This window comes from Capsicum annuum, chromosome 7 (genome assembly GCF_002878395.1).
Source record: "Capsicum annuum cultivar UCD-10X-F1 chromosome 7, UCD10Xv1.1, whole genome shotgun sequence".
Taxonomy (NCBI): domain Eukaryota; kingdom Viridiplantae; phylum Streptophyta; class Magnoliopsida; order Solanales; family Solanaceae; genus Capsicum; species Capsicum annuum.
In genome coordinates, this window is record NC_061117.1 from 46,396,363 (window position 1) to 46,540,541 (window position 144,179).

At 34.9% G+C, this 144,179-nt stretch overlaps 2 protein-coding genes across 6 annotated transcripts; both read right to left on the reverse strand.

The window, feature by feature from the left end:
- Positions 1–37,344: 37,344 nt before the first annotated feature.
- LOC107850131 (transcription factor bHLH35) lies at positions 37,345–73,494 on the reverse strand. Of its 5 annotated transcripts, XR_001668478.2 has the most exons (6): positions 73,210–73,459; positions 72,664–72,823; positions 71,862–72,119; positions 71,553–71,723; positions 38,109–38,208; positions 37,359–37,557 (listed from the first exon to the last, which is right to left on the reverse strand). XR_001668478.2 is itself a non-coding variant. In XM_016694572.2 (5 exons), the coding sequence occupies exons 1-5, from the start codon at positions 73,281–73,283 to the stop codon at positions 37,549–37,551; spliced, it is 672 nt and encodes a 223-aa protein (XP_016550058.1). In that variant the 5' UTR covers positions 73,284–73,459; the 3' UTR covers positions 37,345–37,548. The 5 variants fall into 5 exon arrangements, 4 of the variants coding, with proteins under 4 accessions (XP_016550058.1, XP_016550053.1, XP_047249484.1 ...); XM_016694572.2 differs by lacking the exon at positions 38,109–38,208 and having other exon boundaries at positions 37,345–37,557; XM_016694567.2 differs by lacking the exon at positions 37,359–37,557 and having other exon boundaries at positions 37,855–38,208.
- Positions 73,495–106,050: 32,556 nt separating this feature from the next.
- On the reverse strand, positions 106,051–107,623 carry LOC124885718. Its single transcript, XM_047393970.1, has 2 exons — positions 107,108–107,623; positions 106,051–106,356 (listed from the first exon to the last, which is right to left on the reverse strand). Exons 1-2 carry the CDS (start codon positions 107,621–107,623, stop codon positions 106,051–106,053), a joined length of 822 nt encoding a protein of 273 aa, XP_047249926.1.
- Between the last annotated feature and the right edge of the window lie 36,556 nt (positions 107,624–144,179).

The window sequence follows — 144,179 nt, forward strand, 5'->3', positions numbered from 1 at the left end:
TAAGAAAGGGATTTTCAGATTTATGAATACATTCATATTTTAGAAATCTTGACGGTATTGTTTTGGTCTTTTGACCTTCCCCACATTGATTTAAAATTGTATATATATATGTATGTGATTTAAGTTAATATTCGAATTGAGAGCATGACTCACATGAAATCCCTCTCTTGATGTGATTGTTCCCATGTTTCACATGATATGGATTGTTTTTTAAATGCATCTTGAAAAGCATGTTACGAAGGGTCTTGATTTATGAATAATTTGGTTATGAATCTTGAATTCAAAAGAGAGGGTTGTTTGTATTGAAAAATGTTGAAAATACATATAATGAAAGAGTGGATGGCTTTTGCCAAAAGTACATGACCACCTTATGTTTGAAGAGTCTTGCATAGTTTTGTCTTATGCTTTCGGAACATGAAATCTCTTATACTATTTGCACGTTTAGGTGGTTTGAACTATGTTTTAATGAAAGAATTATGCATGATGCATTATGGCTCAGAAATAGGACTTGCAAGTCTTGGTGTGACGACACCAGTTCAGATTATCCCATGATAATTTCAGAACAGAATAAAATGCATGTTTGAAATCAAACTTTTCAGATGTTGAAACTAGAAAATGCATAATTTAGAACACGATAAAAATGGGCATAAAGAGAGCTTAGGTGGTTCCCCGAAGAAGGCATGAGTTCAGACAACTCATTTCCTAAAACCGTGATTTGTCGATCCAGGTATATTATATTATGCTGGCCAAGTTCTGTGTGGCGTATCAGAATGAGAAACTCCAACCCTTGCGGCACACTCGGGTTGGGGGCTTTTTCGCCGAGTCAATAACTAATTCCATACAGCCCGTGGAATATCAGAATTGTAGGGGAGTGCCACCTAACTCAGAAGTTATACAAACATCAGACATTGCATTGATAAGAATGATTTATGACTTTTCAAAAAGGTGCCCATGTGTTTTAGAACTATTTAATGAATGATATTTGACAAATTGCTCTCCAACTATTTTATGTATATATACAAATTTTATTTTGAAATATTTTGCGTACCAGTACATCTGTATTGACCCCCCCTCCTCCCTCCAAGTTCTGAGGCTCAGTCTAGGGGTCCAAAGAAGCAATAGTATTTATCAGACAGAGTTGTAGTGTCCAGTTGGTAAGCCTTCTCTATTTTGGAAGGCCTGTCTTTTTCAGATTATGTCGTTTATTTCTTTTTTGGTCTACTGGGGTCCTTATCCCAGTTTCAGACAGTTGTCAGATTTTTTTATAGCAGAGATTTCGCAGACTGAGTCAGATGTTATTAGATATAGTTGATTTTTAATTTTTATGCTTATGCTGAATTTAGAATTGTCCATGTTTCCGTAACAGATTATATTTCCGCATCTTCTTTAGTTATATGAATGTGTGCATGCTTACCAGATAGAGAGGGATGTTCCAGGCCCTCTTAGTTCGGGATGTCCATCACAGCCAGGCCCTAGTTCGAGTTATGACAGGAGACCTCCGATTCATGTGATCTTAGGGTGCCCATACGCATGGCGCAGGTTTCGAGTCATGTCAAAATAGAGATAAGGTTGGGAATAAGTTCTGTAGTACACGTTCAGAACAACATAAGGAATGAAATTATTTTGCAATCATAGGTCCTAACTTATATTGATATTTTACATGAAATAAGATCTCCAGGGGACATAAGAATAGAATCATTCTTCACCTGAAATGATGCATCTAAGATCCCTTAAATTTAGTGACGCTTCTCCACTATGCTTTCATCCATGAATACCACATTTTACAATTTCATTCTTTTAATTCCCCCGAAAAACATATAACTACAAGAGTCTGAGGCTAACTACATCTTTCTCACATGATGAAGCCTAACTAAGAGTTAATAGGTGCTAACTTAAGTTGTAGGGACCTATACTTTGCATCTATCTAAGAATACTACTCTATCTTATCACTATAATTAAACAAGCTCAAATCATAACAAAGGAGTTTTAGGCCCATAACATAAAGATCTGCGTATCTATCAATCATAATGTCTAAGCCTATCATTACTAAACACCTCTATTTTTTGTCTTCCACACATTTAACCAACATCTTTAATTTCTTTCACAAGGATTTTCACTACACATCCCCTTTATTACTATTCCACTTAAGGAAAGTCCATCTCACTCTTCCTTGTTCATCTATAACTGTAACGCCCCGAAATCAGGTCCCGAGACGTCACACGGTGCTTAGGGTCACAAGTGACCCCAAGTTAACTCTTCTACTGTCATAACTCATAAGCAACTGAATTAAAAGTATAAATCTATACAAATTTGCAAAAAATAACTCTTTTCTGAATATGATAGATACAAAACTGAATTTACAAGATTACAACTATGCTTTTACAACCAAAACTGAAATTTAATCCATCAACTTCTACTGACTATCTATGAAGCCTCTACTAGTACTGACTATAGGTAGCCGGGTCATGACTCCCGACTATCCCAACTCAATACGGCTGAATAAAGAAAATACAACACTTCTCGAACTGTATAACTAACTGAAGCCCTTGAATCAAAAGGACTCATCACCTGCTGATTGGATGCTGCGAACTGACTGGATCTGAAGATGTACACTATATCTTCTACCTACATTATGAGAAAATGTAGCCCAACACACGGGGTGTGTGTAGGTTAGTACCATGGAAATGTACCGATCATATGGGAGTGCAATGCATATATAAAATAATATCTTAATATCATCACAGTTTATAAAATTATGCATGCTGATATAAATAACTCACTTAGCTCGAATTAAATCATCAAAGTCATGGATGAATAATACATGTAAAGTAAAACAAGTGAGTCATTACAATAAGTTCTCAATTCACTTTCCTCTCGGTTTCAAACTCATAAAGTAATCAAGTCTTAAAATAGCTCTCTTTAGAGCGTACATTTCAATCTTCGGAAACAAGTAACTTTCTCAGAAATCATAGTTTTCAAACGATACACACTTATCTTAGATAGAGTAGAGACACACTATGGGAGTTTCTCATAACCGACATAAACCATCTGAGCTACATGGAGTCCGACGTCTAGCCCACATTTGGGAGAGCTGTCCTATCCGTGCCATTGGAGTAGGACCTTAGTCATTTGATTTAGTACTGATCACTATATCAACCTCTGGCTCACATCCTACGGGGGCACGTAGTTCTAGGAAAGTACCACACTTCCCGCTCGGTGCTAAATACTACTCCCAGACTTAGCTCAGAAATTTTAATCAGCCTCAGGCTCACAACTTTAAAGAAAATCCACAATAAACAATTCAACAATTTTCATTGGGAGCCAATATGCTACCCCTATTATCATAAATCAATCAAACGTGTGGATTTATTTTATCACTTGGTTACAAAATCAACTCTTTCACGACCAAAAAGGTCAAATCTTTCTACATAATGTCAAACCATTCAATTCTCAGATACTTATGACACATAATTTCTCAAAATATCAATTTCAAATAGGGTTCAAAGACCCATATATCAAACTCATATTAAAACATCAAAAGATTCATGCTTGATAATGTAAATATTGATGAATCAACTCAAAATCTGAAAATTTCAGCAATAAGCATGAAAATATAAACATACTCATGTATTATCATAGCAAAACATCATACTCAATATACATATTGAAAATACTTCAATAATGTCAAAATATAGAAATCAAGAATCACAATATAATGCTTAAACTCACATGGAAAAATCTGGAAAATAACATTATTTGCATAAATATATGAAATTAGTCATACAATTCAACGTTTAAATCATTGGAAACCTTATAAGCTTGTAATTAACAACCATGGGTATAAACCCCAACTTGAATTTCATGGAAAATAATCCAAAATTCTGTAATTTATAATCTAAAATAAGTTTTGGGCACAAGAACGAAAAGGTCCTGTGGGATCGATACTCGGCTTTCTTGAAGGCCACTTTACTACTTGATAGACCACATACACTTGTGTGTGCACTTGGGCACTGTCAATCTCTTAATAGAAAACTAACTACCACATAGCTTAACCTTTAATTAAGTAGAACAATCATAAGATCATATTTCATCTAGAATCACATAAGTTGCCAATACAATAATCATGATTGCACCAAATCTATGCATTCCATCACAAGTATCCAATCAAATAAGTCATAAGCAATATACCGCATCTTCGTCCGTCCCATACTAGAGAGATGTGTATATAAAACATGCATATGAATCCATAAACTATAATCATATCCTTTATAATGATAAACACTTCTCGGATACCCAATCATTATCGTAACACGACCATTGGCCCACTAATATATCTGATATAATCACATCATTATACTCACGGCCTTAGGCTCGTATACGTATCTGAAACTCATATCAATAATCGTATTTATAAATTGTAGCAAATCTCTAGTCATCTTACATATAGGAGGCATCTCGCATATAGGACGCATAATTTAAATGAGCATATAATTATCTATCATATAGGATATCTTATATCAATAGGTCATATATCATGACTTGAGGAATATCACCTCTTTAGGGCAATTTTCATATCTAAGAGGAATATCATCTCAATAGGCCCAACAATCATAACCAAAAAGGAGATAGCATCTCTATAGGCATAAAATCATATCTAAGAGGAACTAACATCTCTATAGGCTAATCATCAAGTCTAAAAGGAAATAGCATCTCTATAGGCCAATCATCAATTCTAAGAGAAAATAACATATCTATAGGCCAATCATCAAGTCTATGAGGAAATAGCATTTTTATATGCCCAATATCACTTCCACAAGGAGTATCTTAGCCATAACTCAAAATCCACAATCCGAGGACTATCAATACAAGCTACCAAGTCATAAAGTAACCTTATACTAAGCATTGCTAGCCTTATCTATGTTTAACATCCGCAACTAAGCCCACAAGGCTAACACAGGTCTTGGCCTAAGCGGGTCAGCTGATCCCACTTCTAAACATCAATATCCATTATTAGGCATACCATGCCCCCAAAATAGGCTAAGGTATCTAGTTCAACTTCTACATGTCAAGTAAGCCACATTCAAGCTTAAGATAGGAGCTTCAACTAGTAACAAGGGTACTCAAGTCTGCTCAACCCAAGTTATGGTTTCAAAACTACCACAGTAGTCTAAATAGTTTAAATCAACAATTCATACTTCAAATGCTTAAACCACAACCAAAACATTGTATTACATTATAAACATGCTACAACTAATCTAAACTAGAGAGGGAAGGAAATAGGATTAAAAAATCTTATAACATATCATCTTACGGGTACAATACCCTCATCAATTCCCCAAAGCATCAACAATCATGGCTAAGTTACTATATGTATAATAAAGCCTAACATCCAAATTCACATACAATGCATATCATACATCATCTATGAAGAGGAGCAGACAGAGGCCTACCTCGAAGAAAAACCGCAAAACATCACATTATGCACCATATGCTCACCTTCACTTCATAATCCCCAAAATGCCATCACACTAACAAAACCATGATCTACTCATCAACATGAGTCTAACGATACCTATATTTCACTATTGTGCTTTGGGTCTAAAAAAAAATCAAAACCCCCAAGTAGGACCCATATGTAGAAAATGATTTTCCGAGACCAACCACTCTTCAAATAACATTAGGGAGTAATGTCCCTCAAGAAATTAGTATAAATCACCCATATTTAGGGCTAAAATCAAGCTTCAATCCATTAGGGATTTTGGGTAAAATAATCAAGAACTCAAGACTAAAATTAAAGGATCCATACCTTTGATTTGATGTTAATCACAATTAAGCAAGTAATCCAAGCTCTCAATCAACTCCCAAGACTCCTTCTAAGGTACACTTTATATTAGGGTTTGAGGACTCAAGTCAATAGAGCAAATGGCCAATTCACAACCAAAACGGCAATTTAAAGAAACCTTCCCAAGACCTCTAGAAAGACGATCGCGAATATACACATACCTCGATCGTGGTCATCACGATCGAACCCTAGTCCTCCGCGATCGTGGTATCTACCTATACTTAACGATGGCTGAAACGTGGAATTTAATCCCAAGGTTTAGCTAAGGACTTGAGATGCATCTGGAATCTAATTTTTGCACACGATATATCTAACCACACTAAATTCAATATTTCAGACACGTTACCAGAGTTGGATTTTCAATCTGAGGTTGTTTTGATCAAATATGGGTCCCCGACCCAAACTTTCAAATTTTTAACTTTTTGATCGATAAGTCAAATGATCTCAGGTGCATTGGGTCTGAACAAAAGGTCTACCTAGCCTAAAATCGATATTCTAGATTTGCTGCTGCAGTCAGAATTCGCATCATAGATCATTTCTTTGAAGTCTTCACTTGGTGGCTATTTGGAACAAATGAGGACTTCTAAAGAGGGAATTCGTTCTAAAAAACCAAATGAGCTGCTTGATAACCGAATCGTTGTTCCTAGCAAGTCATAAATGACTTAGGGCAGCTATGGAGAAGTTCAAATGGCAGAAATAAGTGTAAATGTAGAAAATAACCTGAAAGGTCATTACACATTATTAAGAACACAAATTGATCTCTTTCAAGGTAATGACTTCCTATTAAAACTAAATTGATTCTAATATGAATAGATATCAATTGTGTAGTTAAGTATGGCAAGTTTAGGCGTGTGAAGTCAAATTTTACACTCAATCAAATAGCTCTTAGTCAGATAATTTGCTTATTTTTAACAAGAGTAACACATAAACTACCCGTCTTTAAAGACTTAAAACAGACCTGAACAATGATTATACAAGAGAAATAGGAAGATGAAAATAATCATAATTGTATTAAATTGGTTTTACCAAAAACATCACATGACTGCAGATAGACTATCTATTTAAGAAAGCTCAAAGGGCTTCATCCCCTCGTTGAATCGTTATACTTAACATTGTAAATCAATAAAGATCCTCGGGGAAACCTTAGCCCAAGCAAATATGTTAAACATCAAACCTTTAGCTACCTCAAACAGTTTAAACAAAATTCACATATAACTTGATATCTACAACCAAATTTTAAAATACTAATTTATATGAATTAAATGAACAAATAAAAAGCAAGTTAAAAGAAGCACTTAAGCATGATAAGAAGACCCTACCTTTCATATTTTAATCCATCATAATACATTTTTGAATAGATTGTATTCCTAATCATATAATGAAAACTAAAATAGCTTAAGTCTCTTGCTAAAATAAGTATAAACAGAACAAACAAAATCATTTACAACACCTAATGAAAATGGCAAAAATAATCAATACATGCATGATTAAATAGTAAATGAGGAGCGGTTACCTTTTCTGAGCAGCAAATCAAAACCATGAGCCCTTCATTAGATCATTCCTTTACACCACAACTAAAAAGAATAATTTTTTTGGAGTAGCAAACCAAAACTACGAGCTCTTCGCCGGATTATTCCTTTACACCACAGCTAAAAAAGAGCACTTGAATCTCTTACCATCGGAATTCAAGCTCAAAGATGAGTCATAGAAAATCATTAGAACCGAAATTCTTCTTTGAATAGCAAAATTCCATGCTTTTCAAGGTTCTCGCTATCCAACCTCTAACTCTTAAATAATGGAATTGAGGAAGTGTTTATAGGGTAGAGTAAGTACTGATTTGGTGAGTAAAGTATAATGTGAGAGAGGATATTTCAATTGCATTTTGGAGAAATTTGCTAAAGGATAAAATTGAGCTAGAAATTATTACCAATTTCATGGAAAATTAGAAATTGAGTGGATAGTTGTATGGGGTTTTCTAGAATTTTTCAAGTACACCTCATCATGTTGAACACGCCTCTCCCATATGGAGTTGGAGAGAGAGAAGAGAGAGCATGGTCAGCACTACTTTTGGGTGAGCAAAGGTTGTTGTTTGAAGAAGAGAAGATGGTCATTTCTTGAAGTTGTTATCTTTCCTTGTTTGCTTTTGTACACTATTGTTGTCATGGATATTGCAGACTATTATTTGTTGGGGTAAGGAAGAAAGGGGTTAAAAGGTGTGTGGGTCAGGTTGCTCATTTGTCGTTGGGCCTGGGTCGATTTAGAGCCTAGGTGGGTTGAAACTAATATTAAGAATGGAGAATTATGGTTTAAAAAGAGTTTGGATAGTAGGCTATCTATCAAATAACCTATAAATTAGGATCTCAGTCATTTTATTTAAAGTTTAGACAAATTTATAAATCAATTTGCCAATTGCTTGCAGTTGTGGCCAAATTAATTTCAGTTACAACCAGTTCAATAAATCAACTAAATTGAATCAAAATTCTAAACTAATTAACAACCAATTTAATCCCAATCTTTATGATTCAATAAAATCAAATAAATATTTTATAGATAAGTTTTTTTTTAGAACAAATTATATTTACATCCCAATTTACCTATTTAAATTAATTTTCAAGTCTAGATAAAAATCCAACTTTGGTAAAAATAATTATTTTATTAATGAAATTTATATGAACTCATAAATATAAATGCGAAAAAGGTATAATCGTCACTTAAATGAAAAAATTAATCCGAATAAATATCTTGAATATTTTCATCCAGACAAAATAAATATTTTAATTTTGTTTAAAACTGAAGAAACTCAGGATTAAATTTTATTGTGGAGGAAAAAAATTAGGTGTCAACATTAATATGGTCTCAAATTATAAAAACACCAACCTATCCATTATTGGATTTATCTAGACCACACCTTACTTGGATTTTGTCCAAGACTAGCTTAGCCTAAAATTTCTAACATTTTATCTGAGGAGAATTTTTACTTAAAATTGAGGGTAATTTTAACTTAAATTTTGGCATGTTGGACTATAATGTAACGATGGAAAGGATCGGTACAATATATACTAATTTACCCATCATTTATCCTCAAATATAAATCAAGAAAACTAGGAAATTAAGCATAAAAAGTATCTGAATCCAATAAAGGTACTAGTCATGCATGTCCTTTTTACTCTCATAAGTAGCCTACTTAATAGGATTGTGATTCCATTTGACTTTTATTGAATCTTCATCTTTCTCAACTTTCGAGCATCTGAGTCAAGAATAGCTATCGATTCCTCCTCATAAGGAAGTTTTTTGTCAAGCAAATCTGAGTCCTGCTTAATTATGAAATCACTAGCCCCATGGTATTTCTTATGCATGGAAACATAAAACACTGAGTGGACTACTGACAGGCTTGGAGGCAATGTCAGCCTGTAAGATTCCAGACATATATCATCAAGATCCTCAGAAGAATTGATATAACTGGGCTAAGCTTGCCCATCTTACCAAATTGCATAATTTCCTTCATATGATATACCTTTAACAACACATGCTTAACCGATTTGAAATACATATCTCATACCTTGAGATTGGGATATTCTTTTATTCTACTTTAAGCTGGAAACAACTTTTCCTGAATGAACCTCACTTTCTCTTGAGCTTCTTTCACCAAATTTATTCCCAGAGGCTTTATATTGCCTACCTCAAACCAACTTGTGGGTTATCTATGCCTTTACCCATAAAGAGCTTCAATTAGGGCTATGTAGATACTATGATAATAACTGTTGTTATATGATAAATCACCCGACAGTAGGAATTTAACTCAAAGAACACTAAAATCAGCCACACATGCTCATAGCACATCCACTATTACCTGAATGGTACTCTGAGACTGCTCATCAGTCTGAGGATGAAATAGAGTGCTAAGATCAAGATTTGTGCCTAGTTATTCATGCAACTTATGCTAAAATTTTGAGTAAAATATCATAAATTTACCATATATGATTTATACTATCACCCTATGGTATCTCAAAACTTCTTTAACATAAACCTTGGCTAGCCATGCTAAGTTGCAACTCACCTTAACTTGAATAAAATGAGCAAACTTTGTTAGGTGGTCCATTATGACCCTAATAGAGTCATGCCTCCAAGTATTGGAAGACCCACTAAAAAATACATACCAATCTTTACCCACTTCAACTCAAAAATGGGAATTCTATAAATCAAACATGTCGGCCTTTGATATTTATACTTCACTTGTTTGTAATTATGACAATTGGTACATACTCTACTATATCTCTTTTTATTCGATGCCACTAGGTTTCACAAAGATGTATAGAGTGTCAGGAACCATGAGTTTCTTTAAGCAAACTTAGAATTACATCATTATTTTAAAGGACACACACGTGCTCTCTCACCCTCAACACACCACATACATCAAGTGTGGAGTATTAAGTTTCACCACTCACCACTTTATTTTGAATTTTGTTCAACTTTTTATCCTTAAATTATTTAACCTTGATTCCTTAAAGAAACATTGACTTTATCTCCATCCTATCCAACACTCAACCCCTTTCCAACACTTTAAAGTTCATAAACAACATTGCTACAGTTTGGATCTCTCTACCTAAGGTCACCTTGTCACTCTCAAGTAAACCAAACTACTCATAATTATAGATTTTTTGCTCAATGGATTTTCTACCACTTTTGTCTTTCAGGGATGATATTGAATGGTTACATCATAATCCTTTAGTAGTTCCATCCACTACTGTCTTAAATTCAAGTCCTTTTGAGTGAAAACATACAACAAACTATCCTATATTAATATGACATCCAAACAAAAATGTGAATAATCACAAAACATAATAAAAAACTTATCTTCAAGTTGTAAAGCAAGTATGGGAGTTAAGGTCAAAAGAGACTTAAGTGCACTTATCGAACCAAAACAAATTGTTTCCCCCTATTATTTGTTATTTTAGTCAAATGAGTAGAGATAAAAGTATAATTATTAAAAATAATTTAGTTATAGCTAGCAAGACCCACAAAATATTGAACCTCAGTTACGAAGTTAGGCTGATCCCAACTCTTAACATCCTAAGCTTTTGGGGATCTACTATCACCTCTACTCTAAAATCACATGTCATAAAAAGGTCTATAGAAGATACACAAAATACATATTTAGAGAATTTAGCCTAAAGTTGTTTCTCCTTAAAAATACCTAAGACTATTTGTAAGTGTAACACTACAGATTTTTGGCCCTTGAATTTTTTTGAAATTTTATCCTTATTGTCCTAACTATGACTTACCCTATGATTCGTACGGAGTCTTGATGAGTTATTGGACCTAAATCATAGCCTAACCAGTATGTGTGGCTAAGTCTGTTGCTCTGAGTACAAGTAGCTCACTATAATTCATGAGGACTCATTATAGGTCATTGTGTATAAATCATAAAATATCCAGTGTATACCCTAATTATTTCTATGTTGACTATGACTAGACCCTACGAGTTGTAGGGTCCTATTACGAGCCATGGTGTAATAGTTGTAAGGTCAACCGTGTGTGTGCTTGGTGACACTATCTTGAAAACGACTCATGGAGACGAGTCATAATGAGGTGTAAAGAGTCGTTATGAGACACATAATGATTGATGATTTATTTTTTAGGTTTTTAATGTGGTAAGAGAGTATCCTAGACATTTTCCTCTTATCCCAATAATAACCCACAACCTATAAACATACTTGGGGCCCTATTTGCATTAATAATGTACTTTATACTTTATTTCTTCTCTTTTAAGTCTCTCAAGTATCCATACTAAGGGCCAAAATTTGGGTCACATAGAGTTTCAATGGTTGAATTCTCTCCATAATATTAGGTATTTTAGGAATGTTACTCTTCCCCAATTGTGATTTTGTTAAAATGGTGTGTTTTAAAGTACTAGTCATATGGTTTTGAAATTTGGTTTTGAACATGGGTTGAGAAGTTTGAATGATTGTTATTTATGCGATATTCAATGTTTTTATATGCATTGGTTATGTTAAATAATGGTATTGAAAACAATTTGATGGATGAGTATGGTGAATAAACTAGGGGATTTTGAATTCCCTATTTTTTTTTTCAAATATTGACAATTGAATTGGTAATGATCTAAACCCCTATTGTGCAATTTATTTTTAATATAAAATATATGCATATTAAGCTGCTCTTGAACTATTGCATAATCTGAAAAGTAATAAATCATAATGATTTTTAATTGAACCTTATAGGGATGTGTAATTCCCTAAGATAATGTATAATTGAACCAAGAGGGTTGTGAATTTCCTATGTGATGATAATTGTTTTAGCATGTTGTTGTTACCTTGAAAGTATAATTGGTATGATGATACCAACAGTGTATACCTAAATGTGTACCATGGTTCAATAAATGGGAATATATGTTAAATGTTTTAGTTGGGCTTTAATGGAGGTTGTGTAGCTGAGTTATGAAAGTAAAGGTCCCAGGGGACCAACACCAAAAACCATAGTGGCTAATGCAGAGGTCTATATGATCGGGTGGTTCAAGTCTTTCTTATTATTACCACACTATTGGAAGGTTCGAGTCTCCCATATTACATTACACGATTGGGGGCTTCAGTCACCTTGGTATGTTGGGAGGTTGGAGTCCCCAATGATGCATACATACATCCTCTAGTTCGAGCGGCTACACATATTGGGGCCCTTTCAGCTAAGGTAGAGTTGGCCGATATAGCTCTTGGGTGCCTTCTTATGCTATTATGGTTGATCTACACAATCTAGGCTAAAGTTTTAAAGTGTATTCTAAGACTTGTTCCCTATCCTGATATATTAATTATATATGTATTATGTTATGGCTCACATAGTAGTTAAAATATTTAGATGTGACATTATTTTATCCCCTATCCCTGAGTTTCATACTAGTGTTCACCCCACTAACTATGTCCAAATGTTGTATCCCCATACAATGTAGGCACCAGAGATACTTTTACTTTTCTTCTATAGTGTTAGGTGGATTGGCTTGGTTCATCGATTCGTTATGAAGAAGTAGTGAGCTTCCATCCTTTAGAAGACTATGTCATTTCATTGTTTTTAGTCTTAGATTAAATTGAAAGTTTACTTTATCATTAACATTGTCATTGTTAGGGTTGGGGAAATGTCCCGATACTTATTGATTTTAGTTTTGTATAGAAGGCTTTATGGATTAATGTGGACATGGGAGATGTTAGTTGGTTGTTTTGGCTAGTTTTCGATTATAAACACACCTTAAATTATTTGATCTTACCCTATGTTATCTTGTTAGATGTTAAGAATTCATCTAACATTGGGGATATTATGTTATGTTTGGTTAGGTTCAGGGGGCGGCCTCCGATCTTCACTGGACTTGAGATACCGTCATAGCCAGGCCCTGGTTCATATTGTGAAAAAGTTAGTATTAGAGCCTAAATTTGGTGTCATTGGGTGTACACAAATCCATGTTAAGTAGAGTCTCTTTTATGGGTGTATAGCATGCCACACTTATAAGGGAGAGGCTATGAGACATTTAGGAATGTTCTTTTCTTGTTTTTCTATTTCAGGTTATATAGTCTAAGATATTGAAATCTCCTCTAATCCCCGTAGGTTCACTTTTCAGATCACGCCTCCTAGAAGATCTAATGCTCGTGAAAACTCTTTTGTCCCATCTGAGGAAAATATAGATGGAGGTCATCCTACTCAAGGATTTTAGATCTAATCTAGGGTTGGTGCTTTTAATTTCCCTAGTGGAGTTCCACCAGTTCCCCCTAGCCCTCTCCAGATACCTTAAGCTGGTATGTCTAATGCTGAGTTTTGCCAGTTGGTCCATTTGTTAATCAAGTTAGTGGCCTCTCAGAATAAGCTTGTTACTTTTGTTGCTCTATCTTCTGAGGCCACTAGAGTTGGTCAATTTATAAGGTTGAGTCCTCCAATTTTCACTAGCTCTAAAGTAGAAGAAGACACTCAAATTTCATTGGTGAGATAGAAAAGATTTTCCATGTAATGCATGCTACTAGTGTGAAAGATATGGCATTTGCTTCTTATTAGTTAAAGGATATAGTGTATCAGTGGTATGAGGAATAAGACCAGTCTAGGGGTAATAATGCTTATTCCGCTTTGTGGGAGAATTTATCTAGTACTTTTATTGATCGCTTCTTTCTTCAGGAGTTAAGGGAGGTGGAGGTTGAGGAATTTATAAATATAAAGAAAGGGAGGATGATGGTAAATAAGTATGACTTAAAGTTTCTTCTGCTATTGCGTTATACTCTAAAGTTGGTGTTTAGCATGAGATATAGAATGAGGAAATTTGCTTCAGGGTTGTCCTATGATTTGACCAAGGAAAGCAAGGCTGCCTTATTTTACTAGGATATAGACATCTCTATACTTATGGTGTATATGTAACAAGTGGAAAAGGAAAAGAAGAAGTAAGTAGAGATAAGTGAAAGGTAGGATAAGAAATTTTAATACTCAGATTAGGGTGGAGGTCACCAGCAAGGTGGTAGAGATGGTAGAAAATAGTCTAAGAAGAATTAGGGTAATTTTGGTTCCTACTCTATGGCTAGTGATCCTTATTCGAAGCCATCGGGTGATCATTATTTTCATAATAGTGTTAGTCCCAGGGTTAGGGTACCTAGCCTCAGGCTAGTGGGGCTTAGTCAGCTCCATCATATCCCCTTTGTAGATTTTATGGTCAGGTGCATCGGAGTGTTTATGAAGAAAAGAGGAACAAGTGCTTTAAATATGGTCATATTGGTCATATGTAGAGGGATTGTCCTTCTAGGGTTACCTCTGGGGAAAATAAGATCCTTGTTACTACTTTGTCAACTCCTGCACCAAAGGGTGCTAGTTCTTCTTCTAGGTCCAACACTGGTTGGAATCATCTGTACGCCCTTGTCACCCTCCAAAATTATGAGGTATCCCTCGATGTTTTTCCAGGTACACTCAAATTTTTCTCTCTTGGTGTATATTGTATACTTGATCCCTAGTCAAACCTCTCTTATATGACCCCTTATGTGGCTATTCATTTTGGTTTTCATCCTAAGTCTATTTTAGATCTGTTCTCTGTGTCCACTCCAGTGGGTGACTCCATTAGGGCTATAAAGGTCTATAGTGTTTGTATGATGACGTTTTGTGGTAGGGAGACCATGGTGGATCTCACAAAGTTGGACATGTTAGATTTTGCTGTGATTTTGGGAATGGATTGGTTGCATTTGTTCTATGTGTCTTTTGATTGGCGAACCTGAAGGGTCAACTTCCACTTCCCCAATGAGTCGGTGATCAAGTGGGAAGGTAGTTCCCAAGTGCCTAAGGGAATGTTCATTTCCTATCTTAGAGCCTGAAAATTAGTTTCTAAGGGGTGCCTCTATCACTTAGCCTATGTTAAGGATTCTAGATCTAAAGGTCCTTTTTTGTAGACTGTGCTTGTGGTTTTTGAATTCCCTAAGGTATTCCTTGATAATCTTCTTGGTGTTCTTCTCGATAAGGAAATTGATTTTGGGATTAATCTTCTTTTGGACACTCATTCAATTTCTATCCCTTCTTATAGAATGGCTCCGACTGAGTTGAAAAAGATCAAAGAGAAATTAAAAGATCTTCTAGATATGGGTTTTAGACGCCTACTATTTCTCCTTGGGGTGCTCCGATTCTATTCTTTCATAAGAAGAATAGGTACCTACGGTGTTGCATAGATTACCGCCAATTAAATAAGGTGGCTATGAAGAAAGAGTATCCCCTTTCAATGTTTGATGATCTCTTTAATCAGTTTTAGTGTGCTAAGTACTTTTCTAAGATTGATCTTTGGTCGTGTTACCATTAATTGAAAATTAGAGGGGTAGATATCCCCAAGAATGCTTTTTAAACCCAGTGTGGGGATTTTAAGTTTTTAATTATGTTGTTTTGTTTGACTAATGCCCCGGCAGTATGTATGGATTTTCTGAACTGGGTTTTCCATTTGTTCTTAGATTTATTTGTGATTATGTTTATTGATAATATTTTGGTGTATTCTAAGAGTGAGGCTGATCGTGGCAATCACCTTCTCCTTGTGTTAAAAACCTTAAAAGATCGGCGGTTGTATGTGATGTTCTCTAAGTGTGAGTTCTGGTTACTTATTGTGACTTATCTGGGTCATATTGTTTATAGTAAAGGGATCATGGTGGATCTACAAAAAGTTACGGTGGTTAAAAAGTGGCCTAGACCCATGATTCCAACCAATATTCAGAGCTTCTTGTGTTTAGCCAGTTATTATAGAAGGTTTGTAAAAATTTCTATCATATTGCTTCCCCATTTACTAAGTTGACTCAGAAGAAGGTGAAGTTCTTCTGGTCTGACGCTTATAAGGGGAGTTTTGAGAAGTTGAAGGATAAGTTGACTTTGGCTCTGGTCTTGAATCTACCTGAGAGTACTAATGGTTTTATTATCTATTGTGATGCATCCCGACGTGGAATTGGGTTGTGTTTTGATGCAGTATGGCAAGGTAGTTGTATATGCTTCTAGATAATTAAAGGTTCATAAAAAGAACTATTAGACTCATGATTTGGAATTGCTAGCTGTGGTGTTTGCATAGAAGATTTGGCAATATTATTTGTATGGGGTCTTGTAGATATTTTTTTTATCACAAGAGCCTGCAATACTTGTTCACTCAAAAGGAGCTAAATCTCAAGCAAAGAAATGGCGTGAATTGCAAAGGTCTATGACATGAGTCTCCACTACACCCAGGTAAAGCAAATATGGTTATTGATGCTTTTAGTAGGTTGTCCATGAGGATCTTATCTATGTGGATAAGGAGAAGTGGGATTTGGTAAAGGAAATTCATCATATGGCTAATCTTGGAATCCATCTCTTGGATTTTGAGAATGGTGGTGTGAATGATTAAGAAGTGGCAAAGTCATCTCTTGGTGCTGAGGTGTAGGAGAAGCATGTGTTGGACCCTATATTGATGCAAATTAAGAGAATGTAGGTAGGTAGAAAGTGATGGTTTTCAAGATTGGTGGTGATGGTATCTTAAGGTACCAATGTAGATTATGTGTTCTCAATGTTGATGGGTTGCGAGGAAAAATTTTGGCCGAAGCTCATGAATCATGTTATACGGTTCATCTTGGTTTGACAAAAATTTAACATGATCTTAAAGAGATTTATTGGTGGAATAATATGAAGCGGGATGCGGCCAATCTTTTTGGCTAAGTGCATGGTGAGTCAACAAGTAAAGGTGGAGCACTTGAGGCCCGGTGTGTTGACTTAAGAGATTGAGCTGCCGGTGTGAAAATGGGAAATAATTAATATGGATTTCATTATTCGTCTTCCACGGTCTCCCCATCAGTTTGATTCTATTTGGGTCATTATGGATAGGATGACTAAGTCTGCTCATTTTTTGCTTGTAAGGACTAATTTTTTTATTGAGGACTATATGAGGTTGTTATTAGGGGTATAAGGATTCCCCAAATAATTGAATTTTTGTATTGAAATTGATATCAACCCCAACCCACTTGCATAATTGGTTTTGGAATGAGAATTATCAATTGTCTTGTCTTATTTCTTTAAAACTAATGCATGGCATAAAAGGTTAACTTATTAAGAATGGCTTCGTAAACCTTATGCGGTACCAAGATTCCCCCAAGTAGATAATAATGATCTTTAAAACATTGTGGGGCATAAGAAATTCCCAAAGTTGATTTGAATAATGGAGCCTGGGGTAAGAGAATTCCCCAAAGTGTTGGCTTAATGACATTCGCTTGCAAGATATAGTCGATATGACGATACTACTTAATGATACCTTAATGATTGACTAATTGAACTAATAAATGGGTTATGTGCTAAATGTTTTAACTGGGCTTAATAGGGGTTGTATTAGCTAGCCATGAAGGTGTGAATCTCGAAGAACTGATACTAGAAACTCATGATTGACAACATGAGGGTTGATCTTGATGACCGTGTGCTTATGTAACACTATACATATTTTTGTATCATTGTTGGCATAGGGTATAAGGATTCCTCGGCCTTCTAAGATATCCTCGGTTCGTACGGCTAACAAATATTGGGGCTCGACCATCGGGAGACACTGGATCCATATAGATCGTGGGATGGTTTATGATGATCAAGCTACACAACCCAAGCTAAGGATTTATAGTTCATGCTATGCCTTATTCCCTACCCCAGTGTGTGATATATATATATACGTATGTATTTGTATATGATTATGTGTATTCAATTTTTACTGATTTTGAACTGTTGATCACGATATTATATTACCCCTTGCCACTGAATTGCATGCTAGTGATCAACCCACTAAACGTCTTTGGAGGCTGTATGCCCATGCAATACAGGGTCCATAGGCAATCCAACTTTTTGTATGTAGTGTTAGACAGATCGACTCAGTTCATTGGTCATTTGTGGTGAAGTGGTAAACTTCTATTCTCTAAAAGACTTGATCATTCCATCAGTTTCCCTACATAAATTAGAATTAAAGACTTTACATTAACATTATCATTGTCATTATCATTGTTAAAGTCGGGGGCATGTCCCAACGTAGGTTGTTTTTCTATTATTGTGGCTTTGTGAATTTCTGTGGATTGGTTTTGGTTATTGACATTCATAGACTTTTGAGTCTCTATTTAATCTATCTTGTTATATATTCGGAACTTATTTATTGTCATATGGTTATGTGTGTGTTTTGTATGGTCAGACAAAGAAGGTGGTCCCCAGACCTCGATGGATTTAGGATGCGCGTTACGGCCAAGCCCTAGTTTAGGTCATGACAAAGATACTACTAGAGCCTAGGCTTAGTGTCATTGGGTGTCCATAAGTCCATGTCTAGTAGAGTCTCTTTTTTGGGTGTATAGAATGCCACACTTATAAGGAAGAATCTATGAGACATTTAGGAATATTTCCCATTCTTGTCATTCTATTTTTGGGCTATAGAGTATAAGGTCTTAAATCACCTCTAATCCCCAATTGTTCACCTTTGGGATCATACCTCCAAGAAGATCTGATACTCGTGAAAACTTATCTGTACCACCTGAGGACAACGTGGATGGAACTCGTCCTACCCTATAGGTACAGACCTGGTCTAGGGTCACTGCTTCTGATTGCCCTCATGGAGTTCTGCCGATCTTCACTAATCCTTTTCCAGATGGTGGCGCTTATGCTCAATCACCTCAAGGATATATGAGTTTTGTCATTTCATTCATCTGATGATCCAATTAATGATATTTCAATCACATAAGTTGGGTCCTATTGGCGCTGCTATGAGTTCTTTTGAGTAACTCAATTTGGACAGCTTATAAGGCTCAATCCTCCGATCTTTTTTAGCTTTAAGGTTGAGAAGGATCATTAAGGTTTCATAGATGAGATGGAGAAGATCTTTTGGGTTTTGCATGCTACAGATTTAGAGGGTGTTGAATTCCCTACTTATCAGTTGAAGGATGTAGCGTATCATTGGTTTGAAGAGTGGAAATAGCTTATGGGTGATAATGCTGAGTCAGCCTTGTGGGATGACTATTCGAGTGCTTTTCTTGATCGTTTCTTTCCTCAAGAGTTGAGATAGGAAAAAAATGAGGAATTCATGAGTTTGAAGCAAGGCAAAATGATTGTGAAAGAGTATCCTGAGAAGTTCCATTAGTTGTCCTGATATGCTATTAAGTTAGTGTCTAGCATGAGGGCTAGGATGAGGAATTTTTTTCTGGGTTATCCTAAGATTTGATTCTAGAGAGCAAGGTTGCCTTGTTGAATAAGGACATGGGCATATCTAGACTTATGGTGTATGAGCAATAAGTAGATGATGCAAATAAAAAGTAGGTAGAAATTAGAGAGAGGTGGAGTAAGAAATTTTGGTATTCAAAATAGGGTGGAGGTCAGAAAAATAATGGTGGTGATGGTAGGTAGTGGCCTAAGAAGAAGACTTGGGGAAATTTTAGTTCTTATTCTATGGCTAGCGATGCATATTCCTAAGCCATCCAGTTATTGCCGTTTCCAAAACAGTGGTGGTCCTAGGGCACAAGGTGCCTAGTGTCAAGCTAGAGAAGCTCAGTCAGCCCTATATTATCCCCCTTTCCATTTTTATGGGCATGTGCATTGTGGATTTTGTGAGAAAGAGAGGAATAAGTGCTTTAAGTGTGTTCAGTTAGGCCACCTTTAGTGGGATTGTCCATCAGTCAGGGGTGATACCAGGGATAATAAGGTTTTGGTTACCATATCTTCCTCTCTTATACCAAATGGTGCTACGTCTAACTTGTGGATGTTAAAGAGTATTTAGGATCGCTTATCTTTGGCCATATCGGTGGGTGATTCTTAGGTTGCTAGAAGGGTTTATAGGGGTTGTGTGGTATCTATCTATGGTAGGGAGACCTTGGTAGACTTGATATAATTGGATATGCCTAATTTTGACGTTACCGTGGGAATGGATTGACCATTCTATAGTGTCGTACCCGAAGGGTCAATTTCTAATTCCCGAATAAGTTGGTGATTGAGTGGGAAGGTAGTTCCATAGTGCCTAAGGGAAGGTTCATTTTGTAACTTAGAGCCCAGAGATTGATCTCCAAAGGTTATATACACCATTTACTACATGTTAAAGATTCTAGTTTTGAAGGTCCTTTATTGTAATCTATCCCTATGGTTTTTGAGTTTTTTGAAGTGTTTCCTAATTATCTCCCCAGTGTTCTTCGATAGGGAAACTAATTATGAGGTTGATCTTCTCCCAAACACACGTCTTATCTCTATCCCTACCTATAGAATAGCTCCAGCTGAGTTGAGAAAGCTTAAGGAACTATTGAAAGATCTCATTGATAAGGGTTTTATCCATCATAGTGTTTCTCCATGGGGTGCTACGATTCTTTTTGTGCGTAAGAAGGATGAGTCCCTTCAAATATGTATAGATTATCGATAGTTGAATAAGGTGACAATGAAGAATAGGTATCCTCTTCCTAGGATTGATGACCTGTTTGACATACTTCAAGGTTCTAAGAACTTTTCTAAGATTGAACTTTGGTCGGGTTATCATTAATTGAAGATTGGGCGAGTACATATCCCTAAGACTATTTTTTATACCTGGTATGGTTATTTCGAGTTGTTGATGATGTCTTTCAATTTGACTTATGCACCAATGACATTTATAGATCTTATGAATTGAGTCAACTGTCAGCTTTTGGACTTATTTGTCATTGTGTTTATTGATGCCATCTTGGTGTATTCTAAGAATAATAAAGATCAGGTTGATTATCTCCAAGTAGTGTTACAGACCCTTAAGGATCAGTAATTATATGCTAAGTTTTCAAAGTGTGAGTTTTGGTTGAATGTTGTTACTTTTTTGGGTCATGTTATTTCTACTGAGGGGATCATGGAGGATCCATAGAAAGTTGTGGTGGTTAAGAAGTGGTTTAGACCCATGACTTTAATTGATATTCGGAGCTTTTTCGATTTGGTCGGGTATTATATGAGGTTTGTTGAGAGCTTTTCTTTGATGGTTGCTCTGTTGACAAAGTTAACTCAAAAGAAGATGAAGTTTATGTGGTCGGATGCTTTTGAGAGAATTTTTGATAATTTGAAAGATAAGTTAAATTCTGCTTTGGTTTTGACCTTAATGGTTTTGTTATATATTCTTCTGTGTCCCATGTGGGACTTAGTTGTGTGTTAATGCAGCATGGCGAGGTAGTTGTATATGCTTCTAGGCAATTAAAGGTGCATGAGATAAACTATCTGACTCATGATTTTGAGTTCTTAGCTGTGGTTTTTTCTCTAAAGATATGGCATCAGTATTTGTATGGAGTTCATATTGAAATCTATTTAGATGATAACAGTTTGCAGTATGTGTTCACCCATTAGGAGTTGAATCTCAACCAAAGGAGATGTCTTGAGGTTCTTAAGGACTATGATATAAGTCTCCATTATCATCCAGGTAAAGCTAATGTGGTGTTGATGCTCTTAGAAGGTTATCTATGGGGAGTCAATCTTATGTGGATGAGAAAAAGCATGGATTGGTAAAGGATATTCTCTATTTGGCTAACCTTGGAGTTCTTCTTTTGGATTCTGAAGATGGATGGGTATTTGTTCAAGAGGTGGTAAAATCATCTCTATGTTATGAAGTAAAAAAAGTGGGTTTTAGATCCTTTCTTAATGCAGAACAAGGATGATGTGGGCCAAAAGAAAGTAATGGTTTTTTAGATTAGTGGTGAAGGTACCAAGGTAGGTTTTGTGTTCTTGGTGTTGATAGGCTGCGAGAAAAGATCTTAATTGAGACTAATAAGTTGAGGTATACGGTTTATCCTGGTTTGACAAAGATGTACCATGATTTGATGGAAATTTAATGGTGGAACAACATGAAGAGATAAGTTGAAAATTTTGTGGCTCGGTGCATGGTGTGTCAATAAGTAACGGTGGAGCACTTAGGCCCAATGGGTGGTCTTAAAGGATTGAGTTGCCTGTGTGGAAATGGGAAGTTATCAATGTGGACTTCATTATTTGTCTTTTCCAGCCTCGCCATCAGGTTGATTCCATTTGGGTCGTTGTGGATAGGATAACTAAGTCTGCTCACTTCTTGCCTGTGAGGACTATTTTTTCTGTTGAGAACTATTCAAAGTTGTTCATTCAGAAAATCGTCAAGTTGCATAGTGCACCGATTTCTATCCTATTTAATAGAGGTACTCAGTTCTCATCTCAATTTTGGTGGTCATTTTAGAAATGTTTAGGACTAAGGTGAACCTTAACATCGCTTTCCATCCTCAGATAGATGGACAAGCAGCGAGGACTATACAGACTTTGAAAGATATGTTAAGGGCGTGCTGATTGACTTTGGTGGTAGTTGGGTTGACCGTTTGCCTCTTATTGAGTTTGTTTATAATAATAGTTATCTATCTAGTATTTGGATGGCTCCTTTTAAGGCTTTGTATAGTAGGAGGTGTCCTTCTTCTATTAGTTGGTTCGAGGTTAGTGAGGCTAGGTTGTTTGGTCCTGACTTGGTTTTTCAGGTCATGGAGAAAGTGAAAGTAATAAGGTAAAGGCTTATGACTGCCCAAAATGCAAAAAGTCTTATGCAAAATTAAGAAAAAGAGAGCTAAAGTATGGTGTGGGTGATTTCATATTCTTAAAGGTATCTCTCATAGAGTGATGCGGTGTGGAAATAAGGGAAAGCTAAGTCCCCATTATATGGGTTGGTATTTGGTTTTGAGGAGAGTAGGTAATGTGTCTTATGACTTGGATTTGCCTTCTAGTTTGGGTTCCATTCATTCGGTCTTCCATGACTTGATGTAGAAAAAGTGTGTGGGTGATCCTTCCTTAGTAGTTCCCTTAGAGAGTATGGGTATTTCACATTCCTTATCTTACGAAAAAGTCCTGATTGAGATTTTGTATCATCAAGTCCGTTATTTGCGGACAAATGATGTGGCTTTGGTGAAGGTTCTATAGCGAAACCACATGGTTGAAGAAGCTATTTTGGAAACCGAAGAGGACATGAAGTCCAAATACCCATTCTTGTTCCCCGTTTCGGATAATCGTGCTTAAGGTATGTGTATTCCTTAACATCTTTGTTTTCTGTGTTTATTAAAGGAAAGTATGGTTGTGTTCTTTGTTAAATCTCACTAATTAAGGCCTTGGCTCATCATTCAAGGATGAATGATCCTAAGGGGGAGAATGTAAAACCTGGGGATTTTTGTCCTTTAATATTTTAGGGTCTTTTAACTTACTGCCCTGACTACAACTCTCCCTGCGAGTTGTAGGATGTCATTATGGGTCTTAAAGACCCAGTCATAGTCATATTAGTGTGCTAGTCCGATGTTTCTATTGTAACTATGACTAAGGATTATGAGTCGTAAAGACTCATTACAAGTGGTGGTGACCAAATCATAGGGTGACCTGCCTGCACCCCAAATATTTCTGTCTAGGATAGGTTCACTTGACGAGTCGTATAGTTGAATCGTAGGGCTAATAGTTTTGGTGCCTTGGGACACTTTCTTGACTATGAGTCAAGGTACTGACTCGTAGCCAATCATTACAACTCGTAGGGAGACCATAATGACTAGGCGGTAAAATTCTTAGCTATTAGTAAGGGCATCTTAGCAATATCCCTCCTTCCTCACTTAGACCCCACATCCATAAAGCACCAAAGCAGGGATATTTTCAACATTTTAACATATCAAACACTCTCTTTACTCTCTAAAATTCCCCATTTAAGACAAGGTTAGGGTTTCATGGGAAGTGGTTATCTAGGGATCTAAGGGTGGTTTCTTCTTCAAATTCCTAGGTGATTAAGGCATGTATCTCTCTCACTACACTGGTAATTTCTTAGTGGCATGAAATTGGTTTATTACTCATATGTTTTGATGTTGGATTATGAATGATCGGTTGAGGGTTTGGATATAAATTGAATTGTTGGTTTGTGCACTCATTGGGGTGCATGGGAACGGTGAATTAATTTACGGGTACAAGAATTCCCCAAACTTGTGAACAATGTAATTAGGGGTACAAGGATTCCCCAAATAATTGGCTTTTTTTATTGAAATTGATAATAACACCAACCAACTTGCATAATTGGTTTTGGAATGTTATTTATAAATTAGCTTGAGTTATTTCCTTAAAACTAATGCATGGCATAAATGACAAAATGGTTAAGGATGGCTTTGAAAGCCTTGTGGGGTACAAGGATTTCCCCAAGTGGATAATAATAATTTTGAAAACCCTCCGGGGTATAAGGAATTCACTGAGTTGATTTTAATAATGGAGTCTGGGGTATGAGGATTCCCCAAAGTGTTGGTCTAATTAAATTCGCTTGCAAGCAATAATCGCTATGACGATACCACTTAATGATGCCTTAATTATTGACTCCTTGAGCTAATGGATGGGTTATGTGCTAAATATTTTAACTGGTCTTAATGGGGGTTGTGTTAGCTAGCCGTGAAGGTGTGAGTCCTGAAGGACTGATACTTGGTACTAAAGAGGGGAGGATCTGCCTTGAATATCGATTTACAGGTTTTGCCTGTGCAGATATCTTCTACTAGAAAGTCTTTTAATGATGTTGCTGATTATGCAATGAAAGTAAAATGATTCAAAAAGGTTGTCCTGACCAAGATGGTAGGAAAGAAATCCCAGAATATGGGTAACTTCAGTAGTTCTTACCCTAAGGGTTATGGTCATCAAACTGACCTAACCATCCTATATAATTAGCTCTGCCAACATCTACATGGGGTCAATCAGGGACCACTTAGTAGATATCAATTGTTAGAAGCCAAGGGATTTCGTGTTCTTTCTATAGATAGCTCTTGTTGGATCAAGTTTTTTTTACTTGTGGCATTGTTAGTCATTTCAAGAAGAATTGTCTTAATGGTTTACAAACTAATTTCTAGTGCTATCAACCGTCTAGATCTATGGTTGTGGCTGGTTTATGTTGTGGTGGTAATAGTATAGGTCATCCACAAGCTATGTATGGCAATCATTAGGGTTGCCTTATAAAATATTGAGGTGGTTGTAATAGAGAGAGATGTGGTGCTCAACTTACAAAGAGGATGATCATGCTAATGATAAAGCTCATTTCTATAACCTTCCAAACAAATTTAAGTTAGAGGATTAAGATGCAGTCATTATAGGTACTATTCCTATCTATGACCATATGGATACAATCTTATTTAATTTGGGTTCCACTTATTCTTATGTATATGTTAAATTTACCTTGGGTTTAGACATGGTTTGTGATATGGTTGAAATACCTGTGTATGTAACTATTTTAATTGGAGATACCATAATAGTTACACCGGTATAATATTCATGGGTTTTCAAATTTGGGTAGATTTGGTGATTTTGGATATGCATGCTTTTGATATTATCTAGGCTATGACTTGGTTGTTCCCATATCATGCTATGCTGAATTTTAATACTAAGACTTTGACTTAGAAATGTCGGGGATGGATAGTCTAAAATAAGAAGATGCTTATAAGTCTGGCCCTATGAAAATAATTTCTTTTATTCATGATGTCACGACATGAACTAGGTCCTGGCCATGATGGGCATCCCAAATCCACAGAGGACCAGGGACCACCCCCTTTGCCTGACCATACAAAACAAATACATTACCACATAACAACAGATAAGATCTGAACATATAAAAGATAGAGTAAATAATGACTCAAAAGTCTATGAATGTCAATAACAAAAACCCATCCACAGTAATTCACAGAGCCTTAATACCAAAAAAACAACTCACGTCGGGACATGCCCCCAACTTTGATAATGCCAATGAAAATAATAATGTCAATGTGAAGTCTTTAATTCTAATTCATGAAGGGAAACCAGTGAAATGATCATATCTTCCGGAGAATGTAAACTCACCACATCACCGCAAATGACCGACGAACCAAGCTGATCCATCTAACACTACGTAAGAAAAGTGGGATTGCCTACGGACCCTGTATTATGTGGGGTTACAACATTCGAAGATGGTTAGTGGGTTAAGAACTAGCATGTAACTGAGGGTAAGGGTAAAATAATGTCATGATCAACAATTCAAAATCAATCAAAATCGAAGGCTGGGAATCCTTGTACATTTTGCAAACTATGGTCTAAATATATAAATAGTGTGACACAATCACACGGTCATTAATACCAACCCCCATGTTATATCTAGACAAGGTATGAAATTTAGTTGTAACATCTCATCCTATTTCTAATTCTTAAGAGAAATTTTGTCATTTCCTTTTTAATTTATCCTAAAAAATTATGGCCTTTTTCAAATACCCTAGATTTTGACCTTTGGAAAATTCTTAAGCTTTGAGCTCACTATCCTAGTAATGACTCATCATACGAGTCGTATGGTGTGGGTACGGGTAAGGTGACCCTAGTCATTAGGTGACAGGTGGATGGTGGTTTGATTTTTGGTCTTAGTAAAGACTTAGGGGTATGAGTCATTTGGGGTGTTGACGAGTCAATAGGACAACCCTTAACCAAATCAATAACTTAGTAGCTTGGCTTGGCTCTAAGTACGAGTGTCTCAGTAAGAGCCATGAGGATAGGTTAGAGTGGTAGCGTTGAGTTGTATGTAGTCAAGTGTCTAATCTCTTGGGCACTGTCTTGGATATGACTAGAACATACAATTCGTATAGTCAGGCCACGAGTAGGATTATGGTGTCATATAGTGGACAGTGTATGGGTATCCAACTCACTTTCTTGGTGACAACTCAAGGGTATGAGTCATATGTTGTGGTTACGAGTCAAAGGGTCGACTCATAACCACATATGACCTTTATATAGTTTTTAAGTTGGGGGTATTCTAAATATTTTCCACTTTAAGTCCCTTTGATACCATGACTTAAAAGTTAAAAAATCCTTTGGTAATTTATTAATACATTATTCCCACTAGAACACTAGTAAATTCTCTCTTAGACTCTCTGTTCAAGCAAAAGTTAAGGTTTCATCAAGTTAATCAATTAAGGCTTTCAAGGGTGGTTTTTCTTAGTACTTCTTGGTGTCTAAGGCATTTTACTCCTCTGTCATTGTTATTTTACTAAAGTCATATGTTTTAATGTATATTTTTCATGGTATTTTTATGGTTTTGAAATAATGGTTGGGGCTTTTGGTTTTTCATGGATGAATATCGTTTCTCATGGTTTAACTATGGTTTTCCTTGTTTTAATTATGGTTTTCAATATGTTGTTGCATGGGTATGGTGGTTGAACTTGATAATGGTAAATTAATTTAAACTTGTAACTCTTTAAGTGGTTATAACCCCAACCTTTTTTTTTATAAAATTGGTTTGTTATTATAAGAAAGGTGGAAATTTGAATTAGTGGTACAATGGAATCCCCAAAGTGTTTGGTTTAACTATTTCTTGAAACTAATGCATGGAGCAAAATGGTTAAATGGTTTAAGGCTAGTATTGAAAACCTTGTGGTGTACGAAGAAATCCCCCAAGTGATTTTAATAATGGAATCCTGAGGGTACGAAACACTTCCCTAAGTATTGGCAGGTGACATTGCTTGAAAGCTATAGCCAGTGACGATACCACTTTATAATGCCTAACAATTAACTCCTGGAATTGGTGGTTTGGTTATGTGTAAAAATAATTTAATGGTGCAGTAATGGTGGGTTGTGATAACTTTCAGCGAAGGTGTGAATTCAATAGACAGACACTGGAAACTCATATTTGCCGACATAAGGATGGGTCTTGGTGACCTATGCTTGTGGGGTACATGGGACTCCCCTAAGTTTTTACTTATATATATGTATCAATAAGGGCAAAGGGGACACGAAACTTCCCAGCTTTCTGTGATATCTCTGGTTTGTATCAATAAGGGCAAAAGGTACACGGGACTCCCCGACCTTTTGTGATATCTCTAGTTCGTGCGGCTACATACACTGGGGCCCATTTAGGGGGTTACACAGGACCTATATAGCCCATGGGTGGATTTATGATGGGAAGGCTACACAATCCATGTTAAGATTTTAAATGCATGCTAAACCTTGTTCCCTATCCTGGCCTGATATATGTATATATGTGATTGGATATGGTTATTTGATTTGGTCTATAATAATGGCATTATTTTATATTTATCCCTGATTACATGCTAGCATTCACTCCACTAACCATCTTCGTACATTGTATCCACACGTAATACAGGAACCAATCATACTACTATTCCTCCTACTCAGTGACTTAGATTCGGAAATAGTTTTAAGTCTGAGTAAAGTGGTGAGCCTCCATTCTCTGGAAGACTCCATTTCATGCTATGGACTTCTTTTCATTATTGTTATTTCTTTGGTTTTGGTTTTGTCTATGGTCGAGGGTATGTCCTGATCGAATATTCTTTGATTCTGGTTAAAGTTTTTGTCAGGCTACTATGGGCATGAGCGGTGCTGATATTAGTGTTAGCATTGGTATTAGTATTGGCTTTGAGATTGGCATTGGTTTGATATTTGGTTATCATTATAGATTTACTTTATTGTCTTTCTATTTTTATTATTTATCTTGTTATATATTCAGAATTCATCCCATGTAGAGTGTAGGGTTGTTAACAATGGGGTATTAGGAGTGGTATCTAGTCCTAGTTGGACTTGAGATACCCAACACGACTATGACCTGGTTCATGTCATGCCAGATTTGGTATCAGGGCTTTAGGTTCATGGTTAACTAGGATCCACAAAGTTGTGTCAAGTAGAGTCTCTTTTAAGGGTTTATAGCGGACCACACTCATAAGGGAAAGGCTATGAGGCATTTAGGAATATTTCTCTGTCTTGTGTTTTATTTTTGGGTTGTAGAGTCTAAGGTCCTAAAATCTTCTTTAAATTCCCATTTGTTCGCCTTTCAAATCATGCTTCCCAGATGATCTTAAGTTCACAAAAACTTTTATGTCCCACCTGAGGACTATATTGATTGGACATGTCCTATTTATGGGGTACAGACTCGGTCTAGGGGTCCAATTCCTGATTGTTCTTTGGAGTTCCATCGATCCCCTTCAGTCCTACTAGAGCTCCTCAAGCTGATGTGATGAATGTTGAGTTTCTCAGTTTATTCATATGTTGGTACAGTTTGTTGCTTCTCAGGCCGAGTGTGGTGCTTTTGTTACTCCATCTTTTGAGGCCACAAGGTTGGCTAATTTATGAGGTTGAACCCTCCAACCTTTACTGGAGTTAGGGTCGAGGAGGATCCTCAAAGTTTCATTGATGGGATAAAAAAAATCTTTCGTATTATGTATATCACTAATGTAGAGGGCGTGGAGTTTTTTGCCTACCAGCTGAAAGATGTGGCCTATCAGTGGTACAAAGAATGGGACCAGTCGAGGGGTGACGATGCTAAGTTATCCCTGTGGGATGATTTTTCTAGTGCTTTCCTGGACCACTTTTTCCCCCAAGAGATGAGGAAAGCTAAGGCAAAAGGGTTTGTTAACCTGAAGCAAGGCAATATGTCAGTTAAGGAGTATGCATACCAGTTGTCTTGGTATGCTCTGGAGTTAGTTTCTGGAATGAGGGATAGAATGAGAAAGTTCCCTTTTGGGTTATCCTGGGGCTTGGTCTTGGAGAGTAAGGTTGCCTTGTTGAACAAGGACTTAGACATCTACAGGTTGGTGGTGTACATGCAGCAAGTTAAGGAAGAGAAAAAGAAGAAAGCAGAGATAAGGAGAGACAGAGTAAAAAGTTTAGATTTTCTAAGCAGGGTGGTGGACAATAGTAGAGTAGAAGGGGTAGTGGAAAGTATTCCAAAAAGAAGTGAGGCAATTTTGGGTCTTTCTCGACAGCTAGTGCTCTCTACCCAAAGCCATTGGGTGACAGACATTTTTATTGTGGTGATAATTATAGGGCACAGGGTGTCAATCTTAGCCCAGTGGGGCCCAATCAACTCTATCTGTCCTCCATGCAGATTTTGTGGTCAATTGCATTGGGGTTACTGTGATAAAGAAAAGGACACGTGCTTCATCTATTGTCAGCTAGGGTATATGCTTAGAAATTATCCAGTGGCTAAGGTTGCTTCAGGAGAAAATAAGGTTCCAGTTTCCTCTTCATTAGCTCTGGAATGAAAGGGTACACATCTGGCTCCGTCACTGGTCAGAATCTATTCTATGCTCTCACTACCCATCAGGAGTCCGAGGTATCACCTGATGTCGTTACTGGTATGTTAAAACTCTTTTACCCTGACGTGTACTATTTACTTAATCTATAGTCCGCCCTTTTATAGGTGACCCCATTTGTGACTGTGCATTTTAGATTCGATCTCGAGTGTATTTCAGATTTTTTTTCTATTTCTACCTTAGTGGGTAACTCTGTGGTTGCCAAGAAAGTCTATAGGGGTTGTGTGGTATCTATGGGTGGTCGGGAGACTTTGGTGGATTTATTTAAGTTAGACATGGTTGATTTCAATATCATATTGGGATGGATTGGTTGCACTCATGTTATGTTTCTCTAGACTATCAAACTTGTAAGGTCAACATTAAATTCCCTAATTATCCAGTTATTGAGTGGGAGGGTGGTTCCCTAGCTCCTAATGGGAGGTTCATATCATATCTTAGAGCCAGGGGATTAATTTCCAAGGGGTGTCTCTAACATCTAGTCCGGCTTTAAGATTCTAACTCAGAGGGTCCTTTTTTACATTCCATCCTGGTGGTGAACGAATTCCCTGAGGTTTTCCTTGACGACATTCCTCGTGTCCCTCCCAATAGGGAGATTGATTTTGGGATTGATCTTGTTTCTAACACTCATCCTATTTCTACTCCCCAGTATAGAATGGCTCCGGCAGAGTTAAAAGAGATTAAGTAGAAACTAAATGATCTTTTAGACAAGGGTTTCATCGGTCTTAGCATGTATCCAAGGGGTGCACCAGTGTTGTTCATACATAAGAAGGATGGTTCCCTTCGGATTTATATTGATTATTGGCAACTTAATAAAGTGATTGTAAAGAATAAGTACCCTTTTCAAAGGATAGATAATTTGTTTGATCATCTTTTGGGTGCTAAGTTTTTCTCCAAGATTGATATTTTACCTGGGTATCATCAGCTAAAGATTAGGGAGGTGGATATTCCAAAGACTGCCTTCCGTACCTGATATAGGCATTTTGAATTTTTGGTTATGTCTTTCGGATTGACCAATGCCTCAACATCATTCATGGATTTGATGAATAGAGTATTTCATCACTTTCTGGATTTGTTGGCCATTATGTTCATAGATTTTATTCTGGTCTACTCGAAGAGTGAAGTGGATCATGTCGATTAACTCCATATCGTATTGCAGACCCTGAAGGATCAACAAGTGTATGCCAAATTTTCAAAATACGAATTTTGGTTGAACGCTGTCACTTTTTTGGGCCATGTCATTTCTGGTAAAGGGATCATGGTGGATCCGCAGAAAGTTGTAGTGGTTAAGAAGTGTCCTAGACCTATGATTCCAACTGACATTTAGAACTTCTTGGGTTTAGATAGTTACTACAGGAGGTTTATGGAAATTTTTTTGACTATAGATTCCCCATTTACAAAGTTAACTCAGAAGAAGATAAAGTTCTTGTGGTCGGATGCTTGAGAGAGTAGTTTTGAGAAGCTGAAGAATAAGCTGACTTCGGAACTGATCTTCACTTTGCCTGAAGGCATGGATGATTTTGTAGTCTATTATGATGCATCTCGTGTGGTCCTTTGTTGCCTTTTGATGTAGCATGGCAAGGTGATGGCTTATGCCTCTAGAAAGTAGAAGGTGCATGAAAAGAATTATCAAACTAATGACTTGGAGTTGTTGGCTTTGGTGTTCACGTTAAAATTCTGGCATCACTATTTTTATGAAGTACATGTGGATATTTTTTCAGATCATAAGAGCCTGCAATATGTGTTCACCCAGAAAGAGCTTAACCTCATGCAAAGGAGATGGCTTGAGCTACTCAAGGATTATGAAATGAGTCTTCACTACCATCCAGGCGAAGCTAACGTGGTTGTTGATACTCTTAGCAGGTTATCCATCGGGAGTCTAGCTCATATGGATGCGGGAAAGCAAGAATTGGTGAAAGATGTTCATCATTTGGCTAACCTTGGAGTTTGCCTCGTGGACTCTGAGGATAGTAGTGTATTTGTTCAGGAGGCGGCAAAGTCGCCCCTGGTTGCTGAGGTGAAACAGAAGAAAGTATTGGATCCTATCTTAATGAGGATCAATGGTGATATAGGTGGGCAGAAAGTAATGGATTTTAAGTTTAGTCAGTAGTGATGGTACCTTACGGTACCAAGGGATATTGTGCATTCCAGATGTGGATGGATTTCGAGAGAGGGTCTTGGCTGAGGTGTATAAGCCATGCTATGCTTTTTCTCCTGGCTCGACAAAAATGTATCTTGCCCTTAAGGAGATGTATTGGTCGCATAATATGAAGCAGGATGTGGCTAGTTTTGTGGCTAAGTTCTTGATGTCCTAATAAGTGAAATTTATGCACATGTAGCCCAGATGGTTATATAAAGAAATTAAGTTGCTTGTGTAGAAGTGGGAAGTAATCAACATGGATTTTGTTACCGGTCTTCCCAGATCTCGAAATTAGTTCGATTTGATTTTGGTCATCATAGATAGATGAACAAGTCTATTCAATTTTTGCCAGTGAGGACCAAATTTATTGGCAGAGGATTATGCAAGGTTGTACCTCTAAGAGATTGTGAATCTACACAGGGTACCCATTTCTATTATCTCGGTATGGTACGTAGTTTTCATCTCACTTTTGGCATTGATTTTAGAAAGGTTTGGGAACCAAGGTGAGTCTTAGTACTGCTTTCCACCCGCAGTTGGATGGGCAAGTGGAAAGAACTATTCCGACATTGGAAGATATGCTTCGAGCTTGCGTGATTGACTATAGTGGTAGTTAGGTTGAGCATTTTCCTCTTGTAGAGTTTGAATATAATAATAGCTACCACTCTAGCATTGGGATGGTTTCGTTTAAGGCCTTGTATGGTAGGAGGTATAGGTCTCCTATTAGGTGGTTAAGGTTAGTGAGGAAGCGTTGTTCAGTCCAAATTTGGTTCACCAAGCCATGAAGAAGGTGAAGGTGATTTAGGATAGGCTTAAAGCTTCCCAAAGTCCCCAGAAGTTCTATGCAAATGTGAGATATAGAAAGTTAGAGTATGAGATTGGAAATAGGGTGTTCTTGAAGGTGTCTCCCATGAAAGGAGGGATACGTCTATGGTTTGGAAAGAAGAGAAAGCTTAGTCCCTGGTATGTTGGGTTCAAAATAGTTTGGAATCTTCTTTGGTTACCAAAGTGAAAGAAAATCAAGATAGGGATCCTAGTCTGGTGAAGCTAAAGGAGTCAGTTAGAGACCAGAAAGTAGAGGCTTTCTCCCAAGAGGAAAATGGTTTGTTACATTGCCAGGGTAGACTATGTATGTCGTGTGTTGATGAGTTAAGACAGCGAATTCTGGCAGAAGCGCATGGTGTGCATTACTCAATTCATCCAGGGGCCACGAAGATGTACCACGATCTATAAGAAGTCTATTGGTGGAGTGGGATACAGAGGGATATTGCAGAGTTTGTATTTTGAGAAGGGTTGGCAATGTTGCGTATGAGTTAGAGTTGCCTTCTAGTTTGATCTCCATTCACCTGGTGTTCCATGTTTCTAAGTTAAAGAAGTCTGTGGTGATTCATCATAGATTATCCCTATCAAGGATATATGTATTTTGGATTCCCTATCTTATGAGAAGGTCCTGATTGAGATCTTAGATCGGCAGGTTCGATAGTTGTGGACCAAGGACGTAGCTTTGGTGAAGGTTCTATGGAGGACCACACGGTCGAAGAGGCTACATGGGAAGCTAAAGAGGACATGAAGTCCAAGTATCCATTCCTATTTCCCCTTCCAGAAAATCATGCTTAAGGTATGTGTTGTGCATAACATCTTTTTTTGGTCTTTGATAATGTTGGATTGTGAATTCCTTGGTAATCTGTTTTCTATCTTAGAGGCAATCATAGAAATTTTTGGGGGTTAATCGTGCTAGTCACTACCTTGTCCCATTATTTGAGGATGAATGATCCAAGTAGGGAGAATTAAAACACCTTAGATTTTGACCCTAGGAAAATTCTTAAGCTTTGATTTTACTGTCCTAGTAACGACTCATCATACGAGTCATATGGTGTGGGTACGGGTCAGGTGACCCTAGTTTTTAGGTAACCAATGGATGGTGATTGGGATTTTGGTCTTGGTAATACTTAGGGGTATGAGTTGTTAGGGGTGGTGATGAGTCGTTAGGATAATCCTTAACCAAATTAGAAACTTAGTAGCTTGGATTGGCTCTGAGTATAAGTGGCTCACTAAGAGTCATGAGGATAGGTTATAGTAGTAGGGTTGAGTCGTATATAGTCCAGTGCCAAATCCCTTAGGTTTTGTCTTGGATACGACTATACTATACGACTCATATGGTAAGGTCATGAGTGGAACATGGAGTCATATAGTGGACAATATATGGGTGTCCATCTAACTGTCTTGGTGTGGACTCAAGGGTATGAGTCATACGTTGTGGTCACGAGTCAAGGGGTCGACTCGTAATGACATGTGACCTTTTTACAGGTTTTAGGTTGGGGGCATTCTGGACATTTTCCACTTCAAGTCCCTTCGATACCGCGACTTAAAACATCCTTTGGGACTTCATTAACACATTACTCTCACTAAAACACTCTCAAATTCTTTGATCAAGCAAAAGCTAAGGTTTTATAAAGTTAATCAATTAAGGCTTTCAAGGGTGGTTTCTCTCCATACTTTTTGGTGTCTAAGGCATGTTACTTCGCCCTCATTGTTATTTTACTAAAGGTATATGTTTTAATGTATGGTTTTCATGATATTTCTATGGTTTTGAAATAAAGGTTGGAGGTTTTGGTTGTTCATTCATGAATATTGTTTCCCATGGTTTAATTATGGTTTTCCTTGTTTTAATTATGGTTTTGAACATGTGGCTGCATGGGTATGGTTGTTGAACTTGATAATGGTAAATTGCTTTAAGCTTGTGACTCTTTAGGTGGTTATAACACCAACCTTGTTTTGTAAAATTGGTTTGTAGCTATGAGAAAGGTGGAAATTTGAATTAGGGTACAACAGAATCCCCAAAATGTTTGGTTTGACTATTTCTTGAAACTAATGATTTTAGTAATGGAGTTTTTAGGGTAAGAAGAACTCCCCCAAGGGTTGGATAGTGACATTTCTTGCAAGATATAGTCGGTACGACGATACCACTTTATCATACCTAACAATTGACTCCTGAAATTAGTGGTTTGGTTATGTGTAAAATGATTTTAATGGGGCAATAATGACGGGTTGTGGTAGCTACTTGCGAAGGTATGAGTCTGATAGACAGACACTGGAAACTCATATTTGCCGACATGAGGGTGGGTCTTGCTGACCTTATGCTTGTAGGGTAAATGAGACCTCCAAGTTTATACTTGTACATATGTATCATGGAGGGAAGAGGGTACACGGGTCTCCCCGGCCTTTTGTTATATCTCTGGTTTGTGTGGCTACACACACTGAGGCCTGTTCAGGGGGTTACAATGGACCTATATAGCCCCTGGGTGGATTTATGATGGCAAGCCTACACAATCCAAGTTAAGATTTTAAATGCATGCTAAACCTTGTTCCCTATCCCGGCACGATATATGTATATATGTTATTGCATATGGTTATTTGATTTGGTCTTTGATGATGGCATTATTTTATCTTTATCCCTGAGTACATTCTAGCATTCTCTGCTAACCGTTGTCGGATGTTATATCCTCACGCGATGCTGGAACCGACCATACTACAATTTCTCCTGCTTCGTGACTTGGATTTGGGAACAGGTTTGAGTCAGAGTGAAATGGTGAGCTTCAAACCTCTGGAAGACTCCATATCATGTTATGAACTTTTTTTCATATTTGTTATTTCTTTGGTTTTGGTTTTTGCTAGGGTCGGGGGCATATCCCAACTAGATATTCTTTGATTCTTTTTAGAGGCTTTGTCGGACTTCTATGGGTATGGGTTGTGTCGGTATTAGTGTTAGCATTGGTATAGGTATTGGCATTAGTATTGGTATCGGTTGGATATTTTGTTGTGGTTATTTGGTTATGGTTATAGACTTACTTTATTGTCTCTATATTATTATTGTTTTATCTTGTTATATGTTTGAAATTCTTCCGACATGGAGTGTAAGGTGGTTAACGGTGGGTGTTGGGGTGGTCTCCCGTCCTGGTTGGACTTGAGACACTCTACACGACTAGGCCTTGGTTCGAGTCGTGTCACTTATATAATTATCAGTTTCTTACATTTTATTTTTACAAGAGACATTATTTTTTTCCAGTATATAAATGTTTCCTTTGTTTCCATCAGTTTTGTACGTTAACAAGAGTCCCTTTATTTTTCTCCAATTCACATGACAAAAGCCTCACTTTTCCTATCAGTTTTTGAAGTTTTCCATTAGCTAATCTCCCTTTTTCTTCTGTCAATCACAAATACTTAGAAACACTTGAGAATCAGTGAGAATCAAGTTCAAATTGCTACTTCCTATCTCAAGTTCTTTCAACGTTTAAGAGCTATGTAGAACTATTTTCCTGCACAGTTTCTTTAAGTTCTATTTTTCCAATTTAGATTGTTCTTAGCCTATTAAAAAGTGTTGAAGTAAAACTATTACCCCAAAATATTTTAAAACATTATTTGACTGGTGAATAGGTTTTATCTATGAGTATTAGAAAAATTATCTTACTTAAGAGTTTTTGAATAAAAAGGACTTTGCTACAACACTGCTAGTTATGGGTAGTTTTCTACTGGCTATTCCAGTGTATTGTGAGCATTAGCTTCACCCTGTGTTGCTACTTCCTTTAGTATTGCGTAGTCTAGTCTTTGGCCAATAATAAGTTGTACCTTTGACTGGTAAATAACAAACTAATTATGTAGCCGAAACATATTAAAATATACTCAAATTATTTAAATGCAAGTTATAAATCTATCATGACCCAATTTCTCATGTCAAGATGGAACCTACCATAACCCATAGTAGGTAAGCCAGCCAATAATTTGGAACAGATAGTAACGGAATATCTAAAAAAATGAAAAAAATAGCAAAATAAATATAATAAAGGGGTTAATATATAAAAAGAAACCCCGAGACCTGGTGCAGTTAGTACAAGGGCTTCCACTACATTAAAATTACAAAGTCAAATGATCAATAATATATATAGGTACAACACATATCTTATTACCACATAGAGATCAGTCTAATCAACAAGAGGGAGAGTAGTAATACTATGAATGCCAGGTGCTCACCCCAAATCTCTGATTCATAGTAGCTGCACACGATACACACCACAACAGTGAGAACCTCTACTATGATCTGTAGGTTGTAGAAGTGTATCATGAGTACGAAACATATGGTACTTACTAGGCAACTACCGACTGAGCTCCAATTATAATTCAAATATAGAGAACATACAAAGCAAGAATGTGAACTATAGGAAACTATCAAGGAGGTGAAATAATGAGGCTAAAAAGGCAATAAGGATAAAGTAGTCTAACCTATCCATATTTAAGAAGTAAAGCAACATAATGTATATCACTACCAATATAAAAATAGGGGTTGAAAAAGGATACATAATAGTATACAAGGCCAAGGAATACATATACAACATGAATAAATTGAGGAAGAGAATATGTATATAAATAGGTATGTCAGAATAACTCAAACGTATATCTAAGGTAGTTAATCTAACCAATCCAGGAAATCCAAAACCAGGTAGAAAACCTAATACAAGTATGATCGGGGCATATAGTCAAGTGTATAATCATGAATAAATTATTTGTAAGGTAAAATACCATAAAAGGAAAAGTATCAAAATCATACCTCAATCTCAGTACCAGTCCATAGTCAGCCTTCCATGAACCAACCATAATAATAACAATACAACAATCAGCTAGTTTGAACAACAATGCCTAATCAGGCCCTATAATTCAAAAGGTTCAATCAATACTCATAACCTATAACTGTGTAATCCCCCATAAGGTTGATACATATAGGAACCAAACAATATACTAGTGATAGGAAATGGGTGCATGCATGAATGAATTCAAATTAAACCCATAATACCATAACTGATCAGAGTGCCATAATATACCTAGTGTATATGCCTTCTCCAACTCGATGGATTGCAAAGGAAGAACCTATGATGACCTCTCTTCTTTGGCTTGATGTCTTATAGGTGAAGGGGACCCTAGAGGGTCTAAGAGTAACCATATACACTAACCTAGTCCTGATCTAGGATTTTCAATCATCATGATCATCATCCTACTTCTTCTAGTACCATATATATATATATACATATATATATATATACATATATATATATATACATATATATATATATAATGCATGAACTCGAGTTGTGGCTAAAAGAGTGTAAGTATATAAATTCATTTCTCGGGGGTCAACTCAAGGACAAAGTCATCATAATGTAGTCTAAAGCATTGGAATCTCTCACGACCAAAGTAAATAATAGTGGTAAAACCATGGACCAGAATCTGTAATAACAGTGGTAAAATCATGGACCAAAATCTATCTCGATTAAATTTCTAAAATATCATTTTTAGTTCCAGAAGCTCATAAATCATCCATCAAGGTGATATGATTCTTGTCATGAAAAAATCTATTTTAAAAGTGGAAAGTGGGAATAAATCCCTTTCTAGGAAAATAATTGTAAAATTAGTGGGAATCGTACCTCTAAGTGAACATAAAGGTACCATAATCTATGAATTACATCACTAGTACTACACTTTATAATCATAAGCATTTAAGCATCCATAGACTAAAACCACGTCCTTTATAAAGATAGAATACCCACTTAGAGTCCAACTGGTATCATTACCACAGCCTCAGGCCTAATAGATTATGACTAGCATAATGCCAAAACTATTGATATGCCCAAAATATAACCCCCCCCCCCCCCAAAGAGTATAAGTGGTTTTTATCAAATATATAACCCAACAAAGATGGTGGTAAAATCCCATAGAGAATAAGGTGTTAATTAAGGTATATGTAGACTAATTGACTTTTGATCATGTGTTTCCACAAATTAGGGGGGTTTTGGTTCAAATGTTGTGTTCACAATTTTAGTTAATTTTAGAACTGATGGTTTCTTTGTAATTTTTATCAATTGCGAAATAACAAACTAGGGCTATATTTACCTTGTTGTTCCAATCAATCCCGGGTTATAGGTTACATGATTCCATACTTATATTAGTGATTAAAGAGAAATTAGATGAGGTTTCCACCCAAGTTTTTCTCAACCTTCAAGGATGGTTTCACTTTAATTATCTAAAACTTAAAGTGATTATGTGAAAATAAAATCTATTATCCAAGTAATTAATCTTGATAGGCATTAATTTGTAATTAGAGGTTAAGAACCTAAGTTCGTGTAGTAAGGATCTAGCAGGACCAGAAATTTAGTTGCAGACTTTAATGGCATGCTGAAAGAGGGAATAGATGTTAAATAGATGAATAAAGGGATGGAGTCATGTAGATAGAGGGAAGAGTGAAAATATCTTAGTAATGCTCAAAAGTTATTGTTGCAAGATGACAACAAAGGACCAGGTCCCTGTGTGTGTGAAAGGGGAAGCATGATGATAGGGGGAACATTCATCTTTAGGTGGTAATCATACTGATTAAATGTGATGAATGTGTACTGATGCTCAAGTTGTATGATTTGGTTTGTCATCATCAAAAAGGGGGAAATTTCTATAAGTAGTTTTGATGATAAGCAGCTGAACTGCAAGGGATCAGGTCCCTGGACGTGCAAGGTACAGTACAACTGGCATGCGTCATCTGCATAATTTTATCCTCTTATGTAACCAACTTGTAGGTGTAATTTTGTACTGACTTGGATAGCTGGTCCAACAATCTTTCAGCCCTGATCATCACTTAGCTACAAAAGAAAAGATGCAGCTCTTCATCAAATGGTTTTTTGCAATTCTAAAGAGTGAACTGAGGCAGCAAAAACCTAGTTCCAAAACTGCTCAAGTTCTTAGTTATTTATGTGAGCTTAAATTGAAACTATTCTTGAGTACTGATTTGTAAAAGAACTACTTATGTAATAAGATTAGTGTTATCTTATTAAGTGAGTTTCTTAGGTAGAGTTACCTAAGCTTGTTAATGATTAGATTTAATCAGTAGAGAGGGTCCTTGGTATAGTTACCAAGATGATCTTCGAGTAGAGTGGCTACAAATGAAAGGAGACTAGGGGTAGGCTAAAATCTAGACTGTAATCAAGAGACTAATTATAGTGGATTTCCTTGGTACTTGTGAGGGAAAGCTGTGGTTTTTCCCTTCCTGGGTTTCCAAGGAAAAATTCTGTGTCTTTACTATCTTGCATTGCCTTTGTTGTTTGCAACTCATAGTTGCTTTACTATTCTATCTCTTGTGATTGACTCTAAGGGACCTGATCCCTCACTTTCTAGTGCAATCCCCAAAGGTTCCAACAATTTGTATTAGAGTAGGCTCACTCTAAATGTTTTATACCTAGTGTATTTTGGTCATCATGGCTACTATAACTGAACTAGGGGTGGAAAGAAAAGAAGCAAGAAGGATAAGATTGCTGACCTTGAATGCTCTAGAATCTAACCTAGGTAAAGCATACACTAAATTTGCAGTTTTGGCAATGAAGATTATTAGAGATATAAAAAGGGTTGGTCATCATAGCAAAAAAAAAGATCAAAATCCTAAAAAATCAAGAAGGAAAGATGCAGTTAGTGGTATAATAAAGAAGGTGTTGGCTACATAGGAAGACTTGTCAAATAAATACGAGGAATACAAGGATAATGGATATGGCCTTATGATGAAATATGGTGATAAAAGGATAATCTTAGGTTCCTATAGCTCTCTAATGGCCACTACTGAAGATAGAGAAGAAAATACGATAGAAAAAGGAAATGACAACCAACACTGGTTTATGGATAGTGGTTGTTCTAGGCACATGACTGGGAGGGTTGATTGTTTTCTCACTTGCAAGGCACTTCAAAGGGGAGGTGTGTCCTTTGGAGATGACAAAAGGGGTTACATCAAAGCTGTTAGAAAAATTAGGAAATCACCTCATCATGCAATAGAAGATGTGTACTATGTAAATGGGCTAAATTACAGTCTTCTAAGTGTATCTCAAATCTTTGACAAAGGAAATAAGGTAAAATTCTCATCTGATGGGTGCACTGTATCAAGCATGAAATCTAGAAAGAATATTCTTTATTCCAAAGGATCAAGAACATATACGTAGCTGATCTGGAGTCTATGGCTGATGGGGAATTAACGTGTTTGAGTTCACAAAGTAAAGATGCAAATTTATGGCACAGAAAATTAGGACATGTGAGTTCTTCCTTTTTAAACAAGCTGATTGCAAAGGACCTAGTCTATGGCTTGTCAAAACTTAAATTCCCAGAAAACAAAGTCTGTGATGAAGGTATTAAAAGTAAACAGACCAGATCCTCCTTAGAATTGAAGAATCAAGTAAGTACTTTCAGGCCCCATGAAATACTTCACATGGATTTATGTTGACCCATCAAAGTCCAAAGTAGATGAGGGAAGAAATATGTTCTTGTCATTATAGATGACTATTCCAGGTTCACCTAGACAATGTCTATAAGAACCAAGGATGAAAGGAAAAATAGAACTATCATGAATTTAGGTCTGATCATGAGACTGAATTTGAGAATTCTCAAGTTGATGAATTTTGTACTGAGCATCGCATAAGTCACAACTTTTCTGCTCATATAACTCCATAACAAAAAGGAGTTTTTGAAAGGAAAAATAGAACTATCATAGATATTGCAAGAACTATACTAATTGATAGTGGTCTACCAAAGAATTTCTGGATTGAAGCAGTGAATACTGCTTGTTATGTGAGTAATAGGTGTTTGATTAAATCACTTCTAAATAAAACTCCATATGAGTTGTTATTCAATAGAAAGACTAGGATAGACTATTTTAGACCTTTTGGATGCAAATGTTTTGTCCTAAACAGTTGGAAAAGAGAATTGGGAAAATTTGATTCCAAGAGTGATAAAGTTGTGTTTGTAGGCTACTTCTCAACTATCAAGGACTATAGAGTGTTCAATTAAAGAACTCTATGTGTTCAAGAAAGTATTCACGTGATCTTTAACGATTCAGGGAGTCAAATGAACACTAAAAATGGTGAAATCTTAAAAGAAAAAAAACTCATTCATATTTAAAGGGATGTTTTTACTGAAGATATAGATCAAGGGATCAATGATGAAGATGAGAGTGATGACAATAATGATGAGCCAGGATCTTAGCCACAAATTTCAGCTCCACTAGAAGAACAACCAGAGAAAGCGAGTCAGAATTTGCCGGGACCTGCTCCCAATGGTATCAATCTCAGAAGGCAAAATTAGAGGCACAAGTCCTCTCACCCTTGACTGAAATCAAAAAACACTTCTATTAAAAGGCACTAGATTTCTGAGGGACCCAGTCCCAAGAAGAAAAAAATCATGATCATAAACCTAGTAGAGCTTGCAAAAGAAGAAAAACAAAAGACAAATTCTAGAAAAAGCAGAAATTGATGTGTGCTGGTGAAAATCAGAAATGTAATGAACTCAAGATGAGGCTTTTGTCCTTATGAACTCATGTCCCCAAACCTTCTCTTAAAATCCTTCACTTTTTCCCCAACTTATGTGGTCTTTCATTTGGAACCTAATATGAAATTCTTGCACCGAAATGATACATGAATGTGTTCCTGCTTTGGTGCTCTTCACTTGGTTCTATATTGAAGATGTTCTTCATGTTAGTGTTGTCCTAATGGCCATAATTTAACTAACTTGTGCTTACTATTACTCTTTAATATTTTTCAATGATGCCAAAAGAGGGAACATTGAGTTTATGTAGTAGGGATCAGGCAGGACAAGGAATTGAGTTACAAACTTTAATGGCATGATGACAGAGAAAATAGATGTTGAATAGATAAATAAAGGGATGGAGTCATATTGATAGGGGAAATATGCAAATGTGCTTAGTAGTGCTTAGAAGTTTTTGATGCAAGATTACAACAAGGGACCGAATCCCTGTGTTGTGTGACAGAGGAAGCATGATGACAAGGGAAACATTTATCTTTAGGTGTTAATCACATTGATTAAATGTGATGAATGTGCAATAATTCTCAAATTGTATGGTATGGTTTGTCATTATAAAAAAGAGAGAAAATTGCTATATGTAGTCTTGATGATAAGTATATAAACTGCAAGGGACCAGCTCCCTAGATGTACAAGGTACAGTACAGCTGGCATGCATCATCTACATATTTTTGTCCTCTTGTGTAACAAACTTGTAGGTGTTATTTTGTACTGACTAAGATAATTTGTCCAATAATCTTTCAGCCCTAATCATCACTCATCTATAAAAAGGAAGAGAAGTTTCTTCATTAAATGGTTTTTTACAATTCTAAAGAGTGAAGTGAAGGCAACAAAAATCTAGTTCCAAAACTGCTCAAGTTCTTAACTGTCTATGTGAGCTTAAATTAAAATTGTTCTTAAGTGCTGATTTGTAAGGGAACTACTCATGTTATAAAAGTAGTGTTTTCTTATTAAGGAAACCTCTTAGGTAGAGTTATCTAAGATTGTTGTTGATTAAATAGTAGAGAGGGTCCTTGGTAGAGTTACCAAGATGAGCTTGTAGTACAGTGGCTACAAGTGAAAGGAGCCAAGAGGTAGGCTGAAATCTAAACTGTAATCAAGAGGTTGATTATAGTGGATTTCCTTGGTGCTTGTGAGGGAAATCCATGGTTTTTCCTTTCCTGGGTTTCCACGTAAGAATCTTGTGTCTTTACTTTCTTACACCACCTTTATTTTTTGCACCTCATAGTTGTTATTCTATTCTATCACTTGTGATTGACTCTAAGTGACCTGGCTCACTGTGTGGTGAAACCCCTAAGGGTTCCAATAGAACTCTAATTTACTATCACCAAGCTCTTTTTCTAAACATGCACTTCTTTGTCAAAGCAAGTTAAGTTTCTAGGAACATTCTCATATTTGCAACCAAGAGAATTCAGTAAAATGAAGAGAAGGTGATATAGTTACAGTTTTGATATGAACTCAACAACCTATAACTAGAATTGAAATTCTATTAAGGATTCCATAACCTTAGTTATGGAGTTTTAGCAACTCATTATTAGAAATTAGATGAAAAGCTTTATTTCATAAATTGCAGGGTATACTTACAATGAAAAGAAATTTGAATTCGAAATCCAAATTCACAACCACAAATTATGTGTTTTCTAACCCGAAACTTGTTTCTCAGCCAAACTTACATTACAATTTCAACAACTAGAAAGATGGATATTTTAACCCTAAATCGTTATTGCTTATCCAGTAAGTGAATGTCGTATGGAAATCATCGACACCCTTGGAACTAGTTTGTTGCTGGTACAATGTACCGTCGCCTTTCTTGTCACCAACTCTTGGTAGTCCATACATTCTGGTTGACACTAACGACCAAGGTCACAGTCCGTCGCAGCCTTGATCATCCATCATTTAGGAAGTCACCCATCTCTAGGTTATCTACTATTCTGCTTTATGGCGATGGGCAGTCCGGAGGTCCATCGCAGCTCGAATAGGAAGTCCAGCAGTCCATCGGGGCTCCAACAATCCATCGATTACCCCATTGTGAGTCTCTGAATCTTGACTTCCTAAACTTTCATCCCTTTAAATTTGATTACTGAGAATAAGCATAAAACAAATAAAATAACACTAGTCATTGCTAGAAAATATGCAATTTTCCTTCTTTGAGGATGAAAAATGTACCTTCATGAGCCTGTATATCAACACCCTCAACTTAAGACAGTTTCTTTCCTCAAGAAACTTAACACAATATCATGAATGCATTTAGGTAATGAAAGAATGAGCAGCTGTTGGACTTAACAAGGACTCACATTATATATGTACCACAATTCTATAACTCTAACTTGTAGGTATATATGCTTGGCATTACACTCTAGCTATGTTACATATATACATATATACAAATATACACATATACATATAAGACACCGAATCTAAGAATCAACACTCACAAGTACTAGATTCATATACTCTAACCTCAAAGAAGTCCTACTCACACTGCTCCATATAGTCCAAGGACTGCTATCCAAATCTCTCACTCTTTGAACGAAATTCAAATAAACCATATACAAAGGCAGTCTTTCCCATACCATTCAACTAGGTACTATATTGGGATAGTGACTCTGCTCTTCTTGCCATTGTTACCTCTTATTAGCATACATTTTTACTTTACGCTTCCCTCTTAGTGTAGTATCCCCTTTTTTCATTTTTCTTGTTTATTTATAAAAAGATATATGTATAAACCTTCTACCATTTCTGAGTAAATAAGTTCAGTCAGCCGTTCACACTAGCCACCCTCAACTTATGCTAATGTCATAAGTAGAGGTGCATAATATCCGCAAAGGACTAGGGCCAACGTAAAGGTATAACGCGTAGTCTTAGTCAACCCATCTTTCTCTTGTTAACTCTCTATAGTAGCCACCCTCAACTTAGGCAATTTTCCTAAGTTGAAGTTAATGATGTCCAAAGAGAGACCAGGGCCAAAGTAGTGATTTAGCAATAAAGAAGAGAAGGTTAAAGGTGTAGAAAAAAAAAAGGTACTAGCTCAAAAAGGGACCAAGAGGAAATATGTGTTGCACCCAAGTGTACACTCAAGTGTATGTGGCCTCATCAAGTAATATAGTGGACATTTACAAGCCAAGTATCAATCCCTCAGAGAGTTGCATTAACAACTATCCCAGACCAGTCCAACTATTAAGATTAACTCAGTGCTAACGTAACCATAAGATTGATTGAGAATAAACTAAGAGTAAACTTAACAATGCGTTAAATTAAAGGTTTTGAACAATAATGGAGAAAAAATAGGGTTAAGGCACTACGAACAATCATATTACATCATAAAACTTTATTGGTTAGGTTAATTATCTTGGTTGGTTCACAGAGTCTATATTATAACTATGGCCTTCCGAACCTCTAATCGATCTAACTTAGCCCCACAACTACATCGTTACTAAGTCAAATACGTTTATATTTCATCTTGTAATTGAACCAAATAGAGCACGTAGGTATATGTCTATCATAAGTGCAATCTTTGGCACAGAAGAGTTTGCCATGAATATCTTCTAATAAGCTTGAGTTAAAGCATATGATAAAAATAGTTCTTTGTTTGCACACATGTAGCGAGAGGCACCAAATCCATCCACCATTCTCTACTATTATTAACCAGATTCTATTTTGATGGCATGGCACAAAGATTATCCATTTCTTTTTTTGGATTCAGCCATGTTTGCTTGATCATTTTTCTTGACCTTCTTTGAAGCTCGACAATCAGTAGACTTGTGGCCAACTTTGCCAAAATTGAAGAAATTTCCTTTAAATTTCTTATTCGGAGGATTGTCTTATTATTTTGATGATTTCTTTCTCTTCTTTAATTTAGTGGGATCATCTTCAATAATATTTGCTCTACTTACTGCTAAATTCCCACGAGAGCTCATTCTGTGACTTTATTATCCTCTTTGATTCTTAACCTCACAATGAGATCTTCGAAAGGCATCGCCTTGCATTTGTGCATCAAGTAGTTTTTGAAGTCCTTCCACAAATATGGTAACTTCTAGATTATTGCATCCACTTAAAAAGCATCATTCACAACCAAACATACAATCAAGGTTAAGTGAATATATAGAACATTCTTAAAAGGTATTTAATGAAATCCTACCTGTAGAAAGGAGATCATGAATTATGACCTGTAACTCTTGGACTTGGGTAACTACACCTAGACTGTCTACCATCTTGACGTCCAAAAATTCTACAACAATGAATTTTCTTATTCCGACATCCTCTATTTTGTACTTCTTTTCTAAATCATCCCATAGTTTCTTAGAGTTCTTCATGTTGCGGTAACCATTATACAAATTATCTTGTAGGCCACTCAGAATGTAAGTCTTACATAAAAAAATCTGAGTGCTTTCAAGTTTCAATTACTACGAAATAATCTTTATTCAAAGTTTCTTCCGACAATTCAGGAACACTTTTTGTGATGAACCTTTGCAGACTTAGGGTAGTAATGTAAAAGAAAATCTATTGTTGCCATCTTTTGAACCTAATACCAGAAAAATTTTCTAATATTTTGTCAGTGCCATGACAGGAGCAACATTTCAACGACTTAAAGTAGTAATGTTAGTTATGAAACATTCGTCGTTCCATCATTGACTTGATTTTAGTAGTCATTTTTGGTCACAATTAGAAAACCAATTAGTATCACAAATAAGAACAATAAAGTTTTAAACTTTAAAAAACTTATTATAAGTTTTACGATAAAGTTTTTATACTTTTCTAATCGCTAACTGAGTAAATTTTGAGTCGTGATGAAGTTTTTATAGCATCGAATCACTATCAATTTCAAATAGAAGAAAATCAAAAGGCTTTAATCTCCAGAAATTAAAATATAAATTTATTAATTCCTTAAGATTGTTGTTTTCTAGGTACAATCTGTATTTACAACATAAAGTTCAACAACAAGTTCAAGAACAACAAAGAAGTTCAAACTATTTTCTAAAAAAATAGAAAAATTTAAAGAAAGAGATGAATAAATAAAGAATTAGGTCCATCGAATTCATGATGTGTTTTTAAGGAAACTATTCTCCTAAAGTATCCGAGGTTAATAAAATATATCCTCTCAGGATAAAATGATTAACTTTAGCAAATAGTAGTACCTTAAATTTGCATACCTACGAACTCACTCAACGATTTGTAAATCACACTTGAGTTTTTCAAGAAGAAGAGAGCGCTTTTTAATTTTAAATTTTTTTTCTATACCTGAGAAAAAATCAGGTATTTATAGCCACAAAGAGTTGCTTCAAAGCAATGGTTCATGAAAAGTTGCAATTTTTGAAACATCATGACGACCTGCGGATCCACACGCATTCGTATGCCGGCAATTACAGATAATAATATATTTTCGCGGACTTGCATTGGCACATGCGCTGATATCTGCATCTATATATCGCCAGGTGTGCATGCAAGTCCCTTTTCCATTTTCAAATAGTACCTCGAAGGGTCGCGTCCCTTTAAGGTGTGTTCGAACATGCTCATGTGTGTCCACAAATGAAAAAAAAATTCTTATCAAATTTTTGAATTAAAAATCCTTAATTCTCAAGATTAAAATAAATTTTATCTGAAAGGATAATCTCTCGACTAATCCAAACCCGAAGCCGAGCCCGAGTGAGCGCCAACGACGATGATGCAAGGTTTGTCTTTTTATTGCCTCACTATACATGAAAGGGTATTTCTATATATAAGCACAAGAATGTTCCTTTATCCAACCAATGTGGGAGAGACACTTCTTTATAAAGTGAACGCACACTTTTACTTTCCCTTCATTCTTTCTTCCCTCCATTTTTTGTTTACTTTCATCACTTAGCGCCTAACATTAATTAGTCCCAAATTCCTTATTCCATCATTTGTACTACAATGATTTGATAACTAATCTCATATGATATCCCAATATATGGGATAACACTGTCTATCCCATTACCCATTGTCCTATACCAAACAACCTTATAACTATTTTTAGAGAATCCAAAATTTAAAGCCCATTTCCAATTGTTGTTAGAAAATTGCTTATTTGAGAAGAACTTTCAAAAAATTATCTTTTTAAAAAAAATCCTTTCTAAAAAATAATTTGTGTTTGATAAATTCATTTGAAAAGTGTTTTTGATAAATAGATTGTGTTTGGCTAATCTTTTTCAAGAAGTGTTTTTGAGATGACAAAAAAGACTTGTATCAATAGACTTTTTCTACTACCTCAATAAAAGTTTTAGTAAAAACTCAGAAGAAAATTGGGTATTTGTTTAATTTTGCCTATATATTAATTGAAACATTAAATTATTCATATTAGGATCATGTTTTTCGACAAACAGTGTGAGTTATTAATCAAAGACCCAATCTAAGCTCATTTATGAACCCAAGCCCAGGTTAACTTATTCTCACAGAAAAATCATTTTATAGAGAAAATTTATTTTGAATATCTATTATAATATTTTTAATTATTTATTTAAAATTAAACATTCAAGAAAAATTTACAAAAGTCGACAAAATATCATTTAATCTTGCAACATGATTCGTCTATCATTTATCATCAGTATTAATAAAAAAATAGCTACATATTCTTCGATCATCATCATCAATGATATTTTTTATTTTATTTAAAGAAAATGAGCGAATAATAAAATAATAATATATAAAAAAAATAGAATGAAATAAAGAATTATGATGTAAATATGAAGTATAAAATTCTAAAATCAAACTTTAATGGAACTTATAAGATATGTTGATTAATTAATAAGGGATATTTTAATATATATAATATATATATATATATATATACATGTGTGTGTGTGCGTGCGCGTGTACGTGCATGTTTGTGTGTGTGTGCGTATGTGTGTGTGTGTGTGAGAGAGAGAGAGAGAGAGAGAGAGAGGATATTTTTTTCATGAAAGAAATAATTTTCTGGTTTTCCTTTTTTGAAAAGCAGAAATCTTCTACTTCTTTCCAAAAGCAGAAAAACTGTTTTTGTTTCTTTTTAAAGACACTTTTGCAAAATTAACCAAACACCATTCTTTTCAAAAAATATCTTTTCTAGAAAAAAATAAAAAGCATTCCCAGACTATCAATCCGACAATCATTCAACCGCATATGTAACGAGTTCAAAGTGCAGATATTAGTGCTTATTAAGAGAGATTAAATAAACATAAAACATTGCTTAGAGTTAGACTATGAGTATGTTTGGTATAAAGAAAAACATTTTTTGGAAAATCTTTTTCAATTTTTCTCATGTTTGGTTAACTTAAATGTTTTGAAAAATATTTTGCAAAATAATTTATTTTCCTCAAATTTAAGGAAAATGAATTCCCTTCAAAAAGTAGGGAAAATATTTTTTCAAACTCTCTTTCAACCTCACTCTCAAGTTAAAATATTCATATAACTCTCAAAATCACCAACCCACAATTTTCTACCCACCCCCCCACCCCCTACCCAGTATTACCCCATTCAAAAAAATATTTAATTTTTAAAAAAAATATTTAAATATTTTTTCTTACCTGATCCCCTACTCCGACCTCTAACCCCCACCATCGCTCCTCCATAAAAAGCTATTAATTTTATTTTTTTTTGAAAATTTCAACTTTTTCTTACCTTACCCCACCCCACCCCCCTAAAAAATAAATTTTATTAATTTATTTTTTAGTTTTTTATTTTTTTTTCCTACCCCATCCTTACTCCCTGACCCCTGACCCCTGACCCCAACCCTACTAGTTGTACCCCCTTCCTCTCTCATCCTTTCCCTCCAAAAGAAAATTAATTTAATTTTCCAAAAAAAAATTAAAACCTTTTTCTTACTCCACCCCTACCACCTATTCTGATCCCCCTCCATCCCCCCTCCCCCAACCAACCCCCTTCTCCAAAAAAAAAAGATTTAATTATTATAATTTATTTTTAATAAAGTTTCAAAACCCCTTTCTTACCCTATTCATTCTCATTAATTTTGTTAAATATATACAAATACTCTTAGAAAATATTTTTCTACTTGCTTAACGAACACAAGAATATAAATAAGAAATAACTTATTTTCCTTGAAAATATTTTCCTCCGTACCGAATACACCCTAAAGAGACATTTGTTTAGATCAAAAATTATTTTTCTAAAATGTATTTTCTACTTTTTAGCTAGACACTAAAATGTATTTCTGAAAAATATTTTTTTTCATTTCCAACAAAACACTAGAAAATATTTTCCACTCACCAACCAAACATAAGAAAATAAGTAAGAAACAACTTATTTTTCATGAAAACATTTTCCATGAAAAACATCCAAACACACCATATAAGTACACTCTTGCTCTCACTTGTAATCGATCTTATTCTCATCACAATAGTTATATTAAACTCTTAGTTGTAATTCAAGCTCAAAGGTTCTCAAGTTATCATTTTACCGATGATGTCGCCAAACAATACATCGAAAAATATAAAATAAGAATTACTTTTTGTTGGCTCGTGGCCCATGTTCCAGCCAAAGGCCCATGGCCTGATCCTATTCTATTTTGGTTTCCAATCCTATTTGAAAAAAGATTCGAAATTCTATTCCTATTTTGAGTTAGTTTAGCTTTAGAACACCCATCATCTATAAATAAGACTATTTGAGAGAAAATTATTCATGCTCATTGGTATTTGTCTTTGAGAGACATTAGCACATTAGAGAGGTTTTTGATAGAGCTTTCACCAAAGAGAGATAAGAGAAAGAGAGTTTAGCTGTTGCAGTTTTTCCTATCCAACCAACCAACTTCAAATCATGTTTGCCAGCTTGTTCACCATTGAATCAGGCTAAAATTTTGACTGAGTATTTGTAACATCTTGGTTTTATATTTGAATGGTGGATATAAAATTTAGAGGTTTGCAACATATGGTTTTGAGTCCCGAACAGTAGCTCTATTTTGGGTGATTTCTCTTGATTAACTTTTGTTGGTGTAACTATTGCTTCTCCATGTTTGGCTCTTGTTGTGTGTCCATTCAGAGTATATTTATAACACTCTTATTCTTATAGTGGAGCAATTTGGATTTTTGTAATCCTATGGTTGTTTTCTTCAACTTGAAGGGTTTTCCCACGTTAAACTTGGTGTTCTTTACCTTCTTTGTTTTTGTATTTACCACTTTTCCTCACAAAAAATAGTATCAGAGACCAGGTTGTCTATCAAGGATTTTTGAATGGAGGTAAATATGAGTAAGATGGTATGTTTAAATGGGAGCAATTACAATATATGAAAGAGTATGATAAAAGATCTTCTGTTTGTGAAGAAGATGCATCTTCCCATTTTTTATGATCATAAACTTGAGAATATAACTGATGAGAATTGGGATTTTCAGCACCAAGAAGTATGTGGATATATAAGGCAATAGGTTGAATACAATGTTCACAATCATATTGTGAATAAGACACATGCTAGAACATTGTGGGAAAAGTTGGAAATACTTTACGCTTCAAAAACTGGCAATAACAAGTTGTTCCTACTAAAATAATTGATGACCTTTATATACAAGGAGGGAAATCCTGTTCTTGACTATATAAATGATTTTCAAGGTGTCCTTGATCAACTTTTTGGAATGGGTGTTAATTTTGACGATACGATACAAGGACTTTGGCTTTTGAATACTCTACCAGATTCATGGGAGACTCTTCGTGTTTCTTCAATAAATTCAGCTACAGGTGACAAGATGACTATAAAATTTTCCAAGAGTAAGGTTTTGAATGAAGAATTAAGGAGAAAATTTTAGAGCTCATCCTCACACACAGATGTTCTATTTACAGAAGATCGAGGGAGAGAGAAAACAAAAAATGCAAGAAATTAAGGTAAAAGCAGAAGAAAGTTAAGGTCAGGGTATGAGAGTCATTTATGTTATCATCGTGGCAATAAAAGACGTATTAAAAAGTTCTATTATAAGTTGAAACAAGATACTAGAGAAGGAAAGAATGAAGAAAAGAATGAAAACAATATTGTTGTTGTTGTTAAAAATGACCTTCTCTTTGCTTGCGATAAAAACATCATCAATTTTGTATCCCATGACACTAGTTGGATAGTAGATTCTGTAGATACATCCCATGTCACACCGAGGAAAGAATTATTTTTATCTTATACTCTCGCTAACTATAAATTATTGAATATGGGCAATGCTCGTGAGGTCAAGGTGCTTAGTTTTGGCACGGTCTATTTGAAGACTAATATTGGTACAATGTTAGTCCTTTAGAATGTCAAGCATTCCTCTAAACTTGATATCTATAGGGCAGCTAGATAATGATGGCTACCATAATGACTTGTTCAATAGCCAATGGAAGCACACCAAAGGCGCATTAGTTGTGGCTCAAGGAACAAAGTATTCTAATTTATATGTGACTCAAGAATCTGCCCTCAATGACGCTGTGAATTTGGTGGAAAGTAACACTTTATCAGAATTATGGCATAAAATCCTCAGTCATATGAGTGAGATGGGAATGCATATTTAGCTAAGAAAAATCTACTTGTTGGTGTGAAACAAGCAAAGGTGAAAAGATGTATTTATTGCTTAGCTGGAAAATAAAAGAGATTTTCTTTCACAGTTATTATCCCTCAAGAAATCCTGAACTATTGGAGCTAGTACACTCTGATTTATGTGGTCCTTTTAAAGTGAAGTCACAAAGTGGTGCACTTTACTTTGTGACTTTCACTGAAGATCATTCTCACAAGCTCTTGGTATATCCTTTAAAATCTAAAGATCTAAGTACTTGATGTGTTTAAGGAATTTCAAGCTTTATCTGAGAGACAAACAGGGAAAAAGCAAAAATGTATTCGCACTGACAATGGTGGGAAATATATTGATCCTTTTGATAACTATTGCATATCACAAGGAATTCGTCATCAGATAACTCCGCCCAACATGCCGATGTTCCGGCATTTGACAAAATATTTTGCATCTTTTACAAGGGATAATTGTATGTTTCTAAGCAACTATTGAGGTATTTGATGTTGGGTTTTAATTATTCTTAGGTAAATTACTTGGAAGAAGAAATAACTTGGAAAAGAAGGAACTGGTTGTGTGTGACAGACTAACTGATGGGTCGTTGACCTTAAGACAAATTGTCACTGAGTCCATCAGCCTTAAACATAATGAAGATCATCAAGGGTGAAGTAACAGACCAGGCAACGGACCATCAATCCAGCGGCGGAACGTCACTATGTCCGTCAATCTTAAACAGAATGAAGATCATCAAGGGATGAAGTGGCAGACCATCAATCCAGCGATGGGCCATCACCTTAGCCGTCAGAGCTAAATAGAACAAAGATAATTTAGAGTCCAAGTGATTGTCCAAGTGACGGACAGTCAGTCCAGTGACGGACAGTCAGTCCAGTGACGGACCGTCACCTTGGCTGTCTACCATGACGCGGCAGCCTGCATTTTGAATTTTAAATCTACACTTCCTGGGAACATATAAATACTCAGTTTAGGTTTAGAGGAGATATATTTTAACTACTGAAACATTTTTGTAACTTACAAATCTCTGAGAACAAGATCTTTTCTTTAGGTTTTAATTTTATTCACCATTTATCTAAGATCAAGAACAATCTTTTGTATCTTTGTAGGTAATTTTTGAATTATTTATGATAATTACAATAGAATCTTTCTCTTATATTATGTATGGCTAAAACTCCCATAACTAAGGTTATGGGAGCCTTGGTGTGAATTATTGCTAGGGTTGTGAGAATGCTTAAAATCCTTAGATAATTGTAATTGCATAATCTTCTCTTCAAATTAATGAACTTTCTTGGTTGCAAACTTAAAGGGTGTGGTCATGAACATAATTTGTTTGAGTAAAAAAGTTGGTGTTGGAAAAAAGAAGAATTATAATAAATTCAAGGGCTTCAACCTTTGGGTTATGGGTTGATGCCTTAACAGGATTAACCCACTTGAGGATTCAATTGAACATTCCATAACACTCTTTAGGTTCTAAAGAATTAAAAGATAGCCATCTATTAAGTTTGAGAAACAAATAGATAGACTTTAGAGTTTAATAAAGCTTGCAATTAGAATCGTTAATTAGGGATTTGAAATAACTCACAACCTTGATTTCATTAACACCTTAGTGACCATAATCCTAGTTTACTTAATCTCATTGAATTCACTTTGCAAAATACTCAATAGTTCAAATACAAAGTGGCTTTATCAATAATATCTATTAACAACATACCCCCCCTTTTTTTTGCGGAAATCTTTAATCAATAATCTGTTAATAGTCATATAACTTAGTTAACACCATATTCCTTATGGGATTCGACCCCAGCCTAGTTGGATTTTATATTTGACAACGACCACTTACTCTTTCTAAAGAGAGTTGTAATTTAGGTGTATCATGCCTCAATTGAATAACTTGACAGAAAAGATGAGCAGAAGTCTAGTTAAGAGAGTTAGATGTATAGTTTTAGAGGCTAAACTTCAAAATTCTTTTTGGGTGGAAGAACTTAATACTTGCTTATGTTATCAATTTGTCTCCTGCAGTTGCTTTGTATGGTGATGTTCCAAAGAGAGTTTGGTTTTCTAAGGATGTTTCCTATGATCACTTGAAAGTCTTTGGGTGTAAAGCTTGTATGCATGTTTCAAAAGATGAGAGGTCAAAATTGGATGTCAAAACTAAGCAGTGGATTTTCATTAGTTATGGTCAAGATGAGTTTGGGTATCGCTTTTGTGATCCAACTAATAAGAAGCTTATTAGAAGTCGTGATACAGTGTTCTTTGAAGACCAAACTATTGAAGTTGTTGACAAGATTGAGAAATCGGAATAATGAGAGCTTAGTTGATGTTGATCCAATTCCTGCTGATACATCTATTGCAGATGAAGGAACCCAAGATAATAATACAAATGATGATCAAGAAGATGTAGAACCTACAAATGGTTTGATTAATGATGTTGTGGTTGATCAACAACCAACTATTGCTAAGGTAACCACTTTAGATGTTCTTGAAACCTCTTGTAGATCTTTTAGGGAAAAGCAAAAGTCAACACGTTATTCTCCAAATGAGTATGTCATTTTGACAAACAGGGGAGAAACTAGAGATTATAATGAAACCAGGTAAGATACTCACAAAGATGAGTGGGTAGAAGCTATGAAAGATGAGATAAAGTCACCCTGTGAGAATGGCACATATGAGTTAGTAGAATTACCAAAAGGTAAGAAATCTCTAACAAACAAATGGATCTATAGAGTAAAGCAAAAGGGACATACCTCTACTCCTAGGTATAAGGCGAGACTAGTTATCAAAGGCTTTGATAAGAAAAAGGGGAGTTGAATTTAATGAAATTTTCTCTTCTGCTGTGAAAATATATTTTATTCGTATGTTGCTAGGCTTAGCTGCAAGTCTAGATTTAGAGGTTGAGAAGATGGATGTCAAGACTGCCTTTCTTCATGGTGATTTAGATGAAGAGATTTACATGGAGTAACCTAGAGGTTTTGTAGTCAAAGAAAAAGGGATTATATTTGCAAATTGAGAAAGAGATTGTATGGCTTGAAACAAGCTTCAAGACAATAATACTTGAATTTTGAATCTATCATAGAAAATCAAGGATACAATAAAACTTCTTTAGATCACTGTGTATTCTTTCAGAAGTTCTTTGATAATGATTTCATCATTTCACTACTTTATGTGGATGATATGCTGATTGTTGGCAGAAATAAATCTAGAATTGTAGTCCTTAAGAAAGAGTTGGGTAAATCTTTTGGGATGAAGGACTTGGGACCAACAAGAAAAATTCTAGGCATCCAAATACATTGAGATGGAGATAAAAAGGATCTATCCTTGTCCCAGAAGCAGTACATTGAGAAGGTACTGAAGAAGTTCAATATAACAAAAGCAAAAGTGGTTAGTACTCCCCTTGCCAAACACTTCAAATTGAGTACGACCTAGAGTTCATCTACTAATGAAGACAAGAAAAAGATGTCTTGTATTCCCTACTCCTCTACAGTTGGAAGCTTGATGTATGATATGGTTTGTACTAGACCATATATTGCATATATTATTGGTACTGTTAGCAGATTTTTTTTCTAATCCTAGAAAGGAACATTGGGATGTTGTAAAATGGATATTAAGATATTTGAAAGTTACTGCAGATTTGAAGTTGTGCTTTGGTTGTGGCACGCCTAAACTTATTTGATACACAGACTATGATTTAGGAGGTAATATTGACAACTCAAGATCAACTTCCAATTATTTAATCACTTTTGCAGGGGGAGCTATTTCATGGCAATCAAGACTATAGAAATGTATAGCTCTATCCACCATTGAAGCTGAATATATTGTTATCACCGAAGTGCTAAAGAATTGCTTTGGATGAAGAATTTATGAAAGATCTTGACTTTGAGCAATCAAGGTTTGTCTTATTTTGTGATAATCAGAGTGTTATTCATCTCACCAACCACTACATTTTTCATTCTAAGTTCAAGCATATTAGTAGAAAGTATCATTGGATTAGAATGGCCGCGTAAGAGAAATTATTTGAGGTTGAGAAAATACACATTGATGACAATCCTTCAAATATGCTAACAAAGTTGGTGGTTGTAGAGAAGCATGAGTATTGTAAACTTTGGCAGGCATGAAGCCTGTCATAAGTTCCTCCTCTTGAAGAGTCATTTGGCCCCGTGGCTGGAGGGGGAGTTTGTTAGACTGTGACCTAGGTTCCAGCCAAATTCATGTGGCCTAATCCTATTCTCTTTTGGTTTCCAATCCTATTTGAAAAAAGGTTCAGATTTCTATCCCTATTTTGAGTAGGTTTGGCTTTAGAAAAAGCACCACCCATCATCTATAAATAGGACTATTTGAACGAGATTATTCATGCTCATTGGTATTTTGTCTTTGAGATACATTAGCATATAAGAGAGGTTTTTAAGAGATCTTTCACCAAAGAGAGAAGAGAGAGAGAGTTTAGTTGATGCAGTTTTTCCTCTCTGACTAGCCAACTTCAAATCGTATTTTCTGGCTCGTTCACCGTTGGATCGGGCAGAAATTTTAACTTTGTATTTGTAACATCTCTCTATTTGATTTGAACGATGAAGGTTGGATTCAGAGGTTCGCAGCATCTGGTTTAGAGTCCCGAACAGTAGCTCTATTTTGGGCGATTTTTACTTTTGTTGGTGTAGCTATTGTTTCTCTGTGTTTGGCTCTTGTTGTGTGGTCATTCAGAGAATATTTGTAATTCTCTTGTTGTTATAGTGGACCAATTTGGACTTTTTCGATCTCGTGGTAGTTACCTTCGACTTGAAGAATTTTCCCACGTTAAACTTGGTGTTCTTTACTTTCTTTGTTTTCATAGTTACCTCTTTCCATCACTTTACTTTCTTGGTTATGTCATTACTTCGCAAATTTCCTGTTTTTACATCACTTTATTTTGTTCATTCATTTTGGCAAGTTATACAACATAAAAAATATAGCTTTAGTTCATAATAATCCCACGTGCATGCCCTTGATTCTCTAATATAAATTCAATTATTATTTTGAATTGCTGATTTAAACATAAAGAGTAATGAACTAAGTCATGTTAAGGTTTTTGTCCTGATTTTCTTATCAAATTTAAGTTTTACTTTTCTTGAAAAGAAAATAAAAGTAATACCATAATACTTTTACTTTTCCTAAAAGAAAAATATAAAACTTTTTCATATTTGGCAAACCTCGTTCTAAGAGGAAATATTTTGGAACTCTATAAATTGAAGATTCTCCCTTCTCATACAATAACACAGTAGCATCCACAATGTAGTCATTTACGAGTCTTGTTTAAGGGGAGATATTCTTCCAATAGTTTTATGTTTTCTTTATTATTAATTTTCCTATGTAGGCGAGTTGGCCAAATTATCGCCATCTTGATTTGTAAACTTTCAGCTTCTACATGACACTCTCTCAATTTCGAACCCAACAAACCATTCACCATATGTTGGAAACATACTTAAATTTGACAAGTGATTAGAAATGGACATCAAACGTAGACTTTCATTGACTTGGGATTTCTTTACGAAAAACACCAACTACAAACTACACAAATAACAACTTTAAGAAGAAGGACGACATAGAAATAGCGTGGGAAAAAGAAAAGAACTCGTCGAAACACATCCTCATTAATCATCATGATGGAGAAACAAAGTTGAATCCAAGCCATTGTTGTTCTAAGAGCTCATAGGGCTATCTACATCATTTAGAGAAGCTATAGCAGTTTCAATCCTCAACTTCAAAATATCTCTCTCTTCCTCATCAGCCTAGAAAACAGAAATCAAAGTAATTGCAGATATTTGGTACTCTATTTAGCTAATAAAAATTATTGAACTTTTCACATTGGAGAGGCATAGTAAGAAATTATTATTTTACAAGTACACATCGAGAACTTTAGGAATCCATCTAATTTTATTCCGCGTTAAGTTTTATTGGAAGGTCTATGGTAAGTAAGTCAAGACAATGTTTCAAAATGATAATACCCATAAACGAATAAGAAACCAGCTTTACACATATTGTACCACATGCTTGATTGGTTCTACCTAGCTCTAGAACAATAAAGGCAAATAGACAATCTTGGTATTTCAATCATGTTACGCGTTAGGCATCTTTATGATTAGACTTCACAGATCATCATGAAAAACAAAAGGTCTTCTCTAAAAATGATATTGAAACTTGGAAGTCGTCTAAAACTATATGATTAGACTTCAAAGATCATTTGTTCAAAATAACTATAAAAAAATAGAATAAATATATGTGTGTGTTAACATCAAATGATCAAAGATCTTGTCTAATTTCTTCTCCAATAATTTGAATTATTGAGGTTGAATAAATATTGATTATATAATTTTCAGTACACAATTTCTCAGATTTCTTTATTTTTTTATGGTGGGGGGGGGGGGGGGGGGGGGGGGACATTTTCATGTTTTTTACTGTGATCATAATACCTTTTTAATGGTAAAATATATATCTTCCGGCATTCAAATATGCATGAATTCCGAAGCCAATTTTTTTTTTGTTTTCTGATTTGGGCCACTTGGTCCATTTATTGTTTTGAGATTTGACTAAGTAATAAAAGCCCAAAATTTATCCCCCAAAAAAAAAAAATCTGTTCCTCCAACCTCATTACAATTAGACAATCAGTTTCTTTTCTTTATTATTTTTTTTGCTACTTCTCTTTCCATTATTATTTTCATTGGCATATCAAATTTAAGGATCAATTACACAAACACCCTGTAATATGATTAGTTTTGGTAAAACCATTGTATTTTAGAATCAAAATCTGATATCTGATATACTACAAAAATCCTACCCTTATATTCCTTATGAGGTATATCGTAACTAAGTATATTAAAAATAATTACTAAAACTCACAAGTTAAGAGTTAAAAATAAGTTTTTATGTATTTAATTTTTATGATTTATTTTTTTTTGAAAATAGGATAAATACATTAGTTGAAATCTTTTTTCATGCATTTTACTAAAGAGATAGTGTAGACATTAAAACTTTGTGGACTCTACAAAATGAGTTCAATTTTTGTTATAGTTTTGAGGCTACTTTACTCAAAATCTAGCTTGGTGGCTACACTACCTAAACCCTAAATTGTGCCTACATAAAAGAGGCAAATATCCCCTTAAAGAGGCAGGTCCAATATCTCCAAAATCTCAAAAGTCTCAATAAATTCATGGGATATTCATAAAAGGAGCAAAACTATCTCTTCTTGATAATCAAATACATCAAGAAGATGCACAATACATCAAGAAGATACACAAACCTCCTTTCATGGAGATCAAATCCAAATTTTCCTACATTCGAGAAATACGCCACTAACGACTCTCGAATTACGGAGAAATTCATATTCAAATCTTTCTACATTCGTGAAATATGCTATTGATGGCCCTCGAATTAAGGAGAAAATCAAGAGAGAAGAATCAAGGGAGGAACAGATTTGTACACACATCGTTTATCAAGAAAAATTATTGTTTCTTCATATTTTTATTTGTAGTTGAAGTTTATTTTTCATGAATTAAATTGTGTTGAAAACAAATTGGCACGCCCAGTGGGACCAAATCTGCCCTTCATCTCTTCTATCACAAATCAGTTTGCAAATCTGGAGCCAGACCAAAGAGTACCTCAAGACTCGTGTTTGCGTTTCATCAAGTCTACACGCCGACAAACCTTGAAGTAGTGGCATTTGTAGACATCGAAATCTTGTAGAACTCTACAAGAAGAATCCAAATTCTGTTAGAGTTCTTGGACGCTACTCTATTGTAGACATCAAAATCTCGTAGAACTCTACAAGAACAATTCAAATTCTGTTAGAGTTCTTGGAGGTTTCTCTACCTCAGCCCTAAATTATGTGGGTGGTTTACTCCCTTGAAAAAACATCTTGAATATTCCATAAATTCATGGATATTCATAAAAAGATCGGTTCTCCAATATCCCACAAAATTATGGGATATTCATAACGAGACCATCCTACGTTTGAGAAATACTCTACTAACGGCCCTAGAATTATGAAGAAATTAAGAGATCAAGAGAGAGGAATCAATGGAGAAACAGATTTGTACCCATATCGTTTATCAATTAAAATTCTTGTTTCTTCATATTTTATTTGTAATTGCAATTTATTTCTGTCACCGTAAAATTTATTGGAAACAACTTAGCATGCCCAGTGGGATAATCTCTACCTCTAATCTCAACTTTTCTAACTTTAAGGATTAAGAACGCTGAAATGACTTTCAAAAAGGCCAATTCTCAATCAACTACTTCCAAGGCTGTTGATTCACAGCTCTCTGTTGAAGTAAAAAGCATCTTTGGTGTTACTTTCGGAAGCTTAGGAGCTGTCACGAGGAGCAAGGCGAACATACTAGGACAATAAACACATCAAGTGTCGTCCGCGCCAACTCTAATTTTTAGATCTTCAACCCCAAAAGGAGGGACATCCCATGCAAATGCTTCAGAATAAGGAGGCAATGTGGCAGAATCACTTAAGAAGACTCTTGCTCTACTTGAGCACTCTGGTTTCAAATACTCTGGTGCAAAGAGCGATGGTCGTTCAACAAACACATCATCTCCACTTACACCACATAAGATGAGCACTTCGAAGATCAACTTATACGATAGTCCGTGTTACTCTCCAACGTATCCAGTGATCATGCAAGCAATGGTAACTGATGCCTCGTCTATGGAGGAGGAGCTTGTGAATCTTACAAAGGCAATTGAGGGTCTGACCAAATATGTTCAGAATCAAGATGCTCGAATTGATAAGTTGGTGGATAAGATGGATGGCCTGATAGACGGAGAGTCTAGCCATGCACCTGAAAAAGCTCTAGAGGGTCACAATATAGAACATCCTGTGAAACAAATACCACGGACTAAAGAGGTACAAGTTTCTTCTAGGGAAATGATCTCGATTGATCAATTGAAGGAATTCATTGAAGGAACCCTCAAAAACAAGTATAATTTTGCCACCAAGTCTTCCTTGACATAAGCCAAGCCCTATACTGCAAGGATTGATAGCTTAAAAATGTTTGCAGGCTATCAACCTCTCAAATTTTAACAATTTGAGGGAAAAGAAAACCCAAAACAATATGTCGCTTACTTTTTTGAGACATGTAATAATGCTGGAACTTACAGCGACTATCTTGTCAAATATTTTGTTCGTTCTCTAAAGGGAAATGACTTTGATTGGTATACAGATCTTGAGCCTAAATCCATCGATAGTTGGGAGCAATTGGAGCATGAATATCTGAATCACTTTTATAGCACAAAGCGTACAGTGAGCATGGTAGAGCTCACAAATACTCGACAAAGAAAAGATGAGCCAGTTATTAACATCATTAATTGATGGAGAAATGCGAGTCTAAACTGCAAAGACAAGCTTAGTGAAAACTCTGCAATATAGATGTGCATCCAAGGAATGCATTGGGAGCTTCTCTATATCTTGCAAGGCATTAAGTCTATATCCTTTAAAGAGTTAGCTACTCGTGCTAACAATATGGAATTGATCATGTCTTCTACTGGAAAGGGGATAACGCCTATCCAAGACCCCCAAAGGGGAAAGGATAAGCAAGAACCCATAATATGGGGCAAGTTTATCCCCAAAAATGATAATAAGGAATCCATAAATGTTGATGTGTCTCCTGTAAAGGTCACCACGAGGGTGAGCAAAAAGCAAAGTGTTAAGACGATTTCTCGAGCACGTCCAAATTAAATTAGAAGTTAACTTTAAAGGAGATACAAGAAAAGGAATACCCTTTCTTTGATTCTGATGTTGCCGAGATTTTCAATGAACTCCTTGAGCATAAACTCATTGAACTCCCAGAAATGAAGCGACCCGATAAAGCTGGAAGGACCAATGACCCGAATTATTGCAAGTATCATAGGCTTGTAAGTCACCCTCTGGAAAAGTGTTTTGTCTTTAAGGACAAAATCATGTAATTGACAAATGAGAAAAAGATCTTCTTCGATGATGAGACGGCCAGTTCTTATCAAATCTCTATCACTTTTGACTCATTTGACCCAGTTCAAGTATACGTAGAGGATCATAAGAAGCAACCATCATAGCATGATAAGTCTTTGGTTGACGAAGGTGATGATGAAGGTTAGACTTTGATGACCAGGCACAGACACAAGAAGATGAATCTATGAAAGGAGTCGTCCGAGTAGCCAACTAGAAAGAAGATGGGTCTATGAAAGAAGTTGTTCGAGTAGCCAACTAGAAAGAAGATGGTGAAGAAAACGAAGAAACAGGGGCTGGTTAAGCATTCGAAGAAGACGAGGGTAATGGAGTTTCACCACCAAAAACCACGACATCTAGTGACTTTGAAAGAATTCTTACCAAGTTGGTTCCGTGCAAAGACTGTGCACGTCAACCTTGAGTCATTATGTTTTAATACTGGTAAAGAGGGGGCAAAGGGTAAAAACCTACTTGCGGAAGTTCCTCCGTCTTTCGAAAAACCTACTGAGCCACTTAGCCAAGAGGCACTTGTATATGATACAAAATTCACATTTACAAATAACGATCTTCTACTTGGAGAAACCCTACACAACTGTCCCTTGCACATGGTGGGTCAAGCTCTAGGAAAGAAAATAAATAGAATCTTGATTAATGAGGGGTCCGGAGTCAATATCCTGCCAATCCGCACAATGATGAAACATGACATCACTATTGATGAACTGGCTGAAAGTCATTTGACGATCCAAGGTTTCAACCAAGGGGGCCAGAGAGTCTTGGGATCTATCAAGTTGGAGATTCGTATGGATGATTTTCGATCAAATACATTAATGCATGTGATCGATGTCAAAACTTTTATACAATATATTACTTGGTAGGACTTGGGTACACGAGAACAAAATTATCTCATCCTCTTATTATCAATGCTTGAAGTACCTTTAAGGCGGAGTGGAAAGAAAGATAGTTGTCGATGATAAGCCATTCACTGAAGCCAAGTCACAGTTGCCGATGATAAGCCATTCACTGAAGCCAAGTCACACTTTGCCAATGCAAAATTCTACTTGAAGAAATATCTTGAAATACCATAAATTCATGGGTATTCGTAAAAAGATCAGATCTTCAATATCCCACAAAATTATGAGATATTATTTCTTGCTACGTTTGAGAAATACGCTACTACCGACCCTCAAGTTACAGAGAAATCAATAGATCAAGAGAGAGGAATCACGAAAAAACAGATTTGTACCCATATCATTCATCAATAAAAGAAAATCATGTTTCTTCGTATTTTTATTTGTGATTGTAATTTATTTCTGTCATTGTAAAAATTTGTTGGAAACAAACTAATACACCTAGTGGGACCAAATCTAACCTTTATCTCTTCTCTCATAAAGCAAACATGCAAATTTGTAGCCGCAAGATCACAAAGATGGAAGCTCTATTCAAGAATCGCTTTAAGTTTCATCAAGTCTACACTCCGACAAGCCTTGAAGTAGGGAGCATTTGTAGACATTAAAATTTTGTGAACTCTACAAAGAGAGTTTAATTTTTGTTAGAGTTTTTTTTTTTTTTGGGGGGGGGGGGGGGGGGGGCTATTTTACCCTAAATCTAGTTTGGTAGCTACTCTATCTAAACCCTAAATTACGTCTATATAAAGAGGGCAAATATCCCCTTAAAGAGGCAGGTCCAAGATCTCAAAAATTCCAATAAATTAATGGAATATTCATAAAAGGGTCAAAACCCTCTCTTCTTGATATTCAAATACATCAAGAAGCTACACAAACCTCCTTTCATGGAGATCAAATCCAAATGTTCCTACGTTTGAGAAATACGTCACTAACGGTCCTCGAATTATGGAGAAATTCATATCTAAATCTTCCTACATTCGATAAATATGCTACTGACAACCTTCAAATTAAGGAGAAAATCAATAGAGAAGAATCAAGGGAAGAATAGATTTGTACCCACTTTGTTTATCAATAAAAATTGTTGTTTCTTCATATTTTTATTTATGGTTGAAGTTTATTTTTCATGAATTAAATTATGTTGAAAACAGGTAGTTTTTGAAAAATATCAATTGAAACTCTTAAATAGGAAATGAACACAAATTATAATAAGATCACTAAATTTTATAATTTTTGTCTTTCAAAACTCCAAACCATAATGATGTTATTTTCATTTCTCAAAACACATTTAAACATCTAATACGACGGATCCCTACATAAATATAACTTCATCTAATAAGTAAATTTAACATAATTTTGAAACATAGGAACAAATAATCAAACTAAAATAAAAATGATAAATTTCTATATAATAGAATATTATAATTAAACAATTTGCATATTTAAAATGCAGGAAATTATATTACAAATCATTGATATATATTATTAAGTAATTTGTGTTGATTTTCTATTTATAATCTCAAAAAATTCATCCTTCAAACCAACTTTTCACTTTTTTACTCAAAACCGTGAATGAATTTTGTTGCTAAAAATGTTTAGCTCCTCTTGTAAATTTCATAAAATATAAATATGTACCAAAAAATATTCTTTTGATATAGTTTACGCCAGCAATATATTATGTAAAATCCTACAAATAAGGTTGGGGGATATTTTTATCTATTTAAATATATTTATTTTATTTTATTTTATTATTATTATATAGAAGAGTGAAGAGTGAAGAGTGGGACGATCAAGGGTATATTTGTAATTTCAACAAAAAATAATCTTGCTTACTTATATTTTTGGCATCAAAGCTTGGCCATAAATTTTTAATGACAAAAAAGTCAAGCTATTTTTTGTAAATGACATGGACCCACATAAAATATAGAATTAGTTGTTATTTGCATATTTAATTACTCTACAAGTGAAAAAAAAAAACAATAAAAATTTTTATAAATATTTAAATGATAGTCCATACATTCAATTTATTTGACTTACTTTTTGTTTAAATTTATTTTAAAAAATTACCTCTTTTTTTTTAAACTATTGAATTATAACTTTTCACGTGTCATATTTAACACCATAAGATTAAACTAGATTTTGAGACATTCTACATGTTATTAATTTAAGACATAAGATTGAAAATTATTTTTTACTTTCTTAAACTTCGTATCGAATTAAAATCAAACAAAACAATTGAAACAGAGAAATACATAATTTCAAATTAAAAAACTTTCAGATATTGAAAGATAATTTTAAAAGCATGGCATAAATTATACACTACAATGATAAATAAATCTTAAGACTAACATTTCTTTATATTATCAATTTATACGACATAAATTCATTTAATACCTATTTTTGGTATTCCATTTTCATGAGCAATTTTTCAGCTACTAAGAGATTTATCTTAAAATTTATCATCTTAAAATCTTAAGATTGTTTCATTGTGAAAATTAACATATGAGATATTCATATGAATAGACATAAATCTATTGTCTACCTAAAAAAATAAATTATTTAATTTAATTTACTTATATACTATAATTTAGGACTATATATTCTTTATTGAAAAAATTAACGTATGAATAATTTTGTCATTGATTTAACACTATAGATTGTTTCATTATGAAAATTAACATATGAATAATTATGTCAAATATATCAAAATATCCTTTATCTTGTGGTTCTAAACATAACACGTGGAAAGTTAAAACTAAAGTATTGCCAAAAAAATTCTATTTTTTTAAACAAATTCAAACGAAAAATAGGTCTCTATTTTTGAAATTGAGAGAGTAACAAACATCTACAAGGCATTCATATATCGACAGTTCAGATCATTCAAAATTAATTTCAAGTTAAACTTTTTCATGATATCTAAAATAATTTTAAAATATAATTTGTTAAACCTTGAAAAAATAATTTAAGTAATTAGTTTTGTTCATACTTTGTTATGATATATGAGAATTTATGTGATAATCTTTTTAGTAAATGTAAATTTAAATAATATACTTAAATCAAATGTGGAGACTAATATTAAATTTAAAAAGAAATTATATTTGAAGTTTTTTCCATTTAAATATTCTTTTCAATCGTGGTATCCAAACAAGCTTTCTCTCCTCTTAACTAAATTCACAGAATAAACAAGTTACTTTTGCGTGTAACAGTCATTATTATTTTTTCTACTGTTTTTGTCTAAAATTATTAATAGATAAAATATGTTTAAGGTAAAACTTACAAATATAACTAAGGGTATTATGATTTTTTCATAATTTTTAAAATATTTTCATATAATTTTTTTTATGTTAATCCCACTACAACTCTATTTTAAATGAAAACTATAGAGATAATGGTCATTTCATTAGAATCTTTTCAATGTCATTCATGATGTAATTTTACACACCTCAACTATAAGTCTATTTTAATATGTAGTCAAAAAAATTAAATGCATTACATCAGAATGTTTATTATAATACATCCTATGTCTCAATTCAAATAATATATTTTTCTTTTTAATCAATTCTAAAAAAGAATTGACATTTTTTATTTGGTTAGTATTTTACAACGTTATCAGTATTTTAGTCATGTTAAATTTTATTTATTTGTCAAAAGTCCACAAAGGTATACTCTTCTATTTAATATTCATTTATTTGAAAGATAATTTGAAACATTACGACGTTTTTTCATATATCTTAAATTCAATGTCTAATTAAAATGTTAAAAATTGAAATAAAAAAGACGTAGTTTATAGGAGTATGTGCAAATACTCACATTTGTTTCAAAAAAGATTAAAAAAAAAAGTAAAACTAATTTCGCTCACACATTTAATTGCATAAAGTAACGATTACTATATTATAGTAAGATAATAAAACTACTCATAAACATTGAATAAGTATTTATCTATCAAACACAATAAGCGATTCCTCCGTAATCCCAAAACTTCACATGATACGTATCATTACAAAGATTTGCACTATACATATAATTTATGAAAACATAATTATTTACCAAGCACCTATTCAAATTATTTTAAACAACTTATTTAAAATGTAATAATAACTTTCTCATGTTAAATTAGTACAATATATATTATGTTAATGTTTGTTAATTCTTTTGATTCTTTTTATTTGAGATATTAAATTTCCCTATCAGGTAGACATATCACTTAAAAAGAAATTTCTTATTTACTATATTAAATTGATCTCCTATTTTTAACGTATATAAGACAAGAAATAAAGGTAGTCCTTTAACATTATGATTCATTAAAATGTTCATCCAGTAGGTCCTTATTTTCGTTTGTTAAACACCCATAAGATAAATTTAAATGTATTTAAAATCAATTTATGTATGAATTAGTATCCCTTTATTGTTTCGTATGATCTATATAAAATGTTAATAACTAGATATTTATAATTTTAATCTATTCTCTTGTATAATTTTTAAATAAAGTAGAAAAAGAAAAACGTTACAATTAGTTGTTTATTCTCTTGTGTTTGACCTGATGTTAAAATAAGCATTAGAATATATGATATTTTAATGTTAATGTGAAGCCTTAATTGAGTTGTAAGCTATTGTTTGATTTTATAAAGATAAGAAGTTATATTTTATTATATAGTGTGATCTCTACTGACATTTCTTTTTGTGTTTGTTCAAAAATATTAATTATCATTTAAAACAAATAATTAAATAGCAATAAATGTATTTAAAATTATAATATTAGGCCCGTAAACGGGCTCTTCATTATCTAGTATGTATATACATAGGTGTTGTAACGTAGTATTTCCATAGTATAGAGGATATAAATTTAATATTAAAATATAAAAAATATATACGAAGGCGAGTCACATTATAGAAATATTTAGACTTAAATATAATTAGCCTTAAATTAAATTAAACTCTATTAGGAAAAAGAACCTAACTCGAAAGTCAGGGTTTTAATTGTTTGTTTTAAGGGGAAAAAAGCTGCACGAATTATGGAACTGCAAAATAATTCAAATTCTCTAGAAAAATTATAAAAGGAAATTGTATGATATTAGTACTCAAAAGGTCATCATATCTTTTTAAATCTTCTTGACCATCATACAATAATTGTATGATATTACGTAAAAAGTCATATTATCTTTTTAAGCTTCTTGGCCATCATTTAAATGGATATTGTAAAGAAATTTTCACCACCAAAGTATGTGGTGCAACGGATGAAATTGATTCTCCTTTAATTAGAGATTTCGGATGTGAGCTATGAGTATGAAAATTTTTTTTGATATGGAACGCTACCCCCAAATGGATTCTACCCAATATGAATTCAAATTAATTAAACTTTAATATGAATATCAAACACAGAATGAAAAACAAAAATTCCAAATGGCAGTCTGGCTTTAATTGTTTGTTTTAAGGGGGGAAAAAGCTGCACGAATTATGAAACTGCAAAATAATTCAAAATTCTCTAGAAAAATTATAAAAGGAAATTGTATGATATTAGTACTCAAAAGGTCATCGTATCTTTTTATCATACAATAATTGTATGATATTACGTAAAAGTCATTATCTTTTTAATCTTCCTGGCCATCATCTAATTGCATGACTATTGCAAAGAAATTTCCACCACCAAAAAGGTTGCGTTGCACCGGATGAAATTGATTCTCCTTTAATTAGAGATTTCAGGTTTAAGTTATGAGTATGAAAAAATTCTTGATATAGAGAGCTACCCCCAAATGGACCTTACCTAATATGAATTCAAATTAATCGAACTCTAATACAACTATCAAACACCGAATAAAAAAAAAAATTCCAAATGACAGTCTGGATTTTACTGCTAATCATTGACAATAAAATAATGCTACCTTACCCCATACTAATGTATTGCACTGCACATAATCGAACTTTATAATTTATATATCAAGTGGACGGTAAAATATTCTTTTCTTAAAACGGCCCTAAATTATCAGAGGCCCCATATTCTTGACAAAGAAATGCACTACTCCGTATTATTTTGTCAAAATATTGGACCTTGGATTATTTTTGGCCTAACTATCAATATAGTACTCCCTTTGTTTCATAATAAATTAGATTTCAACATAAAAATTAAGAAAAAAACATTAAAAACATAAATTTAACATAATTTTTCATTTTTATTCAAAAAAAAAAAAATAATCTTATAATATCTTTTCAAAAATTATTTAGTTGTCAAAAAATAAGGATAAATTTGAAAAAAAAATTCAATGATTCATTTATTTTGAAACACCAATAAATACATCAACAATTCACTTATTCTGAAATGGAGGGAGTAATACATATTACTATTTTGCTTGGGGAACGGATCCACATATTTTCTCAGCTCTCAACCGTGCAATTAAATAATTTATCAAATTTATTAAAGAAAGCATTATAATTTAAATATTTAAGTGCTTATCTTTATAAAAGAATTTAAAGGAATAATACTTAATTTTATATTGTGTATGATCTGTTGCCTGTCATAATTTTCAGGAGCTAAAAATTTATGCTGTACTTGATACATTTGAAGTTTAAGAGCGTGGACATCATGTTCAACAAGATATTTTGTATTTGCGCAAATATCTGTTTCATTAAAGTAATCTCATTACCCATGAGCTGTTTATTATGTATTTTTTTTCTTTTCAATTTTTTTGAATTAATAAGAAAGCCTTTGCAATTATCAAAATCAACCGACGAAGTAGTAAGTAATACTTTTCTTTCTTAAGAATTGTATTGGCATACTGTAAAATATCACTATGACCTTATTAGATCATTTAATATAAATTATACATTTGTCTATATCAGCCAAAAATAAGTAACTTGCAAAAAGTGCAAGTAACATATCCATTTAAGTTAAATTGTCCATATATACATAAAATAAATCTTTCTTAAATTAAGAAAAATTATTTAACTGTTACTTTAAAACATCAACGACAAGCTTAGTCAATAGAAATGCATGTATTTTTCATTTATTTTGTTATTCAACCTTTTAGCATGTTGTTTAACAAAAAGATGGACTTTAGTTTTTACTCTTGAACCTTAATTTATTTGACATGAATGCACATGTAAATTTTGAATGCTTGAAGAAATTTTCATAATCAGTGAAAATCATTTCGAAAACAAAATATCTTACTAGGAAATAACTCGAAAAAAATAAAAAAATAGGCAAAGATAAAAGCAGAAAGAAAATGATTTCCCACTTATTGAAAAAAATCAATGGTAGAAAAAAAAACAAAAGAAAGAATAAAACAGAGAAACAAAGTCACAAAAAAGAAAAAGAAAGATACTGTTACCTCAATGAAAGCTGTCTTGAGAAGCCTCCCAGAGAAAGCGGTGATATTTGCGCTAATTATTTTGATATTCAAAGATTCAAAGACTTCACACACTTTTATCATTGTGTCTGTTCTTTTGCTGCAAGTGAGGCTCACCACCACTGTATTCTCTCCCATTGAAGATACCCTCAACTGCAATTCCACCCATTCATAAAAAAAAAAAAAATAACATTTCTTTTTGGGATATCACTAAAATGAAAACGAGTAAAAAGTCTATTTTGGTAAGATCTGTTTTTGTTTGAAATATTCTTTACTTGGAGTATTAATTACCTCAAGAACATCAACAGGGAAAGAGGATGGTGATGATCTTGTAGTTGATCCAGAAGAATCATATTCATACTTTTGCTCAAGTCTTTTTGATCTTTTTGCCTTTGAATCAAAGCTCCCATCCTGATCAAATTCAACATCGCTATTCTTCTTTGACCTTCCAGATTCCAGCACTAATATCTCTGCTCGAATTCTTCTCTCTTGTTCGTGCAAATTTTGAATATAATCAATTGCATCTTTGATTATTGAGGCTTTATCCATCTGATAAGTCGCAATAATTAATTTAAACCCCAATTAATTAACCGAAAAAAAATAACACAAGACTTAAATTTAGTACATTATCAATAAAAGATAAGGTTGAGGGAGTGAAAGTCATGAGGTGGGTGTTAGCTTCCCACATGGACAAATAGAGGAACATGTCTAATATTTAAAGTGTCACCTAATTCTATTAATATTGAGCGAAGTTACATGCGGTCTAATAACAGAGCAATAATGAAAGCATGCAAAGCAAATTATTTTCTCTTTTTTTATATACTCCCTCCGTCTTAAGTTATTGTATCAAATTGAGATGTCATATTGATTAAGAAAAATAATTAATAACATACTTAATTTATTATAGTACCCTTATTAAATAATGTTTATAATTTAATTTTAAAAAAAATTAATTAATACAAAATAAAATATAAAAAAAATTATCAATTAATAAAAAAATAAGTAAAATAAAATATTAAATTAAAAAATTTGAGACAGATAATTTAGGATGGAAGAAATATCTAAAATCACTATTTGTGCTTGAATTGGTCACCTTGCTTATGTTTGGGACCACAGCTCTAAGTGCAAATAGCCTCTCATTGACCTTTTTCCTTCTGTTCCTTTCTGACACAATGTTCTTGGATGCCATCGATGACTGTGCCCCATCTGGCGAACTTGAATCATAGTATGAAGAGATTGCCTCGTCGAAGTAGCTGCATTAATCCAACCAATCACCCGTGCAAAATTTTCATCATTTTGTCCATTTCTTGGTGCTCCAAAAAAATAAATACGAACAATTTAAGCATTCAACTAGAAAAAAGGATAGTTATATACTTCCTTATCTCAAATTTTTTAATTTAATGTCTCATTTTATTTATTTTTTTATTAATTAAGGTAAGTTAATTTTTTTCATATTTTATTTTTAAATTAATTATTTATTCTTCAAATTAAATTATAAATATTATTTAATAGAGATACTATGATAAACTAAACATATTGTTAATTATTTTTTAATCAATCTATAATCTCAATTTATGACGAATAATTTGAGACGGAGGAAGTATATACTAAACTAAAAAGAGCATCAATTAAAGTTTACCTATCGAGTTCTTCCGATTGTAAGAACATGGTTGTTTCCCAATAATTATTGTAGTCTTCACTGATGTTCTCCATCTTATTTGGAAGATGAAGCAAAAGGAGACAAGTTATGCTTTAAAATCTTTTGAGGATAGTTTTTTTTTTTTTGGGGGGGGGGGGGGTTTTTGGGGGGTGGGGGGGGGGGGGGGGGGCGGCGTAAGCTTTAAAAAATGGATACAATTGAGAGGTTCGGGAGGGAAGGTAACTAGGTATATATAGATGAGAAAAAAGAGGACATGTGCTTTTCTATTCAATTTGATTTCATCCTTTTTGGAAAGCTCTTATTTATCCCTGCCGTCCACATAGTGAGTGAGAGAGAGAGACAAGTTCAGAGAGTGGTAGGCCACATGGTGGGGGATCGTAAAGACACAATAATTTTACAAATATGGGTAACGCCTAATTAACAATTTTCTTTTGACTTATCAATTTTCAGAGTGAATTATTTGTGTGTGTAAGGATGTCACAAAATATCAAAAGCTGAATTATCGAATTAAAAAATTTTGTATTCGATGTTTCGTAATTTGACATTTGATATAGTATTTGGGAGAACTTTTTTAAAATTATGATGTTTGAATTTAAATTTAATAAAAAATATTAATAACATTTGGTATTCTATATTTATCGAATGCTGAATTATTTAATAAATAAGGGTCTATCTCGTATATATACAATATATCTAGTTGACTAATTGTGAATTTAAAAACAGTCCAAAGCTCAAAGGTTAAAAAAAAAAAAAAAAAAAAAAATTTCACTGCTTTATAATAGCATTAATCAAAAGCACTAACTGGACCAATCCTATTTACCTAATTGTATGACTATAGTAAAGAAATTTCCAGATGACAGTCTGTATTTTACTGCTAATCATTGACAATAAAATAATGCCACCTTACCCCATACTAATGTACTGCACTGCGCGCATAATCGAACTTCATATTTTATATCAAGTGGACCATAAAATATTAGTATTATCTTAATATGGTCCTAAATTATCAGAGGCTCCACGTTCTTGACAAAAAAATGTATTTTCTTTGTTCCATAATAAGTTAATTGTTGTATTTTGATATACATATTAAGAAAAAAGTAAAAATATAAATTTATCATATTTTTCTATTTTTACCCTTTTCAAATTTCAAAACCTTAATAATGATACATCACTCCCAATGCACATTTAATGAAGGGTAAATTTAAAAAAAAATCCAATATCTACCTTGAATTATGAATCACACTTATTTTAAATATTAAAAAATACTCCAACAATTCACTTATTGTGAAATGGAGGGAGTATTAGTTTGTCCAAATATTGGACCAGGGATTATTTTTGGCCTAATTATCAATATAATACTACTCCCTCCGTTTCATTTTGATTGGTCATCTTTCTAAAAATATTTGTTTCAATATAGTTATCCCTTTTGATGAAATTAATAATATTTTATTATATTTTTTCAATACTATCTTCAACATTAAATGACTAAGCAAAGTATATTTATTTAAGTTTTTATTTTTAAAATATAATTAATTTGATAAAATAAACCTCTAATATATACTTTGTTAAGGGGATTGCCAACGGAAGAAGTACATATTATAAGTTTGCTTGGAAAACTGATCCACATATTTTCTCAACTCTCAACCGTGCAATTAAATAATTTATCAAATTTATTAAAGAAAGCATTATAATTTAAATATTTAAGTGCTTATCTTTGTTAATTCCTTTTGAAGAGGGATAATATTTTATTTTTTTTTGGTTAACAAGGAATTTATTCATTACTTAAAATGCATCATACAGAATATAGAGCTGCGGAGATGATCCTATTGGGTCATCGACCAAGTCACTAGTAATACATATAAACATAGTACTAGTAGTACAGATTTCACACACATTACTAGCTGCATGCGGTCTTTTGAAGAGGGATAATACTTGATTTTATATTGTGTATGATCTGTTGCCTGTTATGATTTTCAGGAGCTAAAAATTTATGCAACACTTGAAGCTTAAGGGCGTGGACATCACGTTCAACAAAATATTTGTATTTGCGCAAATACCTTTTTTATTTAAGTAGTTTCATCATCCATGAGGTAGTTATTATGTGTTTTTTTTTTTCTTTTACAGTTTTCCAAATTAATAAGAAAGACTTTGCAATTATCAAAATCAACCGGTGAACACTAGTAGTAATACCTTTGTTTCCTAAGAGTTGTATTGACATACTGTGAAATATCACTATGACCTTATTAGATCATTTAATATTAATTATACATTTGTCTATATGAGCTAAAAATAAGTAACTTGCAAAAAGTGCAGGTAACATATCGATTTAAGTTAAATTGTTAATATATACATAAAATAAATCTTTCTTAAATGAAGAAAAATTATTTAACTGTTACTTCAAAATATCAACGACAAGCTTCCGCAATAGAAATGCATGTATGTTTTCATTTATTTTGTTATTCGGCCTTTTTGCATGTTGTTTAAAAAAAGTTGGTGTGTTTGAAATGAACGAAAATGTTTTTCATCAAAAATGTTTTTATGAAAAATAAGTTGTTTTTTTACTTATTTTTCTCATGTTTGGTTGGTGAGTGAAATATATTTTCTGAAAAATATTTTCTAGTGTTTAGTTGGTGAATGGATTTTTTTCCCAAAAAATACATTTTAGTGTTTAGCTAAAGAGTAGAAAATGCTTTTTAGAAAAATAATTTTTGATCCTAAAAAATACTTTTTTAGGATGTGTTCGATATGGAGAAGGAAAACATTTTATTGAAAAATAAGTTGTTTCTGACTTATATTCTTGTGTTCGTTACATAAGTAGGAAAATATTTTTCTAAAAGTATTTGTATATATTTAACAAAAACTATAAGAACGAATAAGGTAATAAGGGTGGGTAAGAAAAAAGTTTTGAATTTTTTTAAAAAAAATAAAATAAGAAAATTATTATTTTTTTTGGAGGTGGGGGGGGGGGGGGGGAGAAAAGAGGGGGGAGGTGAGATACGAAATTTTTTTAATTTTTTTTTCAAGAAGACAAATTGCAAAACAAAAAAAAATCTTTTTTTTGGGAGGGAGGGGAAAGGGACTACTAAAGATGGAGGGTCGGGTTAGGGGTGGGGTAACAGAAAAATTTAATTTTTTTAAAAAAAATAATTTATTTCTAGAGGGAGGATGGTAGGGGTAGGGTTTAAAAAATAAATTATTCCTTTTTGGAGGGGGGGGGGGGGGATGAGTAATTTCGAGAGTTGTAGGAACATTTCAACTTGGAAGTGAGGTTAAAAGAGAGTTTTGAAAAATATTTTTCTTACTTTTTAAAGGAAGTCATTTTCCTTAAATTTGAGGAAAATAAATTGATTTGAAAAACATTTAAGCCAACCAAACATGAGAAAATTGAAAAATATTTTCTAAAAAATATTTTTCTTCATACCAAACACACTCTTAGTCTTGACTCTTGAACCTTAATTTATTTGACATGATGCACATGTAAATTTTGGATGCTTGAAGAAATTTCCATAACTAGTGAAAATGTAATACCCCGATCGTTCCTTAAGCCTAAATCTATCTTTTGAGTGGATAGGGGTGGATTCCAAAGTGATTGATGCTTATATTGTGTTGTATTTCTCTAATTTCTACTTTTTGTTATGTAGAGCATTGAATAAGCTTTCCATCGATACCAATTTCATCAAAATCCGACATCGGACGAGGAAGTTATGGCCGTTTTACGAAGCGGTGTGGGAATCGCCCAGGCCTGACGGTAGACCTGAAGGACCGCCAAGTCCTTGGTGGACCGTCAATTGTCCCGTCAAGCCAAGGCAGTAACCCCTTTTTCTGGCCATCGTGCAATGGCCAAAATGGTGGGCCGCCAAAAATTTGACGGACCGTCAAGTCGAGGCAGAATGTCCCGTTTCTGACCCCCGAGTGACGGACGATCTGGTGGACCGTCAGTTTCCTGATGGATCGTCACTTCGACCGTCACGTCGAGGTATAATGTCCTAGTTTTGGCACTCGAGTGACGGATGATCTGGTGGACCGTCAATTCGACCATCACAAACCCGATCGATAACTTTTTTTAACTTATTTTTTAGGAGAATTTTGGTCATTTTCGCCCATTTTAGTCTTGTATAAATATATCCAAGTAGAGAAGAGAAGTTCATTTTTCTCCTTTCTCTTCCATAACCCTCTAGAAACTAGGGTTTCTTCCAAAATCCTAAATCAAATCTTCTTCAAGAAATTCAAGAATTTTCCAAAGATTTCACCAAGTTGTTCAAGAATTAAGTTCTCCAAGTCAAAGGCATCAAGAAACTTAGCTTAAAAGTGTAAAGAAGAGTTTCCAATCAAGCTTATTCGTCTTAAAAATCATAATCCAAGGTATGTGGTGTTTGAACAAGGACACTTCTTTCGTTCTTGTGCCCAAAGATTTAATTTCTACTATTGAATTTCATGATTTTGCAAAGTGGGTTTACACCCAAATTACTTTATCAAGGATTTATGAGAATTGAGTTATTCAAGATTGATATATATGACTATTTCATTGTTTTATTTCTTAAATTGAAAATTTATGCCATGAGTTATATATTGTTATCATGAGATGATGATTTCTAAGTGATTTAAGATAAGTGTCATGATTTATGCTTTTCCATGAGAAGTTTGATTATTGAATATATATTGATAAGAGTCAAGAACGAGTTCTATGATGTTTTCTTGAAGTTTTGATACTTGATATGATTTGATATGCAAGTGTACTTGATGTTGAGAAAGATTGTTTTGAGTTGAGTCGAGTTAGAAATCCACAAGTTGATTATGATTCATAAATGAGATATATATTTATATTTTGGTCTTCATGATAGACCCTTGAGTTGATTGAGGTGGATTTTCTAACACGTTCTGAGCTGAGTCTGGGAGGAGTATTTAGCACCGAGCGGAAAATATGGTATTTTCCCTGAACTACGTGCCACCGTAGGATTGATATTGATAATTGTGAGACAGAGGCCGAGTATTAGCTTGTGATCACGAAGTTGAGGTTATACTCCCTGGTAAGAGTACGACGCTCCTGCCAATGTGGGATTTTCTCCTTAGGAGGGCAAAATGTTGGACTCTATGCGGCTCACATGGTTTATGTCGGTTATAAGAAACTCTTAAGTCCATAATATTCTATGTTTCTTGAGTTATCGAGTCACTCTAAGTCATGAGTCAAAGAGTTTGATTTGAGTCTAATGATTTATGAGATTTATGAAGCATGTATTATTATTGATGATTTATGGAAATTATGTTTCAGGAAATTCAAGCAAAGAGAGTCATTATTGTCAACATGCATGATTTTATTTTACATTTATGATATTATTTAAAAATGTTGCATACACCCCCACATACTCAGTACATTCCCAAGTACTGATTCCCATACTCGTCTGTGTTATATATTTCCTCGTGATATAGGTTCGGGTGCTCAGTCTCAGCAGCGACAATGATCTTTGAGTACCTTCATCTACATTTCTGCAGTTGGTGAGTCCTCATGGTTCGAGGACTCATGTCCCTGATTTTGTCTTGTTAGTAGATGGTTGTTTCTTTTCAGTTCAGTACGAGTCAGTTGGAGATCTGTCCTAATAGCTCCTCAGTTGTATGTAGTAGAGGCTTTTGTCAGACTAGATTACCAATATGTATAGAAATTTCAGTATTTTGATTGTACAGGCCAGTACTTTGTCATATTCCAGTATGTTCATGATAGGACTGTTCTTCCTTATTTTAGCTTGATTATTATCATAGTGAGTTTTAAAAGTGATGACAGGTTGGGAGGGTTAGCTTGGGTCCACGTGTGGCCTTAAGCACCGTGTGACGTCTCGGGATAGGTTCTTGGGGATTTATAAGCTTGGTATCAGAGCCTAAGGTTCAAAGAGTCCTAGGGAGTCTGACAAGCCACGTTACGTAAAGTCTTGATCATCGGTGTGTAGCGTGCCATATCTATGAGCAAGAGGCTATGGGATGTTTTAGGAAAAGTTATTTCTTTCTTTTAAAAGTCTATCGTGCCAATGAATATTTCTCTCTACTATTAATTTGTGCTCTCTTATGATAGAAAATGTCTTTTCGTAGAGCTCGCAAAAACAACGAGCGATCTTAACCCGTTGACCCCTTGAACGAGCATGTGTCGCATGCGGAATTTTGAGCAGCTTTTCAGGCGCTAGCCCAGGCGGTTACTGCCAATGCTCAGACCCATGCCTAGGCTACTGTTCCATTTCTACAAGGGAATAATTCTGCTGCAGCTCGGGTTCATGACTTTATATGGATGAATCCACCTGAGTTCTATGGGTTAAAGATAGGTGAAGACCCACAAATATATTTAGATAAAGTGAGAAAGATCATTCAGATTATGCATGTAACGGAGGAAGAGAGTGTGAAGCTAGCTTTCTATCGCTTAAAAGATGTTTCTTATGATTGGGTAGAGATATGGAGGAAGAGTAGAGGGGAAGATGCCACTCCCATGACTTGGCAGTTGTTCCAGGACGCATTCTTAGATAGATTCTTTCCCCCTGAGCTGAGAGAAGCAAAATTAGAAGAATTTATGAACTTGAGACAGGGCACCATGACAGTTAAGGAGTCTTGTCATAAGTTTAACCAATTATCTAATATGCTCCCAGTATGATGGCTGATTTTAGAACTACTATGAGTAAGCTTTTGGCTAGTGTATCTGGTTACATTGTGAAAGTGTGTAGATCCGCTATGCTTAATAGGGACATGGACCTTTCAAGACTAACGATTCATGCTCAGCAGATTGAAGTAGACAAGGTGAAGGAGAGAGATAGAGTAAGGGCAAATAAGAACACCAGGGGTATGGTCAAACTAGATTTTCTAGAGGGAATTGCCCTCAGTCCCAGAACTGTTCACTTGTGCCAGCGCCTTCATCAACTAGTGCTCCCGCATTCAGAATTAGGCAGGAGCAGGGTAATAGGCCTACTATGTTCAGGTCCCAGGACAGTGTGAGTAACAGACCTCGTCCTCCCCCATGTTTGAAATGTAGTAGGGGCCATCCTGGTGGTGCTTTGTCGATCGGAGGGGTTATTTTGGTTGCGGTAAGTTGGGCCACAAATTCAGGGATTGCCCATATGCCAGACAGGGGAGTCGTGATATTCGTCCCCAAAGTCAGGCTATTAGTGCTCCAGCCCCTTTTGCTCGTCCTCCTCCTTCTCAGGGTGCCTCGTCTAGTAGTACAAGTGGTCAATGCCAGAATCTCGTTTATGATATACCACCCCAACAGAAGCAGGAGGATTCACCAGATGTTATTATTGGTATGCTTTGTGTATTTTATTTTGATGTGTATGTGTTGATGGACCCTGGGTCAAGTCTTTCTTATGAGACTTCGTTGGTAGCTGTGAATTTTGAAATCAGTGCTAAAAAGACTCCTGAGCCTTTTCTAGTTTCTACATCAGTAGGTGAATTTGTTATTGCTACGCAAGTATATAAGAAGTGTCCTATCACCGTCCTTAATAAAATCATATTTGCAGACTTGATTAAGCTAGACATGGTTGATTTTGATATTATTTTGGGAATGGATTGGCTTCACTCTTATTATGTGTCTATAGACTATCGTACCTATGTAGTTAAGTTTCAGTTTCCCAACGACCCAGTTTTTTAGTGGTCCAAAAATTCTGTAGCTCCCAAGAGTCATTTTATATCCTACCTTAAAGCCAGGAAATTGATATCCAAGGGTTGTATCTATCATTTGGTTTGAGTTGAAGACACTACGTCCGAGACTCTGACTATTCAGTCCATTAGTGTTGTCAATGAGTTTCTTGATGTTGTCCTGAAAGATCTCTCACGGGTACCTCCCGATAGAGAGATAGAATTTGGGATTGATCTTTTTCCTGGTACGCAGCCTATTTTTATTCCTCCATAGCGCATGGCCCCCTAGAACTTAAGGAGTTGAAAGAGAAACTCAAAGATCTTCTTGATAAGGGTTTTATAAGGCCCAGTGTATCTTCTTGGAGAGCACCCGTTCTATTCGTTCGAAAGAAAGATGGTTCATTGCGTATGTGGATTTACTATCGTCAGCTCAATAAGGTCACAATTAAGAATAAGTACCCTCTTCCTAGGATTGATGACCTGTATGATCAGTTGCAAGGTGCCAGTTATTTCTCGAAAATAGACTTGAGATCCGATTATCACCAACTTAAAGTCAGAGAGTGTGATATTCCAAAGAAGGTTTTTCGCACCTGTTATGGTCATTTTGAATTCCTGGTCATGTCCTTCGGGCTAACTAATGCCCCAGCAGCTTTTATGGACCTCATGAATCGGGTGTTCAGACAGTACCTGGATATGTTTGTTATAGTGTTCATAGATGATATTCTTGTATACTCCCAAAACGAGACCGATCATGCAGACTATCTCCGAATTTTCTTGCAAGCCCTTAGAGATCATCAGTGATTTGACAAATTTAGCAAGTGTGAATTTTGGCTAAGGTCAGTTACTTTTCTGGGTCATATTATTTCTTTTGAAGGTGTTAAAATTGATCCTCAAAAGATAGAAGCTGTAAAAAATTAGCCTAAACCTATATCTCCATCCGATATTAGGAGTTTCTTGGGTCTAGCTGGCTACTACCATCATTTTGTCGAAGGTTTCTCTTCCATTGCTTCTCCTTTGACCCGGTTGACCTAAAAGAAAGTTAAATGTCTATGGTTTGATGTTTGCAAGAAGATTTTTTAGGAGTTGAAGATTCGACTCACTTCTGCCCTTATATTAGCCCTTCCAAATGGTGTCGATGACTTTGTGGTATACTGTGACACTTCTAGAGTTAGTTTGGGTTGCGTATTAATGCAGAAGGGTAAAGCTATAGCCTATGCCTCCAGGCAGTTGAAGTCGCATGAGAAGAGTTACCCAACCCATGACCTCAAGTTAGCTGCAGTGGTTTTTGCCTTGAAAATTTAGAGACACTACCTGTACGGTGTTCATGTTGATGTCTTTATAGATCACAAGAGTTTACAGTATGTGTTTACTCAGAGAGAGTTGAACCTTCGACAGAGGCGATGGTTATAATTGCTAAAGGACTACAATATGAGTGTGTTGTATCACCTCGGCCAGGCCAATGTAGTGGCAGATGCTCTTAGTAGGTCGTCCATGGGTAGTGTAGCACATGCAAAGAAAGGTAAAAATGAGTTGGCCTGCGAAGTGCATCGTTTGGCTAGGTTATGTGTTAGATTGCTTAACTCAGCCGAGGGTAATGTTTGGGTTTAGAGTGGTTCCGAATCTTCCCTAGTCTCGGAAGTAAAGGAGAAACAAGACATGGATTCTCATTTGATCGAACTGAAATAGTCAGTTAAAGACCAAAAGGTGGAGGTTTCTGCTAAAGGGGAGATGGTGTATTGAGATTTCAAAATAGATTGTGTGTTCCTGATGTTGATGATTTGAGGTAGAGGATTATGGCTGAGGAACATGGCACGCGGTATTCTATTCATCCCACTGCTACTAAGATGTACCGCGATTTGCGGGAAATTTATTGGTGGAATGGTATGAAGAAGGATATAGCAAAGTTTGTGGAGAAGTGTGCAACTTGCGAACAGGTGAAGATGGAGCACCAGAGACCCGGTGGTATGATGCAAGAATTTAGCATTCCTACTTGGAAGTGGGAAGTGGTGAACATGTATTTCGTGACCGGTTAACCTCTCTCCCGTCATCATCATGATTCTATTTAGGTCATTGTAGACAGGTTGACTAAGTTAGCACATTTCCTGCCAGTACATACATCTTTTATCGCTGAGAACTATGCTAAGATATACCTTCGAGAGTTAATCAGGTTGCATGGAGTTTCGTTGGCTATCATCTCTGATAGAGGTACTCAATTTACTTCTTAGTTTTGGAGAGCCTTTCAGAAGGGTCTTAGCACCCAAGTTTATCTTAGCTCCGGTTTTCACCTACAGACGGACGGTCAGCTCATACACCGCACAAGTAGGAGCCAGGATATCCAGCTGCTTTTAGTGAGCTCCAGTTTGCTTCGGGGCTTTCCGTGTCATATCCAGTCACTTTTGGTATTGTATAGAAGTTAGTTATATGGCGGGGTGTGTCCCGACCTTAGTTAAACTCTGTGTATTGTCTAGAGGCTTTGTAGACCTAATGTACAGTCAAGGTGGTGTTTTGTTAATAGATGTGATGGCTCCAACGGTCAAGTATTGTATATACATATATATGTGTGCTCGAGCTTGTACAGGTGATTATTTTCTTTTATATGCGACATGATGCTATTCAAATTTTGGGTTGTCATAGAGGTATGCATGGTAGGTATAAGGTTATAAGCTGGTTCTCCCGGGCCTCCTCGGTTACGGGTGCTAGTCCACCCCAATAGGATTTGAGGCGTGACAATTTGCAAAGTGGGTTTACACCCAAATTACTTTATCAAGGATTTATGAGAATTGAGTTATTCAAGATTGATATATATGACTATTTCATTGTTTTATTTCTTAAATTAAGAATTTATGCCATGAGTTGTATATTGTTATCGTGAGATGATGATTTCTAAGTGATTTAATATAACTGTCATGATTTATGCTTTTCCATTAGAAGTTTGATTATTGAATATATATTGATATTGAGCTTGAGAGTCAAGAACGAGTTCTATGATGTTTTCTTGAAGTTTTGATACTTGATATGATTTGATAAGCAAGTGTACTTGATGTTGAGAAAGATTGTTTTGAGTTGAGTCGAGTTAGAAATCCACAAGTTGATTATGATTCATAAATGAGATATATATTTATATTTTGGTCTTCATGATAGACCCTTGAGTTGATTGAGGTGGATTTTCTAACACGTTCTGAGCTGAGTCTGGGAGGAGTATTTAGCACCGAGCAGAAAATATGGTATTTTCCCTGAACTACGTGCCACCGTAGGATTGATATTGATAATTGTGAGACAGAGGCCGAGTATTAGCTTGTGATCACGAAGTTGAGGTTATACTCCCTAGTAAGAGTACGATGCTCCTGCCAATGTGGGGTTTTCTCCTTAGGAGGGCAAAACGTTGGACTCTATGCGGCTCACATGGTTTATGTCGGTTATAAGAAACTCCCAAGTCCATAATAGTCTAAGTTTCTTAAGTTACTGAGTCATTCTAGGTCATGATTCAAAGAGTTTAAGTTGAGTCCAATGATTTATGAGATTTATGAAGCATGTGTTATTATTGATGATTTATGGAAATTATGTTTCAGGAAATTCAATAGAAGAGAGTTATTATTATCAACATGCATGATTTTATTTTACATTTATGATATTATTTAAAAATATTTCATACGCCCCCACATACCTAGTATATTCCCTAGTACTGATTCCCGTACTCTTCTGTGTTCTATATTTCCTCATGATGTAGGTTCGGGTGCTCAGTTTCAGCAGCGACAATGATCTTTGAGTACCTTCATCTACATTTCTGCAGTTGGTGAGTCCTCATGGTTCGAGGACCTATGTCCCTGATTTTTCCTTGTAAGTAGATGGTCGTTTCTTTTCAGTTCAGTACGAGTCAGTTGGGGATCTATCCCAATGGCTCCTCAATCTTATGTAGTAGAGGCTTTTGTCAGACTAGACTACCAATATGTACAGAAATTTCAGCATATAACATTCACTTCACCCTACACTCCCACACCCCCTTTCTGACATTATGTTCTTTGATGCCATCGATGACTGTGCCCCAATGATACAAGCCTAAGGAGCACAAAGTTTACAAGGTCTTGAAGAATGTTCAAGTTTTGGATTTTGCAAGTGATTGAAAACCTTTTTGAAGCCTTTTCAAAGCCTTGTCCAAGTGAAAAAAGGAAAAGGGTTCCCACACTCAAGAGAAACCTCTCATTAAGATCACTAAGGACTTTTTACACTACAAAATAACACTCAAGAGGAGCCTTTCTTAAAGCCCTTATTAAGGGCGTTTTAGTCATTGTGTTGTAATAAGTATAAATAGATATTTTAGCTTCTTTTATCATTAGACTTTGATGAAATTATTGAGAGAATACTCTTTGTATCTTTTGTTCTCCCCCCTTACGAGGTGAACCTAAAATTAGGACCGACATTAGTGTGGATTTTAATTTTGTTGAATCTTTGGCAAGAAAGGTTGATGCTTGGGGAAGGTGACTCTCTTTGCGTCTACTTAAGAGTGAGGTGTTGTCATCAATGTTGGTGTGTGTCTAAGTGTTTAATATACAGTTTGGTTCTATCTATTGTTGAAGGTCTATGTCTCATTACTATCTTTACTTTTAATGCAATTTCCTTCTTCTTAGTATTGAATTTGAGTATGGTTACTTGTGTTTTTGTGTTATCTCTTCTTCATCTCCATTTCTTTTAGGTGTTGTTTCAGATTCTAGGTGTTTTGTTCAAGTTTTAGGTTTGTTCTTGTATCATTTGGTATCAAAGCCTTGTATTAGAGTTATTCCCACAACTCTATGTCTTAGATCTAAGAAAATCTTACAAAAAAGAGTCTAGAGTCAAGAAAAATCACAAAAAAGGTAGTATCTTGTGTCAAAGTTGTAGATCTGAATCTTACAAGATAGATATACACGTTTTTGTTGTGTTTTGTTGGTTTTAAGTGTTAGATTCTTGTTCTCTAGCACTTAAAGTGTCTAGATCTACATTAGGAACAAGATTTGGTTGAATTTGAGCTAAAACCTTTATGGTTCTGGCGTTTTAAAGCTTGAAGAGGCTAAATCTGTGTGGTTTTTGTGTTTTGGACGTTGGTTAGTTGTGATTTATTGTTATTTGAGCTCATCTTGGCCTTAGGAACCTATATCCACAAGAAAGTTTGAATTTGGGGTTCATTTGATTAGGGATCAAACTTTGGTCAACTCTTAAATATTCATCTTGTTCTTATATCTTCATCAAGTCTTGTTAAAGAAGAATATTCAAAGAGTGTGTTTGATCCAAAAAATGGGTGTAAAGAGAGTGTACTTAGTGTTTGTGAAAGAATATTCCTTGGCATATTCATTTGTCATCCAAAAGAAGGAAGAAACAAAGGGGACAATCAAGTACAAAACAAGTACAAATCCAAATACAAGGGGGTTTCAAATTGGAGCTTGAAAAGGGCTCCAAACTTGTTGTTTTTCCCTCCCAAAGCATTTTTCTTATTCCCCAAGGTGTTTGGCCGAAACTTGAACAAAATTTGGGAATTGAAATTTTAAAATTACGTCCAATCAACTCATGCCACGTTATCACTAGCTTAACGACCTAATCAAGTTCCTAAGTAGATTTCTTAGTCTCTCATTTTTTATTCTAGTTTCTTGTAAGTTAATTCTATCAATAATTAGCAAACTATAAGTACCTACTAGGTTGGTAATTAGTCTAGAGTTTGTTTATTTTGTGTCTTCGATTTGTTTTTATGTGCTTTTCTCGTTTTTAAGTCGTAGTAACTTGTTGGTTCAAATATGAACATCATTTTTATTTGAGTCATATCAAACAAAAATTGATTCCGGGCCAAAGTAGATTCACCACTCATTCACTTGCCAAGTATTGCCAAGTTTTCAACACTTGTGAGAACAAGTGTGAGGTAAGAATTGAGTGTGAAAGCGGTGAGGTTTATTGAACTAACTTATTTGTTCGTTTTTTAGGTTTTTGCTAATTTGATAGGTACCTTGAGTATGGAACTCGAGGGTTCAAGTGCTCCTTCACTTAAAAATGATGTCTTGGAAGTCTTAATGGCTCGGTTTGATGCCTTATCTCGTGGCTTGAAGGGTGAGTTGGGAGCTGTGAAAGGAGATAGATTCTTTGAAGGGTGGTGTAATTATAATAAAAGCGGGTGTTGATAGACTATGTCTACCAAAACCTCCACAAACTCAAATGCTACCTTAGAATCCGAATTACCAAGTTTTGGTTTCCAAGGAGGATGGGGCTGAGCTTTAAGAAGGAGAGCATGAGGGATGCCATGGTATTAGTAAAGAAGACACTTCCCATGAACTACAAGGTAACAAATCTATCTTCTACACTCCTAGAAACTTGAATTATTGTGATGTGGCTAGTAGTGGCCAAAGTTGTGTAGTTTCAGATTTTCTTAGTGAAAAAGTGTATGAATCTTCCTTTTGTGATACTCTTGGTGTTGTTAGGTTGCATAAGGACCAAAACCTTGTTGTGAGTATGCAAGCACTAGTTGATCCTTTAGATGAAAAAATCAATTCTTTTCATAAGAATGATTTGTGTCCACCTAGTGCTAGCACTTATAACTTGAATAAGGTTCCATTACCAAGTGACAAGAGTATTCACACACTAGTTGACCCTTGTAAATAAAAGGGTGAGTCTACGTTGGTATGTGAGTTGTCAAAAACTAGTGAAGTTGTGAATAGTGATTAACTTACTCAAGAATTAGTCCACTACTTGAGCATATTTGTGGTATGATTGGTAAACCTCAAGTTAGTGATAATGTTGATAGATTTGATCATGAGAATGGAGATGGTTCTTTGAGCATATTACGTGATAAAAGCCTTAGTGATAGTTTTGCTCAAAGATATCATGTGTATGAAGATGATGTGAAGCAATACATATGTATTTGTGAGAGTGAACTTGTATGCCTAAACTCATTATATTTAAATAGTGAATTTCTCTTAAAGCAAGATGTCTTGAGTGAAAATAGTGAGATCACTTGTAATACCCCCAAAAATCCAAACCAATATTAGCACCATGTTTTAAGATTATGCATAGTACATCGTGGTTCTTTTATAGTATTATGAGCAATTTAGATGTATATTAAGCCTTCAAATAACTCCAAGCTATTAGACAAATCAAAACATTCCTTACCGATTGAATTCTTGGGAAGGATATTGTCATAGTCAATTTCAAACAAGCATATCTCTCATTATACTATGAATTTTTGGGCTCATAACCCACCAACAAATATATAATTAAATTAGATTTCCAACGATACCAATTTTTCCTAAATCCAATATCGGAGCAAAAATTTATGCCCATTTTACTCCAGCATGTCAGCCTGAAAACTGAGTGACAACATTTTTGATGACTTATCACAATTCTGATGACATTTCTGATAACCTATCATATTTCTGATGACATTTCCAATAACTTATCAGAAATGTCATCAGACATAGGTAGAATGTCAAAAATTCCAGCTCCCAAGTGATAACCTGTGCTGACGGGCTATCACAGATCTGACGGCCTATCAGCCCATGTCGTCAGCTGATTATTTCAGCAACTGGGAGGTAATTTTGTGGGGGTATTTTTGTCTTTTTCCCTCACTCTAAACATTGTATTAAATCCCCAAAAAGGCTATTATCTCATTATTTTCTCATTCTTCTTAAGAACAAGAACATTCTCTTCTAAAGGGGTTAAACCCTAGTCAAGAAAATTCAAGAGCAAGCCTAAGGATTTCTTCAAGAACCTTCAAGAAACATTAGATCTCTTTCAAGATCAAGCTTTAAGGTATGCGTAGTGTTTATCCACAGATTCCTTTCATCCGTGGAGTTCAAGAACCTTCTTTTAAACTATGAATCATGAAGTTATGTTGTGGGTTGATTATGTTTGTGTGATTAATTGTTATATAACTCCTAAATTAGAATATTCATGTGATTTTGTGAAACTAGGAAGAAATACAAATTGAAATATATGAATTTTGGATGGTTTAAATCATTAAGGTGATGATTATGCCTATGCCACAAGGAGTGCATGCAAGGTGTTTGATAAAAGACCCAATAGACTAGAAATCATGTATTATAACTAAATAGAACTTAAATGACAAGACCATGCTCTATTCCTTACGACTCAACATGAATTCCTTGCTAATTATTGTGTATTGTTGTTGTGATATGGAATTCTCATGAAATTGAAGTTATGCAAGTATTTATATGTTATATGCATTCCCTTTCATGTATATGGTGTTGAGAAACATGTGTAGTATGAAATCCCCTACTTATGGTATTATGAATTGTGGATGTTATTCCTATGATCAAGAACTTTCAGGTGTGTCAGTTTTCTTTCATCGAGTCCTGGGGGTACTTGTACCCGACAATTTAGCTATGTGTCTAGAGCCATGTCATGCTTCACGATACTCTCAGTCAAGCCATGATCCATAGAACTCAGTCAACCATGTGACTTAAGAAATCTCAGAAATCTAAGAAATCTCAGTAGTTCAGTAATCTCAGTGATTTCAGTATTCCAAGTAAAATCTCAGTAACTACAGTACTTTCAGTTAGTCCTCAGACATCAATACATTCTGTTAGTCAAGGAAACTCAGTAAACTCAGTTTAGCTCTACTAAACAATACCACTAGTTAAGTTTAGATAATCAGTTTAGTTCAATTAATTAGTTTAGCTCAATTAATCAGTTTAGTATCTTTCAGATAGGAGTAGGATTCAGCACCGAGTGAGCCTAGGGATGGGGACTCACCCGCTAGAATAGGACTGAGATCCCTAGAAGAAATCCATAAGTTCCAGAGCTACGTATCCAGCGTAGGTACGAGATGTCACCAATTAGATAAGACTGACATACTCAGGGATCACCCAATAGCACATTTAAATATATAGGACTGATCCTAGGCATCACCCGCTAGATTAGTATTGACTCCACAACAATTATCTTTACTAGTACCGCGGTACTGACACCCTTCCAATTGGGGTTACAGGTTGGACCCCAGACTAGCTAGAAAGGAGCATGTTAGTTAGATGAATACATCCCACAATTTCAGTTACAGAATCAGGATTGTCAGATATAGTCAATTCTGCTCAGTAATACAAATTCATGACTGTTAGATACGGTCAATCCTTATCATTATAAATAGACTTTAGGATCATCCGCTAGATAGGACTGATCTCAACTATTGTCAATCCGTATCAGTATCATCAGATTTAGAGATCACTCGCCAGGTAGCACTGATCTTAGAATAAGTCAATTTATCTTTAATAACAATATACTCAAAGATCACCACATAGATAAGACTGATCTCAATTTTAGTTACTCTATACAGAGCAGAACTTAGATAGTTCCATCAAAACTTAGACTGTCAAATATATTTGCGTAGTGTCAGTTACATCTGTTAGGCCGATCATCACAGTTATATCAGTGATCATAGCTCATGTTATCAGTATTTAGTTTCAGGACTATTAGACACAGTCAATCAGACCAGTTCTTCATAATTCGAACTGTCAGAAATAGTTTTTCATCTATTCAGTACCTCAGTATCAGTAAACTCATATTTTCAGAATTCAAACTCAGTAGTCAGTATCACCATGAGTTCAGTTATAGTTACTTATGCATGTATGTATTCTTACTTTCATATCAGTCGTCATTGTTCATGCATATAAACCCTTTGCTTTTAGCCTACCTCACTCATATACTCAGTATATTTAGTCATATTGACATATTTGCTCTATGGTACTTTCTCTTATGTTACACCATAGGTTCATAGGCATGAGCTCCAGAGCAGCAATAGCATTGTAGATTTCAGTAGTCAGAGTTAGAAGTGAGTGCTCATCCTTCTAGGACATGATTATTTCTTCATTATCCTATTAGTCAGTTTATTAAATGGAGTTAGTTGGGGACATGTCCCATCAGCTCCTTATTCAGATTACTCAGACAATAGAGGCTTTCAGACTAGATACAGACTAGATATAAGACTTTGTTTAGACTTCAGTATTTTCAATTTTGTTTTGGTATTGTGATACCACCTTATTCAAATGTTATTATTATTCAGATATTTATCCAGTTTGAACCTTATGGCCTTTTAGTTCATGTTTCCATATTTTCTAGTATTTTATACAATATACAAGTACAAAAATCAGTCATGGATTAGCTTGTGGTTCTTCAGGGTCATGAGCACCGTGTAGCATTCTGATTTAGAAAATCAGGGTGTTACAAACTTGGCATCAGAGCCTAAGGTTCAATAGAGTCCTAGGAAGTCTGAAAGCCATATCTAGTAGAGTCTTGTACATGGGTGTGTTGTGCACCGCACTTATGTGAAGGAGGCTATGAGATGTTTTAGGAACAGTTTCCCTTCTTTCAAGTTTCAGATCATGCTATATAAAGGTTTCCTAAGAAGATCATGTAGATTCTCATCATGCTCCACTCATGTCAACTCTACCTTACTTTTAAGGTAACAGAAGTAGTGAAGCTTAATTCCTAAAGATAAGGATTTCTCAGACAGTCCCTACAGACAGTTATGGGATTTTCCACATGCTCAGATAGTATCCCTCAGTTCCATTACGTTCTAAAGTTATATGAATTTCATTCATGAACATGAGAACTCATTCTTGAACCCGAATTTAGATATTTCACCAGATCCTTTCTCAGAATTCTATGATAGCATAGACCTAGATTTAAAAGCATAAACCCAGGAGTTTCATAATAGTAGAGTTGGGATAGTATCATCCAGATTGAACAGATTATGTATTCATAGGGATAGTTGTACCAAAGTAAATCAGTAGGCTTGAACAGTGCAAGCAAGAAATTATGACAATTGATTTAAAATTAAGTGTGTAGAGATGGATGTGAATTAGGAATGCAATATTAGTAGTATATGAGGAAATAGTAGCAGATAATGTGTTTAGTAAGGAAAGCATGTGTCGAACAGAGTGTAAGGATGTGGTGATGATTGCAGTTCAGTACAGAGCTTAGTAAAATGTTCATATACTTAAGAAATGGCTTAAAGTTAGGGGGAGATGATAGATCAAGTAACAAGTAAGACTCTCAGAATTCCAATAGTAGTGCTAGTATGATAGATAAAAAACAGTAAGGGAAGATGATTCCTGATCCATCCTTATATCGGTACAAGTTTTGTACTTCAGTTCGCATAATGCCTACACAAGTTTCATAACTCAGTTCCATGAACATAGCTTATATTTACATACTTTTCATAGAATCTTGTGCACTTCCAGTTCCCCGTATAAGAAGTTCCAGCTCACTCAGTATTATGAATTATGCCTCATAAATATAGAAACTCCAACCTCAGTTCATGCAGCTCATGACTCATGTACACATGTCACTTTTATAGATTGCTAGCTCCCATGACTCATGTTACACTCCTATTGATTAGTTAATCCAGAATATGTCATGTATATCCTTAGTTCAGACTATTTGGGTATATCTATGTTGTTGATATCCTATTTCTTAGGCCTTAGTCATGTGTCAAGTTCATATAGTGTCCATTCATGTTTCAGCTCCTCTTGATTCAACCCTTTTAGTGAACTCTCTCTTAGTGAGAACAATGTCGTGATAAGCAGTTGGTTACATAAGTGAGAGAGTAAATGATACATGTTAAGAGAAGATTGTTCCATGCCTGTTTTATAAGAGGTTGTAGTTATGGAGATAGGCTTAAATGTCATACTAATATGCAAATAAATGACTAGCAAGAGGTTGTACATAGAAATCAGGAAAAGTGCAGAGTGTGAGTGTACATTCAGATCCTTGACTTATGACAACCTTCATTATGCGACTATCATAACTCAGTTGCCATCTCAGTTATAGCTTAGTTATAATGTATGCTTCAGTTCAGTAATAAGCTCAGTTCATGTGTTATGCCTCAGTTTCAAATTTTATATAATCAGTTGCGATTCAGTTCCCAAGTGCCTTGCGTATCATCTCAGCTTCCCTCAGTAGCTCATCCAAGTCAGTATTCTATGAGGGACCTAGTGTCCCAAGGGGGAGATACGCTATGATTCCCCGAACTTTGATAACATAAAAATTCCATTCTCTCTTTATGTAATCAATCCAGTATGGAGTAGGGGATACTCATAAGTTGATCCTTAACCTCCAACCTCAGTTACAAGCCATGTATTACAGACTCAATTCAGTTCATGTATCACACTCCAGAATTAGTTATGTTCTCATATTTCCGATCATGCATATTGAGTAATTAGTCTCAGATTTATCGGTATTTTTAGTTCAACATAACAGTCTTCCTTGAATTTACTCATTATCATGTTCAGATTTCAGTAACAAACTTGGTATTCGGTTCCATGCTCAGTTTTCAGTTCAAACTAGGTATCTTTACCATTACATGTTCAGTCGCATGTTCATGAGTCAGTTCAGTTATGTATTCGTGCATCAGATATGCGTGACCATCTTGCCATTACTTTCAGTCTTGTATTCACGTATCATTTCAGTCATAAAATTAGGCATCAGATATGCATTCTTATTATGAGAAACTCAATTCATTAGAACACTCGGTCATACATTCATAAATTTGTTACTCATATATCAGAGATGCATATTAAGTATGATATATTTAGCTTATCAGTCATGTCACTCCCAAAGCCATGTTTCAGAAGTGTATGTCTTGTACGTACTTTAGTTGATCATTTCTTTCATCTTAGTCATTTTTATTCGAGGACGAATGTTTCAAGGGGAAGATATTGTAATAACCCAAAAATCCAAACCAATATTAGCGCCATGTTTCAAGATCATGCATAGTACATCATGGTTATTTTATAGTTTTATGAGAAAGTTAGTTGTATATTAAGTCTTCAAATAACTCCAATCTATCAGACGAATCAAAACAATCCTTACCGATTGAATTCTTCGGAAGGATATTACCATAGTCAATTTCAAATGAGAATATCTATCTTTACACTTTGAATTTTTGATCCCATGACCCACCAATAGATATTCAATTGAATTATCTTTCCAACGATACCAATTTCTCCTAAATCCGATATCAGAGCAAAAAGTTATGCCTATTTTACTCCAACATGTCAGCCTGAAAATTGAGTGACGACATTTCTGACGACTTATCACAATTCTGATGACATTTCTGATAAACTATCACATTTCTGATGACTTATTAGCAATGTCATCAGACTTAGGCAGAATGTCAAAAATTCCAGCTCCCAGGTGACGACCTGGGCTGACGGGCTATCATAGATCTGACGGCTTATCAGCCCATGTCGTCAATTGATTATTTCAGTAACTGGGAGGTAATTTTATAGGGGTATTTTTGTCTTTTTCCCTCACTCTAAACCCGGTTATAAAGCCTTAAGAAGGCTATTATCCCATTATTTTCTCGTTCTCCTCAGGAACAAGAACAGTCTCTCCCAAAGGGGTTAAACCCTAGTCAAGAAAAATCAAGAGCAAGCCTAAGGATTTCTTCAAAAACCTTCAAGAAACATTAGATATCATTCAAGATCAATCTTTAAGGTATGCGTAGTGTTTATCCACGGATTCCTTTCATCCGTGAGTTCAAGAACCCTATTTTAAACTATAAATCATAAAGTTATGTTGTAGGTTGATTATGTTTGTGTGATTATTTGTTATACAACTCCTAAATTAGAATCTTTATGTGATTTTATGAAACTAGGATGACATGCAAATTGAAATATATAAATTTTGGGTGGTTTAAATCATTAAGGTGATGAATATGCCTATGCCACAAGGTGTGCATGCAAGGTGTTTGATAAAAAACCTAAGAGACTAGAAATTATGTATCAGAGCTAAATAGAACTTAAATGACAAGATCATGCTCTATTCCTTATGACTCAACATGAATTCCATGCTAATTGTTGTGTATTGTTGTTGTTATATGGTATACTCATGAAATTGAAGTTATGCAAGTATTTACATGATATACGCATTCCCTTTCATGTATATGGTGTTGAGAAACATGTGTAGCATGAATTCCCCTACTTATGGTATTATGAATTGTGGATGTTATTCCTATGATCAGGAAGTGTCATATGTGTCAGTTTCCTTTCATTGAGTCCTGGGGGTACTTGTACCCAACAATTTAGTTGTGTGCTTAGAGCCATGTCATGTTTCACAATACTCTCAGTCAAGCCATGATCCATAGAACCTAGTCAACCATGTGACTCAGGAAATCTCAAAAATCTCAGTAGTTTAGTAATCTCAGTGATTTCAGTATTCCAAGTAAAATCTCAGTAACTACAGTACTCTCAGTTAGTCCGCAGACATCAGTATATTTTGTCAGTCAACGGGACTCAGTAAACTCAGTTTAGCTCCTCTAAATAATACCACTAGTTCAGTTCAGCTAATCAGTTTAGTTAATCAGTTTAGCTTAATAAATTAGTTCAATGTCTTTCCGATGGGAGTAAGATTCAGCACCGAGTGAGCCTAGGGATGGGGACTCACCCGCTACAATATGATTGAGATCCCTAGAAGTAATTCCTAAGTTTCAGAACTATGTAGCCAGCGTATGTATGAGATGTCACCCATTAGATAGGACTGACATACTCAAGGATCACCCGTTAGCACACTTAAATGTATAGGACTAATCCCAGGGGTCACCCGCTAGATTAGGACTGACTCTACAACAGTTGTCTTTACCAATGGTGCGGTACTGACACCCTTCCAACTAGGGTTACAGATTGGACACCTAACTAGCTAGAAAGGGGCACGTTGATTAGATAAATACATCCCACTGTTCAGTTACAGAATTAGGACTGTCAGATACAGTTAATTCAATTCAGTAATACAGATTTAGGATTGGTTGATATGGTCAATCCTTAACATTATAAATAGACTTCAGGATCATTCGCTAGATAGGACTGATCTCAATTATGGTCAATCAGTATTAGTATCATCAGATTTAAAGATCACCCTCTAGGTAGAATTGATCTCAAAATAAGTCAATTAATCTTTATTAACAATATACTTAAGATCAGCCGCTAGATAGGACTGATCTCAAATTCAGTTACTCCATACAGAGCAAAACTCAGATAGTTTCATCAGAACCTAGGCTGTCAGATATAGTCGCTTAGTATAAGTTACATCGGTTAGGCTGATCATCACAGTTATATAAGTTATATAAGTCATCATAACTCATGTTATCAGTATTCAGTTTCAGGACTATTAGATACAACCAATCAGATCGGTTCTTTATAATTCGAACTGTTAGAAATAGTTGTTTATTTATTCGGTACCTCAGTATCAGTAAACTCATGTTGTCAGAATTCAGATTCAGTAGTCAGTATCACTACAAGTTTAGTTATAGTTACTTATGCACATATATATTCTCACGTTTATATCAATCGGCATTGTTCATGCATATAAACCCTTTGCATTTAGCCTACCTCACTCATATACTCAGTATATTTAATTGTACTGACGCATTTGCACTATGGTGCTTTCTCTTATGTTACATCATAGGTTCAGAGGCACGAGTTCTAGAGCAGCAGTAGCATTGTAGATTTCAGCAGTCAAAGTTAGAAGTGAGTCTTCATCCTTCGAGTACATAATTATTTCTTTATTATCCCATTAGTTAGTTTATTAGATGGAGTTAGTTGGGGACATGTCCCATCAGTTCCTTATTTAGATTACTCAGACAGTCGAGGTTTTCATACTAGATGTAGATTAGATATCAGAGTTAGTTTAGACTTCAGTATGTTTAGTTTTGTTTTGGTATTGTGATACCACCTTATTTAGACATTATTATTATTCAAATGTTTATCCAGTTTGAACCTTATGTCCTTTCAGTTCATGTTTTTATATTTTCTAGTATTTTATGCAGTATACAGGTACAGATATGAGTCATGGGTTAGCTTGTGGTCCTTCGGGGTCATGAGCACCGTGTAGCATTCCTATTTAGAAAATTGGGGCGTTACATCACTTCTTTCATGACACCTAGTGAAGTGCAAGATGATGTGTTTAAAATGAAAGACGGTATGCTTAAGATTCACTTGTTACCCTATTTTTTGAAATCCATTAAGAATATAGGGTTAAGTGAAGATTATGTAAACCATCTTAGTCTTGATGGTGAGCTCCTATTTTGGAAAAATAATGATCAATTTGTTTATGATGACTTTGATTTTCTTAAGTGCTTAAGAAACCTAATTAGTGATTGTTCTTATGAAAGTGATTTTAATTGTGATCCATTGTATGACACCCCACCTTTGTGTGATAAATATGGGGATGAATTGCTTGATCCTTATGATAACTTGAGTTGTGATCCCTTTGATGATAATGGTAGTTTGCGTCTACTTGAGGATATTTCTAATGATAAGAATGACACCTTAGGGACAAGTGAGTATAGCCTTGACCCATGTTCTTGGTAACTTCTCCCGTTTGCCTATTGTGGTATGGATATTTTTTCACATCAAAGTTGATGCTTGGTCAAAAGGACAAGCAAGGTTTGATTGTGAATGTTGGTATCCTTCCCTATGATGGAAAGTATTTTTTGTGGATTTACAACCCACTTGATAGACCCAAGTTGTGCATGGGAGGAATTTCCAACAATGTTAAGTGTTCACTAAAGAAAGGGAGTAATAAAAAGAGCCCAGAGAGATCATCCTTAAGTGTTTTCATTCTTGACCAAGGTATCACTACCTATAGGTCAAGAAAAGAGTTTCCTCTTGAAAATACTTTAGATGAACTCCTTTCTTATGATGCCCTTCTTTATGACTTGGTTTTGATGAAAGACCACTTTCTCAAAGGTGGTTTCATCGTTAAGGATCCTAAGGAAAATGTCTCATTGCCTCTTTGGGGTATTGCTTATACATGTGCATCCTTGTTTGACACACTTGTGCTTAAATTGAATGAATCCCAACTTGTGGATGCCAAGTTGATCATTTGTTTGGAAGAAAGAATTTGCATGTGCTTAAATGTTTTGATCCCATCCTTGTGTGCATTTAGTGTTAAGTCCTTTAAGACAATTGGCATTCTCATAGGTAATAGCACCTTGGAAGATTCCTTTACACTTGATGCCTTCCTATACTACCTCTTTGCTTATGATAATATCTATGTTAGTCTTGGATTTATCTTATATAGGGGTAGAACATGTGTTGAGTACACTTGTAGTGACAATGCTATATGGTTTTTGTGGACCTTTATAGTTTCCTTGCCTTTTGATATTTTCAAAAACCACCTCTTTTGTGCCATTCATGCTAAGCTTTTTATGTCACATACAAAAGACCTATACATGTATGTCAAATGTGAACAACCTTGGCTTGTTGATATGTATGATGGTATCGGGTTACACTCCTATATTATTCATATCTATCTTAGCCATGTCATTTGTAATGCTTGTAGTAAGTATTTTATGATCATAGCAAAGGATTATTGGTTGTGTTCCAAGAGTGTGCCCCCTTGGTGTGTTAAGATAATTATGGTGCTAATGCTAACCCTCCTACTATGAGGATTGTGTGCTTGTTATTCCCTCTCCTTGGTTTTCCAAGGTGTGAATTTGAGGACAAATTCATTTTAAGATGGAGAGGATGATACAAGCCTAAGGAGCACAAGGATTACAAGGTCTTGAAGAAAGTTCAAGTTTTGGATTTTACAAGTGGTTGAAGACCTTTTTGAAGCCTTTTCAAAGCCTTGTCCAATTGAAGAAAGGAAGAGAGTTCCCATACTCAATAGGTGCCTCTTATTAAGGGCATTAAGGACTTTTTACATTACAAAATAACACGCAAGAGGAGCCTTTCTTGAAGCCCTCATTAAGGGCATTTTAGTCATTGTTTAGTAATAAGTATAAATAGATATTTTAGCTTCTCTTTTTGTTATACTTTGATGAAATTATTGAGAGAATACTCTTTGTAGCTTTTGTTTTTCCTCCTTAATAGGTGAACCTGAAATTAGGACCGACATTAGTGTGTATTTCACTTTTGTTGAATCTTTGGCAACAAAGGTTGGTGCTTGGGGAAGGTGACTCCCTTTGCGTCTACCTAAGAGTGAGGTGTTGTCATCAATGGTGGTGTGTGTCTAAGTGTTTAATATACACTTTGGTGCTTCTATTCTTGAAGATCTATGTCTCATTACTATCTTTACTTTTAATGCAATTTCCTTCTTCTTAGTGTTGAATCCGAGTGTGGTTACTTGTGTTTTTGTGTTATCTCTTCTTCATCTCCATTTCTTTTAGGTGTTGTTTCAGATTCTAGGTGTTTTGTTCGAGTTTTAGGTTTGTTCTTGTATCACCCAATCGGCCAGCTTGAATCATTTAATGACGAGATTGCCTCATCGAAGTATTTGCATTAATTCAACCAATCACTCATGAAAAATACTCATCATTTTATCCATTTCTTGGTGCAACATAATATAAATAGAAAAAAATATGAACATTCAAGCATCAAACTAGAAAAAAGATACTTATATATATACTAAACTAAAAAGAGCATCAATTAAAGTTTACCTATCGAGTTCTTCCGAATGTAATAACATGATTGTTTCCTAGTAATTATTGAAGTCTTCATGATTTTTCCTGTCATGTTTGGAAGAGAGGGTGGTGTTAGTATGAAGTAGAAGGAGACAAGTAATTCTTTAAAATATTTTGAGGGTAAATGGGGGTGTAAGATTTAAAAAATAGACACAATTTAGAGGTGGGGAGAGTAGGTAACTAGGTATATATAGATGAGAAAAAAGAGCACGTGTGCTTTTCTATTCAATTTGATTTCATCCTTCATGGAAAGCTCTTAATTATCCCTGTCGACCACATAGTTAGTGAGAGAGAGACAAGTCCATAGAGTGGTAGGTTGTATGGTGGATCGTAGAGACACTGATAGTTTTACAAGCATAGGTGGAGTGTAATTAAAAATTTTATTTTGACCTACCAAGTGGCATGTAGAATATGTCTACATCATACAGTTGAGGTATTAATATTATGCTACTATTGAAGTTATAATAATGTAACGTACATACATATATATAACCAATAATTCAGAGAATATAATGAATGTGTTGTATTATAAGGTAATGTACTTGTGGATGTGATGTATATAGTACATATTCAAGAGTTGATATATATTTATATATGATATAGTGATTGATGAACGATGTAGTCAAAAACTAGCAGATTTTGTCCAAACATATTGAATACTTTGATTTAAAATGACCAAATTAATAATATACTGTACATTGAAGTTATATTAATGTAAGCTAATCAAATTATTGATAACTCATCAAAGTTTGTATATGAAATACATCACATTATATTATGGGGTAATATACTTGTGTACATATGTGATTTATATAGTACGTATTTTGAACTTTATAGTCGATAGTGTGTATGAGTGTGTATGTATAGATATATATATTATGTAGTGATGTACGTAGTGCGTAGCTCGAAGCTTACATTTATATATATGTATGTATATCTCTTGGGTAGTGATGTACGTAGTATGTAGTCAAAATTAAAGCTAACAAAATATATCCAGTTATTTATTGAATATACTGATATCATGCTACCAATTGATCAAGTTGATATATAGTATATTGTTGAAGGTATAATAACATAAGTTAAACTAACCAATGTGTATTATGGGGTAGTAAAATCTTGTATGTGATCAATGTATATAGTACATATTTGGAAGCATGATAGCCAATCGAATATATGTATATATCCGTATATGTCGTGTAGTGACGTATGCAGTAATCAAAAGTTAGATAACTGAATCTAATTAACCGATAATCAAACGGATTAACACTTTGTATTATGAGGTATATTTCAAATTTATTATCGATAATTTTTATATTATTTTTTATGTGACATACGCAATTTATTTGTAAGAATAATAATTTTTATATTATTTTTTAATTTATTATTATATTTAAATAGCAGCCTAAGTTAATTCAATTATCTTCTCAATTTTTTTTTAAATTCTAGCTAATCTTATATCTAATTGATGTTAATTTTAACCTATTTTTGAATTCAATTTGGTTCATTTTAAAACCAATTTTCAATTTCCTTTTTAATTTTAATCACAGCCGCCGATCTCATGAGATTGACGACTGAGATTAAATCTTGTTTTTCATATAAAAAACACCCAAATACCGAAACCGTAATCTAAATCGAAAAAACTGCAGCCGCATCTCTTCTCTTTTCTCTATCCGGTCGCCTTCATCATTCATTTACAGTCTCTATTTTACCTCTTGATGCTTCTCTTAGGCTGCTATTTTATTAAAAAATATTAATTTTTAACATTAATATTTTTTACGTATTATTTTGATATCAAATAAATAACGACGTATCACATCAATGATTTTGAAATATACATAAATTATTTTATTACTTTTTATTATCGTTTTTTATGATTTATCAATTCAAATATATTATTTTATTATTTTTTCATAAATGTGCACACTCACAATTATTTTACAAAATACATTATCTATCTATCTATTATTATTATTATTATTATCATTATCGATAATTTTAAAATAAACATTCATAATTTATAGGTGTCTATTTTATTTCGAACTATTATTATCATTGATTTTAAAGTAATATATTGTTTATTGTATTTTTATTTACGCGATTTATTCATAACTAATCAGAGAATAATTATATTATTTATTTTTACACTATTGGTTCATTTATTAAATCATTTAATCTCATCTGTTGATCAAAGCTGATCCAACAGTTGAGATCAATTCAACTCCTTCATTCCTTTTAAACCAACAACAAACCCTAATCTCTCCTATTCCAATAAAACAACCACAACTCTCTCTACAATCTCTCTTCGCTTCTCTCTCTAACCGTCATTGATGGCAGAACACTACCATTGCTCCACCACCAATGATTCCATTATCGCTCTTTCCTCAATCGCCTCTACCACTACTACTCCACCAAGACACCATCTCTCAACGTCACCAACCAAACAAAAACATCCCTCACCATCGAAATCTGCCACTACTAGTGAGGATTCTACTAGTCAATAACTGCCTTCCATCGGTGAAACCACCACCAGGAGCAGTTCACGGGTAAACTCCCTCACATCATCGCTATAATCAGCGAATTCCTTTATTTTTACCCTATTCATCTCACTGAAGGTAATGACCTAATTTATATTAAGGATCTGCTAGGTTTAGAGTTGATCACTTCATGATTAAGGATCTGCTAACTCATGGTTTTTCTCTTTTCAGCCTAATGGATATTTTGAAACCCAGACCAAGATATGTTTAAGTATTTCTAATCATTATCCTGAGTATTGGCAACCATCATGGAGTGGTAACTCATCATTCTCTCTACCATTTTCGTACTATGTTATATTTTGATGAATAATACACTCTATTTTTCTCTTGGGATATATTGCCAGACACCCTATTTTTGTGAAAGCAATATAACAGTTCCTCTTATTTAAAATTTTAGGCAATGTATCTGCATAAGTTGGTAATGTCCTATAGTTAATTGGTTTTAACCTGTGACTATATTTAGTTGAGTCAAAAATTATATGGTTCATTACTTTTAACTCGTACTATATGTATTTGAGTAAAAAATTATATGGTTCATTGCTTTACACTTGAAATTAGTTAAGTGTCATCACTTGAAAATGTGAGTTCATGACTTGAAATTGATTTAGTGTTGACACTTGAAATGTGTATTCATGACTTGAAAATGATTAAGTTTCTTCACTTGAAATGTGAATTAGAGAGTTGAAAATGGTCAAGTGTAGTGTTTTGAAATGTGTACTAGTGACTTCAAAATGATCAAGTGTAGTCACTTGAGAAGTGGATTAGCGACTTGAAAATGGTTTAGTGTAGTTACTTGAAAGGTGAACTTCTATTTTGAAATTAGTTAAGTGTAATCACTTGAAAATGTGAATTCATGACTGGAAATTGATTTAGTGTTGACACTTAAATATGAATTCATGACTTGAAAATGATTAAGTTTAGTTACGTGAAATGTGAATTAGAGAGTTGAAAATGGTCAAGTGTAGTATTTTGAAATGTGTACTAGTGACTTCAAAATGATCAAGTGTATTAATTTGAGAACTTGTGTTTTGAATTTACTTAAGTGTGGTCCCTTAAGAAGTGAATTAGTGAGTAAAAAATATTTAAGTGTAGTTACTTGAAAGGTGAACTTGTGTTTTAAATATAGTTAAGTGTGGTCACTTGAGAAGTGAATAAGTGACTTGAAAATATGTAAGTATAGGTACTTGAAATGTGGAATTGTGTTTTGAATTTAGTTAAGTGTGGTCACTTGAGAAGTGAATAAGTAACATGTGGTTTGAACTTAGTTACTTGAAAGATGAACTTGTGTTTTGAATTTAGTTAAGTGTGGTCACTTGAGAACTAAATTAGTGACATGAAAATGCTTAAGTGTAGGTACTTGAAAGGTGAACTTGTGTTTTGAATATAGCTAAGTGTGGTCACTTGAGAATTGAATTAGCGACTTAAAAATGTTTAAGTGTAGGTACTTGAAATGTGAACTTGTGTTTTGAATTTAGTTAAGTGTGGTCACTTGATAAGTGAATAAATGACTTAAAAATGTTTAAGTGTAGGTACTTGAAAGGTGAACTCGTGTTTTGATTTTAGTTATGTGTGGTCACTTGAGAAGTGAATAAGTGACCTGAAAATGTTTAAGTGTATGTACTTAAGATGTAAACTTGTGTTTTAAATTTAGTTAAGTATATTTACTTGAGAAGTGAATAAGTGACTTATTGAATTTAGTTAAGTGTGGTCACTTGAGAAGTGAATAAATGACTTGAAAATGTGTAAGTGTAGGTACTTGAAATGTGAACTTGTGCTTTGAATATAGTTAAGTGTGGTCACTTGAGGAGTGGATTAGTGACTTGCAAATGTTTTAGTGTAGGTACTTAAAATGTGAACTTGTGTTTTGAATTTAGTTAAGTGTGGTCACTTGGGAAGTGAATAAGTGACTTGAAAATGTTTTAAATGTAGGTAATTGAAAAGTGAACTCGTGTTTTGATTTTAGTTAAGTGTGGTCACTTGGGAAGTGAATAAGTGACTTGAAAATGTTTTAAATGTAGGTAATTAAAAAGTGAACTCGTGTTTTGATTTTAGTTAAGTGTGGTCACTTGAGAAGTGAATAAGTGACTTGAAAATGTTTAAGAGTAGGTACTTGAAATGTGAACTTGTGTTTTGAATTTAGTCAAGTGTGGTCACTTGAGAAGTGAATAGGTGACTTGCAGTTTGAACTTAGTTACTTGAAAGATGAACTTGTGTTTTGAATTTAGTTAAGTGTGGTCATTTGAGAAGTGAATAAGTGACTTGAAAATATTTGAGTGTAGGTACTTGAAATGTAAGCTTGTGTTTTGAATTTAATTAAGTGTGGTCACTTGAGAAGTAAATTAGTGACTTGAAAATGTTTAAGTGTAGGTACTTGAAAGGCGAAGTCATGTTTTGACTTGAAAATAGTTAAGTGTAGTTACTTGAAAATGGTTAAGTATAGTGACTTGAAATGTCAATTAGCTATATGAAAATGGTTTAGTGTAGTGACTTGAAATATGTACTAGTGAATAAGATATTTGAAAATTATTAAATGTAGTGACTTGAAAATGATTAAGTGTAGCTACTTGAAATTGCTAACCCGTGACGTGAAAATGGTCAAGTGTAATTACTTGAAATTGTGAACTTGTGACTTGAAAATGGTTAAGTGTAGTCACTTGAAATATATACTAATAACTTTAAGATAATAAAGTATAGTCACCTGAAAATGATTAGGTATATTGACTTAAATGTGAATTAGTTAATTAAATATAGTTAAGTGTAGTGATTTGAAATGTATATTTGTGACTTGAAAATGTTTTAAGTGTAGTGACTTGCAATGTGAATTATTTATTCAAAAATTGTTAAGTGTAGTGACTTGAAGTGTGTATTAGTGACTTGAAAATGGTTAAGTATAGTGAGAGGAGGAATCAAATCAAATGGGTGAGGCTGAGAATGAGGATGCAGATGATGAGTTGTAGTTTTTAGTATTTTGTATGTTTTGTAGTTTGGATTTGAAACCTTGATAAATTTTGTTAGTAATTTTATTTTTAATGTTTGTATTCTTATGGTGGTTGATTTTATATTAAATGTTGATTGATAGGCTGTATTGTATAGCAGGTATCAGATCTGATAGGTGAGGTTGAGAAGGAGGATGCAGATGATTAATTGTAGTTTTTAGTCTTTTGTATGTTTAGTAGTTTGGATTTGGATCCTTGATAAATTTTGTTAGTAATTTGTTTTTTAATATTTGTATTCTTATGGTGGTTTTTTGTATATTAAATGTTGATTGGTGGCATGTAATGTGTAGCAGGTTTGATAGAATGTAGCATAGATAAATGTTGTTATGTTTTTTACAAAATTACTAGAAAGACCGACCATATGTGGTCACTATTCTGAAAAATTTTAGAAAGAAAGCGAGTTGTCGCTTTTATAAATTTTTTTCCAGAAAAACTATCACATGTGGTCGCTATTCTGGAATTTTTTTTAAAATCGACCACACGTGGTTGCTTTTTATATAAATTAATTAATGAATTTATATAAAAAAGCGACCATATGTGGTTATTTTTGTATATAAATTAATTAATTAACTTATTTATAAAAGCAACCACTTGTGGTGTTTTCTTTTAAATTTATTTTTATAAAATTTATAAAAGCGTGTTTGTTTTAAAAAAACTAATAATCTTTTTTTTATAAAAAAAATAATATTGAATTTTAAAAAACCGACCACATGTGGTCGGTTTTAAAAAAGCTATCATTCTTTTTCCGACCACGCCTTGTGGTCGCAAAAATAGGAAAAGCGACCACATGTGGTCGATTTTTGTGGTTCCTTTTCCTGTTTTTCCTAGTAGTGACTCTTTCCCAAAAAGTACATTTATTCCAGAAATTATACACGTTCAAAGTTGACCTTGGTAGGATCGAATACAAAAATTTGGTCGATAATAAAAGTCCTTAACTCAACTTTGCTCTAAGTGTTTTTGATGAATATTTTTTTACTTCGAAATCTGTTTTCAATCTAGGTAAATAATCATTACACTTATATTTTCATAGGAATAATTGTTTTCAAGTTTATACACGTTGGAATAACGGTTTGAATTCTTGCCCAAAAATGTGTGGTGTTACATTTGTGCAATCTGTAATCTAGTCTCTGCCAGCTCAAGTATCGTCCGGACCTAAGGCCGGATCTGCCCATGCAATGTTACCACCTTAGCCTCAACATTCTCTAGTTGAGTGATGGTAGCACTCTGACTTTCTACTAAGCTCTACAAAAACTCATGTGATACAAAAAGTTATACTTGTAGTAGCTCCTGTAGTAGAGAGGTGAGGGGCCAGTACAGATGTCCCCACTGGATTTGAAGTGGAAGATAGAACTAATATAGATGTGGCTGGGGTCTCGTCGCCCTGTGTGCTTATCTCAAGGGCCTCACTCTGCCTCTCTATCTCAAAATATATACCAACACCAACATCTACTCCTTCTCTAGCAGTAGGTTCTGCAGGAATTGATGGGTCTTCAGACTGGCTTCGAATTACTATAAGAGGTGTAGGTTTGAATTTGGAGGAAGTTGGTAGGTTTGAATTCTTGAGGGAATAAGACATTTTGAAGTGAAATGAAGTTAAAGGGGCGATTTAGTAGCTTAAAATCCCTAAGGGGCCGGTTAGGGTAGGGGTAGGGTTGGTGTGGCCCCAAATTTTAAAATAAAATTGGGCCCAAAAATTTTCCACTTATGGCACCACCTACAGACCGTAGGTGGAACCTACGGGCTATAGGTGCCAGTCTGTAGGTTGGCCCAATTTTTTGACCTTTTTCCTGCTCTCTGGACTCTATATTCTGATATATATTTCTTTACTAACGACGTCGTAAGTGGCATATACGATATCATAAGTAGATTCGTAAGTTCAAGTCCAGAGAATCCCTAAAAAATCTTCAAAATGTCCTTTTAGCATTCAAAGCACAACTTACCTAGCCCGAGAGGGACTTATGACCTTCATGAGTTGGTCACAAAGTCCTCTTACCTGGAATATTCTAACTGAAGAAAAGTATTACCATATCCCAAACCGTTCCTCATGCTACTGTACCTACAAAAAATAAAAATAGTTGTGAACACTAAAATAGTAGGTTGCCTCCTACCCAATGCTTGATTTAGCGTCGCGACATGACGTGGATAGGTTAGATACTCAGACTTCACTAACAAGCCCAAGTGTTGCCTCCTATACAATACTTGACTTGATATCACGGCACAACGTGGGTACCTTGATTACTCAGAATTCATCTGGGTACCCAACAGAGTAACCTCCAATATCATTAACACAATGAATAACCGACACCAACCTCATGTTGGACATTGAATTTGACTTCTTCATTATTAACTCTGAACTTGAGCTCCCACTTCTCCATATCAACCATTGCTATACCCTTAGACATGAATGGTCTTCCCAATATGATGGGCATATCATAGTCAACCTCACTATCCAAAATGACAAAGTCATCCCGAAAAATAAAGTTGTCAACTTTCAACAACATATCAAATGATATTCCTACGAGTTTCTTTACTGTGAAGTCCGCCATCAACAACTGCATAGTAGTTGGCTTTGGAGGGCTCAAGCCCAATTGCCTGAATACAACCATCAACATCAATTTAGTGCTGGCTTCCAAGTCATATAACACTTTGGTGTATCTGGATGCCCCTATGGTATATGGGATTGTGAACGCTTCGGGATCACCATTCTTCTGGGCCAGAGACTTAGAAGTGACTTCAATGCAATGGTGCAATCTGCCAACATCCTCAAAACTATTTTCTCTCTTCTTTGCCTCCTGTTCTTTTATAAACCTGGCATACCTAGGCATCTGCTTAGAAGACTCAAGGAGAGGGATGTTCAAACTCAAATCTTTTAGCGTCTCAATGAAGCTCTCGAACTTTCTTTCTGCGTTCCTTAATATTTTTATTTAAGGAAAAGGTGGGGGAGGTCGTGGAATTTTCTTTACTATAGGCTATCAACCTCACCCTTACCCTTATCCTCACCGACACTAACTTCAACGCCTATCGCTTTGTCTGAGTCCACAATAGGTTTTTTATCAACCATAATACTATCATTCTTTGGCATATCCATAGTAGGCAATAGGGGATCAATAGTATACTTACCACTTCAATTGGTGGCAGTGAGACAATGACCATCATTCTTTGGATTCTGAACCATGTTGCTCAGAAGGGTACCCGACCACCTCTGATTAAAAGTAACAGACATCTACCTAAACTGCTACTCTAACTGCTTAATCGCAGTTGTATGAAACTCAACCTTCTGGGTCAGACCTGAGATTTCAGCCTTAATCTCCTTAAGGAATGTTTCCTAATTTTCTTGACCCTTAACCATTTTGGACAACAATGCCTTCATTCTTGATAGTATCACGGTTGCTTGGCGGAATATACCTATCTTTCTTCCCCTTGTAGTCGTCCTTTCTTCTCTAGTGATCATCACACTTCGTACTTTGATCTCTGTATCTATCTCTATAATAGTTTTGACCTTGGTTTTCTTTTCCCTTGGCTAAAAAACCCACCAATTCTCGATCAATATACTTAGCCTTTTATTCCCAGTTAGACTCATAAGATCTAGATGTTGCACCCTATGAATCTACCACATTTACCTTCTCCGAATTCACCATTGCAAACTGATTCATCAATAACCCAATATCAGATATAAGTTGTGCAATATCTTACAACATAAAAGCATCACCCACTCTATGTCCGTCGGGAGCCCCAATGGCATAACTGCCTGCACCCTTCTCTACCTTTTGACTATGCAATCCTCGGTTTATGAGAAAGATCAAGTCTAGAATCTCAGATGCTACTTCCCAACATAAACCTATGAAATCTCCTCCAGTTATTGTGTCTTCCATGAATATGGAAGTGATGTTCAGGGCTCTATAAAATATCTCCAGGAAGTTTGTCCCTAAAATGCGATTAAGAAGAAGTTTAGCATAGTACCCAATAATCTCCAGCATACCTCATACATCGACTCAGAATGTATTGCCTAAAGTTATATTTCTCATCTTTTAACTGGAACATTCTATATGGAGGAAAGAAATAATCTAGTAATTGCTTGCGCAACTCATGCCTAGTGGTAATCGATCCTCTAGGAAGTTCCACTAACCATAAAGAAGCTTCTCCAATCAATCAAAAAGGAAACAACCTCAATCTGAGTGCCTCTAGGTCTTCCCCAGGTATGGTATAAAAAGTGCAAATCCTAATAAAATTAGAAAGATGCATATTTGCATCATCTGTAGTCAATTTTGTAAACACACATTTCAGATTTAAGAGCTAGATCATGGCATTGTTTATATCGATCTTAACACCAGGTGGTAAAGCAGGAAGAATGACAACTCTTATTTCTATTAGCTCAACGTATTTCATATCCTCATTATCATCATATGGTTGAAAGTACTGGTATGTTAGGATCACTTGAGCTCGACCACCTTAAACTCTATCTCAATTATCGTCGAGTACTGCTCGTCGATCAACTACTGGTGTATGCCTAGATAGATCTTCCTCATGAGCTACATGCAGAACTTCAGAATCCCTTCTCAGGTTAGTAGCTGCATCTGCTAACAACGACTCCGTTTGCTGATCAGTAATGTCCTGAACTCCTCTTGGAGGAGGTGGACGAACAATATTAAGATCACCAGCCTTTAAGATGGCCTGCATGTACTTGTTCTATCATCGTATGATTAGGCTGTAAGATTCTCTTTAGGTTAGAATTTAGTGGAAGTTAGGGATTGCCTTGAATCCTTGTGTTAGGCATACACCTGTGTACAGCCAACTAAAAATAGAAAACAAAAATCCAAAAACTTTAGCAATATCAATCAATAAATGAAACATCATTTTCCCCAGCAAAGACGCCAACATTTTGATCAGTGCCCAAACTACACCTATAATTGTAGAGAAAGCAGTTACTATCAAGTGAATTAACCTAACTTAGATTAGGGTCGAACCCACAGGGAATATATGGACTTGTCTTTCTAGTTTACTGGAATCAATAGGAAGTACTGAAAGTAATGAGGTGTTTTTAGTAGTAATATCGAACAAGTAACCGGACTCAAAAGCTTTGGTTGTAAACAGTCAGAAACAAACACTAGGCTTGTGTTCCCCATGGCTTCTAACTTAGTAGAATTCTAGTGCTCAATCAAACTATCAAATTGCTGCACATGTAGAATGTGGTAAGTTAGGTATCACCAACCGCCTCTTAATATACTTTAGTGAATTTCATTCATCTCCTCCAGGTCTCAGAGCGTTACCTTACTAAGCCTTACCTTGGACCCAGTTTCAAGTATCTCCTCTCGGTCTCAGGTTGATTAGATGTAAGTTAATTGTCTTAAGTAGATAATATATGTAAGCTTATTTTAGAAATTAATCCCTAATCACTGTTATGATCTCCTTTTCCCAATATCTACCTCCTTTTCGAGTTCTAGTGATTACAGGATGATCCTAATGTTTGAAACCACTAAGAAAGCAACAAGTGTGAATAAAACAAAAATGCATGTAACAACAACTATCTAGAAGGATTGAACACTTCCCCTACTTTGTTATTTTGCTAGGGTTTCCACAACCCTAGCTAAGCAAATTAGCAGCTTATGGTTGTAATACGGTTAAAAGAATTCATAATTGAGACATTTAAACAATATCACAATATTTAATGTATAGAACCCAAAGTCTTTAATTGATAAACAACCAAAATCAATACAAAGAAATCCCAAGATCAAAATCGGATATTGGAATCAAATATGTTTGAAGGCATATAGAGTTCGTAAGCTCACTAAAAAATATCAAACAGGTATTTATAGAATACAAGGATACCCTAGGAAACCATTCCCGAACAAAAGAGGAAAACTAAGGTAGTTGGCCACTTAATGGGACACCTACGAGCTGTAGGTGGTCCTACGTAGGTTCCCTTTTTCTCCAAAAGCTACTGAACTCTCTGGACTTGACTCTTCTAAAACCTACTTTATCACCTATGGACCATAGGTGCCCTCCATAACTGACAGGGTCTTCTTTTATGAACTTCTGAGTCTATGAATATCCAATTTCTGACTTCTACTTTGGCACCAATGGACTGTAGGTATCACATACGTACTGTAGGTGCCCACTTCAGTGGCCTAAAACTTTAACTTCCATTCATTTTTTCTAGAATAGTCCCAAAACCTAATTTCTTGCAAAACATAACATAAAACCCATCATATCTAACAAACAACCTAAGTAACTTGCATATTTTCATCTTTTTAAACATCAAGAGTTCCATGAATCCATAGAACATTAGAAATCACCAACAAAAAGAATTGGCTGGTTCAGCGGTAGCGATTATGCCTTTAAAGCTTTAAATGCTGATTTACGAGTTCAAAACCCACAAACATTAAAATCTCGATAGTTTTAGCTATAACATTCTTGCTATACTATAGATATGTGGCAATAAGATGAGGGTTCAAAACTTTCATGACCCAATCAGGAGAATCATGCGGGCACCTACTCTATTCTAACTAGATAGGAGAACCCTCACCATCCATTCAATTAACAAGAAAAAGTTTAATGAAACTAATAGATAACCTCATTAGTTAAATTATACAATAAAAGAAACATCTTTCGGAGGATCAAGTCTAGACATGTACAGGAGCTACTAAATGAAAGGGACAAAGACAAGACTCGACTTCAACCATAGGAGTGGGATGACTAGAAGCTACTGGAGATCACTAGCCGCATCATATAATTAACATCAACTAATCCTGAACCAGAATATACCCCAAAAGGGTATATCAAGAGTAGTACAATAAAATCACCTATACCGGTAGACATCATCGCCCAACAAAGGTTAAATTACACAAACATAATATAGAAATTCAAGAGTAATCATGCATGTAAGTAAAATAGTTGATTCCCTTCGACTACATTTCTCACATTACCACTCTAAATTCTTAGGTAAAAACTACAATCTATTCTATTTAAGGTGACTACTAGGACCTATTCCATTCTAATTATATTTCACTACTGACCATTAAGTTCATGATACAATATTTATTACTAATTAATCACCTTCCCACCACTCACCATAAGCAACAACAATTATTAGACCAATCATAACGGGCTTCACTTGTTCACTAAGACCTCAATGATTTTAGTGATTATATTATCACATTAAGACAATCAAATAACCAACAAGCCGCTTAGGTATCAATATCCTCAATGAGTCGATTAACGTTCAATTCACTGCAAATACACAAGAATAACTTACAGTCAATACATTTAACACTTACATCATGAAAGTCTCAAAGTTCACTATCAAACCTCAGGAAACAGTTTACCCAGGAACAAATAAATAACATAAAGTCAATGTAGCTGAGTCACACAAGGGACTCAAGTAAATATCAATATAAATGGTTCACACAAGGAACCCACAATAATGCATAATAAGAAAAACACAATCCACTCAAGAAATCATCAAACTCTCCAAAACTCAATATACTCACATGCTATAAGACTTAGGATTATTTACTAGCCATGAACTATTAGGGATGGGCTCAGTCCATGTACCAAATATACTAGACAATTGATGTATTGTCACCCTAATCCAAAAGCAAGTGTTATGCCACCCTTATCTCAATATTCCCTACTCTATACCACTTTAATTCCATAAGTTCAATCAAACTATACATTTAGCGCTATCAACTCACAACAACAATCACGTACTAATTATAAGTACAATTACATAGTAAGATTAGACACAATAAAATTTGCATATCAATAAGAACCTTATCAATTATTTATAAATTATTAGTTCAGAACATTTATACTTAATATTAAACATGTTCATCTCTTACTAATATGTATTGTGACTATGTAAGTAAAAATTCAGTTAAACATGCACACATGTTGTCAAATTAAGCCTTAATTCCATTTCGATCAAAAACTACAATATATTTTAAGATAGTTGATAGCTTATTATATCAAATACTATCAAACAACACTCACTCATCAACAATTGTGTATGAGGATCAATCAAGGGATAAAAAAGGATCATACAGAAAATTAATCAAATCTAAACACCTATTTTGTAGTACACATGAGGTTTTGTATAAATTCATACAAGATCCTTCACTTAATTTACCGTTCTATACTGACCACTCACTATTATTCCTCAACTTCCATACCTATACTTCTACTACAGCCAACAATAAAAGGTTGCATCATTCTACTTCCCAACTTACAACTTTTCCCGAGGTCATAATTGATCGATTATCTCACAATTCCTTGTAACTCCCTCACCCAAAACATTAACATACAACATTGCATATTTTAACACCAGATATCATATCACACATAATGATCATCAATTATAAGATATAATGCAATGACCCTAGCATAAAATTAATAGATGTTTACCTCAATTTATCATTTGTTACCAATCATTCATTGTTACTCAATTAGGATACATGAAATAAAAATATGTGTGTCTCAGCAATGCATTTATATATCAATAATAGTTACACCAGATTAATCTCATATTAATATTAATCACTATGTTCTATCCAGCCAAACACCATACCCGCAGGCCTAAACATGAAATCTCTCATCAATCTATCGTGTTTATGCTTTCTACTCGTAGTCTACTACTCAATTAAACCTAGCCTACCTAGACGCCAAGTGATGCTATGGATTATATGAACAATCATTCCTTAGACGAGCTCTACCAATCATAATGAAGATTCTATCAATTTACTACTGGAATGCATCCTCTCTAAGCTATCTCTTTATTTATGTCATCCCTATGTCTAAAGACAAACCTAGGGTGTTTTGTAGAGTAGAAAACATCGTATGTCTTAAGGTGGGAATGAAAAAGGTTAAAAAATATAGAGCTAACTACCCACTTTCCTACTATAGTGGCTTGAATCCCACTGCAGCAAGAAGTATATTGCTATGGCGGGCTAGAGACAGTTAGACTCTTCTAAAATTTTCCCCTTCTAAGATTTAAATTCTAAGATTAGTCTAGCTATAGGTTTTTAACCAACACTTTGACAAGTGTAAGAATTACCAAAACCCCAACCCTTTAGATGTGGTGCTTATAGTAACGATATAATGATTCATTACAGTAGATATCATTTTACCCATTATTCAATCCCGATCGATAATGATAATGAGGAATACAAGGTCGATGTACTCCTAGGGTCATTAACCCCCAACATCACCCACTGACCTTACCAAATCACATAAACTTATATGCACCATTTACTACCAGAAGTACCCTCACAACACACATCGTAGCTGTAACTAGCAATGATTACTTATATGAGTACCCTAGGTAATCCGAGTCTTACCAATATGAAAATACTTAAAATAATCACAAACAGGAATAGAATTTTACCATCCCTTACCACTTTCTAAATTTCACTATTGCGGGGCACCTATTGCTCTAGCAGGATCATTATAGTATGAAGCACCTGCTATAGCTGGCCTCAACAGTCTAAGAAAAGAAAAAAGGTTTCAAATCCCATTTATCCTTTTTTCAAAACTAAAACTCATCTCCCATATAATCCAATTAACCACTCTCTCCCATAATTGTGCTCAAGATAAATTCTCATTCTAACTCTATTCCTTTACTCTATAACGCTTATTTTCAGGAAATTAGGCTAGAATTTGGTAAAATTTTTTGAGGTTAGGGTTGGTTGAGAAATGGTTTTATTTTTCCTAATTTGGGATAAATTCTCATAGCATGCTTACTTCTTTTGCATTTTCAATGCTCTTATGGTGTTCTAAGTGTAAGGTTTATGGAGTTCATAGTAGAGTGAGGGTTGAAGGGGGGGAGGGATTCAACAAGGGGTAGAAGATGAAAAGTATTTTCTTCCAAATTTATTAGCTGTTGGGGCATGAATTGGGGTTTATTTATTCAGATTGTGACATTTAGAGGTTACACAGTACTTTATAATCCTTGATCTATTTTTAAGTTAAAAAGTTGCAAAAAGTTTGAAAAGATGCTATTGATGTGTTAAAGGTGGATGCGAAATATGAAAATAGTTATAGTGAGACCTTCACGCTATAGAGGTCTTGCTATGGCAGCATGCTCTCGCTATAGTAGCCCCACTATAATCGGATGCTTCCCGATATTGCAGGATTACGGCAGTAGGTTACACTAAGATTTGTAATTTTCTGAATTTGGAAATCACTATCTATTGAGTATATTTACAACTCCTAATTTGATTTTACGTGATTTTTTAGGAATATTAATACTATGGTTGATCAAACCCAAGGTAATGTTTATCCTCTTTTCAAAAGGTTTCAAGGTAGGGCTTGCTAGCAGTGATATGGAGATTATTGGAGAAAAAGTTTTATCATAAGAGGGGCTTCATAATAAAAGATGTGGAGTAGGAGACACTAGAAATTCTATGCCCAACTGTTTGAGTTTGGGTGGATAATGCTAGTGGAACCCATTCGGGATTGTATTTTTGTTTGGGAGTTTTATGCTATGCTCCCAATTATGCATTTGGATGATCCCACCAACTATCTGTGATTATCTCTATGGATATGGCCAAAATTAATAAAGTCTTAGGGGTTTTCAATATCCCCAATAATGATTTTAAAGAGACGTTCACAAAGATTGATTTGTGATTACTTAGAAACACACTGGTAGAGAAGGTTGACTAGGAGACGGTCTACTAGAACAACACTGTGGGGATTAAGAGTACGAACTTTTGTGTGGTGGTTTCACTTGGTGTCTTAAGGATTTTTCCTTCGACCAACACCATAGACATGACTTATGCTTGGGTTCTAGTGGAGGCTTGTGTAATCCTGGGAATTTCACTCGATGTGGGAGCTCAAATCAGGTGAAATGGAAGGATTTGTATAAGGGGAACATGAAGGTCACATACCTCCCTAGCTTGATTATAGATATATGTACTCGAGTGGGAGCGCCTCAAGAGGATGATGAGCATTACTTAGAGTACAATATATCCTTCAAGCCTTTGAAGGTAAAGATTACTCAAGGGCAGTGCAAGAAGAAGAGAAATATTAGGATAAAGGAAGGGAGAAGTAGGGCTGGCAAATGTGGGGAGACTGGCACCTCCTTTACACAATCCCGGTGTCTCTTAAGCTCTTGGAGTCTAATATGGATACCACAAAGGACTACTTAATGCATTCACATATGCGTCCTTGTGTTTGACTCCCTCTAGTTTTACAGCTTTGTCAAAATCTTCTCTGGTATAGGCCCATGCTGAGCTCCAAAGCAGACTTGGACAAGAGAATAAAAAGAGGCACTCTAGACACCATATGATTTCTAGGATATGGAAAGGTATGAAGATTATATATGTGGTCCTGTATGAGAAGATCCCTAAGCTGAAGAAAGAAAACACATGTGAGTTTTATTTTTGAGCGAGATAGAAAAGGAGGGCTTCAATGATTTAAGCCTCAGTGATGATTACGCCTCTAGCTAGTTCTCAATCATGTGCAATTCCTCCTTATCCCTCTTTATTTAGCTATTTATTTTGTCATTTTGTTCTTTTTGGGCTGTAGCAAATAATCTTTTATTTCTTGCACTTTTGAATACTTTTTCTTATGCTATGTGGTTGACTATTTTTTGTAACATCGATATCTTATGTGATACACTATATAAATTTAGTTATTCCATCTATATGACTGGTTGGAAAAGGATCTACAGAAGAAGTACAAAAATAGGAGAAAACAGGGGCAGACCCACTGCCAGGGTCATGTTATAGCGAGCCCTTTGTCACAGCAGCAACATCATTACATTGGAAAGTGTGTTGCTGCAGTAGGATTGCTGTAGTAGGTGTTTTACCACTATGGTAGTACCTCAGATAGTGACCCTTGGAAACTTTGTTTTCTGTAATGAAACACTCTTGAAATCATATAACCACCTAAGCCTCTCAATTTAGAACATGAAATTTTACCCATCTATTTCAAATTAATACCAACAACCAGGACTCAAAGTTTTCACTTTTGAACACTTAATAGGCCATCAATTATACAATCAATTTTTCATGTTCAATAATCAAATTAACAATGGTTAAATTAATGATATATTAACACTTAATTTCACATAGAGGTTGTCAATTCGTCATGTTCAAAATGCTTTTAAGCCATGTAATAAGAAATCCAAACATTAAATAGAAAACTCATCAATCGTCAAGTTATCACAACATCTCGACCACCCAGTAAGCATATTCATTATTGCTCAACTCAAACGAAACAAATTAGTTCATCATCAATTCAAATGGCACTTTAATTTAATCTATGCATACAATTACGTGATTCACTTTCAATGGACACTAATGAACTATTCATACCTCAAAACAACCATTATTACTAGGTACTAATTTGAATCAACCAAGTTCCAATTCGACTTCATGATATACCAATTGGAATTGATTGATGCCATTTGATTTTTTTGATATACCAATTGGATTCAACACATACAAATGACCAATTTGGGATGAAACAATATGAAAGAAGAAAAGAAAACTATCTACTAGAATGCCTTATACCTTCTGAAAGATTTGATATAGATGTCTACATACCAATATACATGACTCTACTCCATACTTGCTCTTGTACGTGTGAGATCAGTAAAATAGGATCTGATACCAACTATCATGATCCAACAAGAGGATTATGTATGAACCTACTCTATTCTAACTAGATGGAAGAACCTAGTCTTAGGTAGATTGATGCTCCTAAGTGTTGTTATCTAGCCTTAATTAGCCTAGTTTTTAGAGCTTCTCATGAGGATAATGGGTTATAATCATATAATCAGGTACATATGTGTTAAAGAACTTGTTTCTAATATTTAATGTATGTTCAAAAAAGGTTTGGAGTCAAATGTACATTTAAGTTTAGATAGGAAAACTAGTGTTCTTAGCTGACCTCATCAAATTCTATTATGTGTAAGCACTAATGTGTAGTGTTTGATGATATATGAAGTTTGGTGATATGTTAAACACAGTTATGGGATGGTATAAAAGATAATTTTTAAGAGGATAAACATCCACAAACTAATGGATGTAAAGTCAAATGGACAGAGCTTACTAGATAAAAGCTGGACAATACAAGCACAATGGAGTGCTATGCCTTTGGATCTCTGTGTAGGGCGTGCCACACCCTTGCAAAAATACCAAATATTCAATTTCTAGTGATCATCCATGATAAGGTCTTTCCACGCCCTTATTATGCCAATCCCGTAGCGTGGTATGCCCATGGTATCAAATTAGGCAATTGCCTCTAACTATAAATAAGACACTTCTATTTTATTGTACACACTTTGGACGACCTTTGGGGATTGGAATAAACTTAAGGAGGCTTTATCCTTTCCTTAATTTAGTTCTGGATTGTAAATATAAATTCCATTATTGTGATTCTTTGTAATTCCATAAGTGGCTAGGTACCCTCATATGGGGTTAAGGCCAAGATCATGAGCACTAAAGCTTGTAATTAAGTGGGTATATATTATTTATCATTATTGGTTGTTCATTAATCTTTGTATATACTATTCTACAGATTGACAACCCTTAGAATACACATATATTTCTATTATGAGCCCAGAAGTAGGAACAATAGATTAGAACATGGGATTTATGGAATTGGATCTTAATCATTAAAGGAATTGAAGTTAGGATTTGTGTTTAGGATAGGAATATACCTTATTTTCCCTATTTGGTTCATCTATGGGAAGAAATATAACTTCATTTAACTTAGTTCTTGCATCCCCGCTCAATAATATAGTTGTGAGGCTAAGTTAGATAGATAATTAGAGGCTCAGACAACCATAATCATGTTATCAACCCCGTGAATCAACAACAAAGATAATTAACTAAGCAAATAAAATTTCATATCTAAGTAGGATTGTTGGTAGTGCCTTTGCCTTGGGTTTCTCCCCATTTGTATTTTAGTTTTTTGCATTACCACATTGTTTAAAATTAATTTTAATTTTCTCAAGTTTCAAATGTTTTAGGTTACCTTTCTAATTGTTTAATCTTTGCAGTAATACTAGAATTTGATAGTTGTTGAGCACAAGTCCTTGTGAGATCAATACTTGGATTTTAAAGGCTATTTTACTACTTGGTTGAGTATGTATACTTGTGTGTGCACTAGGATGTAACAAGTTTTTGGCACCATTTCCAGGGATTTCTAAATTAGAAACTATTTTATTTTAGTTTTGCTAGGCTATTTTATAGGTGTTACTAACTTGATCTTTGATTTTGAGTTTGTAGGTTCAGGTTTAAAAAGCAAGTAAGCTGGCAAGGAAAAGGGATTTGGTTGATCCATATCTAGAACCATAGTGACATTACACCAGTTGATGAGAGAATCAATACTTTTCTACCAAATATCTCAAATTTAGAAAGAGGAAGAGAATTTTGCATCTATGGCTGAAGATTCACCAGCCCATTAGACAGTTCACAAAATGGCAATTTCATTTGCAACAATATTACACCTTCCATCTATAGATCGGCACCTGGAGGTAGATTTGAGTTGAAACAAAATATGGTGCAACTTTTACACAACAGTGGCAAGTTCACATGCTTGTCACATGAGGGTCTATATGTCCATTAGTGGAACTCTTCTCAGATAAGTGACACCTTCATCCCCACTGATGTCTTCACTGATTATATGAGGATCACACTTTTCTCTTTCTTACTTTTGAGGAAATAAAAGATATGGTTGGAGCTGATAAGTTACATCACTACAGGGGATGATTTGGCAATAAAATTCCTTATTTGATTCCTCTTGTCTGGAAAAACTATGAGGCTATGTAGTAAATTTTCAATTTTAAGCAGAAACTAAATAAAAATTTATATTATACATGGAGAGGTTAAAATCTCTTCTCAGAGACTGTCCACATCACCAGAAGTCCAACGAGGTACGAGCTTACACCTTTGTTAAAGCATTTGACCATAACACAAAGATTTTGTTAGATTCAACTATAGGTGTTCAAGCGTTGGAGAAAGCTTATATTGAGATATATACCTTGTTGAACCAAATTTCATAAGATAATCTTGGCTGGTATGGTGATATCTCAAAAAATACAGAAAAAAAGCCTATAGGTATGATTACAATTGATAGTGTCACAACTTTGACTGCCCAATTGTCAGCATTTTAGAATCTGATAATGACATAGTTTAGCAAGTTGGGAGCGATCAAATCTTAGTTGCAGGTACATATAGTTCAGTAGGCCCCATCTTAGTATGAAATTTGTTGGAATAGAGGTCATTCTGCAGACTTACGTGGGGCAAATCCAAAGTTTATAATTTTTGTAGGAAATAAACGGAAGGGCCTATAATCGCAAGTGGCAAAGTCAACCCAATTATTCTTGAGTACCCAAATACAAAGTGTGTTGAGCATGCTCAAGAAAGACCACCACAACCATTCCCTCAAAGGCTCAAAAAGTCTAAGAAGGATGTATGTTTCAAGAAGTTCTTTGACACGTTCAGAGAACTTCACATTAATCTTTCTTTGTTAGATGTTTTTCAGGGTGCCTAAGTATACTAAGTGCTTGAAGGATGTGGTAACTAACTAGAAAAAGCTGAACGATATTGAGACTGTGGCACTTATTGGGGTGTGTAGTTCGATGGTGATGAGAAAGATTCCCAAAAAGCTAAAGGACCTAGGAAGTTACACCCTCCCCATACAAATTGGTGATAATGATATGGTCCATGCCTTGGGTGATTTAGGGGAAAGTATAAACTTGATGCCCCTTATCAATGTTTAATTCTCTTGGTTTAGAAAAGTCGAGGCCATGCTTTGTGGTCCTCCAAATAACAGATCAAACTAGAGTATATATCAAAGAAATTATTGAGAACATTCTTATTAAGATTGGTAAGTTCATTATTCCCGGTAACTTTATTGCTCTTGATTATGATGCAGATAATAGGGTGCTGATCATATTGGTATGTCTATTATTCATAACGGAAAGAGTATTGATTGATATGATAGAAGACACTTTTAAAATGAGATTGGATGATGTAGAGCTGGTCTTAAAAGTATGCAAAACACTCAATCCACTTTTGTACTATAAAAATTTGTGCATGATTACAACTATGGAAGTGGATAAATGTGGGATGGATCTAAAACCACTAATGACCTCTTTGGACTGTCTCATAAAGTTTCCCAAGATGCCATTTATCCTTAAGTTGAAAAACCTAATAAGGTTGTTGTTGAAAAAGATGCAGAACTTAAGATTACACACTTAAAGAGTAAAGAAAGAGTGACAAATATCCTTCGAGTAGGAGGAAAAGAATGAAGGAGTATGGTTGAGAAGTAGTAATGAGGATCATACACCGATACTAAATCAGGCGCTTCTTAGGAGGCAACCCAAGTTAAGGTAGGTATTTTATTTTTATATTTTAGTTTTCATTTTACGTTTGTTTTTGTTTTTGTTGTGCCGTAGGACAAAGGGAATTTTGAGTATTGTAAACTTGATATAAAGAGCATGGCAAAGATTGAGTGTGGGTCTACCCGACCTCATTGATGATTAAGATACTACAAGCTACGCCTAGAGGACTCAGAGAGTATTTTTATCCTTACTTTTGAGTTATACTTTAGGGACAAAGTAGGTTTTTAAGTATGGGGTAGAGAATTCCCATGGTTTAGGGTGAAGTTCTACTATAGAATTTCAATTCTTAGTTGTTTTCTAGTTTTTGAGTCAAGAAAATTACAAAAGATTTCCTCTTTGTTTGTTTTTAGTTTTAATGGTTGGTATCAGTTTATTAGGGGCACACTTCACCCACCCTTGATTGTTATTTTTGGTTTTTTCCAATGAGGCATCCTTTGAACCCACTATTCCTTTTTTTTTTTCCTGTATTTAGGAGTATATTTTAAAATTTATGTTTTAGGAATAAGTAAGGCGTTCTTTCTAGTTGCTCTGTATGATTACATGATGCAAATTAGTTATGATTGTAAATTATGTTGATCATGTTGAATGACTACTGGTGAGACACCTAGGCTCATTTTTATGACTCTTATACGATGTTCTGTTAATGTTGAATTCATGCTATTGCTTGGTTCTGAGTCTATAATGATCCTACATAATTTGAGCAGGTGCTATTTATGAGTGAGGTTGTTTGTATATTCCTTGTTACATATTAATGTCTAGAGCTTTCCTGGTATAAGTGCAAATCAAAATAAAGAGTGTTAGGTTTAGGAGATGATATAGGTATTTCTTTGATAACTCTGCTTTATACCGTCTTTTATCCATCTTTGTGCATAATCATAGTTAGATCCATTGTGCCTTTAGCTTATTCTTTAGTAGGCTTAAATATAGCCTGATCCCTACTTTCATTGACCATAATATAACCCAAATCTCCTAAGTTATTTAGCTAAAAAATTAATGAGGTTAAGGAGTGTAAAAGTAAAGAAGGAAAGAGGTGAAAGTAAATATCCAAAAGAGGAGATAGTGGTGTGAAAAAGTTGATGTATTGTGGTTGGAAGTAATCTAAATAAAATAGGAAAATTGATCCAAGTTGAATCATATGTTGATAGAAAATATTCACTACTTACTATATGTGAACTATCTTAAAGAGATGGGGCAAAACAAAAGAAAGTATGAAAGTAGACGTGGTGAAAGTTTGGTTGTTTATAGAAGGATCCTATTGTAGAATTTGATCTATTAAATCGCTTAGGGAATATTGTCAGTATTACTGGCCAGAATAGTTGCTAACTATCCCTTAGCCTACATTACAACCCGTAAAGTCCTATTTGATCTTAAGCTTTAATATGCTGATATTAGTGGAGTACTACACTAAGGAAAAGCCTATGGTTCATCTTATGTGACATGTGAATTCTTCTTAAGAGTGAGAATAATTTAATTCTTATACCTATTCTTGTATTCTTATGGTAAATTGCATCTCTGTGAGTGAATATGGGTGAATTTCTCTTGTGGTAAGGGAGGAAATATGGGTAAGTCTCTCTTATATTAAGGGAACATGTTTGATGATAGTTAGGTGATTCATAGGATTTATTTGATTAGGTAATATGCATGAATTTTCCAGCTTGGTGGTGTTAGTTCTTGAGGCTAGGATATTTTGAAGTAGTGTTCGTGCGCTTTCAATTGTATATGACATGCTTAGTGTGGAACTTACTATTTGTGTAGAAATTTTAGTGCTAGATTGAGTGTATTGCTTGTTTTAGTGTAATGTGGAAGTCTTCCTTATTATGGTTCTTAGTGTAGAGAGATTTTCAAGGAAGAACAAGAATTTAAGTGTAGGGTGATGATCTTAGGTGGAATGATGCACCTAAGTGTTGTTATCTAGCCTTTATTAGCCTAGTTTTGAGAACTTTTCATGATAATAACGAGTTATATTCTTATAATTGGGCATCTAAGTTTTAAATATCTTGTTTATAATGTTTAATGTATATTCAAACCAAGTTTGGAGTCAAAACATGCACTTAAAGTTTAAACGGGAAAACTAGTATTCATAGCTTGAACTAGGGTGTGTAAGCACTAATATATGGTTTTTTTTATGATATATGAAGCTTGGTGTGATGTTAAAATCAGTTATGGGATGGTATATGAGCTTATTTTGAATTATAAAAGCACCCACAATGTGATGGATGTAAAGCTAAATGGACAGAGCTTACTTGGACAAAAGGGAAAATTCGAGCACAAGGGTGTGCCATGCCCTTAGATCTTCATATTAATGGTGTACCACACCCTTGTACACACTCCACAATATTCAATTTCTAGTGAGCATTTGCGATAAGGGTGTGGAATGCCCTTATATTTCCAATCCCTTAGCATGGCATGCCCATGGTGTCAAATCGAGCAATTGCCTTCAACTATAAACAGGATACTTCGATTTCATTGCACAAACTTTGGATGACCTTTGGGGCTTGTAATACACTTAAGGAGGCTTCTTTTAGGGTTTTCATCCTTTTATTTAGTTTTCTTTTGGATTATAAACATGAATTCCATTATTGTGATTCTTTGTAATTCCATGAGTGGCTAAGCACCCTTATTCAGGGTTGAGGCCAAGAACATGAGTACTTGACCTTGTAATTAAGTTGTTTTATGGTATTTATTATTATTGGTTGTTCGTTTATCCTTGTATTTACTATTTATAGATTTGGGACCCTTACAATACACATATATTTTTATTGTGATCTCGGAAGGAGGAGCGATATACTAAAACATGGGATGTATGGAATAAGATCTTAATCATTCAAGAAATTGGAGTTAGGATTTGTGTTTAGGATAGGAATATACCTAATTCCCCCTATTTTGTTCTTATATGTGAAGAAATATAATTGCATTTAACTTAGTTCTTGCATCCCCGCTCAACGATGTAGTTGTGAGGCTTTGTTAGATAGATTATTAGAGGCTCGGACGACTATAATTATGTTATCAGCCTGGTGAATCAACAACCAAGATAATTAACTAAACCAATGAGATTTTATCACTGAGTAGGATTGTTCATAGTGACTTATCCCTGGGTTTCTCCCCATTATTGTTCAACTACTTTACATTACTGCATTGTTTGAAATTACTTTCATTTTTTTAATTCTCAAACATTCTAGGTTAATTTTGTATTTTTTTCATCTTCGTAGTAATACTAGAATTGGATAGTTGTTGAGCATAATTCCTTAGTGCATCTATATTTGTCTTTTAAAGGCCATTATACTTACATGTGAACTAGGACGTAACAGAACCCTTGCCACCCATTTAAATAAGTGAAAGTGATTAGCAAACTAATTTATAACCTTAATAGTTTAATTACTATATTACAACCTTAGTAAAGATTCAATAAAAGAAACATCTTCTCAAGGACCTAGTCTAGTCATGTACAAGAGCTAATAATAGAAAGGGACAAACACAAGACTCATCTTCCACCAAATGATTAGGAAGACTAGAAGCTGCTGGAGATAACTAGCCATATAATATAAGAAACGTCAACTGATCCTGCAACCATATTATACCCCAAAAAGGGTATTGTAGATTAGTATTAGTATAACCACATGTACTTGTAGGCATTATTTATCCAACCAAGATTAAATTAATTAAACATAAAATAGAAATTCAAGATCAATCTTGCACTAAGTAAAATAGTTGATTCCTTTTGATTGCATCTCTTGTATTACCACTCTCAATTCCAGAGAGAAATATGTAATTTTTTCTATTTAAGGTGACTACTAGTACCTATTTTGTTCTTATCACATCCAACTAATGGTCGCTAAGTTCATGATACAACACTTATAATAAATTAATCACCTTTTGACCATTCACCATGAGGTAGGAAAATTATTCAACTAATCATAATCGTCTCCTCTTGTTCACCAAGACCTCAAGGATTTTAAAGATTATATTATCACATTAATACAAGTAAATTCCCAACAAGTCACATAGGTACCAATAGACTTGATGAAGAAATTAATTTTCAATTCACTATTATCGCACAAGAATAACTTACAACCAATTTGTTTATCACTTATACCATGACCATCTCAAAGTCTATTGTTAAGCCTCAGGAAATAGCTCACCCTAGGAAAACTATAATATTAAGTCAATGGAATTGATTTTGACAATGGACTTCAATTTATATGAATATAAATAGTTTACCCAAAGAACCCATAATAATGCATATTAAGTAAAGTTGGTGCACTCAAGGAACTATCAAACTTTCCAAAACAAGATGTACACTTATGCTATGGCACTTACTTTTATTTAATAACCATGACTTGATAGGACAAGCTCAGTCTAGGTACCAAATATATTAAACAACTTTTGTCTTGTCACCCTTATCCCAAAACAAGTGTTATGGCACCCATATCTTAATATTCCCTGCCCTTATACCACCTTACTTCCACCAATTCAATCAAACCATACATTTAGCATCATCAACTCATAAAAACAATTATGCACTAAATATAAGTACAATCACATAGTACGATCAAAAGCAACATCACTTGCATATCAAGAAGATCCTTATCAATCATTTGTAAATTATCAATTCACAATACTTATAATTAATATTTAACAAGTTCGTCTCTTACATGCATGTATTGTTACTAAATAAACAAATATTAGTTAAACATGTTTAAATTAAATTGGGTCTTAAATTTAGCTCCACCAAAATCTATAACATGTTTCAAGAATAATTGACAACTTATTACATGAACTCTTATCAATCAACACCCACTTATAAATAAATTTTTGGGCACCAAACTATAGATAATAAAAGGAGCATACATAAAACCAATTATCTTTCACTTAATTTATCATTCCATCCCGACCACTCACTATTATTCCTCAACTTCCAGGCCTATACTTCTGCCACAACCAACCAACAAAGGCTGTACCCATTTTTGTTCCCAACTTCTAACTTCTCCTGAGGTCATAATTGATTAGTTTCTCACAACTCATTGTAATTTCCTCACTCAAAACATTAATAGACATCATTACATATTTTAGCTCCTGATATTATATCACACATAACAGTCATCAATTATAGGACATAACCCTAACATCAGAATTAATGCATGTTTACCTCCATGTATCACTTGTTACCCAACCATACACCATTACTCAATTATCATGAATAACATAATAACACGTAGGTGTCAATAATAAATTTACACAATTAATAATAGTTAAACTAGATTTATCTCATTTACTAATTACAATATTTTATCTAATCAAATATCATGCCAATGGACCTAGACTTGAAATATCTCATTAATATATAACATTATTATATTTTCTAACTATAGTATACTACTTAATTAAACTTAGCCTACATCAATGATAAGTTATTTCTATAGATTGTATTGAAACACCCTGTGTTTTGATCCTTCAAAAATGTCTTGAGTTTGAGCTTCGACACAAGATACGATTGGGGGTACTTATCGTATGGTAGGGTATAGTTTAGGGCCCTCAACTTATATGTCGATTAGTCAGGTTTGGTTAGTTTCTGTCCAAGGTATGAATAGACATCATACTAGTCCTATATTAGGGTACTAGATGTATAGTGCCAACCGTAGGATGTCCTATGTCTAGCCTACATAATTCAATTGTACCTAAGGTACGGTTCTAGGGTACTTGTCGTATGCTTGGGTATGAGTTAGCCTTTGTTGTTGTATATTGTTCAGTGTTGGAGACCAAGTTACTGCCTAGGGTGTGAGTGGCGGGTACCACTTATATGTTAGGGTACAATTTGGGTGGTGTAGTCGTACCCTCCTGCAGGAATTTATACAGTTTAAGTTGGGGGTATTCTGGACATTTTTCCTCTTAACCCCTTATGAACCCATGACTTTAAACACTTTTGGGACATTATTTACCCTATTATTCTAAATAAAAAACACTAGAAACACTCTCAAATCTCTTTTAAACTCTTGGGTTAAGCAAAGACTAGGGCTTTCTTCAATGTGGTTAATTAAGGCTCTCAAGGGTAGTTTTTCTCTATTTTTTTCATTGTACAAGGCATGTTATGCCTCCCTCATTGTTAGTTCAACTAAATTCATGTTTTTATGAATGGTTTTCATGATTTAATTATGGGTATTATTTTATTTTGAATTATATATTGGGGGTTTTAGTTGTTAATGGATGAATATTGTTTTCCCATATGTTTCTTATGGTTTTCATTTTAAAATACATGGAATTAAACATGAGTTTTCATGGGAATGGTCAATTGGTACTTGGTTTTGGTTTTAGAAACTATATTCCCATAACATGTTTGTTAAAATGACTATGAGAATGGTTGTCACATGGTATGAATTTTATTGAAACTCTTGCATTGCATAATTTGGTAATGGAACCTAAATTTTTAAAATGATTTTAATGGATAAATGGTCATGCCTTAGTTTCCTTGGCTTTCATAAAACCTTATAGGGTACATGGGAATCCCCTAAGTGAATCTAATAATGAAACCTATGGGGTACATGGGAATCCCTTAACTGATTTTCTAAGGACATTGCTTGCACGCTATAATCTGTATGGCAATACAAATTCTTATAGCCTAGGTTAATAATATATAGAATTGGTGATTTGGTTGTGTGCTTATGGTTTTAATTGGGCCATAATGGCGAGTTATGATTGCTAACCGTGAAGGTGTGAGTCCAATGGATGGACATCGGAAACTCATGTTTACCAATATTAGGATTGGTCATGGAATCCATATACTAGTTGGGTACACATGAATCCCCTAAGATATACCTACTTATATATATCCTGGAGGACGAAAGGTACATAGGAATCCCCAACCCTTTTGATATCTATGGTCCGTACAGCTATACACACTGAACTCATTTAGGGAGTAAAACTAGACCCATATAGCTCGTGGGTGGTTTTAGGTCGGTTAAGCTACACAACCCAAGTTAAGGTTTTAAATGCATGATAAAATCGGTTCCTTTTCTCGGTATGGATTATATATGTATATATATGGTTATGCTTGCATATGGTTATTTACTCGATTTCAAATATTAGCATTATTTTATCCTTATCCTGAGTGCATGCTATCGTTCACCCACTCACTCATCTTCGGGAATTGTATCCCTATATGATGCAAAAACCTCCAATACTACTCCTTCTGCTCAATGATTCGATTTAGGGACAACTTATATTAGATTGAAGTGCTGAGCTTCCATACTCTGGAAGGATTCATTTAATGTTATGGATTTATCTACATACTTTTGTCATGTCATAGACTTTGGTTTTGGCTATGGTCAGGGGCATGTATCAATTGAGTAATGTTTTAATTTTGGATAAATACTTTATGAGACTACATTAGGTTGGTATTGGTGGTGTCGGTATTGGTGTCAGCCTTGGCATTGGTAGTTGTATTGGAGATAACATTGTTTGACTATATTTGATTTTTGATTGTTTTATTTTGTTATGTTATATATGTTTAAAATTTATCCGACATAGGCTGTAGGGTGGTTATGGTTATGCATTAGGGGCGGTTTCTGATCTCGGTTGGGTTTGAGGCACCCAACATGACTAGGCCCTAGTTTGGGTCATGTTAGATTGGTATCATAGCCCTATATTGATGGTCACTTGGGAGTCCACAAAGTCGTGTCGAGTAGAGTCTCTTTTAAGGGTGTGTGGCGCACCACACTCATAAGGGAGAGGCTATAAGACATTTAGTAATGTTTCTTTATCTTGTGTTCTATTTCTCGTTTGTTCGCTTTTTAGATCCTTTCTCAACGAAATAATACTCATGAAAACTCTTTTATCCTAACTAGGGATAATTCTAATAGGACACACTCTACTCATGGTATCCATACTTAGTCTAGGGGTCCAGTTCAAGACTTTTCTAGAATTCCTCTGGTTTCCTCTAGTCCTCCTAAGGCTGAAGTAATGAATGCTATGTTTTATCTATCAATTCATATGATTGCTCAATTGGGAGCTTCGCAGGTTGAGTATGGTGCATATGCTACTCCATATTTTGAGTCCATAATGGTTGTCCAATTCATGAGGTTGAGCCCTTTGATTTTTACTAATATTAAGCAGAAGGAGGATCCTCAGAGTTTTATGGATGAGATAGAAAGATGTTTAGGGTTATGCATGCCATGAATATGGAAGAGGTAGAGTTTGCTGCCTACCAGTTGAAGAATATGACATACCAATGGTTCGAGGAATGGGATCGGGCAAGGGGTGATGATGATGAGTTATCTCCATAGGAGAATTTCTCAAATATATTTCTGGACAACTTCTTTCCTCAGGAGTTAAGGGAAGCAAAAGTCGAGAAGTCTATTAATCTTAAGCAAGGGAAAATGTCAGTCAAGGAATATGCCTTGAAGTTTCACCAATTGTCTTGGTATGCTCCAGAAATAGTGTTTGATCTGAGGGTCCGGATGAGGAAGTTCACTTTGGGACTATCACGTGAGTTGATCCTTGAAAGTAATGCCACCTTATTGATCAAAGATATGGATATTTATAGGTTAGTTATTTATATAAAATAAATAGATGAGGAAAAAAAGAAGGCTTAGATAGGGGAAAGGTAAAGTTTAGGTCCTTTGTGTAGGGTGGTGTCTAACAACAAAGTGCCAGGGATGGTGGTAAGTGGCCTAAGAAGAAGTGGGTCAATTCTAGGTCTTACTCGATGGCTAGTTCTCCCTACCCTAAGCCATCGAGAGCTAGACGATTCTAAGGTGGCGATAACTTTAAGGAATAGGTTGCAAAATCTTAGGTTAGTGGGGTCAATCAGCTCCATTAAATCCTCTATGTAGGTTCTATGGTCGATTGCACAGGGGTTTTTATGATGAGGTAAGGGATAAGTGCTAAAAATGTGGTCTACCAGGCCATATGCTTAGAAACTATCTTGTTGGTATGGTTTCCTCTAGGGTAAACAAGGTTCCAATTGCTTTGTCTTCAGCTTCAACACTAAAAGGTGTACCATCTAGTTTTGGTACTGGTCAGAATCATCTTTATGCTCTCACTACCCGATAGGAGTTCGAGGTATCACCTAATGATGTGACTGGTATATTATAATTCTTTTCTCAAGATGTGTATTGTTTACTTGATCCGAGGTCCACTCTTTCTTATGTGACCTCATTTGTGGCTGTGTATTTTGGTTTTGGTCCCAAGTGTGTTTTAGAGCCTTTTTATTTTTCTATCCCAGTAGGAAAGTCTATGATTGCTAAAACAATCTATAGGGGGTATGTGGTATTAGTTGGTATTAAATAGACTTTGGTTGATCTTTTTGAACTAGATATCGTGGATTTTGATGTTATTCTAGGGATAGATTGGTTGCACTCGTGCTATGTGTTATTAGATTGTCGGATCTATAAGGTTTTCTTTAAGTTCCCTGGTGAGCTGGTTATTAAGTGAAAGGGTGGTTCCCTAGCTCCTAAGGGGTGTTTATATCATATCTTAGAGCTCGAAGACTAATCTCCAATGTGTGTCTCCATAATCTAGTCTGAGTTAAAGATTCTAACTTTGAGGGTCCTTCTTTGTATCCGATTTCGGTGATGAATGAATTTACTAAGGTCTTCACTGATGACCTTCCTAGTGTTCCTCTAGTACGTGAGATTGAGTTTGGAATTGATCTTGTTTTAGACACTTGTATAATTTTTATTCCTCCGTGTAAAATGGCTCCAATTGAGTAGAAGGACCTTAAGGATCAATTAAAGGATCTTTTAGATAAGGGGTTCATCCATTCTAGTGTGTCCTCATGGGACGCACGGGTGTTATTCATGATTTAAAAGGATGGTTACCTTTGGATGTGTATTGATTATCGGCAGTTGAGTAAGGTATCGGTAAAGAACAAGTATCCTCTTCTAAGAATAGATGACTTATTTAATCAGTCGTAGGTTGCTATGTTTTTCTCCAAAATTGACCATCTATCTGGGTATCACCAACCTAATATTAGGGAGGTGGATATCCCTAAGACAATTTTTCATACCCTATATAGTTATTTTGAGTTTCTGGTTATGTCTTCTGGGTTGACCAATGCCCCGATGATATTTATGGATACGATGAATAATGTCTTCCATCAATTTTTGGATCTGTTTGTCATTGTGTTAACAAATGACATTTTGGTGTCCTTTAAGAGTGAGGTAAATCATGCTGATCACCTCCGTATTGTGTTGCATACCTTGAAGGAGAAACATTTTTATTCCAAATTCTCAAAATATAAGTTTTGGTTGAACGCTGTCACATTACTGGGTCATATTATTTCAAGAGAAGGGATCATAGTGGATTTGTAGAAGGTTGTAATGGTTAGGAAGTGTCCTAGACCCACAACTCCAATCGATATTCGAAGTTTCTTAGGTTTAGCTGGCTACTACCAAAAGTTTGTGGAAAGTTTTTTGACTATAGCTGCCCCGTTGACTAAGTTCACTCAGAAGATGATAAAGTTCTCCTGGTTTGATGCTTGTGAGGGTAGTTTCGAGAAGCTAAATAATAAACTAACTTTGGATTAGGTTTCACTTTACTTAAAGACATAGATGGGTTTGTGGTTTATAGTGGTGAGTCTAGCGTGGGACTTGGTTGTGTTAGCATGATTAGGTGATAGCCTATGCCTATAGGCAGTTGAAAGTGAATAAGAGGAACTATCCTACTTATGATTTTGAGCTTTTAGCTATGGTGTTTCCACTGAAAATTTGGCGGCACTATTTGTATAGTGTGCATGTGGATATCTTTTCAGATCATTAGAGCCAACAATATGTGTTCACTCAGAAAGAATTTAACTTAGGCAAAGAAGGTGGCTTGATCTTCTCAAAGACTATGACATGAGTCTTCACTACTACCTAGGTAAAGCTAATATGTTTGCTGATGCTCTTAGCCGGTTATACATGAGGAGTCTAGCTCATGTGGATAAAGAGATGCGGGAGTTGGTGAAGGACATTCACCATTTGGATAACCTTGGAGTTTGCCTCTTAGACTCTGAGGATGGTGGTGTGTTCGTTCAGAAGGTGGCAGAAATGTCTCTTGGTGCTAAAATGAAGGAAAAACAGATGTTAAATCGTATCTTGTTAAGGATCAATATCGATGTTAATGGGAAAGAGGTGATGGCTTTCAAGATTTATGGTGATGGTTCTTTGCGGTACCAAGAGAGGTTATGTATTACCGATGTCGATGGTTTGCGAGAAAGGATTTTGTCTGAGGCGCATGATTCATGTTATGTTGTACGTCCTTGTTTGATGAAAATGTATCATGACCTCAAGGAGATGTATTGGTGGAATGGTATGAAGAGGGATGTGGAAATTTTTTTGGCCAAATGTATAGTGTGTCAACAAGTGAAAGTTGAGAACATAAGGCTCGAAGGATTGTATCAAGAAATTAAATAGCCAAAATGGAAATAGGAAGTGATCAACGTGGATTTCACTACCGGTCTTTCTCTGTCTAGGAACTAATTTGATTCAATTTGGGTCATCGTGGCTAGGATGACCAAGTCTTCTCACTTTTTGCTATTGAGGACTAACTTTTCAGCTAATATTATGCAAAGTTATACCACCAAGAGATAGTAAAGTTGCATGGGGTACCTGCTGATATAATTTCTGATCGGGGTACATAGTTTTCATCTCACTTTTGGTAGTTGTTTTAGAAAGGGATGGGGAATAATATTAGTTTGAGTGCTATATTTCACCTGCAGACGAATGGGCATACAGAAAGAACAATTCAGAAATTGAAGGATATAATTCGTGCGCGTGTGATTCACTATTGTGGTAGTTAGGTTAGTCATCTTCCTCTCATAGAGTTTGTTTACAATTATAGTAACCACTCTATCATTGGGATGGCCCCATTTAAGACTTTGTATGGTAGGGGGTGTAGATATTTTATTAGGTGGTTTGAGGTCGGTGAGACAGAAATGTTTGGCTCGGATTTGGTTTACCAAGGCATGGAAAAGGTGAAGGTTATTTTGGATTGGCCTAAGGCTACCCAGAGTTGCCAAAAGTCCTATGCAGATGTGAAGTGAAGAGAGTAAAAATTTGAGGTTAGGGATAAGGTGTTCTTAAAAGTGTCTCCCATGAAGGGAGTGATGTGGTGTGGTAAGAAGGGGTATCTCAGTCCTCAGTATGTTGGTCCTTAATTGGTCTTGAGAAGCTTTGGTAGGGTAGCATATGAGTTGGATTCGCCATCTAGTTTGAGCTCTATTCATCTGGTATTCTATGTTTTTACATTGAGGAAGTGTTTGGGTGATCCATCTCAAATTGTTCCTATCAAAGATATTGGTATTTCAGATTCCTTGTCTTACGAGAAGGTCCCAATTAAGAATTTGGATCGCAAGTTCATTGATTGTGAACCAAGGATATAGCTTCGGTCAAGGTTCTATGGAGGAACTACAAGGCCGAAAAGGCTACTTGGGAAGCGGAATAGAACATGAAGTCCAATCATCCATTCCTATTTCTTGCACCAAAAATTCATGTAGAAGGTATGTGTTATTTATCATACTTTTTTTTTCTAACTTAGCTAAAGGAAAAATTTAATTCCTTAGATCTTTGTTTTCTAACTAGGTTAAGGCTTATACTTGGAGTGGTGGGGAGTAAATCATGCTTGTACTGCCTTGTTCCATTATCCGAGGATGAATGATCTAAGTAGGGGAGAATTGAAACACCCTGGGTTTTGATCCTTAGAAAATTTCGTGAGTTTGATCTTATGGACATCATACGATTGGGGGTAACTGTCATATGATAGGGTATGTTTTAGGGACCTTAACTCGTATGTTGATCAGTAGGGTTTGGTTGGTTTCTATTCAAGGTATGAATGGATGTTATACTAGTCGTATGTTTGTGTAATAGAAGTATAGTGTCAACTGTATGATGTCCTATGTCTAGCCTAGATGATTCTATTTTTCCTAAGGTACAGTTCTAGGACACTTTTCATATGTATGGGTACGAGATGGGCTTTGTGTTTGTATGTTGGTTAGTGTTGGAGACCTAGTGGCTGCCTAGGGTATGAGTGGTGGGTACCACTCATATGTTAGGATACCGTTTGGGTGTTGTAGTCGTACCCTCCTGCGGGAATTTATACAGTGTATATTGGGGGTATTCTGGACATTTTCCCTATTAACCCTTTATGATCCCACGACTTAAAGTACTTTTGGGATATCATTTACCCGATTATTCTAAATCAAAAACACTATAAGTACTCTTAAATTGCTCTCAAGCTCTTGGGTTAAGAAAAGACTAAAGTTTCCTTTAAGGTGGTCAATTAAGGCTCTCAAAAGTTGTTTCTTTCCATCTTCTTAATTGTCCAAGGCATATTACTCCTCCCTCATTGTTTGTTCAACTAAATTCAACTTTTAATGAATGGTTTTCATGATTTAATTATGGGTATTGTTTGGTTTTGAGTTATATGTTGAGAGTTTTTTGTTGTTAATGGATGAATACTGTTTTCCCATGTGTTTTTTTTTATGGTTTTCATGTTAAAAATTATGGATTTGAACATGTGGTTTCATTGGAATAGTCAATTGGTACATGGTTTTGATTTTGTAAACTATATGCCCTCAACATGTTTGTTAAAATTCCTATGAAAATGGTTTTACCATATTGTATGACTTTTATTGAAACTATTGCATTGTATAATTTACTAATGGAACCTAAATTGGTTAAATGGTTTTAATGGCTCAACGATAAGGCCTTGGTGGCCATGGATTTGATTTAAAACCTTATGGGGCACATGGGAATCCCCCAAGTAAATCAAATAATGGAACCTATGGGGTAGATGGGAATTCTCTAAGTGATTGGCTTAGGACCTTGCAAGCTATAGTCTGTATGAAGATACCACTTCTTATAGCCTTGGTTAATAATATATGGAATTGGTGGTTTGGTTGTGTGCTAATAGTTTTAATTGGGCTATAATGGCAGGTTGTGATGGCTAACCATGAAGGTGTGAGTCGAATGTACAGACACTAGAAACTGATGTTTGCCAACATAAGGATTGGCCATGGAGACCATATACTGGTGAGGTACATAGAAATCCCCTAAGTTATACTTGTATATATGTATCACGGAGGGAGAAGGGTTCACAAGAATCCCTGGCTCCTGTGATATCTTTAATTCATATGGTGACATATACTGGGGCCCGTTCAGAGGGTAACACTGGATCCATATATCCTGGGTGGTTTTAGGATGGTCAAGCTACACAGCCCATGTTAAGGTTTTAAATACAAAATAAACCTGATTGCCTTTCCCGGCATGCTTTATATATGTATGGTTGTGCTTGTATTTGGTTAGTTACTCTGTTTCAAATATTGGCATTATTTAGTCCTTGTCCTAAGTGCAGCTACCGTTCACCCGCTAACCCATCTTCGGGCTCTATTCCCCCATGTGATGCAGGAACTGGCGATACTACTCCTTCTATTTAGTGATTGGATTCAGGAAATATTTGTGTTGGATTTAGGATATGAGCTTTCATACTCTGAAAGGCTCCATTTAATGTAATGGATTTATTTACATAATTTTTTCAAGTTTAGACTTTGGTTTTGGCTATGGTCGGGGGCATGTTTCGATCGGGTATTGTTTTACTTTTGGATAGAGGATTTGTGGGACTACTTTGGGTTGGTATAGGTGGTGTTGCTATTGGTGTTAGCCTTGGTATTAGTAGTGGTATTGGGGATGACACTATTTGACTGTATATGATTTATGAATGTTCCATTTTGTTATGTTATATATATTCAAAATTGATCTGACATAGGCTGTAGGGCGGTTATAGTTAGGTATTGAGGGTGGTCTCTAGTCCTATTTGGGTTTGAGGCATCGACACGACTAGCCCCTAGTTTGGGTCATGTCATGTATGAACTATTAGTCATCGATCGATCTCTACCAATCCTAATAAAGACTCTACAAATTATTTATTGTAATGCATCCTCTAGGAGGTATCTCCTTATTTATGTCGTCCTAAGATCTACCAATAGCTCTCAGGTGTTTTTTGGAGGAGGAAATGTGTAAACCTCAAATTTTTGGTCCTTAAAACTTTCTAAAATTTATTCTCACTTTCCAAACTACGCCCCTCCTTACGAGTCGTAGGGAGTCCTGATTGCTTTTATGGACACAATCGTAGCCTGACTAGTATGTTGCTTGACTATCACTTAGATCTTACAAATTGTAGGGGATAGTAATAAGTCGTATAGTTCCTTCTGTAGACTAACTAGTGTGATGCCTAATTATCTCTACTTTAATGTTGACTGGACTATTTGAGTCGTAATGATTGAGTACGAGTTGTAAGGCGTAACTCATTACCAAGTCAGTGTTGGTGGTCCTGGACACTATCCAGATTACTAGTGAGACCTTACAAGTCATTAGGTGACCCATACGAGCCACAAGGTCACCCGTAGCGACTGGCAGTGATTGTTTTGTCTTTTTATTATGGGAATTCTAGTAAATTCTGCTTTTCCCTTACTTGAATCCCACGACCATAAAGGACATTAAGAGGTTATTTCTCATTTATAACACAATAAAAAACACTCTCAAACTCTTTAAATTCTCTCAAGCAAGATTCTTAGGGTTTCTAATAAGTTCATCAACTAGAGCTCTCAAGGACAAATTCCCTCCACAACTCTTGATATTTTATGTATGTTACTCTTCCCCAATTATTACTTTATAAAAATCATGTATTTAAATGGTTCTATTAGATGGTTTTGAATGTGGGTTTCGACATGGTTGAAGGTTTCGATATGGTTGATTCTTAAATTATTTCCTGTGTTTTATTATGCATTATTTATGATTTATTGGTGGTTTTTAACTTATGGAGTTCATGAGAATGGTGATTAAACTATGGGGTCTTGGTTTTCCCTGAAATTGGTATTTTGAAATCGATATTGGTTTTGAATAATTAAGTCCCCTCAACCCACTTGTGTAAATGCCTTTGGATTGTGAAATTATCAATTAGTTTGATTTACTCACCTGTGATACTGCATTGCATTAGAGATTAAACAATGAACATGGATTTTGAAATCCTTTTTGGCTATGGTTTGATTTAATGAACAAAGGGGGTCGAGGCATTCCCCTACGTTAATGTTATTTTTATTGAATAATGATAATCTTGGAAGTGCAAAGGTATAATGATACCCATAGTGTTCCTTAATGGATGGTTCATTGGTTAATAAATAGGCTATGTGAAAATTATTTTAATTGGGATTAATAGGGGTCATGTAGCGATACTGTAAAGGTGTGGGTTTTGGATGACTTGTATTTGAAACTCATGTTTTCCGACATGAGGTTTGGTTATGATGATATGTGTGCATAATTTACACTATTGATATATTTGTATCTTGTATTAATATGGGGATAGGGCATTCTTTTGTCTTCCTTGATGCCTATGACTAATGTGGCTTGCACACACTGGGGTCTTTTTAGTAGGGGAGCTTAACCCATGTAGCTCGTGGGTGTCTGTTAATGACAGTTCAGCTACATAGTCCAAGATAAAATTTAACTTCAAGCTATGACTTGTTCCCTTTCCCAGCATGACACATTGATATACATGTATGGTTATGTGCATTGACTTTGAAACATTGATTATGGAATTATTTTATCCCCAATACCTGAGTTACATCTTAGAGTTCAACCCACTAATTATGTTTACATGCTGTATCCCCATGCGATGTAGGCACATGAGATACTTCTACTTTTTTTGCATAGTAGTAGTTAGATCGACTTGGTTCATTCGTCATTGGTGGGGAAGTGGTTAGACCTAAAAGACTTGGTCATTTCATCAGTTTTATTTTATAAACTAAAAATGAAAGTTAATATTAACATTATCATTGCCAGAGTCGGGGACATGTCCTAACATTTTATTGATTTCGGTTTTGTTAGAAAGCTTTATGAGTTATTGTGGACATTGGTGATATTGGTTGCTTGTTCTTGGTTAGTTACCAGTTATCGGTTAGTGAGATTTCTTAAATTCTTTTAGCTTATCATATTCTAGCTTGTTTTATGTTTGTAATTCTTCCTTTATTTTGGGTATTGTCTTCTGTTTGGCTAGGTGCAGGGGTGGTCTCCGACCGTTATTGGACTTGAGATCATCATGGCCAGGCCCTGGTTTGGGTCATGACAAAGTTAGCATCAGAGCCTAGGTGAGGTATCATTAGGTGTCCATAATACTGTGTCAAATAAAATCTCTTTTATGGGTGTGTATTATGCCACACTTATAAGGGAGGGGCTATGATACATTTAGGAATATTTTCCTTTATTGTTGTTCTATTTTGGGCTATAGAGTTTAAGATCTTGAAATCTCCTCTAATTCCTACATTTTTAAATTACAAATCATGCCTCCAAGAATATTTGTTGTTCATGAAAACTCCTCTATCCCGCATGAGAACTTTATGGACGGGGCTCGTCCTACAAAAGGAGTTCAAACTCGATCTAGGGGCATAGCTTCTGATTACCCTAGTAGGGTTCTAATGGTTCCCACTGATCTTTCTTCCGCTAGTAACACTCCTACTTGATTATTTCCAGGAGGTATTTTTAATGTTGAGTTTCACTATTCCATTCATCAATTAACCTAGTTGGTGATATCTCAGTCACGTCAGTCGGGTCTTATTAGTGCTGTTGTGAGTTATTCTGAGGCTACTAAAGTTAGAAAGTTTATGAGGCTGAATCCTGCAACCTTTACTAGTTCTAAGGTTGAAGAAGATCCTTATGGGTTCTTACATGAGATGGAGAAGATACTCCATATGATGCATGCTTTTGACTTTGAGGGTGTGGAGTTTGCTGCTTTCCAGCTGAAAGATTTGGCGTATCAGTGGTATAAGGAGTGGGATCAGTTTAGGGTAGGTAATGCAGAGTTGGCTTAATGAGAGGATTTTTTTGGTGCTTTTCTTTACCACTTCTTTCCTCAGGAATTGAGAGAGGTGAAGGCTGAGGAGTTTGTGAATTATAAGCAAGGCAAGATGACCGTGAAGGTATATGCCTTGAATTTTTAGTAGTTGTCCCATTATGCTCCTAAGCTAGTATCTAATATGAGAGCTAAGATGAGGAAATTTGCTTTGGGATTATCTCAAGAGTTGGTGTTGGAGTGTAAGAACGTCATACTGAACAATGACATGGATATATCTAGGTTTAAGGTTTATATTCAAGGAGTAAAGTATGAAAAGAAAAAGCATCTAGAGATAAGTAAAAGAAAGAGTAAGAAGTTTTGGTATTCAAATTATGACGGAGGTCAGTAATATAGTGGTAGAGATGGTGGGAAATGATATAAGAAGAAGTAGGGGAATTGTAGTTCCTATTCTACAGCTAGTGTTCCATATCCTAAGCCATCTGGTGATTGCCATTTTTAGTGGAATAATGGATTTAAGGTAGAAGGTGCCTAATCTCAATCCAATGGGGCTCATTCAACTACATCTCAACCCGCTAATCATTTTTTTGGCCAGGTGCGTTATGGTATTTGTGATAAGGCAAGGAATAAGTGTTTCAAATGTAGTCAGCCTGGCCATATTCAGAGGAACTGTCCTTTAGGTGATGTTGCAATGGGGGATAATAAGGCCCGCTTCCTTAGATTGACGATCTATTTGACCAGCTTTAGGAAGAAAAGTACTTTTCTAAGTTTGATCTTTGGTTAGGCTACCATCAGTTAAGGATTAGGGAAGTGGATATCCCTAAGACTACTTTTCTATCTCGATATGGTCATTCTGAGCTTTCATAATTATGTTTATTGATGATATTTTGGTATTTTCTAAATATAAGGCAGATCTTGCCGATCACCACCGCCTTATATTGCAAACCTTAAAGGATTAATAGTTGTATGCGATGTTCTCTAAATGTGAGTTCTGGCTAAATGATATTACCTATCTAGTTCATGTTATTTTTAGTGAAGATACAATGATGGGTCCATAGAAAGTTGTAGTGGTAAAGAAGTGTCCTAGGCCCATGACTCTAACCGACAATCAGAGCTTCTAGGGTTTAGCCAATTACTATAGGAGGTTTGTGGAAATTTTCTCTTCTTTTGGTGCCCCATTGACTATGTTGACTCAGAAAAAGGTGAAGTGCTTATGGTACGATGCTTGTGAAGGTAGTTTTGAGAATTTGAAAGATAAGATTACTTTAGTTTTGATTTTGACCATACCCGAGGGTACAAATGGTTTTGTTGTTTATTATAATGCGTCTAGGGTGGGAATGGGCCATGTGTTGATGTAGCATCATAAGGTGGTTGCTTATTCTTCTCAGCAGTTGAAGGTGCATGAGAAGAACTATTCGGCTCATGACTTAGACTTATTGGATATGGTTTTTGCTTTGAAAATCAGGCGCCATGATTTGTATGAGGTTCATGCTTACATCTTGTCAGACCAGATGAGTTTACAATATGTGTTGAACAAGAAGAAGTTGAATCTCAGGCAAAAGAGATGGCTTGAGTTGCTCAAAGACTATGATATAAGTCTTCGCTACCATCTAGGTAAAGCTAACATAGTTGCTAATTCTATTACCAGGTTTTCTGTAGGTAGCTTATTCCATGTGGGTGAAGAGAAACGATAGTTGGTGAAGGATATTCACCATTTGGCTAATCTTGGATTTATTCTCTTAGACTATGAAGATGGTGGTGTGATAGTGCAAGAGGTGGTGAAGTCATCTCTGTGTGCCGAGGTGAAAGAGCAATAAGTTTTGGATCCTATCTTTATATGGGTCACTAGAAGGTGCTGGCCTATGAGATTGGTCATGATGGTATCTTGAGGTACCAAGGTAGGTTGTGTGATCCCGATATTGATGGGTTGTGTGAGAGGATCTTGGGTGAGGCTCATGAGTTGTGGTACACTATTCAAACTAGTTTGACAGAGACGTATCAATATCTGATAGAAATTTATTAATGGAATAGCCTGAAGACCAATGTGGCTAATTTTGTGGCTAATGCATGGTTTGTTAACAAGTGAAGGTGGAACATCTGAGACCTGGTGGGTTATCTCAAGAAATCGAGTTGCTTGTGTTTAAATAGGAAGTTATTAATATGGATTTTGTTACTGGTCTTCCATGGTCTCATTACCAATTTGATTCCATTTGGGTCATCGTAGATTGGATGACTAAGTATTCTCACTTCTTGCCAGTGAAGACTAATTATTCTGCAGAATATTATGCTAAGCTCTTCATTAAGGAGATCGTGAAGTTCCATGGTGCTCCAGTTTCCACCATAACTGATCGAGGTACTCATTTAGTTCTCATCTTAATTTTGGCATTCCTTTTTGAGATGTCTGGGGACTAAGGTGAACCTTAGCACCTCCTTCTACTCGGAGAGGGATGGATAAGCGAAAAGGGTAGTTCAAACTTTAGATGATATTCTAAGGTCTTGTATGATTGATTTTGGTGGTAGTTGGGTTTACCATTTTCCTCTCATCGAGTTTGGTTATAATAATATTTATCACTCGAGTATTAGGATAGCTCTATTCGAGGCTTTGTATGGTAGGAGATGTAGGTACCCTATTGGGTGGTTTGAGGTTGGCAAGAATAGGTTGAATGATCCCGACTTAGTCCACCAAGATATAGAGAAGGTAAAGGTGATTCGGGATAGGCTTAAGACCACCCAAAGTTTCCAAAAGTTCTATACGGACGTAAGGCAAAGGATTTTAGAGTTTGACTTGGATGATTTGGTATTCTTGAAGATGTCTCCCATGAGGGATTGATGCAGTTTAGATAAAAGGGAAATCTCAGTCGTTGTTATGTTGGTCCATATTATATTTTTAGGCGAGTGGGCAATATGGCTTATGAATTGGAATTTCCTTCGAGTTTGGGTTCTATTAATCTGTTTTTCCATGTGTATATTTTGAGAAAATGTGTGGGTGATCCTTTCTTGGTTGTTCCTTTGAATGGTGTGGGCGTCTCAGATTCCTTATCCTATGAGGAAGTCACAATTGAGATCTTGGACCGACAAGTTTAACAGTTACATGCGTAGGATGCAACTTTGGTAAAGGTTCTTTGGAAGACCCAAATGCATTAAGAAGCTACTTGGAAAGATGAAGAGGACATGAAGTCCAAGTACCCATTCTTGTTTGCCGCTCTGGATAATAGTGCGAGAGGTATATGTATTCAACAACATCTTTGTTTTCTGACTTTGTTAAATAAAATCATGAATTCCTTGATATCTTATTTTATGTCTTTGTTAAAGGTAAGAGTGAGTGTGTTTCCATGTTAAACCGTGCTAAGGGGTACCATGTATCATCATTCAAGGACAAATGATACTAAGGCGGGAGGGTATAGCACCCCAGATTTTTGGTCTTTGAAACTTTCTGAAATTTTATCCTCGCTGCCTATACTACGACTCCTCTTTTGAGTTGTAGTGAGTCTTAACAGGTCTTATGGACCCAATCGTAGCTTGGATACTATGGTTGGCTAGAGTTTCTATCCTAGATGTGACTTTGACCTTACAAGTTCTAGGGTCTCGTAATGAGTCATATGGTGCCTTTCGTAGCCTAAGCAATATGATGCCCATCGTTTTAGCTATGATGATGACTGGATAATGCTAGTAATAATGACTGAGTATGAGTCGTCCGATACAATTCATAACGAAGTCACTGTTGGTGGTCTTGAATGCTGTCCAGACTATGAATGGGACATTATAAGTCGTAAGGTCACCCTACAAGTTGCAAGGTCACCCATAGTGATTTGCGGTGATTTTTTAGTCCTTTCATTAAAAGCATTCTGGTTAATTATCCTTTTCCCTACTTGAACCCTACAACTATAAAGCACTTTAAGGGGTTATTTCTCATAAATAACACAATAAAAAACACTCTCAAACTCTCTAAATTCTCTCAAGCAAGATACTTAGGGTTTCCAAGAAGTGAACCAATTAAAGATCTCAATTGCCCTCTGTAACACTTGATATTTAAGGCATATTACTCTTCCCCAATTATTACTTTATGAAAATCATGTATTTAAATGGTTTAATTGGATGATTTTGAATGTGGGTTTCAATGTGGTTGAGGGTTTCAATATGGATGATTCTTAAATTATTTTCTCATGATTTATTATGCATTATTTATGCTTTATTGGTGGTTGGAACTTATGGGTTGCATGAGAATGGTGTATAAACTAAGGAGACATAGTTTTTCCTAAAATTGGTATTTTGAATTAGAATTGGTTTTGAATAATTATGTTCCTTCAGCCCACTTAAGCAAATGGCTTTGGATTGTGAAATTGCTAATTGGTTTGACATACTCACCTATGATATTGCATTGCCTTAATGATTAATCAATGAACATGGAATTTGAAAGCCTTGTTGGCTATGATTTTATTTGATGAACGAAGGAGGTCAAGGCATTGCCTTAGGTTAATGTGTTGTTTATGGCATAGAGACAAGCTTACAAGTGCAAGGGTATGACGATACTCATGGTGTGCTTTAACGGTTGGTTCATTGGTCAATAAATGGGTTTTGTAAAACTTTTTTTAAATTGGGATTAATGGGAGTTATGTAGCAAAGCCGTGAAGGTGTGGGTCTTGGATGACTTGTACTGGAAACTCATGTTTTTTGATATGAGGTTTGGTCTTGATGACCTGTGTGCATAGTTCACACGATTGATATATTTGTACCCTTGATTTTTGTAAAGTCTGGACATTTTCTGGTCCTTTTTGATACCTTTAATTTGTGTGGCTAACACGTATTGGTACCCTTTCAGCAGGGGGAGCTAAACCCATATGGCCTATGGGTGCTTGTTTCTGACGGTTGAGCTATATAGTCCAGGATAAAGGTTTACTACATGCTAAGCCTTGTTCTATTTCTCGACTTGACACGCTTATATATACATATGGTTATGTGTATTGAATTTGAAACATTGATTTTGGAATTATTTTATCCTTTATCTTTGAGTTGAATGATAGTGCTCAATCCTCTAACCATCTTCAGATGCTATATGTCTATGTGATTCGAGAATCGGAGATACTTCTTTTTTTCTTGCACAGTGTTAGGTGGATCAGGTTGGTTCGTCGATTGTTTGTGGTGAAGTGGTAAGCTTCCATTATATGGAAGACTCAGTTATTTCATCAATTTTCTTTCATAGACTAGAAATGAAAGGT

What these genes read in the sequence shown, in the direction of transcription:
- LOC124885718 (XM_047393970.1), bottom strand. Translation starts at nt 107,623, where the DNA reads ATGCCTAGGTATGCCAGGTTTATAAAAGAACAGGAGGCAAAGAAGAGA. An exon ending in AATTCAATGTCCAACATGAG is followed by an intron (nt 106,357 to 107,107) that starts GTTGGTGTCGGT and finishes TATTCCCTCAAG; the next exon opens with AATTCAAACCTACCAACTTC.
- LOC107850131 (XM_016694561.2), bottom strand. Translation starts at nt 73,283, where the DNA reads ATGGAGAACATCAGTGAAGACTACAATAATTATTGGGAAACAACCATG. An exon ending in CAATCGGAAGAACTCGATAG is followed by an intron (nt 72,824 to 73,209) that starts GTAAACTTTAAT and finishes GGATTAATGCAG; the next exon opens with CTACTTCGACGAGGCAATCT. An exon ending in TCAAGACAGCTTTCATTGAG is followed by an intron (nt 59,133 to 71,552) that starts GTAACAGTATCT and finishes TCTGTTTTCTAG; the next exon opens with GCTGATGAGGAAGAGAGAGA.